At 49.9% G+C, this 111,541-nt stretch overlaps 6 protein-coding genes and 1 non-coding gene across 10 annotated transcripts; 4 read left to right on the forward strand and 3 right to left on the reverse strand.

Moving 5' to 3' along the window:
* Positions 6,544-28,036, reverse strand: LOC106501919 (ATP-dependent RNA helicase DDX19B). 2 transcript variants are annotated; one of them, XM_018061689.1, is made up of 12 exons: positions 27,839-28,036; positions 18,192-18,240; positions 17,272-17,325; positions 15,920-16,055; positions 15,551-15,643; positions 13,314-13,416; positions 12,638-12,752; positions 11,101-11,278; positions 10,507-10,744; positions 9,810-9,972; positions 9,178-9,369; positions 6,544-8,853 (listed from the first exon to the last, which is right to left on the reverse strand). In XM_018061689.1, the coding sequence occupies exons 1-12, from the start codon at positions 27,893-27,895 to the stop codon at positions 8,792-8,794; spliced, it is 1,440 nt and encodes a 479-aa protein (XP_017917178.1). In that variant the 5' UTR covers positions 27,896-28,036; the 3' UTR covers positions 6,544-8,791. The 2 variants fall into 2 exon arrangements, with proteins under 2 accessions (XP_017917178.1, XP_017917179.1); XM_018061690.1 differs by lacking the exons at positions 17,272-17,325; positions 18,192-18,240 and having other exon boundaries at positions 27,839-28,034.
* AARS (alanyl-tRNA synthetase) lies at positions 35,906-57,275 on the forward strand. The gene is made up of 21 exons (XM_005691789.3): positions 35,906-36,000; positions 38,823-38,987; positions 41,382-41,570; positions 41,809-41,954; positions 42,867-43,058; positions 43,425-43,569; positions 43,928-44,073; positions 44,678-44,786; positions 44,941-45,091; positions 45,920-46,044; positions 46,453-46,597; positions 49,226-49,404; positions 50,101-50,214; positions 51,530-51,736; positions 52,206-52,390; positions 53,469-53,577; positions 54,205-54,318; positions 54,867-54,986; positions 55,103-55,189; positions 55,574-55,687; positions 56,726-57,275. The coding sequence occupies exons 2-21, from the start codon at positions 38,844-38,846 to the stop codon at positions 56,909-56,911; spliced, it is 2,907 nt and encodes a 968-aa protein (XP_005691846.1). The 5' UTR covers positions 35,906-36,000; positions 38,823-38,843; the 3' UTR covers positions 56,912-57,275.
* On the forward strand, positions 58,436-59,729 carry EXOSC6 (exosome component 6). The gene has a single exon (XM_018061691.1). The coding sequence runs from the start codon at positions 58,492-58,494 to the stop codon at positions 59,308-59,310; it is 819 nt and encodes a 272-aa protein (XP_017917180.1). The 5' UTR covers positions 58,436-58,491; the 3' UTR covers positions 59,311-59,729.
* LOC108637950 (heterogeneous nuclear ribonucleoprotein C-like 1) lies at positions 59,888-65,663 on the reverse strand. 2 transcript variants are annotated; one of them, XM_018061693.1, is made up of 6 exons: positions 65,567-65,663; positions 62,265-62,312; positions 62,045-62,187; positions 61,830-61,943; positions 61,344-61,486; positions 59,888-60,659 (listed from the first exon to the last, which is right to left on the reverse strand). In XM_018061693.1, exons 1-6 carry the CDS (start codon positions 65,635-65,637, stop codon positions 60,624-60,626), a joined length of 555 nt encoding a protein of 184 aa, XP_017917182.1. In that variant the 5' UTR covers positions 65,638-65,663; the 3' UTR covers positions 59,888-60,623. The 2 variants fall into 2 exon arrangements, with proteins under 2 accessions (XP_017917182.1, XP_017917181.1); XM_018061692.1 differs by having other exon boundaries at positions 59,888-61,486.
* On the forward strand, positions 63,375-63,445 carry TRNAG-GCC. The gene has a single exon. It is a non-coding gene; the product is annotated as a tRNA-Gly (tRNA).
* Positions 75,552-87,664, reverse strand: LOC102171180 (C-type lectin domain family 18 member A). Of its 2 annotated transcripts, XM_018061694.1 has the most exons (13): positions 87,537-87,664; positions 87,131-87,366; positions 86,518-86,609; positions 84,284-84,523; positions 79,698-79,795; positions 79,176-79,297; positions 78,923-79,030; positions 78,456-78,644; positions 78,017-78,123; positions 77,529-77,658; positions 77,077-77,173; positions 76,452-76,543; positions 75,552-75,967 (listed from the first exon to the last, which is right to left on the reverse strand). In XM_018061694.1, exons 2-13 carry the CDS (start codon positions 87,267-87,269, stop codon positions 75,930-75,932), a joined length of 1,452 nt encoding a protein of 483 aa, XP_017917183.1. In that variant the 5' UTR covers positions 87,270-87,366; positions 87,537-87,664; the 3' UTR covers positions 75,552-75,929. The 2 variants fall into 2 exon arrangements, with proteins under 2 accessions (XP_017917183.1, XP_017917184.1); XM_018061695.1 differs by lacking the exon at positions 87,537-87,664 and having other exon boundaries at positions 78,456-78,548; positions 87,131-87,487.
* Positions 108,688-111,325, forward strand: LOC102172995 (pyruvate dehydrogenase phosphatase regulatory subunit, mitochondrial-like). The gene is made up of 4 exons (XM_013962388.2): positions 108,688-109,234; positions 109,326-109,489; positions 110,274-110,395; positions 111,131-111,325. The coding sequence occupies exons 2-4, from the start codon at positions 109,414-109,416 to the stop codon at positions 111,323-111,325; spliced, it is 393 nt and encodes a 130-aa protein (XP_013817842.2). The 5' UTR covers positions 108,688-109,234; positions 109,326-109,413.

Below are 111,541 nucleotides of genomic sequence, written 5' to 3' on the forward strand. Positions count from 1 at the left end.
AAAGTCCTGGAGTTTCAGCTTTAGCATCATTCCTTCCAAAGAAATCCCTTTTCAGGAAACTCAGCCGAGGAGAGGAAAAAACAAGTCAGAATTACAAGGCCTAACTCTTTCATCCCTGGTCCGTGCCTGCGGAATGAGGAGAGGGGTCTGGGGCCGTGCCTCCATTTTGTCAGTAATGCCTAACGTGGCTCCCGACACCCACCATGTGTTGGTAAAGTTGTAGAGTGTTAAAGAAAAAAAAATATTCAGTGATGCTTGTTAATGATGATAAGGCAAACTTTATTCAGGACCATTGCCATAAGCATAAGGATGACTGCAATGGAATTTTCAGCAGAGGAGAAATATTGGGCTCAATTACAAGTATAGCATGGGCAAGTGGAAATTTATAGTCAAGGAGCAGGGGGGTGGATGGAAAATTACTAAAAGGAAACATTGGGGATAAGGAGAATTTTTGTTAAGCCAATTTAATGGGATTCTTGCTGAAGACAGGCCAGGGTGATCAGACATCACCTGGGAGATGGTGGAGGATGAAGAACCTGACCAGAGATTGAGGGTGATGAGATATCAGAGTTGAGTGGTTCTCGCTAAAACTGAGTATTACAAAGAAGTGCACAGATGGGCCTAGGAGAAGGTTCAGGAGCCTGACTAAATGTTGGTCAAGCAAGGAAACTGTCAGGAGCAACTGGAGCTCTCACAGCCTCTCGAGAGAATATAAAATGGTGCCATGGTTTCACATAACTGTTCTGCAGTTTTTCAGGAAGTTGGATCTGTGCTTACTCTGTGATCCAGCAGTTCTACTCCTGTTACTACCCAAGAGAAATGAAACATAAAGACTTGCACACAGATGTTCATTGGAGATTTACTCATAATAATCCCAAGCTGGAAACAACTCAAATGTTCATCGCAGGATGATGGATAAATAAATTTCAGTATATTTATTAAATAGAATACATCTCAGCAATGAAACGGAACAGACTACTGATATACATGATGAAACAGAAGAATCTTACAGACATTATGTTGAAAGAAAAAGGCCAGACAAAAGATGCATAAATGTATAATCCATTTATATGAGATTCAGTGTAAGCAGCTCTTTGCAGGAAGCCCGCCGCAGCAGGAGGCCTCTTTTGTCACTTTAGTACAGCTATACTTTAACTTTTAAACCAGGCACCCCCAGGCTCTACTCATCTCCAGGCCAAGCACACCTTTGAAATCTTGTAATCAAACAATAGCTTGCCTAACTTGTTGGTTCTTTCCGTAGATCAAAGAAGTAGAAGTGAGGAATAAGTAAGTAACTGATGACCAGATCTCTTCCCTAGCTTCCCCTTCAGTAATCTCCCAAACTGTGTGATCAGTGTGTGAACAGGATTACAGCTAGAAGAAGAAAAGAAGTTGAGGAGACTTCCCTGGTGGGCCAGTGGTTAAAACCACTCTTCCAATGTGGGAGAGCAGTGTCCATGGTCAGGGAACTATATCCCACATACCACAACTAAGACTTGGCACAGCCAGATGAATAAATTTTAAAAAAAGGAAAGAAATGCAAAAGAATCCTTACCTGATAAGAGTAGCTGGAACCACAAGATTCTTGTATTTTTTTAAAAAGTTGAGGAGCCTGCACACAGTGGGGAATGGCAACAACTCTGACCCCCCATGTCTCAGTGATTAACTGGTATTCAGTTCAGTTCAGTTCAGTTCATTTCAGTCGCTCAGTCATGTCCGACTCTTTGCGACCCCATGAATCGCAGCACCCCAGGCCTTCCCGTCCATCACCAACTCCCGAAGCTCACTCAGACTCACGTCCATCGAGTCAAGTGATGCCATCCAGCCATCTCATCCTCTGTCGTCCCCTTCTCCTCCTGCCCCCAATCCCTCCCAGCATCAGAGTTCCAATGAGTCAACTCTTCGCATGAGGTGGCCAAAGTACGGGAGTTTCAGCTTTAGCATCATTCCTTCCAAAGAACACGCAGGGCTGATCTCCTTTAGGATGGACTGGTTGGATCTCCTTGCAGTCCAAGGGACTCTCAGGCGTCTTCTCCAATACCACAGTTCAAAAGCATCAATTCTTCAGCGTTCAGCTTTCTTCCCAGTCCAACTCACATCCATACATGACCACTGGAAAAACCATAGCCTTGACTAGACAGACCTTTGTTGGGAAAGTAATGTCTCTGCTTTTCAATATGTTATCTAGGTTGGTCATAACTTTTCTTCCAAGGAGTAAGTGTCTTTTAATTTCATGGCTGCAGTCACCATCTGCAGTGATTTTGGAGCCCAAGAAAATAAAGTCTGACACTGTTTCCACTGTTTCCCCATCTATTTCCCATGAAGTGATGGGACCAGATGCCATGATCTTCGTTTTCTGAATGTTGAGCTTTAAGCCAACTTTTTCACTCCCCACTTTCACTTTCAAGAGGCTTTTTAGTTCCTCTTCACTTTCTGCCATAAGGGCGGTGTCATCTGCATATCTGAGGTTATTGATATTTCTCCTGGCAATCTTGATTCCAGCTTGTGCTTCTTCCAGTCCAGCATTTTTCATGATGTACTCTGCATATAAGTTAAATAAGTAGGGTGACAATATACAGCCTTAAGTGGTATTACTTCCCTTTAAAAGCTTCATTGCCAAGCAGAATCTTCGGAGATAATTCTTTGGGGACACTGAATCCACTATCTCCCCAGATCGCTGGCATTCTGATTAAAGGCTCCTTTTCTGTCTACCATTTGTGAGCACTGATTTTGTCAGCAGCTGTACCCCGATTAGATAACAATGAAAATGTTTTTTTTTAAATAATGTTTTGATCATAATTGGTGGTTAAACATGTGTATACAATTGTCAAAACTGAGTAGAATCATACACCTAATATTTGTGCATTACAGTCTGTGTATACGTCAATTAAAAATAAAACAGTGTAATGAGAAAACAAAACATAAAAAACACAGGTAGTAGTAAATTTACTTTAAACAGTGGAGGGCTAAGAATATTTTCTTGGTTCTTAACCACTCATCAAAACAAGTGGTTAAGGGCGTGCACACATTATGCACATGTTGTCTTCCCAAGTGGCTGGTCTGATAACCAGCATCCTCACCATTAGTGGAGTTACTGCTTAGAGGCTACATTGTTTATTAGGAGAAAGCACCATGGCCTGACTCTGTGTCAGGCACGACAGGATGGCGGCTCTGTTCTTGGAGTTACTGCTGCTTTTTCCTTGTGATGCCTGTATGTACTGGTGGGGAAGGGGAAGTGGAACGTTGTAAGATTCAGGAAATAATTTAGGAATAGTGGCAGGAGCCAGACCAATTTTGTATTTCTCCTACAAAGGCCTGATGACTAATTTATAAATATCAAACAGTTTTTTAAAAATTATATGAAAAAGTGATTGGGGATAATTTTTTGAAAGAAAATATGTAAAATATATTCTACTATTAACACATTAACAGCAGCAACATGCCTGCTGACAGCTAGAAGTTCGGCGATGACTGATTTTACCCACCTCCCACCCTTACTCAACTTCATCTCAAGGGAACACGGATGCTAAACAAGTAGTCCCAAACATGTACTTATTTGTATATGAGGCAGGGGCAGTCTCGTGGTTAAGAATGTGGGCCCTGGAGCCAGACTCCCCAGGTGTGTAGCCTGTCTTGCTACTTCTGACCTGTGTATTATAGGGCACGTGACTTAACCTCTGTGCCTATGTCCTGATCTGTAGAATAGGAATCCTAATACACCTGTTGTCAGGAGTAAATAATCTATGTAGAATTTTTTTTTTTTAGTAAAGTCTTTACTGAACTTGGTACCATATTGCTCCTGCTTTGTGTTTTGTTTTTTTTGTGGCATGTTGTAATTTAGCTCCCCTGCCAGGGACCAGCTGTGCACCTCCCGCCCTGGCGGGGGAAGTGTTAACCACTGGACCGCCAGAGACGTCCCTGTGTAGACGTTTTTTTTAAAAACTGACAGGTTTCAGTTGCAGCACACAAGATCCTCAGCCTTCACTGCAGCGTGTGAAGTCTCTCAGTTGCAGTACGCAGGATCTTTGGTTGCGGCATGCGAACCCCTTAACTGTGGCATTTGGGATCTAGTTCCCTGACCAGGGACCAAACCTGGGCCCCTTGCATTGGGAGAGTGGAGTCTTAGCCACTGGACCACCAGGGAAGGCCTCTGTGAAGACCTTTACTTTTCTAACGAGTTGCTTTAACTGCTCTGGGCCTTCATTGCTCTGTGCGGGCTTTCTCTAGTTGTGCCCCAGCGAGGCCACCCTCGTCGCACTGTGTGGGCTTCTCGTTGCAGTGGCTTCTCCTGTGAAGCACAGGCCCCAGGGCACGCGGGCTTCAGTACTTGTGGTGCATCTGCTTAGTTGCTCTGCACCATGTGGGATCTTCCCAGAGCAGGGATCGAACCTGTGTTCCCTGCAAGGCCAGGCAGGTTCTTCACCACTGGACCATGAGGCAAGTCCTTGTGTAGAATGTTGCCTGACAGTAATGTCAGTAAGGGAAGTACAGACACCAGTACAGGGCACTGAGGCACGCTGAAGAAGCGGTTTTTACTATTGAAAGAGGAGGACTAGCGGGAGTGAGACCGAAGGAGGGAAGAACTGGGAGAAGAGTTCCAAGCAGAGGAGTCACTACGGCAGTTGGTGCGCCTGGTCACTGGCAGAGGGGAGAGGTTCTCCGTCCAGGCTCCTCTCCCCACACTGGTGCCCGGCTCTCCTGTGCTCTGTCGAGGGCGAGGGGCTTTCAGCACTGTTGAACAGGAGGTTGGCCGCAGGTGACGCCCTGGGGTGGCGTGAAGAAATTATCCTCTGATCTTTCACTCTGCTCCCTGAGTGCCTGCAGCCTGAGTTACTCGCTCTTTCCACATGCCCATCTTAGCTAGAATCCTGGAGGTGAAACATTCTTAGCCTCATCCATAATTGCCGACAGTTCCTTTGAATTTTTGTTCTTGCTTCAAAGTGGGCTGGCTAGGGGAGGAAGTAATGGCCTCAAAATGAGAAATTGGAGAGGGAAATGCACAGGATCACTGACTTCACCAAGGCGTATCCCAGCACAAAAGGAAATTTCGGTGAGGATGGAATTGGCGTCGAGTACGGGGGGGAAGTAAAGCAAATGAGGAATGCCTAGTACATAAAGTATTAGGGATATATATACACACACACACAAAATATGTTACCCAGTTTGCACTTAAGGAAAGTGGAAAGTAAGGGTTGGAGGACTTAAGGAGGAGAGTGGGATAATCAGACTCAAACGTTACAAACATTACCCTGGCTGCTGTGTGACAAATGAAGTGGGGGAAAATCCAAGTAGAAGCGGGAACACTGTTAGGGACCAGTGTAGACCCAGATGTCAGTGGTGATCTAGACCAGGGTCTAAGCTAACTTAAGACCATTTGGCATTTCTCCAACTGCAGAATTCCAACGATACGGAAAGCCTATGGATGAGGATATAACAGTTGTAAAGACTCACAAAATGTGTACTAGTACTTCCAGGAGAGTTCCATTTAAATAGTCCCCCCTCTTTGACCCTCCTTCCTCTGGAAGAAACTGGCGATAGGGCTACATAAAAGATCTGCCACCCAAGCACCACAGCCTATGAGATGGATAGAGCAGAGACTGAGTGTCTCATCTGAGCAGCTGACATCCCAGACAGCCACCACTCTCAGGCTTCATATAATATTCTTTTTTTCCACCTACTCCTGTTCTCCACTTTACAATTAAGGCTAAGGAAAAGCCCCTTGCTTTGCTGAATACTAGTGGCAGAACAGCTCTTCTGGGTATTGGAGCCTCCTACCATCAGCCCTTCAGGTTCCCTCTCCACTGTGTCATTTTTAGAAGATGCTGAAACCTGAGTCAGTCAACAGAATAAGGAACATTTATTCTCAAGCGGAAAAGCAAAAGTCAGATAAAGTGCAGGGGGTTCCTGAGAACCTTTTATCTGTGTTCAGGATCAAGAGAAACCTGAAGAGAGTCCCTGAAATCTACAATAGCTTGAGGGTTTTGGTGAAGGAGATGGGCCAGTCCCTCCTGGTGAAGGTGACAGGCCTGACTTCATGAGTCATTCGTTTGTGACTCAACCCTGATGTCATCTGTTCTTTCCAAACCTTCCCTTTGGGTTTCTCCCCAAAATTGTTTCTGCCTAGTGTGTCTAAATTTTAAGAGCCACAAATTTTTTTGGAATAACAACAGTAAGTAGGTATTGCTGGCATCGGCCTTCTTTCTGATTAGCCAGCAGCCTCTGGTTTACCAGCAAGAAAAACATGAAGGTAAGGAGCCTGGCAACTGAGTAGGGCTCTTGGCCTGTGGAGACATCCCAGCTGCTCATGTTGGAGCAGTGTCAACTCTGAAACAGGATAGTACTATCAGGTGGTAACTAGTCTATGGAATAATACATAAATCTTTACCAGTACCAGCAACGAAAACATGCTGCTTTTTTGTGTGTGCTCAGAAATGATGTCTTAGTAACATGAACACATCATAATTAAGTTCCATTAAGCATCAATAAAGAATACATTAACAATTCACTAGTTCTTATGCATATAGTCAACGAACACTCCAAAAATTCAGTAAAATCTATTGTTTATGGATAATGAACATATCCAGAATTTTCCACTGGGCCAGAATCTTTTTCAAGCAAGTTTCTCTGTTCTAGGGCACAGTTTATCATTTCATACATAGGAACTTGCTAAAAACAGCGAAAGACACTCCGGGGACTGAAGCTCATTAAGGGCTCAATACATTTTTACATCACTGGTGTCTCAAAATGGCACAAGGTCAGAGAGACAGCTGTGGCCCATTACCCCCCTGAAGCCAGGCACTGGCAGGAATGAGTGTGGATGGCAGTGACACTGGGGGGACCTTCTAGAGCCATCCATAAAGTGAGTCTCACCTTTTAAAAAGACACATACTCTTTTGGGAGTTTTCCCCCAGGAAAACACATTTAAACTCAAAATACTACATAAACTCCATGGAACCCATCCAGTGAGCTCTTAGGGGTCCAAGCCCCCAGATAAGGAACTGCTGACTTAGATTTCTCTCAGATACCCATGTATTCCTGCTTTTGGAGGGTCTGAAGCACATCCCTTCCCATTTCCTACTCAGATTTGGGGCTACTCAGTAGATAGGTCATCTGTGTTGCAAGAACGTGGGGTGTACTCAGCCTGCAGCCTCAGGAGGAGTCTGTACTCCTTTAATTATTGCCTTTAAGTTATTTCAGGGTTGGTCTGCAGGACTTTGTGTAAAATTTCTTCTCTTACAAGACTCCCAAGGTGGCTCAAAGTTGGCCAGAAGAACAAAGACTCAACACAGTCAGGTGCCTGTAGGGGAACATGGCAAGACTGGTGGTCTGTGGTTCTCTCTGCAGTGTCTGTAGTCAGAGAAACCACCTGGGGGCTGGCATTGGCCCCTTCCCTTCCCAGGAGACAAATCTGGCTCTAAAACACAGAAATGCCTGTAAGAAAGGGATTCAAATAGTTCTCACCACGGAAAATCCCTCTTACAGGCCTGATTCTAGACGAAGTGGCCCTTCTGTCAAAGAGCTGGAGAGGACTCCTCTTGGCTGGGGTTTCATATGCTCTTGCATATCAGTTTCATGTCATCTGTGCTTCGTCACTCTCGGTACCAACAGCTTTGGTTGGGTATGAGGAGGTTTCCATTCCTATTCTTTACTCTGACTTATGCATGAGATACCAAGTGAGGATGGAGCAGAGGCCTTAAGAGAGAAATGTCTGAGTCCACTGTGTCTCCTAGGTGCTCCTGTTTGTGTCCTGAGCACCACAGACGCAGACACTCAGAAGTACTTTATAATCAAGATGGCGAATTTTCTGAAACCATTCCCCAGCTCTGATTTAAACAAACAAACAAACTTGCTTTCTGCGATCTAGAGGCAAAGCATTTGTGACTATTGCTGGTCACTTTTGGACCTGCCTTAAGCCTGGCCATTAGCAACTTGAAACACAATGTTCACTGTTTCTCCAAACCAGATTACCTATTATTTGCTTAGAGCTGCTAAGAGGTCAAGGTGATATTAGGGATGTAAAAGAGACGCTGAAAGGTCAGGCTGTGTGGCAAGCGAGGACTACCACTAATTCTTCATGAGGGCTTCTCCAAAGGACTGTTCAAGCACAGGCAAGGGATCCGCCAGTTATCAGATGTGCATTCTACACAGATGGCAGCTGCTGAGACTAGGCCATGGTCTGCAACAGACTGGTATACACCAAAGATGCCAGGTTGGCGTTTGGGGTCATGCTTAGCAAATCCCTTCCTGCTGTAGCCATCAGACAGTAGGGGTTTAAAACACTCAAATGAGCTGTCCCAACCCAAATTCAAAGCAGCAACTCACACGTCTCCTCTGCTGCCTCACACCACACACCAAACATGACTGGCTTACAAGCTAACCTACTTGGTCTCTCTCTCTTCGCTCTTCACCTCAACTCTGTGACTTCTTTAAGGGCTAGAGGCTGGCCTCAACACTTCTAAGCAGACAACAGGCTGGGCTGCCACTGAGACTCCTCAGCAAACGACCAGCCACAACATCTGGATTATGGTTATGATGGGGAAAACACTGGCCAAAAAACAGAATTTCCAAAAGGTAAATTTCTGTGTATTCACGCCTAATCCTCAAAAGTTGTGTAAACAATTTTTTTTCTACCTTCCCCCATCATTTGCACAATTTTTGTCAAGTCCAAACGTAATTTCAGATGAGGTAGGCAGTTTGTCTGCTGCGCCGTCGTCCTCGCGGGCGCGGGCAGGCTGCGCCGTGGGAGCGCTCGCGTCCCGGGCGGGGGCGGCGCGGCGCCTGCGGGAGCTCCTCAGCTGGCTATCTTCTCAATCTCGTCCAAGTCATCCGTGTCCAGTCTTTCTATCTTCTTATCTGAGGGGAGAGAGGCGGGTTCAGAGAGCGCCCCGCACAGGTCACAGGGGACGCAGGCAGGGGAGGGGCAGCCGGCGGGCAGGGCCCGGGGCTCCCTGGGACGTGCCGCCCCCGCCGCGGGCCTCCCGGAGCCCCCGAGGCGCCCGGGACTGGGCGGGCACACGGCCGGCGGCGGCCAGGCCCCCGGCCCCTCGGCCCGGCCGAGCGCTCCGGGAGCGGGGAGAACCTCCTGTCCTGGGGAAGGGCCTCTCGGGGCCATGGCCACACCCCCTCCCCGCCTGCCCCCGCGACCTGGCCCCGGCAGGGGGCTCTCCCGGGACTCACTGAAATGCTCCTGGATTCTGTTCAGGATGTTCATGCTGTGCTTGCTGTCCACCATGTTCACCGCCAGGCCGCGCTTGCCAAAGCGGCCGGTGCGCCCGATCCGGTGCAGGTAGGTCTCGTTGTCCGGGTTCCCGTCCTTGTCCACCGGGAGGTCAAAGTTGATGACGACAGACACCTGCTCCACGTCGATCCCTGCGTGAGGGAAGAGTTGGACGCGAGTGAGGACGGGAGACAGAAATCGCCGCTGCCCAGTCAGGCCCACCCTCACCAAGCTCAGGCGGAAGGCAGGGTCTGCGACAGGCCAGCTCTGGGGCTGGGACACGGGCAGGTGGCAGGACCCAGAGGGAGAGGACGGGGCCGTCCCGCTGCTGGCCAAACTCCGGCATCAGTCGCACAGCCTCCGCTGGATCCGAGCATCTGGAGAAGCAGCTGACGCCGCGCTGGGGCCGCAAGAGCAGGCGCCGTCCTCGGCCACCAGCCAGGACTCCCGGCTTCTGTGGACGTTCTCCTCCGCTGAGGGAGCCCCACAGGCTCGCCCACAAAACAGCGTCTCCCCCAAACCACCGCAGCCTCCCACACACGATCTCTCTGCGGCCCCGAGCCTGGCGGGCCAGGACCCAGTCTCTGCTCACCGCGGGCACACACGTTGGTGGTGACCAGAACCTTCTCTTTGCCCTCTCGGAAGCGCTCAATCACTGCGGCCCTCTGCTCCACCACCATTTCACCGCTCAGCAGAGCCACCTGGTGGCCTTCTTTTGAGAGCTCCGCCGCCAGCCAGCTAGCTGTTTTGCGGGTCTGGAGTGAAAAGAATTGTTTTAAATGAAGAGCTCTGTAAAAAAAAAAAAAATGAAGACACCTGCAGAAAAGTGGCTTTTTTGCTATTAACATACATGAACGCTCTACTGAGTTCAGTCAACAAGATGGGCTTAAAGTTTCTGAATATTTTTTAGCAATATGATTTTGAGGGAATAAAGTATATCAGTGATCTTAGTGTTATTGTGGTTTGAGCCAAAGGTCTTCATTCTGAAAGGGTCTACATTCTTAATACTTTAAAATTATTTCATTGGAAGGTATTTGGAACTTTTTCCCCCCAAGTAATCTCTAAGAAGTAGGGACCAGAGAAGGTTAGGTCTTCAGTCTTCCCCTTACAACTCATTACAACCTGAGAGACTAGGTCCTGGGACTGATTTTATTTCCTTTCCAGCCACAGGCGGTTAACAGTCCCCGGCAATAAGTGGAGCTGTCCTAGTGGGAGGGGCGGGGCCACATCCTCCAGGGGCCCCCCAACCCTGGAGGCCTGCTGCTGCTGCTGCTGCTGCTGCTACTCACATGGCAGAAGATCATGGCTTGAGCAATGGTGATGGCCCCGTAGATATTACACAAGGCCTGGAACTTCTCGTCTCTGCTGTTGCACAGGACGTAATACTGCTTGATGGTGTCCAGTGTCTCCTCCTCACGCTTCAGTTTGATGATGTTTGGGTCGGGCACTACTTTCTGGGCAAATTTCCAGACAGAGTCTTCAAAGGTGGCAGAGAAAAGCAGCATCTGGCAGTTCCTGGGCAGCATCCTGCAAGGGGAGCCCCAGGTGTCCAGCATGACCCTGACCCAGGCTTTCCCTGGAAGGACCAGGGCACAGCCTCCCCAGGCCTGATGACCTGCGTCCCCAGGAAGGGGCAGCGGGGAGCAGCTGTGGGGAGGAAGGGGGAGCAGACATGGGGCAGGGACGGGTGACCAAGAGTCCCTGAGTTTCCCTCCTTAACCCGGGCTGGGGGCGTGCTCAGTGCTGACTTGGAAATGGCCCATCAAACAAATGCCCCTGAGAGCTGTGAAGAGCCTGGCAGGGGCAAGAAGGGGAGTGTGAGGCAACAGGAGCAGGAACTGCAGGTCGGGAGCCGAGAAGTCCCTCCTGGCCCGAGGCCCTACCTCTGGATGCGGATGCTCTGATCTTGGTGGCCCTGAGTGGCTATCATCACGTCAGCCTCGTCCAGAACAAACACCTTGATCTTCTTGGGGTCGATGAACTTGAGCTTGGAGCACCAGTCCAGAACAGTCCCCGGGGTGCCAATGACAATGTGCTCACTGATTTTCTGACCTCTTTCCACTGTGGAGACAAGATGTGTTTTGTTTCATGGGTATTTCCCATGAAAAGCCAGGTTCACTCTCCAAGCAATTTTAAAGCTATGATGTATTTTAAAGCAATTGTTTTGATGTTTGCATTAATATTTTAAGGCAAGGTCAGGATAGCATTATAGTATTTAATGAACATACACACAAAAAACAGACAGTAATGCTGATAAGATTTGGTAAAGGCATGAACCATGAGATGATAACCTCTTCAGTAGTATTCTTTTACATTCTCTATAATCATCAACCTCTTTCAAGGATTTCATACCTGTATTTCTTCTTTGTCAGTATTATTCTGCCTAGCCTGGGTTTGCATTTCCCCACAAGTAGACTTTTTCAAAGTTAGTTTGTTGTGAAACAAGCAAAAGTAGAGTGGATAAAGAAAACAATAAAAACATCTCCCAGAGTTAATTGCCATGAACATTCTAGAACATTTTTACTCTAATAGTGACATTTTAAAAATTAGGCTATTAAACAAATCCAGAATTTGTAACATTTTATTTTTTTTTCTTATTTGGATATATTTTTTTTCCTTTGTTTTGTCTAATTGCTCTGGCTAGGACTTCCAGTACTAAGAGTGAATAGGAGTGTCAGAATTTGTAACATTTTATAAGCAACTGGTCTGCTCAAAATAAATGTAACAAAGTTGCTGGGGTGGGGGTGGGGATGTGAAGGGACTATTCTAGACTGCAAGAAACTAAAGAGATACCACAACCAAATGTAATGCATATATACTGACTTGGTTCTACAAAAAAACCATAAACACTTCTGGAACAATTAGGGGGGAGATTAAAATGGAAAGATGCTAGTTATCAGAGAATCTGTGATTTTGTTGGTTGTGATATGGGTATTGTCTGTTTGGTGAAGAATGCTCTTGCTATGAAATGCACACTAAATTACTTTGAAATAAAGTGTCGCGATGTCTACAGTCTTCTTTCGTTTTAAAAATATTTGGCTGCACTGGGTCTTAGTCGTGGCACACAGGACCTTTTTTCAGCTGTGGCATGTGGGATCTTTAGTTGTGGCATGCAGACTTAGAGGCGGTTTGTGTGATCTAGTTCCCTGACCAGGGACTGAACCTAGGCCTCCTGTTTTGGGAGCTCAGAGTCTTAGCCACTGGATCACCAGGGAAGTCCCCTACAATTTACCTTCAAGTGATTGACCCTCCGCCCAAGATACACATAATGCACGTAAAGCGAATATGGCAAAGTGTTCACTTTTCGGGTCCAGGTAGAAGGCACATGTGTTTATTGTAAATTTCAACTACTGCATATGTTTTTGGATTTTTCAAAATAAAAAGTTATTCCCTTAATTAGGATCACGTATTCATACTCACACTTATTGCCACGAACAGCATAAGCTAGCTTCAGCTCTGGGTAAAATTTGCCCATCTGCTCGATCACTTTTCCTGTTTGAAGGGCAAGCTCGTACGTCGGGGAGAGGCACAGACACTGGTAGGGAAAGAGTGCAGAGAGAGAGCTCAAGACGCTCACTGCGATGCAATGGGAAGTTACTTCTAGGGCGTAATGATTCCTCCCGCTGAGGCTGGAGGGAAGAGTAGACAGAGGGCACACCATCTGACTGTTTAAGCTGCAAAGTTGGAAGTACAATTCTCAGGGGTCAGAACTCTGGCTGGGTAGACACTTGAGAACAGCTGTTTGGCCACTGGAGTACCAGAAATCACATGTGAGCAGGGATCTGAAATTCCACCTGGAGATTACCTTCCTTTTCTCTCACTCAGAAGGTTCTCACAACTTCCTAATGGATGATAGAGATTAAGGAGCTTTTTCCTACAGCTAAAGGAGCATAGCCTGTAAGCACTATCCTAGGAATGGCATGTCGTTGAAAAGGAAAAAGGATTTTTTATATTATTGGAAGATCAACCATGTTATTTGTGCTCAACTTAAGGGGTTCTGGTTGATGTAAAAAGTAATACATAGCTCATCTTTTAATTCATCAAATGGCATTTCCCTTCTAGTTATGAGTTAGAAAACTCAGCTTCAAGCCCTTACCTGGGGGTGTCTGTTGGCTGGTTCTACTTGGCTGAGCATGGCCAACACAAAGGCAGCTGTTTTACCAGTACCAGACTGTGACTGGGCAATTAAGTTCTGTGGGCTGCACAAGAAAACAAACTGTTTAGGAGTTTAAATCTCATGTATTCTTTCAGTGAATAAAAATGAAGAATAAAGCTTAATTAAATGAGTATCTCAGCTTGCTTGACAGGAGGCAGCTTTGGCTTCTATAGTAGAGTACATATGCTAGCTTCACAGATGGAGGATTTTATGGTGGAATTTGAAGCACTTCTTATCTTTTATCTACTCTTGACATGGCAGTGAGTGATTCTTCTTTTCTGCTCAAAAACCTCCCATTCACTCCAGATTTCATTCAGGGAAAAAGTTAAAATTCTTATAATGCCCTATAAGGTCCCACCTGATGGGGCTCCCCGCTAGTTCTCCGTTCTCATCTGCTACAGCTCCCTCACTCCACTCCACCACCGCAGCTGCCCAGAGCTGCTCAACATACCAGCCATGCTCTCGTCCTCGGGCTTCTGCAGCAGCTAGACACTGCCTGGGATAGCTGTCCCTGTGACAGCATGCCAACTCTCTCTTCTCCTTCAAGTCTCTGCTCAGATATCACCTATTTAATGAGATTCCACCCTAACTACGTGATTTAAAGTTGCAACTTTGAAATGCCTTAAAAAGCAAGAGGTACTGGTGGGCCGATACATGATAAAGTACAGGAAAGTGTCAGTGAAAGAATCTAGGAGGCGCATATATAGGTGTTCACTATAAAACCCTTTCAGCTTTGTTGTTTGTCTGAAAACTGCCATAATAAAACATTGGGGGTAAAACTGCAGTCTTGGTCTTCCCAATCCCCCTCCTATCATGCTCTGTTTATTTTTCTCCTTAGCACTTACCACCTTTTTAAAAGAGAACTTTATTGAGATGTAGTTCATGTACCATGCAGTTCATCCATTTAAAGTATATAAGTCAATCTTTTTGGTATATGACTTTAATGATTTTTTTTAATTGTGGTTAAATATATAACATAAAATTTGCCATTTTAAAGTATACAATTCAGTGGCATTAATTATATTTACAATCTATCACCTTTAAACATACTATGTATTTATTTTTAATAAAAATAAATCTATACTCCGAAATAGAATGTAAGCTCCTTGTGGGCAAGAATTTTCACTGCTTTGTTCACTAAGTATCTAAGTTCCTAGTTCACTAATGTATCTAAGTGCCTAGTACAGTATGTGTCACAAACCAAGTCCTCAATAAATAAGTTAATGAAGGACAAGTATTAGAAAATTCTCAGAGCTCTTCTAACATTGACAGTCTAACAGTGAGCATCTTTGAAAGCATCAAGATCCATAAATACAAGTGGCAATTAGAAACAAGATAATAAATATTCCATTTATTCATGTTAAGTATGCTCAAAATGTCATTAAAAAAGAAAAAGACATTAACCATCTTGAAAAAACATCACTCTTGTGACACAGGACATAAGAGACTTTGAGAGAATACAGGCCTACAATATCTGTTTCCAGACAAATAGGGAAAGGGGTTTTCAGGGTTTAGGGTTTTATGCAATTTTATATAATCATGTGAAATATAAAAAGTTCCTTTTGTTCTAGAACCCTGTTCCTCAAAGTGTGGTCTGACTCCAGCAGCACCAGCAACACTGGGAAGCGTCTTAGAAATGGTGAGCCTCAGTCCCCACCCTAGATTCACTGAGGCCAGAATCTGCATTTTAATAAAGTCCCATGAGTTTCACATGCCTCTGAAAGTGTGAGCAGCACTGCCCCAGAAAACAATGTTAGCAATAGTACTGTTCTGATCGCCTCAATCCCTATTTAGTTTTTGTCATCTACATTTGACACATATATTTACTTACTCATATAATGAAATCATGGTGTATATAAATGGTATAAATGTACATGTATTTACCAACATAGAAATATTATCATATAATTATCATATCAAAAAAAGTATTTAACCATTTTATATGGTTCCTTTAAGCAAAAAGTATACAAATCCAAGTTTACATAGAAAAACATCTAGAAGTCTCTACTCTAAATATTAATAGTGTGGAGGGGAGGGAGATAACAAATTTTTTCTTTTCTCATTTTTCATTGTTTTCTAACTTTTAAAATGAACATGTATATATATATATATATTTTTTTTTAATAATGAAAGTAAAAAAAAAGTAACATGGGATAGAGGTGCATCAGGACACATACGGCTCAGCAAGCATTAAAGGCAATGCATTCTCTTGTATCTTGGATGGACGGTTGAAGCCCATGGCATAGACTCCTTGGAGAAGCTGTGGTTTCCTAGAAAAACAGTTTAAAATGAAAATCACAGTCTCTGGTTGAAGACAGAAGCCAAGTATCTAGCTAACAATACTAAAACTGTGAATAGGGCTCGATGTATGTGTGTAGCTAAAGCTTTTACAAATTACCAGGAAATTTTACTTACTAACCCAAAACAGCTAAATTATTTTATTAAACTTGTATTAGCTAAAAATGTTCTGTAGTGATGAAAAAATACATGTTAACAGGCCTAAAATTTCTAGTTAAACACAAAGGGGAGAGTCAGAAGGTACTCACAGCCGAAGCTCCTCGAAGGACTTGACTGAGTAGAGTGGGGAGTTGGGATCCCGCTGCAGGACTTCCACTTGGTTGGTGTTATCGACAAGGTTGCTTCTGATCAGCTTGTTGAGTAAGGACTGGGCGGCTCTGTCCTCTATAGGAAAAAAGCATGAAGGTTTTTAGAAGTCCATGAAATCTAGCATGATCTCCTCTGAATTCAGCTGCCATTAGTATTTTAAGCAATAACATGTATTTGTACTGGGACTCCTAATTCAAGGTAGAGTTTAGTTCTGATTTATAAATATAATTAAAAGTTTATTAAAAGCAAAATTTATGATGCTCGTATCATCTGTTGGGGCCTCATATTCTTCTCCAGAACTCTATTCCTAACAACTATCCTTTCTTGAAGTTCCTCCTCTCAAAACCCAAACATTTACTCTCCAATATGTACCCAATATAAATTTTAAAATGATGAGTTAAAAAACCCCATCACAATAATGGGGAAAAAAAAACAAATTGACAAAGTCTGTATCTTGATATTGGATAAGCTGTTTGCATCTTGTTATTCATGTTAAATTGTCAAAATATCATCAAATATAATTTTATTAGAAGATGGAGATGCAAGTTAAAATATCTTTTATAAAGACCTGTACAAGGTAATCATTCAGGGAATATTTCCTGCTGCTGTTGAAGTTTATCATCCGTTCAAAGTCAAATTTCTCTAAAATGTAAAGAATTAGAATCCCTTTAGAAAGAAGAAAGAAAGTGCAGTTGCTCAGTTGTGTCTGACTCTTTGCGACCTCATGGACTGTAGCCTACCAGGTTCCTCCATCCATGGGATTCTCCAGGCAAGAATAAATATTGGAATGGGTTGCCATTTCCTTCTCCAGATCTTCCCAACCCAGGCACTGAACCCTGGGCTCTCGCTAAAACGCGGCAGACGCTTTACCATCTGAGCCACCAGGGAAGTCCATTGGCAGGTCGGTATAAACCTCTTAGGATCCTTTTACCAATGACTATATTGAATTCTTACTAGCACTGTGGTGGTGGTGGTTTAGTCGCTAAGTCGTGTCTGACTTTGTGACCCCACGGACTGTAGCATGCCAGGCTCCTCCACCCATGGAATTCTTCTGGCAAGAATACGGGAGTGGGTTGCCATTTCCTTCTCCTGGGGATCTTTCCAACCCAAGAATAGAACCTGGGTCCCCTGCATCACAGACAGATTCTTTACCGACTGAGTTAGGAGAGAACACTAGCACTGTGACATCCATTAAACTCTAGCCAAGGCACGGCGCAAAAATGAAACCTCCTAACACTCCATTCTCTTAGACTGTAGAACTCCACGTATACATAACTCTAGGCTAGGTTACCTTTCTCTTCTTCATCAGCCTTCTCTGCATTAGCATTGGTCTTGACAACAGCACCTTTATCAGACACAAAGTGGCCGTCATTCAAAATCACATCCCATACCCAAGAGCTGAGACAGTTCAAATTCTATGAGACACTAGAAATGTAAAGGCCTGGGGAGCAAAAAAATAAATGAGGAAACCAAGCCACACATAAAAACATTTTATTGTTACTATATAAACAAAGGTATGAAAACTGATGCTTACATTTCAGTTCTTTCCTATTCCAAGTCCTCTCACTGAACCTCAAAAACTATGAATCCCTCACAGCATCAACATTTCTCAAATGTTATAGAAAGATGATTACATGACCTTGATGCTCAACAGAAGAATACCTATGCAAATCATGTTTCATCAATATATAAACACCACAGTGCCATTAAGAGTCTATGCGTATAAACTGTTGATTAATAGAAACAGATATTCAGTGTTGTAGTTATATTAAGATATACAGAAAAAGATCTGAGTAAGGTAAATGTTACAATTTCTCCCTTACAACTTTAAATACATGAACAAAAATTCAATAGACATCTTAGATTTTGTAGATATGGTTTCAGAATAATTACAACAGGTTAGCCCTCAGGGTGCTCATACTTTGTCTATCTCATCTCAAATTCAGGAATATTTTAAAAAGTAAATAATCATTGGCAGTGTATTTTCACGGTTAGTGATATATTTAATAATTTATAAGCCAATTAGTTATCTTCATATTTATATGAAGCATAACAAAACAATCCAGTTTGTTGATTCTCAAATCAAATAACTGCAAATATCTGCCTGTCTCCTGTCTGGTATGTATATAGTTTCTTTTTTCCAGTTGTTATAGTAAAACAAATACTAAAAGAAATCATTTTTTGTTTTCAAAATAGCATTTAGTTACTCACCATTGGCATCTGGTTTTATTTTCTCTTCTTTAAGATGCAAGTTGCTCAGCTAAATGGAGAATATCGGGGGAGAAGTGTCAGGAAAATCACTCAAAAGATTTTGCATCAATAGTGCCTCTCCCAGTGAAGCTGGGAAGAAATGAACCACTCTGGTGACCTATTATTCATTAGCCTATTCTGCTGGGCTCCTTTTGTTTACTAAATGTTAGAGTGAGAATAAACAAAATAAACAAGTACAGCAGTACTGAAGCTGAAGCTCCTGTATTTTGGTCACCTGATGCAGAGAGCCACTGGAAAAGACCCTGATGCTGGCAAAGATCGAGGGCAAGAGAAAAAGTGGGTGACAGAGGATGAGATGGTTGAATAGCATCACCGATACAATGGACGTGAATTTCAGCAAACTCTGGGAGATAGTGAAGGACAGGGAAGCTAGGTGTGCTATAGTCCATGGGGTTTCAGAGTTGGACACGAGTTAGCAGCAGCAGTAGAAAAAAATGGTTACACAACAGCTCAAAATCCACACTTCCTAACTGCAATCCCTAGAAATAATTATAATTTGTGAGTTTGCTTAATGCACTGATTACACACCTACTCACAATCTCTCAACAGAATACCATGTGAGTTGTCCCCCTCATTTTTCAAACGAGAAACTTTAAAGGGGTACTGGAAAATGCAGTCATTCTTCAAACAGAACACTGAGGTGGGAGGTCTGTGATGAAAAGCATCCGTGGGCGCACATCAGTTATGCTTCAGGCTGGTTCAGGCCCCAGGGCCACAGCACGCCACGGTGCAGCCTCTCGTTCAGGCTTCCTTGTGCTGGATGTCTGGTATTTAAATCGGGAACGGCCTAGAGTACCATGGCACACTGTGCAATCAAGGTACAGAACAGGATGAAGTGGAATAGAAAGGAAAGGGACAGAGGAAAGACGCTTTAAAGAAACATTTAGTAGGACTTTGATCAGACACTGCTAGGGATATCCTAGAAGGACTCATCTCCCCTGTTATTATAAAAATTTGTCAATTATACCTCAATAAAGCCAAAAGGAAAAAAAAAGGAAAGACTAGAACAGAAGATAAAGTCAGGGGGTATTTCTATTTTTAGTTTACCTTTGGATCAAGGACAGAGCAGGTGCTTTAGTCAAAATATTAAGTAGGGCTTAAGACCCAGATAATCATGATGATGTGATCACTAATCTAGAGTCAGACATCTTGGAAAGTGAAGTCAAGTGGGCCTTAGAAAGCATCACTACGAACAAAGCTACTGGAGGTGATGGAATTCCAGTTGAGCTGTTTCAAATCCTGAAAGATGATGCTGTGAAAGTGCTGCACTCAATATGCCAGCACATTTGGAAAACTCAGCAGTGGCCACAGAACTGGAAAAGGTCAGTTTTCATTTCAATCCCAAAGAAAGGCAATGCCAAAGAATGCTCAAACTACCACACAATTGCACTCATCTCACATGCTAGTAAAATCATGCTCAAAATTCTCCAAGCCAGGCTTCAGCAATACGTGAACCGTGAACTCCCTGATGTTCAAGCTGGTTTTAGAAAGGCAGAGGAACCAGAGATCAAATTGCCAACATCTGTTGGATTATGGAAAAAGCAAGAGAGTTCCAGAAAAACATCTATTTCTGCTTTATTGACTATGCCAAAGCCTTTGACTGTGTGGATCACAAGAAACTGTGGAAAATTCTGAAAAAGGTGGGAATACCAGACCACCTCACCTGCCTCTTGAGAAACCTGTATGCAGGTCAGGAAGCAACAGTTAGAACTGGACATGGAACAACAGACTGGTTCAAAATAGGAAAAGGAGTACGTCAAGGCTGTATATTGTCACCCTGCTTATTTAACTTCTATGCAGAGTACATCATGAGAAACGCTGGACTAGAAAAAACACAAGCTGGAATCAAGATTGCCGGGAGAAATATCAATAACCTCAGATATGCAGATGATACCACCCTTATGGCAGAAAGTGAAGAGGAGCTATAAAACCTCTTGATGAAAGTGAAAGAGGAGAGTGAAAAAGTTGGCTTAAAGCTCAACATTCAGAAAACAAAGATCATGGCATCCAGTCCCATCACTTCATGGGAAATAGATGGGGAAACAGTGGAAACAGTGTCAGACTTTGTTTTTCTGGGTTCCAAAATCACTGCAGATGGTGACTGCAGCCATGAAATTAAAAGACGCTTACTCCTTGGAAGAAAAGTTATGACCAACCTAGATAGTATATTCAAAAGCAGAGATATTACTTTGCCAACTACGGTCCATCTAGTCAAGGCTATGGTTTTTCCAGTGGTCACGTATGGATGTGAGAGTTGGACTGTGAAGAAGGCTGAGCACTGAAGAATTGATGCTTTTGAACTGTGGTGTTGGAGAAGACTGTTGAGAGTCCCTTGGACTGCAAGGAGATCCAACCAGTCCATTCTGAAGGAGATTAGCCCTGGGATTTCTTTGGAAGGAATGATGCTAAAGCTGAAACTCCAATACTTTGGCCACCTCATGCGAAGAGCTGACTCATTGGAAAAGACTCTGATGCTGGGAGGGATTGGGGGCAGGAGGAGAAGGGGACGACAGAGGATGAGATGGCTGGATGGCATCACGGACTCGATGGACGTGAGTCTGAGTGAACTCTGGGAGTTGTTGATGGACAGGAAGGCCTGGCGTGCTGCGATTCATGGGGTCGCAAAGAGTCAGACACGACTGAGCGACTGAACTGAACTGAACTGAAGACATCGTGGAGAGAAGGGAAAAAGAATGAAAATCACCATTATCAAATGGCTGCTTCTTAAGGCACCACCTGCACAGGTTTTCTATGTCTTGAGGTTCATTTCTGTTTTTTAAGTGGAGAGAGGAATGAAAAAACATTTAATGAGTGGTCAGCTGGGAATGGAGGAACTTCACTTCTCCTGATGGAAACTGTGAAGGGAGTTTCTGGTGTCTGTCCACTTTGGTGTTGGGGTGGAGGGAAGAGGAAGGGGGAAAAGACACTGGAGAGGCTGGCAAGAAGGGAAATTGGCAAATAAGGAAACCACTATAAACAGTAATGATCCTTCATTAATTCTGAAGGACACAGAGCACACTGATAGACAATGAGGAAACCAGCACAGTGTATGAAATATAAAGTGAAAGCCACTCAGTTGTGTCTGACTCTGCGACCCCAGGCACCGTCCATGGAATTCTCCAGGCCAGAATACTGGAGTGGGTAGCTGGTCCCTTCTCCAGGGGATCTTCCCAACCCAGAGATCGAACACTTGGCAGGCAAATTCTTTACCACTGAGCCACCTGGGAAGCCCCATATATGTAGTAGGTGCTTAATATATTCTAGTCATCACTGAAGGAGTCTTCCACATCCTGCCGATGAACCTAGTTTAAGCCTAATATTTAAGGCTGTTAAAAAAAAAAAAAAAACAGACAGACTTACTGGCAATATTTACAAGAGCAGGGTTAACAGTACTCCTAGGGTGACAACTGCTACCTAAAATAAGTGACAGGTTGATATATAAGTTAGAAATATCCTTTACTGTAATATTCAATGATAAAAGGACAACCTATTCTTTTGTTGGTATATTGTTAAAATTGAAGCTAACAGAGTAAATAAAGTAGTTAAATAAAATGCCATCAACTTTCTCTATTCATTGCAACAATGTAAATGAAATCAAGAGATGTTCTGATTACAGTGTATCAGAATTCTGGAGAGGTTCCAGCAGATTCTGAAAAGATACTCTGCCCTCACTTGGCTGTAGCAATCTCAAAGCCTATACAGCAAAAGCACCAGGGCAATGAAGTTTGCATCATCCACTACAGTGTCAGTGAACTGAATGCTGAAACTTCTGGTTAAGTCCAGTTACTTCAGATTTCTTCCTTTGCTTTGCTTACTTGGACCAAAAGGAGAAACCAGTTTCTCTTGCAACTTCACTCAACACCACTTTGCAATCCAAGAAGATTAACCAAAAGCCAAAATACCCACCTTATAATATCTACATTTTTAATGCCTTTAATTAATATTTTAGTTTTAAAGATATGTAAAAATAATTGGAAACTGTAAGTTATACACTGTGTTTTATTCAAAAGCTACTTGAGAAAGGATTGTTTGCTTTTTTAAAGCCATACCTTGCAGCATGAGGGATCCTAGTTCCCCAACCAGGAATTGAACCTGTGCCCCGCTCATTTGGAGTGCAGAGTCCCAACCACTGGACCAGCAGGGCAGTCCCAAGAGAGGACTCTTGCCACAACAGAAGGAAGATCTAACGGTGAGGGAGCTCTGCTGAACGAGGACTGCCCTGAGCACAGCAGTGAGTTAGGTGACTGCAGGGGCTCGCGCCTCAGAGTGCTGTTCCCTCTGCCCTCCTCTGAATTGGAATTTCCCAAGAAGCAAGAAGAGCAAATAGGGACGAGGAAGGAAACATAAACAGGATCTAACACTTTCTTAAAGGAGTAAAAACTGGAGCTAGAGGAATATTTAAAATACAAGGGCTTCCTTTGTGGCTTAGTGGTAAGGAATCTGCCTGCCAATGCAGGAGACATTGCTTCAGTCCCTGGGTCAGGAAGATCCCCCGGAGGAAATGGCAACCCTCTCCAGTGTTCTTGCCAGGAAAAATCCCATGGACAAAGGAGCCTGGCGGGCTACAGTGCTGGGGTTGCAGAGTTGGACACGATTTAGCACGTAAACAACAACCTTGCACTGTGCATGTCACAGTCACCCGCATCATGCCATCCCTGCGGAGGTTCTCAGGGGGAGTGCCACAGAACAGAAGGACACAGGTGTCTTTACTCATTTGTTCAGTTTCAGAATAAAACTTATCCAGGTTCAGCTAGTCTCTACAACATGAACCAGTAATTTAAAAGATTCCTGCAAAGAAACTGAATTATAGAAAACTACAACCATAATAATAGGCACTACTTAAACAGCACTTATTTCAGGCATGTCCGAAAATTAATGAGGTGGACACTCTGTTTATCCCCATTTAACAGATGTGGGAACTAAAGCACAGAAAGTTCAGTAATTTGCCTGAAGTCATACAACTAATAAGGGAGGGGCCCAGAATACAAATCCAAGTCTGTCTAGTTACAAAGTCTTAGGTCTTAACTTCTACACAACAGAGCCTCTCATAGGTGATACTAATCTCAAAAAAATAATAATAAAGATGATATAATGATGCAGTCACTTTGGAAAACAGTATAGCAGTTCTTCAAAACTTAAACACAGAGTTACTATATCATCCAGCAATGCCACTTCTAGATACATACCCAAGTGATTGAAAATGCATGTTCATACAAAAATTTGTACCTGATGATCATACCAACATTATTTATAATAGCTAAAAAGTAGAAATAATTCAAATGCCCATCAGTGCACACCGATGAATAGATAAATGAAATGTGGCATATCTATATATCATCATTTGGCAACAAAAATCAGTGAAGTATTGATATATGCCGCAACTTGGATGAACCCTGAAAATGTGCTCAGTGAAAGAAGCCGGCCACAGAAGAGCACGTATGATGGGATTCCATTTACATGCGACGTCCTGAATAGGCAGATCTAAAGAGACAGAAAACAGATTAGTGGCTACAAAGGGCTGGGCCGAGGAGAAATAGGGGGTTTGGGATGATGAAAATGTTCTAAAATTGACTGTGGTAATGTTGATCCAATCTTCCTACTACATAAAAAGTCAACTCAAAATGGATCATAGTCATAAATGTGACATTTAAAGCCATAAATCTTCTGGAAGAAAATACAGGTGAAAAACTTTGTGGACTTGGGTAAGGTATTATTTCTTAGAACACAGAAAGAACTAATCATGAAAAAATTGACAAATTAGAATTAACCAACATTGAAAGTATCTGTTCTTCAAAAAGTACTGTTAAGAAAATTTAAATGTTAAGTTTCAGTCGGGAGAATATTTATGCAAATGACATATTTGATAAAGGACTTGTATCCAGAATACATGAAGAATTCTCACAACTCAATAATAAGAAAACAATCATTTTTTTAAAGTGTCGATCAGTTTTTTTTTAATTGGCAAAAGATCTGAAAAGCCACTTCAAGAAGTCATACCAGTGGCCAAGGACATAAAAAGACGCTCAACGTCATTAGTCATTCAGTTCAGTTCAGTCAGTCAGTCGTGTCTGACTCTTTGGGACCCCACAGACTGCAGCTTCCCGGTCCATCATCAACTCCCAAAGTTTACTCAAACTCATGTCCATGGAGTCGGTGATGCCATCCAACCATCTCATCATCTGTCGTCCCCTTCTCCAGCCTTCAATCTTTCCCAACATCAGGGTCTTTTCAAATGAGTCAGCTCTTCACATCAGGTCGCCAAAGTATTGGAGTCTCAGCTTCAACATCATTCCTTCCAGTGAATATTCAGGAGTGATTTCCTTTAGGATGGACTGGCTGGATTTCCTTGCAGTCATTAGGGAAATGTAACTTAAAGCCTTGTAAGATATCACTCTACACCTATTAGAATGGAGGAACAAACTGGCCATGCTGCGCTGCTGAGAATGGGAGGCAACTAGAGCTCTCACATGTTGCTGGTGGTAATACAAAATGCTACAGGCCTGTGGAAAATAGTTTGGTACATAACTGACAAAGTTAAACATACACCTACCATATAACCCAGCAAATCACACTACTAGACATCTACCAAAGAGAAATGCAGACATAAGTCCATACCAAAATCTGTATATGCTAATGTGTATAACAGCTTTATTCATAAATACCCTCAAACTAGAAAATACCCAAATGTTCATCGACAGAAGGTTAAACAACCTGTGGTACACCCATACATGGAATACTACCCAGCAATAAAAAAAGAACAAACTACTGAAAGCCAGATTTTTCAACAGGTTTGCAATACTGTATAATACCATTTATACTATATTTTGGAAAAGGTATAGGTAAAATGACAGAAAACATATTAGCAGCTGCCAGAGAAGGGTAGAGACAAGAAAGTGAATGCAAAAAAAGTTTGGGGGAACTTTTTAGAGTGGTGGGAACGTTCTATATCTTGATTGTGGTGGTAGTGACAGGACTGTATGCCTCTGTCAAAATTCACAGAATTGTAGCACAAGGTGAATCTTACTTTAAACTTTATCACAATAAACTTGACTTTAAAAATTTTAAAAATTAATGAGATTCAACATTCAGCTAATAAGAGTCTGAAATGAGGGAATGAAAATAAAAACAAAGGAGAAGAAATCAACAATGAAAAATTTCAAGAAAACTTCCCATAACACAAGGGCAAGAGTTTTCAGAATGAAGTTCCCACCCCGTGCCTAATAAAATGAATGAAAATAAACCCATATCAAGACACATTATCATGAATTTTCTGATGAATGGAGACAAACAGAAGATTCTTCAAGCTTAGAAAGGGAGAAAGGGGTCACATCAGTAATCAGGATGGTCTCCGACATCTCAACAACAAATACAGAAATCTAACAGGCAGTAGAACAATGTCTTTAAAATTTGGCAGGTGGGGCTTCTCTAGTGGCTCAGTGGTAGAGAATCTCTCTGCCAGTGCAGGAGACATAGGTTGAATCCCTGATCTGGGAAGATCCCACATGTCATGGAGCGACTGAGCCCGGGGACCACAAGTACTGAGCTTGTGCTCTAGAACCCGAGCCCAGGAGCTGCGACTCCTGAACCCACAAACTGCAGACACTGAAGCCCACACACCCTAGAGCCCATGCTCTGCGATAAGAGAAACCGTGGTGAGAAGCCCACAGGCCACAACTAGAGAAAAGCCTAAGCAGCAATGAAGACCCAGCACAGACAGAAATTTAAAAAAAAATTTTTTAATTGGCAGGAAGATAATTTCCAACCTACAATTAATGCTACACCCAGCAATACTATTATTCAAATGATAGGGCAAAATAAGCTAATTTCAGAAAGGCAATATCTTAAAAAATTGACTTCCCATATACCTTCAGAAAGCTGATAGATATATGACTGCACCAAATCCAGAAAGATGTAGAGGGGGGTGAAGACATGAAAGCATCCAGTACAAGAGAAGAGGGGCAAGTCCCCTGAATGAGGGCGAAGAGAAATCTGCCCTGTTCCCCTCCAGCCCCTAAAACAAATTGGGGCAATTCGTACAGTTCAAAACAGGCTACAAGACCTTGGAGAAACAGAACTAACAGAATACTTGGTGTGTGGGGACATCTTGAGATAAACTTAGATGATTAGCAAAGAGCCTGAGGTTGAACTGGTGATAAGCACAAAACAAAAACGTAAATTCCAAGGAAAAAATGGTATAGGAAAAATATTTGAGTTATTAATATAAACACAGAAAGCTGATCTAACTAAAACCACAGTGGAAAGATGAGGAATAGGAAGGTGTGCTTCTATGGTGGGAAAAGGAGGATGGACCACAGTGTCAAAATCAATAAACACCTAAAACGGAAAACTGAAGAAGTAGCAAAGCAAGCATGTAATTCAGGGAACAAGGAGGTCAATATCGTAGATCAATGTCAAGAGAAACAGCAGTTTTCTTCGGGGAGGAAAAAACTGACTCCTTAGGTGCATATGAAACTTAATCACTTATAAAAAAACAAAAAATACTAAGTCTTTGTTCTCCAGAAATTCACAGACAACCTAGATAGCATATTCAAAAGCAGAGACATTACTTTGCCAACAAAGGTCCCTCTAGTCAAGGCTATGGTTTTTCCAGTGGTCATGTATGGATGTGAGAGTTGGACTGTGAAGAAGGCTGAGCTCCGAAGAATTGATGCTTTTGAACCGTGGTATTGGAGAAGACCCTTGAGAGTCCCTTGGACTGCAAGGAGATCCAACCAGTCCATTCTGAAGGAGATCAGCCCTGGGATTTCTTTGGAGGGAATGATGCTGAAGCTGAAACTCCAGTATTTTGGCCACCTCATGCTAAGAGTTGACTCATTGGAAAAGACTCTGATGCTGGGAGGGATTGGGGGCAGGAGGAGAAGGGGACGATAGAGGATGAGATGGCTGGATGGCATCACCGACTCGATGGACATGAGTTTGGGTGAACTCCGGGAGTTGGTGATGGACAGGGAGGCCTGGCGTGCTGCGATCCATGGGGTCGAAAAGAGTCGGACACGACTGAGCGACTGAACTGAACTGAGGTACCAAAAAAGCGGGTTCAAAGCACTATCATAATGCGAGTGTTTAGGCGGGAAAAATTAATTCTACACAGTACTGTTTAACATATAACTTGCTTACTGTGTGTCAGGCCCACAACAAAGTTAAGCGGATCACGAGAGGATTTACTGACTGCCGGGCCCACAGAGTGGATCATTCATCATCAATGGGCAAGCTGAGGAAGCACACAAACATGAGTAAGCCATGGTTCCCGGACACAAGCAGCTCAGAATGGGGAAGTGGAAAATGACACCTAAATAGGTGATTATTACAGTTCAGGGCGGTAAGTGCAATCCTGACTCCAGGAAGACAGGCGGGCGGCTGGCTCTTTCCCGATGGGAGAGCTCACCTGTGCTTACGTAACTTGGGGGAGGCTGGCGGGTGGGGAAACAAAGCCAGCTCAGGGTCCAGGCTCCATCCCCACAAGCACCCCATCCCGGCTCGGACCAAGCCAGAGAGTGACTTTTTCCAGGATCTGATCCCCGGCCAAAACTGGCCCCCTGACCCTTTCACGGCTGAAACCAACTCACCGACTCGGCTGCCGCTTCCTGCTCGTCCACCGCCAGGGCCCATGAGTCGGTGGCCATGGTCACGGGCACAGGCTGGGACGCAGGTGCTGGCGAACGCGGCGGCTTGTGCGGCGCGATCAGCAATCCGGAGACTCCGGCCCCGGGGAGGGGGAAGTCTCTCGCTCTGGAGCTGGGGACCGGAAGCGGCGCGCCCCAGTGACGTCAGAGTCCGCGCCGGCACGCCAAACCCTCTCCCTCTTTGGGCTGGCGTTTTTGTCGCCTTCAAACCTCCACCTCTTCATTGCTCTTAAGTTTCTTATACAACTTTCAGAACTGTAGACTAAGGTAGTATGTTAAAGTGCCTAAGCTCCTGTCAACTGGCTCTCCAACCAAAGAGCAAAACCCCATTTTCCTCCAGCACAGTGACATAGAACATGCTCATATACATTGAATGTACCAATACACAAAACCATTATGGATTTCCTTACCCTACTGCTCTCCACCCGGGTGCCCTTTCCCAATGAAATCTCCTGCTTTGTCAGCACATGTGTGTCATTTCCGAGTGTTAAACAAGAGCCCAGTTTCCGGCCCTTGAAGGGGGTCTGCCTTCCTGCAATAAATGGCGACTCTTGTGGGGACTCTTCTTCCCTGAGACTGACATCCTGACCACTCGGGGTACTCAGAGACCAGCTTGCCTGCCAATGGACCAGACCCAGCAGCCGCAACTGGGACCGTTTTGTCCCTGGTCTCCTCCTGACGCAGACAACTGGCCAGAGTGCCCCGACCGGTAAGGAACAAGAGACTTTATTGACCTCTCTCCCCTTCCCTCTGTCTTTCCTCTCCTTAACCCTTCCGATCCTTCCCTCTTTTTCTAGTCCCCCGGTCCTGGACGCAGGAATCTGGTCGAAGGGCCCTCAGCCTGAGCTGAGGATTGGAGACTGATCACCTCCTCTTGGCAGAGAACTCGAATTCTGGTTCTGATATCTGGTGGGGCCAAGTTCCAGTCCTCCCTTCTCTGGAGGCCCAGGGAAAAGTCCCATAATGCCTGGGTATCTGTAGGTGGCAGGAAACGTCTGTAAGGCCACCCCTTTCGCCCCCTCCTCTTCTGCCTCCTCCCCCTTCTTTCAACCTGGTTTCCTTTCCTCTCTTGAACATCTTTGATGTTCTGTGTCTCTGTAGGAAGTTTTGCTTTCCTGGTGGTGCAGAGGTTAAAGCGTCTGCCTGCAATGTGGGAGACCTGGGTTCGATCCCTGGGTCAGGAAGATCCCTGGAGAAGGAAATGGCAACCCACTCCAGTATTCTTGCCTGGAGAATCCCATGGACGGAGGAGCTTGGTGGGCTACAGTCCGCGGGTTGCAAAGAGTTGGACACGACTGTGCTACTTCACTTTCTTTCACTTTCACATGCATTGAATGTACCAATACACAAAACCATTACGGATAGTGAGCAAAATGAATTTGAAGCAAGCAGATTTTCTTTTCCCTTCGCTTTTCGGGTTGGTAAATTTTTAATGCCCAGGTGTTAGCTAGAGTAGCCGTCTCAAACACCATTTGATTAAAATTTTGTCCCACAGACTTATGTGGCAACAGCACTTACAGGAATCTAACCAGAATCACTTCAGATGGTGACTGCAGCCATGAAATTAAAAGACACTTACTTCTTGGAAGAAAATTATGACCAACCTAGATAGCATATTCAAAAGCAGAGACATTACTTTGCCAACAGAGGTCCGTCTGGTCAAGGCTATGGTTTTTCCAGTGGTCATGTATGGATGTGAGAGTTGGACTGAGCTGAGAAGAATTGATGCTTTTGAACTGTGGTGCTGGAGAAGACTCTTGAGAGTCCCTTGGACTGCAAGGAGATCCAACCAGTCCATCCTAAAGGAGATCAGCCCTGGGTGTTCTTTGGAAGGAATGATGCTAAAGCTGAAACTCCAGTACTTTGGCCACCTCATGCAAAGAGTTGACTCATTGGAAAAGACTCTGATGCTGGGAGGGATTGGGGGCAGGAGGAGAAGGGGACGACGGAGGATGAGATGGCTGGATGGCATCACCAACTTGATGGACGTGAGTTTGAGTGAACTCTGGGGGATGGTGATGTACAGGGAGGCCTGGCATTCTGCGATTCATGGGGTCGCAAAGAGTCGGACACAACTGGGCGACTGAACTGAACTGAACCCTGAAAAATACTCAACGAGGGTGCTGGGGAAATGTGTTCCAGGTAGAATATCAGAGACAAAGAGCAAGTAGTTTTGTGGAACGAAGAGTTTCTGGAATGATGACCAGAATCAGCGATGAAGTTGGTAGGAGGCTGATGAAAAAGGACTGAGTGGAGCAGCTTAATGAGCAAATGAGTTCATTTGAGGGAACACCCCATTCTGGTGTGACTTTTAGAGTTACCTTTGTCTGGGCTAGAATCCCAGCTGTCTCACATAAGCATTCTATGATTGGGAGCATTTTTTAAAAGGAATAAAAATGTATATATTGGGCTTTAAGAAGAGGTAAAATAAGAAAAAAGGATAAAATAAGGATTAAGTGTGACAGTTTAACTGGGATCAAACAAGATCTCTTTCCTTGTTACTTCACTAGAAGGAAGCTGGGCAATTTCTCTGAAACCTGAGAAATGAATCCCTACTTCTCCCACTATGCCACTAATGCACCACAACAAATTTCAAATAATAGTGGGCTCTACGTGGAATTTTCCTTGTAAAGTGTAAGTAAAAATGTTTCGAAAAGGGTAAAGCAGTTCCTGCAGTCCTCTTCTTGCCAGGATTCTTTTTCTCCAACACTTTTTACAGTGTTAATTTGGAGAAGATTCTTTTGGACCCTGCAGATGAGAATGTGCTGGAAGAAAAAAGTAAATATGCATATGGCAGGCCATGACCTACATCTCATTATGTGAGCAGCAACCCTGGGACTCTTTTGCCAAATTATATTGATCACAGGAGTAAAAGCAGTTAAAGAACCTTTAAGTTTAATGAGTTTAAAGACAAATCATCAAAGATGCAGGGCTGTATAAAATAGAATTCACTTGTGCAAACAAAACAAACACAAATATGCTTGTACATACTACAGAAAATGTATAATACACACACAAAAGTGGTATCAGTGGCTGCTTCTACTGAGAGGCTCTAAAGTCTGGACTGGGAGGAAACTGCGTACAGTTCATCCTATGAAAGTTATTTTTCATGTGCATGTTTTCCTTTTAAAATTGTATTTCAGACAAACAGGAAAAGGAATTCTGTAACAGACAACAGTTATGATTCAAATGAAGCCCCTGCATTGCCATCCCAAGAGACACTCCCCTGAATTTTAGTGTTTATCTTCCCCATAAATGCTTTTAGTGTGTATAGATTTTTCTTAAAAACAAACTTAACAAGCCTCAGGATTCTAGACTTTCCTATGTCCACCTTCAACACCTACACAGTGTGAGACTCCTGCGAAGAAGGAAACTAGTTTCCAAAGTAGGGCATGGAGCGAGGAATCCAGGGATTTTAAATTCAATCGCCTGCATCCTGCCTCCTCTGAAATCATGGTAAACACCCATCTCACGGTTCGAGGATTCAACATCACAAGGTTAAGAGCCTTCTGCCCAGTGCCTGGTCTGTGGCGAACGTTTGATTAAATACCAGCTATTATTATTATTCCTATTCCCCATCGCCCACACCCCCGCCCCCGTTGGGGGGTCGGGAAAAGGAGACGCCTAAATACGGGAAAGAGGCTCTCACACCTACGCTCAGAGATACTCACATCACGCACAGGCAAAGCAAGCCGAAAGCGCCCTAAGGCGCGGCCACGTACCCGGCCAGCAGCCCCGGCCATGGCCACTCAGCATGGCGGTTACCTCTGCCAACTGCCGCTCACAGCCAGAGCCTCATTGGCTGATGCATGGAAGCCGGTCCCACCAGCCAATCAGAGGAGAGGGCAGCAAGCGTTGGGCCTGCGCACCTGGGTGCCTAAGTTTCCTTTGCTGTTCAATTCAGTTCAGTTGCCCAGTCGTGTCCGACTCTTTGTGACCCCATGAATTGCAGCACGCCAGGCCTCCCTGTCCATCACCAACTCCCGGAGTTCACTCAGACTCACGTCCATCGAGTCAGTGATGCCATCCAGCCATCTCATCCTCTGTCGTCCCCTTCTTCTCCTGCCCCCAATCCCTCCCAGCATCAGAGTCTTTTCCAATGAGGAAACTCTTCGCATGAGGTGGCCAAAGTACTGGAGTTTCAGCTTTAGCATCATTCCTTCCAAAGAACACCCAGGGCTGATCTCCTTTAGAATGGACTGGTTGGATCTCCTTGCAGTCCAAGGGACTCTCAAGGGTCTTTTCCAACACCACAGTTCAAAAGCATCAATTCTTCCGCGCTCAGCTTTCTTCACAGTCCAACTTTCACATCCATACGTGACCACTGGAAAAACCATAGCCTTGACCAGACGGACCTTTGTTGGCAAAGTAATGTCTCTGCTTTTGAATATACTATCTAGGTTGGTGATAACTTTCCTTCCAAGGAGTAAGCCTCTTTTAATTTCATAGCTGCAGTAACCATCTGCAATGATTTGGGAGCCCCCAAAATAAAGGCTGACACTGTTTCCACCTCTGCTGTTACTGGCAGGTAATAAAGTAACTCTTTGTAAAGGGTTGTGAGATTCAGTGTCTACTGCATGCTCAATGCTTAATAGATGTTAGGTGTGATGATGGTTATTAATACTTTACTGTCAAGCTAAGTGACTTTTTACTAGCTTTTGAGCTTGACCTTCTATCTGTGTTTGTTGTTTAGTTGCTCAGTCAACTGACTGGCTCTACTGCAACCCCTTGGACTGCTGCCCACCAGGCTCCTCTGTCCAAGGGATTTCCCAGGCAAAAATCCTGGAGTGGTTGCCATTTTCTTCTCCAGGTATTGAACTTCCTGACCCAGGTATTGAACACGGGTCTCCTGCATTACAGGCGGATTCTTTACCACTGAGCCATCTAGGAAGCCCCAGTAGTATTCTCTTTTACACAAAAATGTTACAGGAAGAGGGACTCCTTCTAGGGCTGGAAAGGGGGATCTTGTCTAACACTCAGAAATGAATTGTCCAAGGAGACCTATGTGCTTACGAGGTAAGAGACTTTATTGGGAAGGGGTGCCGGGGTGGGGAGCAGGGGATGCAAACCCAGAAGAACTGCTCTGCCAAGTCTCAGGTTTTACGGTGAGGGAATTAATTTCCTGTTTGTCTTTGGCCACTAATTCTGTCTTAGAGTCCTTTCTGGATTGTGCAGGCATTATTCAGCCAAGATGGATGCCAGCAAGAAGGATTCTGGGAGGTGGTAGATCACGTGGTGTCTCCTTTTGACCTTTCCCTAATTCTTCTGGTTGGTGGGGGCTTGTTAGTTCCCTGTTCCTTATCAGGACCTCTTGTCATTAAATACTCACTCAAATGGTTACTACAGTGCCTGGCCAGGGTGGGTGGTTTCAGTCAATGTTTCCCCTAACAAAAAGGATAAAATTTTTCTGTAATATTGAGACCAAACAGGAATCTGTGGGGCCATCCTGGGCACACAAGCCTTTGTAGGAACTAGGCTTCATTTAGTCTTCTTGACCCTCCCTGAATTCCAAAGGGTAGATTCAAACATTTGCTAATCAGGGAAGGGAGGGACTGTGGAAACAAGAGAAGAGCAGTCTAGAAACAATAGTGCAGTTTTTGGGTAAGGTCCTGGTTCCTCCTCAAGGACTGCAATACAGTATCTTTGAGTTCTTGGGCAGGAACTAAGTCCCTCCCCTGCCCGCCCCCCATCCCCAACTTCAGCCTGGGCATAAAATTCTTAGAACACCACCCTGTTACCACCAACCGATCAGAAGGGAGTCACACACCCTGCAGCCCTCACCCCAAATTTTGTCATAAAAAACTCCCCCAGACCATCAGGGAGTTTGGGGTTTTTGAGCACCATCTACCTGTTCTTGCTTGTCCCTGCAGTAAACATTTCTCTGCTCTAGATTCCCACGTTTTGAGTTGTTTGGCCTCACTGTGCAGTGGGCATGCAAACTTGTGTTCTCCTAACCTATCTTTAGGGATGACCAGCACAATTTTATATTCTTGTATTTAGATATACAAGCTGATGTAGGTTAATATTGGAGATGACGCTGGGAAAGACTGAGGCAGGAGAAAGGGATGACAGAGGATGATGAGATGGTTGGAAGGCATCACTGATTCGATAGACATGAGTTTGAGCAAGCTCCAGGAGTTGGTGAGGGACAGGGAAGCCTGGCATGCTGCAGTCCATGGGGTCACAAAGAGTTGGACGTGACTGAGTGACTGAACTGACTGAGACTCAGGGCGAGAGAGAGGGAGAGAGAGAGAGAGAGAGAGAGAGAGAGAGAGAGAGAGAGAGAGAGAGGGAGGGAGGGAGGGAGAGAGAGAGAGGGAGGGAGAGAGAGTCACTGAGTCACACCCTTGTGGAAGTTTGAATTACTTTTAAGGGGCATTTCTTCCCGGTTTTCCGGGTTTCCTTTGGCCAGTGATTTTGATTCGTCTGATTCACAATCCATATTTTGTGTATCTCAGGATCCTTCCCTGTGTGCTCATGCATCACTTAGCCAAGATGGACTTTACAGATTAGGCATATGGGTAGAGAACATCCCTTGATATAATTCCTCTTTGATCTCCAAGGAACCTTTTTTGCACATAAGTGGTCAGGGAGTTCTCTTGACTGTGAAAATAAGATGTATCTGGGTAGGACCCAGCCTCCTCCCTTCATTGTCCCACTATGCTTGTCTTGGAGTTTCGGTCCTTATGGAATGAATCTCCAATTGCTTTATCCTGGGGCCGGTGGGGGCAGGGGCGGGGGGGCCGCCATGGGGGTGGTGGCGGGGGCAGGCATCTACCTCCTGTCTCAGAGGTTAAGATCTTGGGTTTTGGACTTACACACACACAGGTTTGAATATTAGCTCTTTAACTTTTTCAGTGTGTACCTAGGCAAAACAGTTACCTCATCTCCAAATGGGATGCCAGTTGATCTGCCTTATACACAGTCGAAAAACTAAGCAAAATATAGTCAAAGCTTTGGTTTTTCCAGCAGTCCTGTACCGATGTGACAGTTGGACCATAAAGAAGACTGAGCGGTGAAGAACTGATGCTTTTGAGAGTTCCCTGGACAGCAAGGAGATGAAACTAGTCAATCCTAAAGGAACTCAACCCTGAATATTCATTGGAAGCTGATGCTGAAGCTCCAATACTATGGCCACCTGATGTGAAGAGCTGACTCACTGAAATAGACCTTGATACTGGGAAAGATTAAGGGCAGGAGGAGAAGGGGGCAACAGAGAATGAGATGGCATCACCTACCCAATCGACAGGAATTTGAGCAAATTCCAGGAGATAGTGAAGGACAGGAAAGCCTGGTGTGCTGCAGTCCATGCGGTCGCAAGGAGTCAGCACAACTGAGCAACTGAACAGTAAAAAGGAAATGTTTACTAATGCTTTGCATATAAATATTAACTATTATTTTTCAAAGGCAAATGGAAGACCGGAGGCCAATTTAATTGTCTCTCAAAGAGTAAGTTATTTCTTCCACACCAAATCCAAGGTCTGACAAGGACAAGCGTGTCCTCTGGCAAAACATATCAGAATCCGCATACCATTCTATAACAACACAACGGACACAACTAGATAAGAGCTGTGACCTCTACCAAACACACGTCACTGTCTCCCCTCATCAGCCAAATCAACCACGAGGACCTATCGTGTGCTCAATTGTGTCCCACTTTGTGACCCCATGGGCTGTAACTCGCCAGGCTCCTCTGTCCGTGGGGATTCTTCAGGCAGAAACACTGTTGTGGGTTGCCATGCTCTCCTCCAGGGGATCTCCCCAACCCAGGGATCGAACCGAGGTCTCCCGCACCGCACGCTGATTCTTGATCGTCTGAGGCACCAGGGAAGCCCACGACTTAATCTTATGGATACTGAAATGTCGGTTTCCAGCAGTCCGCAACCTTACTCGTCACGTGATGGGCCCCAATCCCTTCTTTCCCTGCCATTGCGTCAGCCAGAAGTACGTACTCCAGTTGACTGGCATGTGGCTTGACCAATAACGTCTCGGGAAGGCGAGGCGCGGCGAGGCACTTTCCCCTGCGCTCTCTGGTTGGACGGGGCGGTGCGTGCTGCAGGCTGCCGGGGCTTGAGGCCCGTGCCACTGCGTGTCTGTGGGAACAGGTAACCGAGGGTCCCGGGCAGTGGGCTCTGAGGGAGAAGTCAGGCACTGCGACCCCGGGAGAAGCAGACTGGACTGAGAGAGTTCTGCCGCGCCGAGATAGCGGCTGGGCCCGGCGTCTGGTCCCTGGGCCAGGTCCTGTGAGGCCTCTGGTACCGGGGCCCGGGCCGGAACCGAGGCTGAGGCGGCCGCTGGGCGACCCTGCCTCCGCGAAGTGGCTTTTTGTCAGACCCCTGGAACGCTGGGGTGACTTTGGCCTTGGGTGGCCTTGCTGAGGACCGAGACCCTGGAGGGATCATCGTGGTCGCCGACTCCCGATCCCAGGCGGAGGTTTTATATGCCCTGGTGTTAATCCCCTAGGGGCGGGCGGGGTTGCCTGGTAGCGTGGTCAGGACGGGTAGGATCAGGCTGTGTAGGATCAGGCTGTGTGAGCCGTTCCCTCAGTTGTCCGCGCCCGCCCCCTAGTTCTTGATGGTAGCCGAGTAACTGATTCTAGTCCAGGCCCTTCTGGAGGCACTTGCCATGCCCCGTCACATTCAGCGATTACTTTCTGTCAGTCTGTTTCCGCTGTGCTTTAAGTTCATCCGCAGATCGCTCTTAAAGGATTCCTATAGCATGAAGTACTTAGCAACCACTGTACTGGATGCTGAGAACATTCCCGTAGTGAAGAGCAAAACCTCCATTCATGATTCCCACTGGGCTGGAACTTACAGCCTCTTGGGGAGATGGACATCAAGCCCTCAAATGCATGTGGAAATTATGGCAGAAGGCTCCTGGGGCTCTGAAACTAAAACAGGGAAAATCTGATCAAGAAGGAGAGGCCTTCCTTAAATAAATCTCTTTGAAGTTGAGATACCAACAATGAGAAATTAGGAAAAAGCAAAGAGGGGAATAGGGTAATCAGCTTACTTGGTAAATGAAGAGCATATTAGAAAGGTCCAGTGGGTGGAACCTTAAACCCAGAGGCTGCAGCTCCTGCTGGGGTATGGAATCTGGTCTCCTCTGTGCTACTTCCATATCCAGTGTAACCTTCCTGTATATTTATATTGAATAAGTGATTGAGCTGTGGTGATACAGCCTTTAATAGTCCCAGCCTCCATAGGGCTTTACATCAATGTATTGGCTCCTTTTATATCATACTGCAGTTACTTCTGGGTATGACTATCTCCCCATTAAGGGTGTAGACTCTCATTCATCTTGGTTCCCAGCATATAGTATGGATTCGGTATGTTGAAAGAGTAAGCAGAGATGGAAAATCCATATGTCATTTGGAATGGAACTGTTCGTGTTTCTCTGGCACACTTAGAGGAGGAGCAACGAACATTGTACAACAGCTATGATGCTTTTGCTCCGTCGGAGTTAGCACCTTGCATTCATTGTTGCCACCATTATTAAGATGCTTGAGCCATGTTGAGGCGGGTCGAGGGGGAATGTGGTGTGACAGAGTTTCTAGAAACTGTAGCCTTGACTCCTTGGCATCAACAGAAAGTCCTCAGCTATGGAAATTTTAGTCAGTTCTTTGACTCAGAGGCCTTTTTGTTTGAATAATGGGTTGATTGAGTTGTGAATAAATCAATTGAAATTGTGATTAGACATAAAATCTAAGAGTCACAATCTCATCATGTTTGCTGTATACATCTTTCTTGTATCTTCCTCCTAAGAAGGAAGAAAATTTTGAGGTAAGGGATGTAAAGTAATAGTATCCAGTTTGTTCCAGTTTACCAGTTGCTTCCAAATACAGGAGGCATTTTGAACCACACACCCCAGGTGTAGGCAGGATAAGTACTACTGTTTTATAAGAAGGGAAACAAGTATAGGACAAAGTGACTTTAAAGGTTAGAGCTAGGTCTAAGGTTAGAGACATTTTAGATAATATTGTGAATGAGATAGTTCCTTATTTTTCCAGACAGCCAGAGCTGTATGGCAGTACAGCCCCATGCCACTTCTGTCTCACCCGCCTGTCAGAGAAGCCATGTAATATATATGAAAGAGATTGGAAACTGTAAATCTGTTTTAGTTCCTGATTTCCCTCTCTTCTGAGTCCCTTTCTCTTGCACAGATTCTGAGCTCCGCCTCCTTACTGCAGCTGCAGCATCCTCACTCCCAGCAGTCTAACAGCTGGGAGGACAGCAGTTTCCCTGTTGGCTTCTGGAACTGAGTTGAGGCAGGTGTATTCCTGCCACTTGCAGATAGTCTCTTTTACAGATAAGCCCATCTCCAGGTCTGTTGTTGCTGGCAACAGCCTCCCCAAGATGGTCAGGCCAAACCTGGAGGCTCTGGCTTTGGCGATAGTGAAACTTGGCACAGTTCTAGACATGTGGGTGAAGACAGAGCTGGAAGGGTCCTATCGAGTACAGGCCTCTTGATGGTGAAGTAAAGTAGCTCCCTTAAAGACTTGGAGCTTGGACTGGAACCCAGGTCTTCTCCTGAGCCTCCCCTATCCCCAGTGGACTTTGCTGCTAGACCATGAGGTTTTGTTCTCATTTCCTAATTCCTGACCTAGGGCTTGGCACAGTGGGTGCTCCATACATTTTTGCAGTGAATAAATGCCTGAAGAAACCACCTCCTATTCCACTTAATGTGTTGGTGTCTTGAACTTGAGGTTGGCCCTGGAAGGACGAGCATGTGCAGTTGTCTGCTAGTGCAGCACGTTTTGCTTCGATGATAATTTTACCCTTGGACATTACAGCATAGAGGTCTTAGGACCACACAGCTTACCCATGTCCTGCTTTGACTTGGCCTGAGAAGCTAGGAGTCTTGTGTAATGCTTACTTATCTCTTAGTTTCACTTCCCCTCATTTCTTTCATTTTTTCCTTTGGTTAGTTCCCTAGGGTTATTTTCAAGATGGACTCAACCCTAACAGCAGGTGAAATCCGGCAGCGTTTTATAGATTTCTTCAAGAGAAATGAACACACCTATGTTCACTCATCTGCCACCATCCCTTTGGACGATCCCACTTTGCTCTTTGCCAACGCAGGCATGAACCAGGTAAGGTTGTTTCCCCCTTCCCCTTGCCTTTTTGTCCACGTAGGAGGCAGCAAAGCAGCCCTGAAGTCCTACAGAATCCCAGTTCTGTCACTTTCTGTGTAGTCCTTATGTTGTTGAACTTCCATTTCTTTGTGTGTGAAAAGAGAAATAATAATAGTGCCTGTCTTTAGGTTGCAATGAGGAGTCAATAAAGTAATGCATTAAAAGTGTTTACCATAGGGACTTACCTACCTGATGGTCCAGTGGTTTAGATTCCACATTTCCGCTGCAAGGGGCTCCGGTGAGGCCAAAAAAAAAAAGGTTTAGCATAGTATTTGAAGTAGGTACTTGAACATTAGCTATTGTTATTTTTAATTATGATGAGAGACCCTGATACTCATGAATTAACCTTGTATGTCTCTCAAGGAAAATACAGCCTGCATCTAGTCTGTAATGTTTTGCCGTTTTTTTGTTGTTGTTTTTTTTCCTTCCTAAGGAAAAAGCTGTGTTTTATTAGAATCAGAGTCTGGGTTAATCTTGCTGAGCCCTGAAGAGACTTGTTAACTCAGGTGTTGTGGTTCTCCTTCATCTTCTTATTGTCCTTGTATTTTTCTTTATGAAATAAGTCAGTTCTTCAGAATTCTTTTAAGGCTTTGCTTTCATTCCCATTCTAGGCCATGCACTGTTTTATTGATTTTTAATTTTTTCTTGAAGCTACTGCCACCAGTGTCAATTTGGATCTACTGCTAAAGAAACTTAGTGGGGCAATTGACCTATAAAAGATATTGAAAGTTTTATTTTAGGAGACAAGAGTTTTCTTTTGAAATAGTGGGAGCATCACAAGTTGATAAAGGTGTTTCAATATGCCTGTGACATGAAAAACTGTTTAATTAGTTGGAAGTGGCTTCAGGTTAGTTGGTGCCCTCAGGGCTTTCCTTTGGAGGTTCTCTGGGTGCCCCACTTAGCTCGATGGGCCCACCAGCCATTAGGATGACCCTCTCTGGGATAAGCTGACATTTTCTTTTGTCCCAGGTTTCTTCTCTGGCTTTGAAAAGTGGCAGCAATGGAAACATTTTCCACCTTGTGTAACGTGAACTATGAAATTATAAAAGTGTTTTCCATTATGTGTGTGAATCCCAGGCATACACCTGGAATTGAGGGTGCCAATTTTAGGTGGATTCTTTCAAGGTGGTGGGTTTTCTGGAACACTGAAACAGTTCTCTTCTACTTAGGCATACCTAGGCTTTGTCTTCTCCCACATGAACTGACTGTACGTGGCAGAAGGACCACAAAGTCCAAGGTTGATAAACATTCCCTGAATAACCGTGACTAGTAGACTGCATGTAGCACCTCCTATACACCAGGCACTGTTCTGTGTCTTGCATACACTGACACATTTGATGCTCACTCCGTACCATCCCACTGAGGCACTGAAGGCTCGGGTAAAACTGCCTAAGCTCATGAGACTGGTAAATGCTGGAGCATGGATTTGAACTCACAGAGAGTCATTTGTTTAACTTATGTGCTCTGTTGTTTAGTTGCTAAGTCATCTCCAACTCTTTGAGATCCCATAGACTGTAGCCTGCCAGGCTCCTCTGTCAGTGGGGTTTACCAGGAAAGCATACTGGAGGGGGTTGCCATTTCCTTCTCCAGGGATTGAACCTGGGTCTTCTCAATGGCAGGCAGATTCTTTACCACTGAGCCACCATGGAAGCCCCTTACCTGTTCACTGCCTCTTAATCAGAAATACCTTTTTTTTTTTTTCCTTGATTGTTTGTACATTTTGAGTTAGTATGTGTTAGGCATCTGCTTGTTCTATCCAGGTGCTGGTTATACAGAGCTAAGTAAGATAGTTTTTCCTTTAAGGAGTTTGTGGGCTAGTGCGCTACTATCCAGTAGAACTTCCTGCACTGATGGTAATTCTGTAGCTAATCACACATCAGCCAGGTGTGATTATGGGGCTAGTATGACCTAGTTGTGCTGATTCTACTCCTTTAAAAGGTCTCAGACATTTTTTTTCCTTATCACCTTTACTACCAGGCCACCACATCAGGTTTGGAACAAATTCTTCTAGAAAGATGGTATGACTTGACTGTCAGAGACTTAAGAGGAAGCACTGGTTTCACTGCATCAACCTTGACCGTTATCCTAGATCTGGCAGGGCTTTCTGTCTCCCAATTGGTGTTACTGGCATTGATGGGAATCGTTAGAGAACTAGGGCCAGGGGGGCGCTGCTGCAAGACAGGCTGGCGCTGCTGCAGCCCACGGGGCCACCTGCCTCTGGTAAGTTTCGGTTTTGCAGGCTGATCGTCTCTGGAAATGGACAGTTTAATGTGTGGTCTCTTCCTGCCAGCATCCAACCACCTGATACATCTGCAGCTCTTTAAAAGTTGAAATGTTCCTTTTCTTTTTTAGTTCAAACCCATCTTTCTGAATACTATTGACCCATCTCACCCTATGGCAAAGCTGAGCAGAGCTGCCAACACTCAGAAATGCATCCGGGCTGGCGGCAAACACAATGACCTGGACGACGTAGGCAAGGATGTCTATCATCACACCTTCTTTGAGATGCTGGGCTCCTGGTCCTTTGGAGATTACTTCAAGGTAAGTTCAAAGAGGAGATCTGTTGGCATTTTGAGATTCAGAAGTGAAGGACATTTCTTAATTCTAAGACTTCCTGAAAGCAGTGCCTGTAATTTAATGATTTCAGTTTACATTTGGATTTCTTGTATAAGTTAATCCTGAATTTGACTATGGTGAAGACACTGCTTTGGCCCTCTTCTGTCCATACTAAATAGATTTTGGTTTGGTCACATGCCACATCTTTTTGGTCTTGTTGTAGGAGCTGGCATGTAAGATGGCTCTAGAACTTCTTACCCAAGAGTTTGGCATTCCAGTTGGAAGACTCTACGTTACTTACTTTGGTGGGGACGAAGCAGCTGGCTTAGAACCAGACCTGGAGTGCAAACAGATCTGGCAAAACTTGGGGTAAGAATGCAGCTTGCATGTTGAGAGTATGAGTATGAAAAGATAAAATGATTCCTCCTCTCAGTGCCAGAGTGGGGTCTTAGGACTTGGAGTGCATTGCCATTTCCTACGGAGAAGGCTATGGCACCCCACTCCAGTACTCTTGCCTGGAAAATCCCATGGACAGAGGAGCCTGGTAGGCTGCGGTCCATGGGGTTGCGAAGAGTTGGACACGACTGAGCGACTTCACTTTCACTTTTCACTTTCATGCATTGGAGAAGGAAATGGCAACCCACTCCAGTGTTCTTGCCTGGAGAATCCCAGGGACGGGGGAGCCTGGTGGGCTGCCGTCTATGGGGTCACACAGAGTTGGACACGACTGAAGTGACTTAGCAGCAGCAGCAGCCATTTCCTATTTTAGGGTGTGAGTTGGGAGGTGGAGCTGCTTGGGAGTCATTATCTTTTGCTGTACCCACTGTTTTCTTAGTAGGTTTACTTGATCATTCTGTTGTTGAAAGCCAACATGAAGAGGCATAGGGAGGTGACTTTAAATGATATGCAGCTTTTTAAAAAACACTGTCATAATTGTCCTCATTTATGAAAATGAAGGAACATTTGCAAAGAAATTTGTTTAATTCCGTGCATATTCAGCATAAACATTTTCACTTTTATGTGTTTCTTTCTCAGCTTATCGAGATATTTGCATATTTTCACTTAGTTGTGATCATAACGTGTATTTTATATTCTGTTGTAGTGACTCTTGAATCACATTGTGCTTCTTTAGCAGGATTTGATGCAGGCTTGGCATTAGTAATCGCCAAAGAGTGAGCTCTCTTTCTAGAAATGCGTAAGGACCTCCTTTTCTCAGGGATGCAAATCTGTGCAGAATCCTGTCGCTGGCTGTAACTGGGCCTTTCTTCCCGCTCTGTGCAGGCTGGATGACAGCAGAATCCTCCCCGGCAGCATGAAGGATAACTTCTGGGAGATGGGTGACACGGGCCCATGTGGTCCCTGCAGTGAGATCCACTATGACCGCGTTGGTGGTCGGGATGCGGCGCACCTCGTCAACCAGGATGACCCCAACGTGCTGGAGATCTGGAACCTTGTGTTCATCCAGTATAACAGGTCGCCTTGGGGTCCTGAACTGTTCCTGTTAAGAGCAGCAGCTTTCCTCAAGCTGAGTAGAGCAAGAGGAACTCAGAGCGCGTGGTTGTCTTCTCATCCCGTCTTTGGGGCCAGTGGGCCAGTGCTAAAGGCATAATTTGCTATAACTTGAACTGCTGTTCTAAAGTTCATTTCCTTGAAGCTTCCCTCCCTCTGTAATAGATCCCAGATTATTTCTTCCCTTTTCCTCTGCACTCCCTTCTTCCCACCAAAATAGGCAGAAGCCAGTGGCAATCACAGCCTACAGACAGCTAAGTGAGTTTTACCCAGCAGGGGGAGGTGACAGCTGGAGTCCGTGTTTCAACTTCCTCTTTCTGGATCTTGCAGGGAAACCGATGGCATTCTGAAACCTCTTCCCAAGAAAAGCATTGACACAGGGATGGGCCTGGAGCGACTGGTGTCCGTGCTGCAGAATAAGATGTCCAACTATGACACTGACCTTTTCGTCCCTTATTTTGAAGCCATCCAGAAGGTACCGGTCCTATTGCAGACTTGTGTGGAGGTTTCCAGGCTGGCTGTTAGTTCTGTCAAAAATAAAACAATTGTATGCTTTGCCATGTGAGGGCACCTGTGACCATCTGCCAGCTTTATTGTTAATAACACAGTGTTCTGAAGAAGCACAAGGCATTGTGATTTATTGGGTGCGGGGGCCTGGTTAGAGGCTCTTCACTCTTGCTCCTGTCGCCTTTCTTGGGATTGCAGGATCTGGCTAGATGCTCATGCTTTGTTCTTATCCACCCCCCGCCCCTAAGTCCTCTGGAGCCTTCTAGGGTAAGGCAGCACCAGAAGGGCCGCTTCCCAGTGAGCTGCCTCCTGGTTTTTATCTGCAGGGCACAGGTGCTCGGCCGTACACAGGGAAAGTGGGTGCGGAGGATGCTGACGGGATTGACATGGCCTACCGAGTGCTGGCTGACCACGCTCGGACCATCACTGTGGCCCTGTCTGATGGCGGCCGACCTGACAATACAGGGCGGGGGTAAGTGCCTTACACATGGCGCAGCCTTAGCACTGACACTGAGTTTTTGGCTCTGTGGAACTTAAAGCCACACTTCATTATTGCTTTATCTGTCATCTAGGTAGTTGGACAGATTCTTTTTTTCCCCTTTTTTAGGAATAGAGGGAGTTTCAGCTCACTGAGCAGAGTTCACTATATTAAATCTTTACTGCCAAGTACAAGATGATAAGGATTGTATTTAAGGTTGCCTGATAAGATATTGACAGGGGCAGGGTAGATACTAATTAACATGAGGCATCTCAATTATTGACAGGCAGGACCTGGTGGTGTGGGCATCAAGTCGGCCATCTGGTCTGTACTTCCTGCTTCCATCTCTGGTTCAGCAGAACAAGGCTGGAAGATAAACCAAGGTTACCCTTGATGTGTATTTGTGGATATGTAGTAATATCCACAAAACATGAGTTTTTTGCTGGAATTAATGTTCATGACCTTGGGGGAATGCAAAAAAAAAAGGCCTTAGGAGAGTCTCTCAAAGAGAGGCCTTTTGGTAGAATTCCAAAGGCCCTCTACAAAATGCTTGACTGGGAATGCTGTCTAGCAGGGTCTTGGGTTCTGCCTCTTACAGGTATGTGTTGAGACGGATTCTCCGCCGGGCTGTTCGATACTCTCATGAGAAACTCAACGCCAGCAGGGGTTTCTTTGCTACATTAGTAGACGTTGTTGTCCAGTCTCTGGTAGGTGTGTTTCCTGCTTACCTCTTCTGTACTAAAGTGCATACCTTAGTGGGGGTAGGGTGGGCGATGTCACACTGTTAATGAGAATTTTTAGAAGAGTCATGGTATAATCCTTGTCTTTATTGGCCTCAAATCTGTGTTTCCCATTTGCCAGGGAGATGCGTTTCCTGAGCTGAAGAAGGACCCAGATATGGTGAAGGACATAATTAATGAGGAAGAAGTGCAGTTTCTCAAGACGCTCAGCAGAGGGCGTCGTATCCTGGACAGGAAAATTCAGAGCCTGGGAGACAGCAAAACCATTCCTGGTAAGAACTGGTTTGTTCCTTTCTTCATCAGGCTGGTTCATCTTCCTGGAAGAGGCAAGCCCTTTCTCACAAACTTGACTGTAGACTCTTGTGTCTCCAAAGGCTGAGCATAGCCCGGTTAGACCGCTTTGGTGTGAAATGGGGTTTAGTAATAAGATTTTTAAAGTAATATATTATTGTGGCAAAGTATTCAAACAGTATAGAGGTAAAAAGTGAAAATCCTCTTTGACTCATTTTTCAGAAGTCACAGTTCTTTGGAATTTTGCATATTACTAACCAGTCAGGACTTTTCTCAATTTGCATACAGATGTATATAGGGATGCGTGTGCTCACGAGTAAAAATGGGAACAAATAGTATACAATGTTTTACAAGTTTATTTTTTACCTGACAGGAAAGTTAGTTCCAAAAGTTTTTACTCTTTATGGAAGTATAATGTACAGGGTGAAAGCCTGGTGTATTTCCCACAAACTGAACACACTTGTGTTCAGATTAGGAAACGGAGCTTTTCCAGGGACGCTTTGTGCTTCTCCCAGGTTGATTGCAAAAGATGTGATGGATTTTCTGATACAGAACCAAAACTGACTTGCATGGCTCTTCAATTCCTCCTGTCATTGCCAGCTTCCTCCTGGAAGGGCTTGCAGTGGAAGAGAGGGAGGCTGTTTCTATCATTTTTTAATCTTTTAAAATTTATTTATTTTTAACGGGAGGACAGTTGTTCTATAGTACCGTGTTGTTTTCTGCCATGCATCAGCTGTAAGCATACATGTGCCCCCTGAACCTCCTCCCTCGTCCCTGTCACTCTTACCTGCCTCCTTGGTGCTGTGCAGGGGATACCGCTTGGCTCCTCTATGACACCTACGGGTTCCCCGTGGATCTCACTGCACTGATTGCTGAAGAGAAGGGGCTGGTGGTGGACATGGATGGCTTTGACGAGGAGAGGAAACTGGCCCAGGTAAAGTGTTTATGGTGTGAGCAGGAAACTCGGCACCAAGCAAGGCAGGACTTGGCTGCAAAGCACGAGTTTCCTCCCATTAAAGTTTTTGAAATTTCTGCTTTTCCCAAGACCAGTGAGTCTCAAGTGGGGGCGCTTTGGCAGTAATGTCTAGAGACATTTCTTGGGTTTCTCAGCTTAGGGGGCAAGTGCTGCTGCCACGTAGTGGGTCGAGGCCAGGCATGCTGCTCAGCCTCCTTCAGTGGACAGCCTCCCAGAGCAAGAGTTCCCGGCTCCAAATGTCATGGTGCTGAGATCAGAAAAACTGTTTCAGAGCTTTACGTGGGGCATGGTTTAGCAATTTCGAGTCTTTCAGAGTTCTTTTTCTTTGGCATTAAGGTAATTTGTGCTTATTTCTCTTGCTGGCAGCTGAAATCACAGGGCAAGGGAGCTGGTGGGGAGGACCTCATTATGCTGGACATTTATGCAATTGAAGAGCTCCGGGAAAAGGGTCTGGAGGCAACGGATGATTCCCCGAAGTACAGTTACCATTCGGACTCCAGTGGGACCTACGGTATGTTCATTTGCTCATCTGGGGTGGTTTTCAAGCAATGCGTCTCAAGATTGGGAACCCAAAATATCCATGGTAGCCTCACCTGTAGCACTCTGTGGTCATGTTGGGTAATTTTATACTCAGAGAGGCCCTTCGTGATTAACTTTCTGTCTCTTTTATTTTGGAATAATTATAGATTCACAGGATGTTGTAAAAAAAATAAATTTAACTTGGATCCCTTGTACCTTATACCCAGTTTTCACTAATTATATTAATAACATCTTGTTAGGAAACAAGGAAAATGAAAATGACTGATAAAATTCATAATGGCTGTTAAATTTTGTATCAGAACAGTAGTGTTCTAAAGTTAAGACTGTTCAAATACATAGGCACTACATGTTTTTGCTTTCTTCTTCTTTTTCTTTTTTTTAAAAAAATATTTGTTTATATGTCAGTGTTGAGTCTTAGTTGCAGCACTCCGGTCTTTAGTTGCAGTCCTCCGGTCTTTAGTTGCAGTCTTTAGCTGCAGCATGTGGCTTCTTAGCTGTGGCATGGGAATCTGGCTCCTTGACCAGGGATTGAACCCGGGCCCCCTGCATTGGGAGTGCGGAGTCATAACCACTGGAGTGCCAGGAAGTCCTATGTTCCTTTTTTCACTCCAGCAGGGATTCCCAAATCTATCCAAGGAAGCCCACGAAATGAATGTATTCTTTATGAATTGACCTTGGAAAGGGAATTTATTACTACTGTTAAATTCCTGCTTATCAAGTTCAAAAGCTGCTTATCAGCTTTCTGTTCAGTAGCTCCCATTTTCCCAGAATTGTCCCAATGTTTCCTCATATCCTGGGAAATCCCTTGGTCCCAAGCAAACCGGGTCAGTTGGTCACCCCTGAGTATTGTGTACAAAAAAGATCTTCAAGACCAAGATAGTCACGATGGTGTGATCACTCACCTAGAGCCAGACATCCTGGAGTGTGAAGTCAAGTGGGCCTTAGAAAGCATCACTACGAACAAAGCTAGTGGAGGTGATGGAATTCCAGTTCAGCTATTTCAAATCCTGAAAGATGATGCTGGGAAAGTGTTACACTCAAAATGCCAGCAAATTTGGAAAACTCAGCAGTGGCCACAGGACTGGAAAAGGTCAGTTTTCATCCAGTTCCAAAGAAAGGCAATGCTAAAGAATGCTCAAACTACCACACAATTGCACTCATCTCACATGCTAGTAAAGTCATGCTCAAAATTCTCCAAGCCAGGCTTCAGCAATACGTGAACTGTGAACTTCCTGATGTTCAAGCTGGTTTTAGAAAAGGCAGAGGAACCAGAGATCAGATTGCCAACATCCGCTGGATCATGGAAAAAGCAAAAGAGTTCCAGAAAAACATCTATTTCTGCTTTATTGACTATGCCAAAGCCTTTGACTGTGTGGATCACAAGAAACTGTGGACAATTCTGAAAGAGATGGGAATACCAGACCACCTGACCTGCCTCTTGAGAAACCTGTATGCAGGTCAGGAAGCAACAGTTAGAACTGGACATGGAACAACAGACTGGTTCCAAGTAGGAAAAGGAGTACGTCAAGGCTGTATATTGTCACCCTGCTTATTTAACTTATTTGCAGAGTACATCATGAGAAACGCTGGGCTGGAAGAAACCCAAGCTGGAATCAAGATTGCCAGGAGAAATATCAATAACCTCAGATATGCAGATGACACCACCCTTATGGCAGAAAGTGAAGAGGAACGAAAAAGCCTCTTGATGAAAGTGAAAGAGGAGAGTGAAAAAGTTGGGTTAAAGCTCAACATTCAGAAAACGAAGATCATGGCATCTGGTCCCATCACTTCATGGGAAATAGATGGGGAAACAGTGTCAGACTTTATTTTTTGGGGCTCCAAAATCACTGCAGATAGTGATTGCAGCCATGAAATTAAAAGACGCTTACTCCTTGGCAGGAAAGTTATGACCAACCTAGAGAGCACATTCAAAAGCAGAGACATTACTTTGCCAACAAACGTCCGTCTAGTCAAGGCTATGGTTTTTCCAGTGGTCACGTATGGATGTGAGAGTTGGACTGTGAAGAAAGCTGAGCGCCGAAGAATTGATGCTTTTGAACTGTGGTGTTGGAGAAGACTCTTGAGAGTCCCTTGGACTATAAGAAGATCCAACCAGTCCACTCTGAAGATCAGCCCTGGGATTTCTGTGGAAGGACTGATGCTGAAGCTGAAACTCCAGTACTTTGGCCACCTCGTGCAAAGAGTTGACTCATTGAAAAAGACTCTGATGCTGGGAGGGATTGGGGGCAGGAGGAGATGGGGACGACAGAGGATGAGATGGCTGGATGGCATCACTGACTCGATGGACGTGAGTCTGAGTGAACTCTGGGAGTTGGTGATGGACAGGGAGGCCTGGCGTGCTGCGATTCATGGGGTCGCAAGGAGTCGGACACGACTGAGCGACTGAACTGAACTGAACTGAGTATTGTGCTCTCCAGTAGACCAGCATGTTAAGCCCTTTTGTGGAGCCTACTGGCTGGTTTCCAACAGAACAGTAGGCAGTGAGGACCTCCGGAGAGTTTGAGAAATAGAATCCAGCACAGTCCAGCTGAGAGTGTGAGAGGGAAATCATCTTCTGTGTTTTTCCCCTTGTACACAGTGTTTGAGAGTGCAGTGGCTACAGTGATGGCTCTGCGCCGGGACAAGATGTTCGTGGAAGAAGTGTCCATGGGCCAGGAGTGTGGAGTGGTGCTGGACAAGACCTGTTTCTACGCCGAGCAGGGAGGGCAGATCTACGACGAAGGGTACCTGGTGAAGGTCGACGACAGCAGCGAAGACGTGAGCCAGCAGTTCCTCCTCGCTAGCTGGGGGGCGGGCGGCCAACCACGGCCTGCACCCCGGCAGCCACTCTGGCGGCTGGGTGCCCCCCAGGCCTGAGGGGCAGACACCACCGCTCTTTGGGCTGTCCCACGGCCAGTGTTTCTGAAGCCATGGGCGCTGCTGCTTGCGCTGTGTGGCTTCATCACTGTCAGCTCCCCTCACAGCAGGGTCCTTGCAGCCAGGCTGCTTAGTGATCCTCAGGCCCTCCAGGCTCCCCTCAGAAATAAGGAGAGCCAGCTCTGACGGAGGAGGGTGGGGAACGGGACGGGATCCTCATCCAAGATGTGGCCCGTCGCTTGGCCACTGTAGGCTCTGTGGTTTTGGATGAGTTCCCAGACAGGTGGACTTGAGTTTCCTTACCCTGGCTTTAATTCTCTAAGATGCTCCCCAATGGAGTGTGTGTGTAAACATACACATCTATTACATATTTAAAGTGCTGTGTGTATATAATAATATAATGGGTATATGGTGGCTTGTATATATGTTAATGTACATACATATATATATCATAATGTTATGTGTATAACATGCAAAGAGCGAATTCATATATATGTTTATCTGCGTTTGCATGTATACATACCCATACGTGTGTACACACACACACACTTGGATTTATTGAGTTAGTTGTTTATTGGTCTCCTCCTTGACTCTTAGAAAACCGAGTTCACAGTGAAGAACACTCAGGTCCGAGGAGGGTATGTGCTGCACATAGGAACACTCTACGGCAGCCTGAAAGTGGGGGACCAGGTCCGGCTGTTTATTGATGAGGTGAGTTGCTTTATGCTGGTCAGCACTGGATAGGATTACTGATCCTCTCCCTCCCCCTTTTAAAAAGAAGTCAGCTTTATGGAGGGATAACTGGCATGTAGAATTATAAGATATTTAAAGTGTACGTCATGGTGATTTGATACGTCGTGAAAAGAATTCCACTTCCTCTGGCTTTAAATTGGTCCATCATTATTATCCCTTCTAAGTGAAATTATAAATCAGTAATTACAAGTAAGGTACAGGAGTAAATTTTATGAGGGCTATAACTGAAATTTAAATCTTAACGTCCCGAGTAAGACCACGGTGACTGCAGTTGAGATCCTGTAGCTTCGTTTTCATGGATTGCCTTCCTCCAGCTTTACCTCAGATACTTCAGGAGCCAAGGATCCCATATTAAGAAACAGTTTCTAATGCAGGTGCCAGAGCTCCAAAATAATAGTAGCATAAAACAAAGCGGAAATGTGCTTTTCACCTGAAAGTCCACACTGATGCAGAGACCCTCCGCACAAGTCAGAGGGCCTTGCTCTTCTTTGTTTGCTGTCCTTCCACCATTCCTGGGTGTTGCTCTTGATTTCATGTTCCAGAAAGGTTGCTGTCAGATCCATTCTCCAGACCAGGGGTTGGTGAGCTTTTCTGGTTAATTGCCTGCATGCATGAGTGCATATGCAGTTGCTCAGTCATGTCTGACTTTTTGCGACCCCATGCCCCACAGACTGTAGCCCGCTAGACCCCTCTGTCCACAGAGATTCTCCAGGCAAGAATACTGGAGTGGGGTGCCATTTCCTCCTCCAGGGGATCTTCCCAACCCAGGGATCGAACCCATGGGTTTCCTGCATCTCCTGCGTTGGCAGGTGGATTCTTTACTGCTGAGCCACCTGGGAAGTTCTTGTAAAGTGCCAGATAGTAAATATTTTTGGTTTTCTGAACCATACAGTCTCCATCACAACTGCTGTTGTGGCGCAAAAGCACTGTAGACAGTATGTAGACACACAGGTGGGCTGTGTTCCGGTAATAGAAACGGACCGCAGGATGGATCTGGCCCACAGGCCGTAACTTGCCACCTCCTGTTGTAGATGGTGGGAAGGGAGGGGCGGGGTTGTGTTCCTTCCCTTGAGGGGGAATGTTGTCCCTTGTCACTGACTGGAATTGACTCTCCTGGCCACAGTTAGCTGTGAGGGACGCTGTAGGCTTTCTTCTGCACAGCCGTATGTCCAGCTAAAGCCTTTAGGACTTGGGAAGAAGGGGAGAGTGGGTGTTGGGGACCGACCAGCGGTCCACCACCGACCTCTCCACCAGCCTGCTCTGCCCCGTGCAGCCCCGACGAAGGCCTGTCATGAGCAACCACACGGCCACTCACATCCTGAACTTCGCCCTGCGCTCTGTGCTGGGGGAGGCTGACCAGAGAGGCTCCCTAGTTGCGCCTGACCGCCTTCGCTTTGACTTCACTGCCAAGGGAGCCATGTCCACCCAGCAGATCAAGAGGGCTGAGGAGATCGCAAATGAGATGATCGAGGCAGCCAAGGTCAGTTGGATTACACATGAACTGAGTCATGAGCTTCTCTCCTTCCTGCACCATTTATGGAGCCGCTGCCACCCAAGTGCTCTCCCTCTATTGCGCAGTATTCTGTCCTGTGAACACACGTGCTTATCACAGTGCTTCTCAGCTGCACTGGGTAGGGGGCAGTGCTAGTGTTCAGTGAGGGGTCTCTGCTCAGCCTCCTCCTCAGGACAACCAGAGCCCTTCTAGTTATGTCTGGTTTATGTTAGCAGCATATCCATTTCAGATTGGGTGCATGGTTTAACAAAATAGTTGGAAATTCCTATTTTGAGTTCCTTGACTTTACATATGGGGCTTTTTTCTGGGACATGATCAGCACAGCCAGGATCAGAAACCAGAGCCCTGCCTGTAAGACCACAGTCTCCCTGCTTCCTGCTGCACCCCCAGAGAAGATCTTTTCCCAGCTGTTTTTCCTGTCCTTTTTCCTTGGCAGCCAGTCTATACTGAGGATTGTTCTCTAGCAGCAGCTAAAGCCATCCAGGGCCTGCGGGCTGTGTTTGATGAGACCTACCCTGACCCTGTGCGAGTCGTCTCCATTGGGGTCCCAGTGTCTGAGCTGCTGGATGACCCCTCCGGTCCTGCTGGCTCGCTCACTTCTGTTGAGTTCTGTGGGGGAACGTGAGTACCTCGGGGGCAGTGGTGGACCTGCCTCTTAACTAATTTGGGTTCCCTCGGAGGGTGTGGGTAATGGGCTAGACCAGCTCTCGTTTGTCTGAGGTTGAAGAAGAGTCCTCAGAAATGCAGGTGCCAAGCAGCTCTCCCAGAAGCCAGCGTCTTTGTGCTCCCATCACACCCCTCGGTGTCTGACGTTGACTTTACTGAGTGTGTGGGGAAACGCTCTTCTTAGGAGGAGATAGTGAAAATGTCACCTTAACCCTTACCTCACGACTGTTTGCTCTGGTTCCCTGGACAGATGACAAGAGAAGCCTGCGAATTCATGATTCAGCAGGGCCGTGGCGTGTCTGACCTGCTCTTAGCTTCTTTCCATCCCCAGGGCCTCATATAGTTCCCTTTGTCAGCTGAAGGCGCATCTGGGGAATTAATAACCCCATTGTCTCAGAGCCCCTATGTTAGGCCACACAGTAGACCTGACTCAGTTTGGCTGTGGGCCGTCACTTGTTTCTGCCAACTTGAAGATCTCCGTATCCCTTGAGGTCTTTTTGGAACAGTCTGGTAGCCTGGGAAATTCCTGCTTCCGAAGGAATCGTGGGGAAAAGAACATTCCTAAGGCCACAGTGGACCCATCCAGGGCCTCCTGTGAGTCTCTGACAGGTGGATGGCAGGTGGGGATTGGGGTCAGGGTCCTTTTGGATGACACAGTAAATGAGCATTTGAGGTGAGGTTCTCTGAGCAGTGCGGTTTTTGAAGGGGTTGTGGTAATATTTTAAAGGTAACCCACCGACACTCTCAGAAGGGACAGAAGATAACTGTCCTGTGAGGGAGAATTTTCTGCATCTAATGTATGAGAAAACTGAGGCTCAGAGAAGTGGCTCCTTGCTCGGTGTCAGCTCCAGCCAGGCCTCCTCTGACTGCCTTGCCCTTCCTGGCCAGAGCTGTACCCCGACTAAACATGAAGGGCCTTTTCCCCTGTTCCCCGAGGAAGCTTCCCCGGGAGCTGCCACCTCCTAGGGCTCCTGCTCCCAGCTGAGGGCTCCCAGGTGGGGGAGGACCATGAACTTTGCTTTCTGCCATGCAGACACCTGCAGAATTCAAGTCACGCAGGAGTGTTCGTGATCGTGAGTGAAGAAGCTATTGCCAAGGGCATCCGGAGGATAGTTGCTGTTACAGGGGCTGAAGCCCAGAAGGTGAGCGGATGAGGCTGGTCTATGGGCCCAGGCTGTGAATCCACAGGGCAGCTGGTCACGTGGCCGCTGTGGTCAGACTTGAAGGTCCAGCACGCCCTCCAAACATCCTCCAGTTACTCGTGACTGGGAGGAGAAAGCCACCATTACGTGAGACTTCCTAGCTATCTTTTAATCTGTTAAAATGCAGGTAAGCTCTGCTGTCATGCGTTCATGTCCAGGAGGGAGGCCGTGTTTTCCCGTGTTCCCCACACCCCTGACAGTTTGCCGCCTCTCCCTGGGGGCATGTACCTAGTTTGAGACGCCTGGAGTAGGGGGGTAATTGCTCTGGGCATGGCGACTGGAGCTCACGCCTGACACATGCTGAGGGTTGAGGAGTGGTCATTTCATGGGTGCAAAGGGCTGATGCGTGAGTTGTTGGTCACCTGTGAGCCCCAGATCCACTGGCCAGGCGTGTGAGGAGGGTGCTCCCTTCTGGGGCATGAGGCTGCAGACACCTGCTCCCTGAAGGAATAGAAAGGTCTGATGTTCTGGGGGCGTGTTGTGTCAGAGCCTGCCACAGTTTACTGGCAGAATTGTGAAGTTCAAGGTTCCCTGACCCAGAGTTTACAACTCTGGTTGTCCTCGCAGGCCCTCAGGAAAGCGGAGAGCTTGAAGAAATCTCTCTGTGTTATGGAGGCCAAAGTGAAGGCCCAGACCGCGCCGAACAAGGATGTGCAGAGAGAGATCGCGGACCTTGGGGAGGTAGGGCGGCCTCCCTCCACAGGTCGTGGTTCTCAGGGCCGTGGGCGTTGGGACTGACTGCTGATGTCTGGCAGCCTGGAGAGGGGCTGTGTGGACCCTGGAACCTGCCTGCTGACCCTGTTGCTGATGGCAGGAGAGCCCCTTCCAAGCACTAGTGGGCACTGGAGTTGAGGGCTTTGGGAGAGGTCCTGTAGGTGCCCACTTTCTACAGGTCTCCTGGTTTCAAGTCACTTTATGAGCATTTTATGATTTTGTGTCTCTGAGACCTGGGTTCAATCCCTGGGTGGGGAAGATCGTCTGGAGAAGGGCATGGCCACCCACTCCAGTATTCTTGCCTGGAGAATCCTGTGGACAGAGGAGCCTGGTGGGCTACAGTCCATGGGGTTGCAAAGGGTCAGACATGACTGAGCAACTAACACTTTCACTTTCTCCTTCTGGACACTGGTTGGGGGACTTTGGTGTTCAAAGCCAGAAGGGTGGGATGGGCTGGGCTCACATCCTAGCTCCTGATTGTCCAGATCCCAGTGGTATTTCTGTTCTGGTTCCAGGCCCTGGCCACTGCCATCATCCCTCAGTGGCAGAAGGATGAATTCCGAGAGAATCTCAAGTCCCTGAAGAAGGTCATGGATGACCTAGACCGGGCTAGCAAAGCCGATGTGCAGAAGCGGGTGGGTCTCGGCAGTGCGGGTGGGAGGAGGATTCACCCAGCAGAGGCTGTGCAGGCTGCGGTCTGGGGGTCTGGGCCTCTGACCTGAGGCCTCTCTCTGGACTTCCTTCCGTGCAGGTGTTGGAGAAGACGAAGCAGCTCATCGACAGCAGCCCCAACCAGCCCCTGGTCATCCTGGAGGTGGAGAGCGGCGCCTCGGCCAAGGCACGCTGGGCAGGGCCCCGCGCTTCCCTTTGCCCTCTGCTGCTCTCCTCCCCGTGGGCTCCCCTCAGCCCTCTGGGGGCTGGTGTGTGCCCTGTGGCTCTGAGCCAAGGAGCTGCTTGAGGGCCCACCCTCCAGGACTGAGCTGGACTGAGCCACGGCAGGAGCCGGTGCTGGGAGAGCTAGGCTCCTGGAGGTGGATGGCCAGCCTGAGCCCGGGTGGGCAAGGCCCTGTGCTGGGCCCTCATCCAGGCTCCAGGACCAGCACCTGCTCTTAGAAGGGGGAGGGGTGGGGCATCCCGAGAACTGAGTCCTGCAAACACGCTGCATGTGAGAGCGTGGCCCCCTTTCCCAGCACCACGGCCTGATGCCAGCTTCTCCCCACAGGCTCTGAACGAGGCCTTGAAGCTCTTTAAGATGCACTCCCCCCAGACGTCCGCCATGCTCTTCACAGTGGATAACGAGGCCGGCAGGATCACGTGCTTGTGTCAAGTCCCCCAGGTCAGAGCACCCTGCAGTCTTGCTCAGGCAGCCCTGTGCTTGTGGGAGGTGATGTCCATAGCTCTTCTCAGGGAGCCTGATTTTTCTTCGTTGTTTGCCAAGACGTGTGTGTGTATGCGTGTGCGTGCGTGTGTGCGTGTGCGCGTGCCTGCAGCCTGCTGGAGATGCCGTTCTGTTGCCCACCTGCACCTCCCTAGTGCCCTCAGCCTCAGGCCCCCCCCCCGGTGCATACGTTTTACGTGTGTGTGTGTGTCTCTGTGTGTGTGTGCGTGTGTGTGTGCGTGTGCGTGCGCGTGCGTGCGTGCCTGCAGCCTGCTGGAGATGCCGTTCTGTTGCCCACCTGCACCTCCCTAGTGCCCTCAGCCTCAGGCCCCCCCCCCGGTGCATACGTTTTACGTGTGTGTGTGTGTCTCTGTGTGTGTGTGCGTGTGTGTGTGCGTGTGCGTGCGCGTGCGTGCGTGCCTGCAGCCTGCTGGAGGTGCCGTTCTGTTGCCCACCTGCACCTCCCTAGTGCCCTCAGCCTCAGGCCCTCCCCCCGGTGCATACGTTTTACGTGTGTGTGTGTGTCTCTGTGTGTGTGTGCGTGTGTGTGTGCGTGTGCGTGCGCGTGCGTGCGTGCCTGCAGCCTGCTGGAGATGCCGTTCTGTTGCCCACCTGCACCTCCCTAGTGCCCTCAGCCTCAGGCCCCCCCCCCGGTGCATACGTTTTACGTGTGTGTGTGTGTCTCTGTGTGTGTGTGCGTGTGTGTGTGCGTGTGCGTGCGCGTGCGTGCGTGCCTGCAGCCTGCTGGAGGTGCCGTTCTGTTGCCCACCTGCACCTCCCTAGTGCCCTCAGCCTCAGGCCCCCCCCCCGGTGCATACGTTTAACCCTGCTGGCTTTGCTGCTCCGTATGCATTGCCCTGGCTGTGGTACCAGCTGTATGATCTCAGCCCTGGTGGCATCCTCGGGGCAGGATTGGGTGTCTGGCTCCAGCCCTCTCCTTGTCTGCCTTAATCCCGTTCTCCGTCCTGACTCCCGCTCCACCTTCCTGTCTTCTAGAATGCAGCCAACCGGGGCCTGAAGGCCAGCGAGTGGGTGCAGCAGGTGTCAGGCCTGATGGATGGCAAAGGCGGTGGAAAAGACGTGTCTGCTCAGGCCACGGGCAAGAACGTGGGCTGCCTGCAGGAGGCGCTGCAGCTGGCCACCTCCTTTGCCCAGCTGCGCCTGGGAGACGTTAAGAACTGAGAGGGAAGGGCAGGTCCGCCAGGAGGCATCTCCCCCCGCTCCCCCACCCAGGCACACCCATCCAGCCAGGAGCTCTCCTTCCACCACAAGGACGTTTGAATCTTGAGACCTTTAAACAGTCCCGTCTGTCCTAACCCAGCAGTAACCGGAACTTCACCTGAGAGCCAGCCTGTGACTCAATGCCCATGTTACATTTCTGCCCTGAGCACATCAGTGCCATCCCCCTAGAACTACTATCCCAGGATTGCTTTTTCATCATCACACTTGTGTCTGTAGAGAGTTCTTTGCAGACTCAGTGCTATGGGCCTCAAGGGAAGAATCATTTTTTGCTGCAGAGAATAAAAAGGCCATGTGCAATACTTGATAGGATACTGCCACGTGATTTTTTTACTACTCCTCCCTTCTCACCCTACCCCCTGTGATAACTTGTGCTTCCCTGGGTGTCTGTAGACTAGTGGCTGTGGTTCCAACTGGTTTCTGGTTGTGGTCCTTGCTGAGTCCAGCCCCAGACCCCTGAACTTTGAGAATAATGGTGCCTGGATTTGTGTCAAAACATCTATGGGGATGGCTCACAGAATAGGGTGATGAAGATGGTCCCTGGGGTTGCTGGCAGTGGAGAGAGTCTTCGTTTTGGGTGCTTTTTACAGAAGAACATTCTCATTGATATGATAAGTCTCCTATGTCTTTTCCTTTCCTGATGTACAGGTTGGATGTGAGGTCAGAGACATTCCTTGGTATAGGAGGTTTTTAGGGAACATCAGTTGCCTCCTCCCACACCCTTGACTGCCAGGTCATTCCAGGTTTCAGGACCTAACTTGGACGGTGAAGATGGAGACTGACCTGGTTCTGTCCATTTACCCCAGCCTGAAGACAGCTGGGTTTGGGAGCTGTAGTGTGTAGTACTTAGTTGTGCCCTCTCTGGCTGACTTTAAGTCCCCTGGGTACAGCAGGCTGGCCCTGAATCATTCTCAGCCCTGCTGACTTGGAGGGAGCAGAAAAGCAGGTTTGTGCTGAGAGAAGACGCAGAGACCACCAGTCACAAGGCCTGGGGGTGAAGAAGAGGAGAAACAGGAAGGGTGCTGAGGCCCTGGCTGCAAAAAGGCAAGCCAGGTGAGGAGTGTGAGGGATACAAAGCTCACATAGTCCGCAGCGCGGGAGCGAGTTCCAAACGCACTCCACAAGCTGTGCCAGTCAGGGCACAGTACCAAAGGGCCCTCTTGGACAAGGCGGTGGGGGAACATGTATACGGTTGTGTCACTAGTGTAGGACCGATTACAGCTTCACAAGTGAGAGGAAGAAGACCCACGCCCTGGGCTTGCGCTGGCACGAAGGCTAGAGGTCAGCGGGGCCGGTCTAGACCCCACTTCTGCAGGCCCGTCTGATCCACCCATGCACCCAGCTCTGGCCGTCCTCGCGGTGGCCCGGGGCTCCGCGACGCGCACCGTCCCCCTCCGGGGCGGCAGGGGGCGGTGTGGCACCAGCCGCTCTCCCGCGCACCCTCGCGCGGCCGGGCAGGCGGGCGGAAGCGCCGGCGCCCGGGGCCCGGCTGACCCGCGGAGCCGGCCGGCAGCAGCGCCGCCATGCCCGGGGACCACCGCCGCATCCGCGGGCCCGAGGAGTCGCAGCCGCCGCAGCTGTACGCGGCCGACGAGGGCGAGGCGCCGGCCCCTCGCGACCCGGCACGGCTGCGGCCGGTGTACGCGCGCGCCGGGCTGCTGAGCCAGGCCAAGGGCTCGGCCTACCTGGAGGCGGGCGGCACCAAGGTGCTGTGCGCCGTGTCGGGCCCGCGCCCGGCCGAGGGCGGTGAGCGCGGCGGCGGCCCAGCCGGGGCGGGCGGCGAGGCCCCCGCGGCGCTGCGCGGCCGCCTGCTCTGCGACTTCCGCCGCGCGCCCTTCTCGGGCCGCCGGCGCCGCGCCCCACCGGGCGGCGGCGAGGAGCGCGAGCTGGCGCTGGCGCTGCAGGAGGCGCTCGAGCCGGCCGTGCGCCTGGGCCGCTACCCGCGCGCGCAGCTGGAGGTGTCGGCGCTGCTGCTGGAGGACGGCGGCTCGGCGCTGGCCGCCGCGCTCACAGCCGCCGCGCTCGCCCTGGCCGACGCGGGCGTCGAGATGTACGACCTGGTGGTGGGCTGCGGCCTGAGCCGCGCGCCGGCGCCCGCGCCCGCCTGGCTGCTGGACCCCACGCTGCTGGAGGAGGAGCGCGCCGCCGCCGGCCTCACCGTGGCGCTCATGCCGGTGCTCAACCAGGTGGCTGGGCTGCTGGGCAGCGGGGAGGGCGGCCCGACCGAGAGCTGGGCGGAGGCCGTGCGCCTGGGGCTCGAGGGCTGCCAGCGCCTCTACCCCGTTCTCCAGCAGTGCTTGGTGCGGGCCGCCCGCCGGAGGGGTGCCGCTGCGCCCCTCTGAGCCAGAGACCCGAACAACGACGGACGCCAAGGACCGACCCGCAGCTGCCGCCACAAGGACCCGCGCCGTCGGCCTGCAGACGCGTGCGCCGAGCTGAGAACCGGGAGCAACGCGGAGGATCTGCGGAGGCGTGCTCAGAATAGCCGTGTTGGAGCGATTCTTTCCAGACTGCTTTGTTAAAGAAACTTTTCTAATTGAGTTGACTCCCAGCTACGATCCAGTTGAAGAAACCTGCCAGCGCATCTTGACTCCTAAGTTGGAAAGGACTTAACGCTGTACTCATCGGGAAAATGATGCCTATGCAGGCCAGCCGGGGGCTCCCTCCTGAATAACTGGGCTGCTTCTGAGAGCGGGGACAAGGAGGCTGTGCCTTCCACGTATATCTGAACCCAAACAAAAACTCTTTTTATAATCTGAAACATTCTGTTGTTTTTGGTACCGACTTTAATGAATAAGGCTCTTCTGAGCTGGGGACTGTGTTCTCAGGGCTTGGGACGAGCATTATCTTTAATGTGTCCTGGGGTTGCTGGTCCACTAGTGAGAGGGCACTTGAACTGCCAGGAGTGAGAGTTTCTGGATGCTGGAGATGGAGTCTGGCCATTCTGTAGGGCAGAGCGGGCCTGTCTGACCAGGAGGGTGGGCTCTGCCCTGTGTGGCTCCTGAGCCCTGCAGGTTTGTGCTCAGGTCTGAGTTGGCGAAAGGGCCGCCTGGGGTCCTCCCTGCACCAGCTTGGTGTAACCTGAGCTTGTGTGTCTTAGGGGCCTGCTCAGCTGTAGGAAAGGCTGGCTCGAGGCAGCTGAGAGACCAGAATGAGGCCTGGGGACCACACCAAGAATCCCTTACTAGGGGGAAAAATACAAACTTTATTTGCCCCCTGTGACATAATATATATTTCCAAAGCAGATCTGAAATATATAGAATCACAGCAGAAAGAAACAAGATAGAAACAAAGTAAAAATGGTAACCCTGTGGACACTCAAACAGGACTGGGGGCTTTGAGAGGGAAGAGAGCTGACACTGCTCCGGGGGGGTGGGCATCCAGCTCCGCTTGCAGGAGGGGGCCTCGGCTCTATGAGATGGTGCGCTGGTGCCGGGCAGCTGCGGGCCGCCCCCTTCCCTGCAGCACCTAGGCTGCCATCTGGACAAAGCTAAAACCAGCACTAGGGCCGGGTGCCTGGCTGGTCTGGCTGAGCCACGCCTCCATGTCCCTGGCTCCAGAATGGGTGGCATGGGTGCTGCTGAGAGACCCTCGAGAAAACACTCAAGGCAAGGACGGTGCCTGGAGCTGATGAGCCTGGAGGGGTTCCAGCCTGCTACTGACAGCCCTGGTCTGACGCCTGATTCTTGACCTGTAGGAGAAGCAGAAGCAGGACCCTAGCACAGAGGGCCAAAGCGCGGTGAGGCTGGCAAGAGGCCATCTACTTACAACTCCCAGCCTCCAACCCCCGTTTCCCTTTCCTGGCAGCTCTGACATCTTGGTGTTACTGTAGATTCTTCCTGAGGCCCGTGAACCCAGAACCACCAGACATGGCATTTTGTCCACTCAGCCCAGTTTTCCTAGATGTGATTCCATCTTGGGGAGCAGTAAGGGTCCCCTGGCCCAACAGGCCGAGGGGCAGCCAGAGCTGGGCAAGTGGAAGAAAGGAAGCTCCTCCTGCTAACCCTACAGCAGCCCGGCCTTGCTGAGAGGGTCCTGACAACAGCGGGTGCTTGGCCCACTTCAGGGACCACCAATAGCGGCGGAGGCTATGATATAGTAGGGAACACTGGGGCTCTTGGAGCTGCACAGAAGGCTATTATCAGATCCAGGTTTGGATTTCTCAGTCCAGGAAGGTCCGTGTGCTTCGGCTTCCGTGGGGAGCACAGGACAATGCAAGGGAATTAAGGGGGGGGGGGAGTAGGACGGGGCCCTATCTTCCGGACATTGCCTGTGACAGAAGTCAGTCACCTCCCTGCAGCTACTGCTGTCTCCTGCACAAACAAGGACCCAAACACAAGGAGGGTGAGGATGGGGGAGGTGCCAGGCCACTCACCAGGGCCTCCGGGTCTGTGTGCTCCTGGGAGCCTTCCGCCTCCGGACGGGCCCTCGGGCCTCTGGGCTCCTGCCTGGGTTCAGTGGTTCTGCATAAGGACCCCTGACTCCCAGAGCCCCTGTTCTGTTCACAGTCCTCTGTCCCTGGACAGGCACAGTCACCGATCAGTGGCCGAGTCTGAAGGCCCCAGCTAACCCCACAGAGGCCCCTCTGTGCCCCACTGATCTCAGGTGTCCAGGGCCCCAGAGGACAAGATGCGGTGGGCTGAGTGAGACAAGCTCTAGCTCCAGACCACTGCTGAGTGGGGGTGGGGGTGGGGGGGCGGGTGGCTGGGTCACACCTGGAAGGAATGGGGGTTGTGCACCCGGGAGGGTGAGGAGGAGCCCTGCAGCCAGGGGGAGCCTGAGGCTGGACCCCAGGTACCCTCGCAGTGGGAAAACCTGGCGCCTGTGGAGTGCGCCCTGGGCCCGGCCTCGGGGGCCTGACCTGGAAGCTGGTCCCTCTGCTGCTCCATGAGCTCCACGTGCTCCAGCAGGCGGTCCACCTGGGCCTTGATGTGGCTCAGCTCACCCCTGAGGCAGTGCAGCTCCTCAGTCTGGACTGCGGGCGGGGGCAGAGCGCGCTGCTGCTGGGACCTCTAAGCCCACCCTCCCTGCCAAGGGCCTCCCAGCTCCCATGGTGAGGGCTGCCCGTTCACTCACGCTTTATCTCGGGGGGCAGCTGGCTCTTTCTGGGGGCCCTGTGGGGACTGAAACGGCCCTTGACCCCCGTGCCCAGGTGGGCCTTCCGGATCCTGACAGGCACGCGGTGGAGGAGGGGAGGGACCCCCTGGTGTTCGTACCCCCTGTGGGGACAGGACAGAGGGTGTCAGGCCACCAGCCTCCCCTGCGCCCAGAGGCCAGCCCTGCAGGACCCACCTACCTGCAGGGGCCGTCTTCCCGGTGCAGTTCATAATCCAGACTGTAGCTGCTGCTGTAACAGAAGCGGGGAGAGGATCACTGCTGGGGGCCCAGAGTCCTTGCCTAGACCCCAGTTTAATCTGGGGAAACAGGTTTGCAGCTTTTCCTTAGAATCCCAGGATTCTTCACCAAAAGAGCCCCCTAGGCACTTGACCAAGGTCACTTTGGGAGACCCCAGCAAACTAGCTTCCCCGCTGGCCTCTGAACGGGGAGCCTTGCAGGTGGCTCCCGGTGGCAGGAGGGGCAACTGCCCACAGGCTCCTGGCCAGTCAGATCTGGGCCCTCCGCAGGCCCCTCTGGCTGACCCAGGCATGCTGATCCTGGTGTGGCTCTTAGTCTGGCAAAGGATGAAAGGCAAGAGTTAAGTCAGGGCTCAAAGCTGTGGAGGGGCTACAAGAGCCTTTAATCCTGCGTGGGAATGGCCGGGATGCAGAGCCAGACTGGCAGGGTGAGGGCGAAGGCCCGGCCACCTTCGCTGCAGTGAGAGGACGTGGGCGTCGAGGGGCTGCTGGACCCGGCCTGGGCAGGCGTGGGGCTACCGCCCCTGAACTTCAGTGCAGCTTCAGGTTTCCGTTGGAGCAAGCGGGGCGCTGAGGTGGGGAGGAGGGGGCTGTGAGGGGGGTCAGGGAAGTTTCTGAAATAACCTTCCCTGCCCTGCGGCCAGGAACGAGGAGAGAGGTTGGTGGGAGCCCTGGGGCAGACGGGGGACATTGTGGGGAGACCTTCGCCTCCATCGCGAGGCCCCCAAGCCTGCGGATGAGGTTTCCGGCCGCCCCCGCCTTGCCTTCTGGCCTCAGGAAGTCTGGGTGGGCGGCCCGGGAGCCTAGGGACGCCGCTGATCCCGGGGGTGGAAGGCCCTTCCTGGGAGAAAGAGAAGGGGGCACGCTTCCGGCGCCGCGGGGGCCAGGACGGAACTCGGTGTTTCGGGTCTCAGCCAAACGCGGCCCCTCGCGGAACCTCCTCCTGGTCCGGGCCCCCGACGGGGCTGCAACTCCGCTCTGGAGCGCAGGGGAGGGGAGCCGCGTGGGCCGGCAGACGACTACCAAGCTAGCAGAGGCAGCTCCTTGCTGAGGCATTGGTGGTTCAGTGGTAGAATTCTCGCCTGCCACGCGGGAGGCCCGGGTTCGATTCCCGGCCAATGCAAGAGGCTAATTGTCTTCTTTTAAACCCCTCTTTCCCCCGCCCCTCCCCCCCTTAAAAAAAACTTTCTAAAATACATAAAAATGACTACGTAACAGTGATTCACTGACTGTTGAGTACAAACTTGGGAGCTACGGGAGTTGAGACAGAGTTGAGTTTGGGGGTTAGAAGTTAGGCCTGGGCTTGCTGCAGGTCAGGGGCCTGGGGGCAGAGCCCGGATGACCCCTAGTTTCCTCTAGGGTTTGTAGCCTTGCCCCTCCCAGGGTCCACAGCCCCTTCTGTCCTCTGGTCTGGGCTACTGATTACAGTCTGCAGGCTGCCACTTCCCACAAAAAGAGAAATAAAATGCACCGTCAGAATGGTGCCGACGACCTCAGGGCCAAAGGCCAGGGGACATGGGGCAATAGTTCTGCCACAAACCTTTCCCTCTAGGTTGACAGATGCTGTTTTAAGACCCAAGGCACATGACCTGCACTTGATCAGTTCTCACAGAGAAGGCATCCAGCACCTCGGGGGCTGCCAGGACCCCACCCTGCTTCGGACGTTTTCCCACAGTCTGCTGTCTGACCGCCCCCACCCACCCACCGAGGGCTTCATTCTCCCCACTGGAGACCCCTGAGGACACATGGATCTTGAAGAGGCCACCCCTGCCCCAGGCCTTGAGTGCCCGGCACCCACAGGTGAAGTCTATGTTTCTGAAGGAGAGCTGGCATTTCTTCCATCGCTTCTGTCTTCCTCCACAGGACTCAGGCCGAGCCTGCTGGGCAAGGGGCTGGGAGGACATGAAGTCAGAAGAAGGCAACTGGAACTGAAGAAGGGGTAGCCCAGCGTCAAGGTGGCCACATGGAAAAAACAGGGCAGAGAACTGTGGGAAGGGGCCAGTTACAACCCATTAGACAGATATTTACAAAACCCTATCAACCCCCAGATGAGAGTCTCCCACAGGAGACGGGAGGCAAACCACACACCGCACATGCAGTTCTTCACTGGAGAAACCCGAGTTTAAAACCTATGTTACCTGTGTATTGCCGTATGTGAAGCCGATGACCAGTCCGGGTTTGAAGCATGAAGCAGGGCACTCAAAGCCGGTGCCCTGGGACCACCCAGGGGGATGGGATGGCGGGGGGAGGTGGGAGGGGGGTTCGGGATGGGGGGTCACAGGTACACCTGTGGCTGATTCATGTCAATGTATGGCAAAACCCACCACAATAGTAAAGTAATTAGCCTCCAAGTAAAATAAATTAATTAACAACAACAAAGAGTCTGTTACCTACGAGTACGCATCTACTCATCAGCCCCAAACAAATGCAGTGAAAAAAACAGTCCACCCTGTCAAAGGTAACCCAGAGCCTCAGGCTGCCGCGGACAGGGAGAGATTTGGCCTAATCGCTCTTGAGGTCAGCCTGGAGGTGCAGAAGCTTCTCACAGCGGCCCCCACCCAGCCCTGCTGTCCTGCTTCCAGGAGATGAGACCCAAAAGAAACCAGAACCTTTGGTACCAGGTGTTTACACAGCGCTGTACCTTACAGCAACCACCTGCCAACTGCCTCCTGCCTCTCCTACCGGCGAGACAGAAACCACCGAGCGTCCACAGACAGGCCAGGAACGGAGCACAGGCATTGCAGACGCCCGGGAGCGGGCCAAGGGCCCACCGGCCGGCCCCCGCACACCCTCCTTATCACCTGGGCAACTGGCACGGTGGCTGGCAGAGGTTGCTGAGTGCCTTTCTGAAAACATTTAAAGGTTTCTTTAAAATTCCTTGAGGCTTCCCAAGCTAGAGGGATGATTTCATCCAGAAAGTTTCCCATTTTCTACCTCCCAAACATCTATACCCAGAAACAGCTCCCGAGTGCCTCGCAGGAGAGGTTCCACTCGGAGGACCCACAACCTCCGGGTCCCGGCGAGGGGAGAGGGCACCCCCAGCAGGAAGGGGGCTGGGTTATGTCAGCTAGAAGTGGCCTTGGAGTGAGCTGGACCGACCCCCCGACCCCCCAGTTTACGGGCAAAACCGAGGGGGACCGGCCTCCTCCGCGGCCTCCTGGGGTGCTTCTTCTGTCCCGGGGAGCCCAGGGCCCCAGACAAGCCGTGGTCAGACTCCCTTCCCAGCAGGCAACCCCGGACTCACCGGGAGGCGGCTGTGCCCCACGGCCTCTTCCAGCCCCGCCGGGCAGCGCTGGGCCTGGGCTCCCGAGCCATGTCCGATCTGAAGGGAGAGCCGCGGGGGCAGAGCTGAGGGCCGCTCTGGGCCGGCCCTCTCCGCCCCGCCACTCTGAGGGAGGCGGTGCCCGCAGGAGGCCATGCAGCGGGCCCCTGTGCCCAGTCCGTGGGCAGCGTGCCTGGCCCCCGGACCCGGCCCAGCTGTCCAGGGCTGGGCTCCACTCTCAGGGGATCCGGTGCTGAGACAGTGTCCCTTTGACTCACTTCAAGGCAAAAGAGCCCCTGAGGGTGGGGAGGCTGCTCTACAGTTCCCCAAAACTGACCTCAGGAACCAGCCTCATTGCCCAGCCCCTGGGGCCTGGGGTGGGACCGTCAGAGGCAGGAGGGGGGATGTCCATGACCCCTGAGGGACCCCAGCCCTGGCCGGGTTAGCTCTGGGTGCCTGCCAGCCGCCCACCCGCAGCTGCCTCTGGGCTAGGCTCTTGGGCTGGCTACTGACAGGGCCCCAGTGGCTCTCTGCCCGCCTGGGCTGCGCGAGGACACCTCGCTGCCCTCTCTCTTGGCGGCGGGGGAGTCAGAGAGTCCACTGAACTGGTTTAGAGCAGGGCTGAGCAGCAAGCCCAGCAGTGTGTGCAGCAGTCGGGGCAGGGGGTCTCCTTTCGGGCCTCTTCAGCGCCCACCGTTTGAGCACAGAGCTCCGTGCTTGTGGCAGACGGAGGGGAATCTGCTCATTGCTGTATTCCCACAGCTCACCTGGGGCCTGGCCATCTGGTCAGTGCTCAGTGGATATCTGCTGAATTAATGAATGGAGCGCCCTTAGGTCAGTTCTAGCTTTTGCTTGTGGGTTTGGATGGGATCCCAGAGTTTCACCTGTGACTTTGAGGCTCCTCCCTGAGCCCACCCCCTTTCCTCCTGAATCTATGATCATCATCCACGGCCCACTTTTAGCTGCCAAGACAGTAACAAGTGAGAGCCTTCTTTTCCTGTTCCCAAGACTTCCTGCAACACAGTCACTAAGAACATTTATCCAGCACCTGCTTGCTCACGAAGAGTAGCAGGAAGACCAGCAATAGTGTCCTGAGGAGCTGGCAATCCTGATCAAGTAATCAGTTGGGAGGAAGTTGGTGATTCTGTACCTGACCCCCCTCAGTCCTTCTTTCTCTCGCATTCGCGATCCTGACTTATCCACTCAGTAACACATTAAACGCACACCCAGGCACTAAGAAATCAGCTGTGCGTCCACGCCGTCTGGCTTTACCTGTCTTTCCTTTGACTTTCATATTCACAGTGTCCAGAGAAACACACCCATGTTCACCATGTAGGGCAGCAATGCCTGAACACTTTGAAAATACTTAAAGCGAATCTCACTTTTTAAAACGGACTTGGGAAACTCTGAAGAGGAAGCTTGCACACATGTAGCACTTGCTTCAGCCTGTATAACCGGCAGGAAGAAGGAAGATAACTATTTTTAACAAAGGAGGACATTAATCTCATGGGAATGTTATTAATATCTCCCGCTTTTTTTTTGCGGGGGGCGGCGGGCTGCTCCATGCAGCTTGTGGAATCTTAAGGCTTGAGCCCCGGCCCTCAGCAGTGAAAACATGGAATCCTAACCACTGGACTGGATTCCCTGGTAAGTCACCCTTCCTGTTCAAAAGCAGGGAGAACATGTGATTCCTAATGTTTTAAAACAGCTGTTGGAAAACAGAGCCCCTCATAATTAAGATATTTTAGGGACTGCAAAGGCAAGATAGCTTCACCTAATTTTTGGACAAGCACCTGTGCCTTTCTGGAAAAATAGGTGAACATTTAGAGAATTTAGAGTTATAATGGCCATCGTGGGGAAACATTGCTTTAGATACGTTCACCTAAAGGGAACTCCTTATGTGCCAGTCGGGTGGCTCAGCTGGTAAAGAATCTGCCTGCAATGCAGGAGACCTAGGTTCAATCCTTGGGTTTCGAAGATTCCCGGGAGAAGGGAATGGTCAACCCACTCCTCTGTTCTTGCCTGGAAAATACTATGGACAGAGGATCCTGGTGGGCTATAGTCCATGGGGTCACAAATACACTTTCATTTTTCAAAGGGGTACCCATCAAAGAGAGAATTCCAAACCTTTCAGAGACAACTAAATTCATTTTTCAATTGGTCTGCAGAAGTTTCTAAAAGATTAAAAAAAAACAAAAATCCATAGCTTTAAAAGGATTTTTACTACAGGTGACTAAAAAAATCTTCAGTGAAAAACTGACCATCTGATCAGGTAAGGTTAATTTATTCCATCTGCCAGGAAAAATAATTTGGATTTGAATTTTATACCTGAGACATGGCTAAAATTTTTAAAAACAAAAGCTCTAAGGTCTTCATGTCTGCCTGCATATTACGTATGTCTATGTGTGTATGTTACAGGCATGTGATATTTCTCTACCTTCAGATGGTGTTGCCAAAATTAATTTGTAAGGAGCGCTATTTAGTTGGCTGAAAATAAAATTCAGCATGTATAAATTAAGTATACTCTCAGAAATATAGAAACTAACTCACATGTTTTTCCACCTCATGTGATCTGGAATAATGGTTGATAAGTAAAAGCTAGTTTAAGTTTGCTGGTGTAAATAAGAACAGGCATATTTTCAGAATGGTCAGTATTGGAAGTAAATATGCAACTTTCTTAGCCTGGGTTTGCTAATCAATAGGCTCAGGCTGTCTTCAGTGTTTATCTATTTGTCTCACAGTGCCAGGTCTCGGTTGTGGCACGTGGGATTTTTGATCTTTGTTGCAGCATGCAGGATCTTTAGTTGTTGCATGTGGGAATCTAGTTCCCTGACCAGGAATCGAACCTGCACCCCCGGCATTGGGAGTGTGGAGTCTCAGCCACTGACCTACAAGGGAAGTCCCTAAGATGAGTTTTAACATCAAAAATACTCTGGTACAAGAGTAGAATTTGGTTTTTCCTCTCTATTAAGAAAGCAGAGTTTCTTTGCCTTAAATGTACTCTGCCTAAGAAACATTAAGACTCTGTCTTTATGAGATCTTACTCAGAAAAGCTGAGTCTTCTTTTTTAAATTTTATTTATTTTTGACTGTACCGCATCTTCCTTGCTGCTGGGCGGGCTTTCTCCAGCTGGCAGAGCGCGGGGAGGGGTGGGGTGGGGCGCTACTCTTCATTGCTGTGTGCTGGCTTCTCTTGCAGAGCAGACTTTAGACCACACAGGCTTCAGTAGTGGCGCAAGAGCTTCGTTGCCCCAAGGCTTGTGGAACCTCCCCAGACCAGGGACTGAACCGGTGTGCCCTGCATTGCAGGGCAGTTTCTTAACCACTGGACCACCATGGACATTCTTCTTATTTTTCATTTAAAAAAATTTAAAAATTAAAATATAGTTGATGTATAATGTAAGGTACAGGTGACAGTGTAGTGATTCATAATCATAGGGGCCAAGAACCAAGAAACAGGGAAGAGGTCTTTGCTCCGTGTTCACCTCTTACAAAGACTCCCAGAGCAATTTCCTAAGGGACACCCGCTTGCATTTGCCCTGGTTGTGAAAAGCTTGAGCACCCAGAATGTGGGTAGGACAGTTAATGAATGGGAATCACAATGATGAGGCAAGGATGGAGAGGCTGGCAGTCAGATGGGAAGAAAGAAGAAGGCGGAGACCGAGGCCAAGCTGACGGAAGGAGCGAGAGCAGGGAAGAGAACAGCTGACGGAGGCGGCCAGACCGAGCAGCTGTCCCCAGAGTCCCACGCTGATTCCCAGACACATCCCCCCGAGTTCACGGAGGTGCAGAACAGTCCATTGTTTTCACAGAGCTCCCAGGGAGAGAGGGAAGGGGGACCCTATCATCCCCATATTACAGTTGTGACCAGCAGCTAACAATGATTGAATTCCAGCTATTTGCCAGGCATTGTGCTACAAACTACATCCATCATCTTGTTTCATCCTTATAACAATTTTGCAAGGTACATGTGCCCCATCATTTTATTTTTAAAATTTAATTTTGGATCTGAAGGGACCTTTGGGCTTAGTTGCTCCGTGGCACGTGGGATCTTTAGTTCTCCGACCAGGGAGAACCCCCTGCATTGGAAGGTGAAGTCTCAGCCACAGGACCACCAGGGCAATCCCGATGCGCCCCATCTTACAGAAAGGCTTGAAGGTGCCCAGGGTCACATGGAGAGCAACTTGAGAGGAGTCATGAGATCTCAGTCCCCTGCCTCGAAACCACTGTGTTCCAAGAAGTTGGAGGACTTACTGAAAGACCCTTACTGATGGGCTCTGCTATAAGCAAAGCCGGACTCTATCAGCACCTCCAGGCCTCACTGCCTTTGTGCAGGGACGCCCTGCTACCCACCTTCCCCTGCACAGAAGCCGAAGGCTGGAGAGGTGCCTGGTTAGAGCGCGGGGTAACAAGGCCAGTGCTGCGGGCCAAGGTGGCAGGCGCCAGGTGGCCTCTTGTCATGGACCTGAGTCTTTCTTTCGGCTGTCCCACATTGAAGACCCTTTCCTGTGTTAGAGGTATCCTCCAGCTTTAAGACAGTGCCTGCCTACTTATTGGCTGAAAAGGCTCCTTTCTGCCTCCCTTTCCTAACCTTGCAGCAAGGGCCTGGACACATGACCTGGCCCCTCCGATCAGACCCACCCGCCCAACGTTAAGTTAAAGCTGCCAGTGGGAGAAGCCCGTCTCAGCAAGTGATGGCAGCAGCGGCAGCAGCGACCTCCAGCTTTCAAAGGAGGGGGCATGTCCACCCCGGCTGACGGTGCCTGTTGTGGCATCTGTGCCCGGCAGAGGCAGGGCGTTTCTTCCAGATCTGACCCTCCAACCTTCCAGAACTCCTGGGAACTAACCAATATCTTGGACAAATTCCGTTTCTGCTTAGAGTCACCAGACTCAGGTTTTCTTACTTAAAGGTAAGAATCTTGGTTGATAACAAAAATAGGACCAGAAGTGGATGGAACCAGAAGCCCTGTGGGAAATGCGGGTGATGTAAGGCTGGCAAGCGGGCAGAGGCCAGTGACAATCCAGCCAGCATTAGGGGACAGGACACTAGCCACCTGCGGCATGCCATGGCGAGACAGCTAATCTTGCGGTGCCCAGAACAAGGCACCCAGCTAGGACCGGCTTTCGGGGCCTGGTTGCTCCTGCCATAGAAACATATAAAGGTTACTCTGCAATCAGAGGCTGTGGGGCAGGGCGCTGTGCTAGCAGCACCAGCAGCTTAGAGGAAAGACCCGGCTCTAGAGGCTCAAGGCTTCTGGGCTCAAGACATGGTTAGAAAATCAGGGAAGTTTTAAACCTTTGGTGGCAAGGTTCAGAGAGTTACAACCCGAACTTAAGGCCAACCCAAATCAATGGTTATGACATGACACCGGGCTTCCCTTGTGGTTCAATGGTAAAGGATCTGCCTGCCAACGCAGGAGCCTGGGGTTCAATCCCTGGGTCGGGAAGATCCCCTGGAGAAGGAAATGGCAACCCACTCCAGTATTTTTGTCTGGAAGTTCCAATGGACAGAGGAGCCTGGCAGGCTATGGTCCACGGAGTTGCAAGAGTTGGATACGACTTAGCGACTACGACGACAGCATAAAATGATGGCCTCAAGTGGCTTCACACCCTCTCTGTGTCTAACTAGGGAAGACTGTAGAGCGAAGAGCTGAAGCAATTAGAATCAGCCCAGCAGGAAGGTGTGGGGGACTCAGGACCCCACCCGCGCAGAGGCTCCCCTGCTGGCCAAAAGGACTCTTCTTGGTCATTCTGAAGGTCCAGGAAGCAGAAATTCACTAGCTCTCTGCCAAACCCGGGCCCCTTTCCTCCTGGGCACACGTCTAGGTGGACGTGCCCACCCTTCCTTGTGCTTAGCGTGCTGTGTGGCTGAGGTGTGGTCTGTGGCGATGGAAGGCGGGGCGGGCACTGCTTCTTGCACTGACCCGTGGCATCCTCCAAGTGACCACTCACCCTCCTGCTTCCTGAGCAGGCCCCCTGGATGCCAGCGCCCTGGGTGAGTGGGGAGCTATGTGCAACAGGTAGCAGGGGCCCTGCACAGCCTGGGTTCCCTCCCCCTTTGCACACGTGCAACCAGGTCAGCAGCTAGCATTGCCTTAAATAATACACTCTGGACTGCCCCTGCCCCGAAGGAGACCCCTGTGTGTCCTGCCCCATTACCCGTCATGTTCTCCAGACTTGAATAACAAGGCAGATCTCGGCAGGCCCCCAGGGACCAGTGACATCAAATCTGGGAGGAGGATATTGAAACACCAAAAGAACCATGAGATTTTGCTAATTTGTTTTGGCAAAACCTGCAAAATGATCTGGGAATGGATTCTGAGGGTGCAGAGTGGGGAAGGAGAAAAATAATGTTAGATGAGGTGGAGCGTACTGATACTTAGCGTTCTGTGGCAAAAAGCAAAGAAGAACTAAACAACCTCTTGATGAAAGTGAAAGAGGACAGTGAAAAATTTGGCCTAAAACTCAACAGTCAAAAAACAAAGATCATGGCATCCGGTCCCATCACTTCATGGCAAATAGATGGGGAAACAATGGAAACAGTGAGAGATTTTATTTGGGGGGGCTCCAAAATTACTGCAGATGGTGACTGCAGCCATGAAATTAAAAGACGCTTGCTCCATGGAAAGAAAGCTATGACCAACCTAGACAGCATATTCAAAAGCAGAGACATTACTTTACCAACAAAGGTATGCCTAGTCAAGGCTATGGTTTTTCCAGTAGTCATGTATGGATGCGAGAGTTGAACCAAAAGAAAGCTGAGTGCCGAAGAATTGATGCTTTTTGAACTGTGGTGTTGGAGAAGACTCTTGAGAGTCCCTTGGACTGCAAGGAGATCAAACCAGTCACTCCTAAAGGAAATCAGTCCTGAATATTCATTGGAAGGACTGATACTGAAGTTGAAACTCCAATCCTTTGGCCACCTGATGCGAAGAACTGACTCCTTGGAAAAGACCCTGATGCTGGGAAAGATTGAAGGCAGGAGAAGGGGATGAGAGAGGATGAGATAGTTGGATGGCCTCACCAGCTCAATGGACATGAGTTTGAATAAGCTCTGGGAATTGGTGATGGACAGGGAAGGCTGGTGTGCTGCAGTCCATGGGGTTGCAAAGAGTCAGACATTACTGACCAACTGAACTGAACTGAACTGGGGCTACCATGAGTGTCTGGGATGGTTCTAATTGTCTGCTCTGATGGTCACTTAAATCCTGGTCTTGGGACTTCCCTGCTAGTCCAGTGGTTAAGACTCCATGCTGCCCATGCAGGGGGCCTGGGTTCAATCCCTGGTCAGGGAACTAGATCTCACATGCTGCAACTAAGACCTGGCGCAGCCAAATAAACCATATGTATATATATAAAACCAAAACCCGTGGACTTGATTGTGGCCCAATAATACTAGCTAATAGATAATAAGAATACAAATAAGAATAGATGAAACTTACTGAGTGTTTACTATTCTGGAAGGGACAGTTTTAAGCACTTTGTTTATTTAACAATTTTATTAGGTTAACAAATGAAGTTTAGATGGTCTAATGTTGACAGAGGAGTTGAGAAGTGAGGGTACTGGCTCAGCCCAGCTGACATTCATCAGCGTTTACTCTCACCAGGCTGTTTCAAACACTTTGATGTATTAACTCGCTTTATTTTCTTCATTTTATGGCAAGAATCATGAGGCAGAGAGATGTTTTAGGGTGACCAACTGTCCTGTTTGTCTCGGACAGAGAGGCTTCCCAGGTTTCTGGGACTGTGAGTGCTGAAACCAGGGCAGTTCCAGGAAGACTGGGACAGCGGGGCCCCTATGTGTTAATAAGTTGCCCAAAGTCACACAGTTCGCAAGTGTCAGAGCCTCTCCTCCAATTCAGGGGACTTTAGACCCAGACACTGCCTCTGTCAGGCGGTCGCACCTGCATCTGAAGTGGCTGGAGGTCTGGTCAGAACTCATTAGCTCTGGGGCAGCTGAAAGTCTGCTTTTCTAACAAGATCCCAGGTGATGCTGATGCCGCTGGTCCGTGACCCGACACGGAGGCCCGCCGCAGTCAGCTGCCTCCCCTCCAGTGCGGCCTTCATCACGTTGTTGAGAATACACGTTGGTGGGGAAGTGCCGCAGCGTCAGGCCGGCTGGCGGGAGAGGCTGCAGCCGAATGGGGCGTCAGAGGCTCATCAGGACGCTGGATTGCCGGCCTCAGTCGCCACAGAGGTGGCTCCCATATGGCTGCTGTGGGGTAAGCTCTGCTCTTCCTGTGTCTGGATGGGAGTCTACCCAGACGGGCTTTGCAGCAGAGCTTGGAGCACTGTTACTGGCTAGACAGGCCCCCAGCGTGATTCTCACTCTACCAGCGGTCCTGGGACCAACCACTGTCTTTAGAAAAAAGAAATGAAGGGAAATTTGCATAACGTAGAATTAACCAAGTCAGTGGCACTGAATACATCTACAATGTTCTGCAGCCACTAACTCTAAATTCCAAAACATTTTTATCATTTCAAAATAAAACCCACACCCTCATTTTCCCGTTTCTCTTGGCATCTGCCAGTCTGCATCTCTGGATTTATCCTCTTCTGACTAGTTCAGATAAGTGGAGTCATGCAATATGTGATCTTTCGTGACTAGCTTCTTTCACTTAAAATAGTGTGTTCAAGGTTTATCCACCTGGTAGCCTGTATTAGTAGTACTTCATTCCTTTTTCTAAAAAATAAAATATTTGTTTGGCTGCACCGGGCCTTAGCTGTGGCACACAGGATCTTTTAGTGGCAGCGGGTGGGATCTAGTTCCCTGATTGGGGGTCAAACCTGCGATCCCCTGCATCGGGAGAACAGAGTCTCAGCCACTAGACCACCCCTAGTGGGAAGTCCCCTTCATTCCTTTTAATGGTTGAATAATGCTCCATTGCATGTATACACTGCTATGTTTAGCTATTTAAACATTGGTGGACTTTTGGGTTGTTTCTACCTTTTGGCTACTGAATAATGCTGCTGTGAATTTTGTGTTTAAGAATTTGTTTGAGAACTTGTTTTCATGTCTCTTCAGTGATTCCTAGGGGTTAGGTTGTTGGGTCATGTGGTAGTGGTGCTTAACTTTGCAAGGAATCATCACACGGTCTTCCACGGTGACTGCAACCACTTTACTTTCCCACCAGCAATGTACGAGGGCCCCAACGAGTCCCTGCCCTCATCTGTCAGTAATGCCTAACGCGGCTCCTGGCATTAGGCATTACTGACACTCATCAACGCTCGCTACTGTCCGTTTTATTGCTAACAGCCTCCCTAATGGATGTGAAGTGGTGTTTCATTCTGGTTTATATTTGGATTGCCTAATGGCTAGTGGTGGTGAAGATCTTAACACGTGATTGTTGGCCATTTGTACATCTTCTTTGGAGAACTGTCTATTCAAATCCCTTGCCCGTTTAAAAAAATCATTGCCTTTTTGATAAGCTCCTTTTCTGTCATGACTTGCCAGAGCAGTTTCTGTGTTTCTCTTGGTTGCCACCAAGAACTCCAACTGATCTGCTTCTCCCAGCTCCACAAGCCAAGGCCGTACTTGTCCTTCCGACCAGCACAGTGACTCGACATTTGTACAAGCAGCCATCTGGCATTCTGGACACAGATGGTGGTACCTGCTGGGGCTCACCCTCTCACCACCCTAGGAACAGGGAGGCCATGGGGCCATAATGACCTAAGTTTAGGTAATCACAAAGAAAGGAGAGCCGTGGAGAAGCAGTCGTAAGAATAAAGAGGGAGGTGCGAATAGAAACCCAAAGCCCACAGAGGCAGAGGTGAGAGGGGCTAGAAGTCAGGGGTGCAAATGAGGCTCCTGAGTCTGCGCCTTATTCAGGACCGAGGATCTGAAAACCTCCGGAGCAGGGCCTGGGTCCTGTGGGTGAGCAGGGAGCAGGGTGGGTGGGAGGAGGCCAGTCTGCCAGAACCATTCTGGGTTGTCTAAATCCCCCACTCACAATGAGCATGTGCAAGTCTGGCTCATCCATAACTTAGTTTAATCCTTTGTAGGGTGCCCCGTGGGTGGGGAGGAGCCTCCATCTGCCCCAGAGGGTCCAGCCTGGGTGGACTGGAGCAGGCGCTTCTCCCTGCTGGTCTGGACTCCTGTTTCAGGGCCTGATTAAGCCCCATCTTCCGGATCAAAAGCAGGCTGAGGGGTGGGGGCACCCAGGCTCCCCTCCTCCTCCACCAGCCTCTGTCAACCTCACTTGTACCCCGCCCGACGTCCTGCAAGGTCTGAGACCGCTTTGGTTGTTGGCTGCAGTCCCAGCCAGGCCCTGGTTCTACACGGGAGGGCAGGAGGGCCAGCGGGGCTGTGCACCCAGGCGCTGGCTGGGGAGGGGCATGGCTGAACCTCAGGGCCCTGGGTCCCAGCGGGAGATGTGCTCGCGAGCTGGAAAGGAAGAGGAAGAACAAGGGCCAGTGACTGTCCTGGGATGGGGTCCTGCTGCACCAGGTCCAGAAATGGCCTCTAAGGGACCCCCAGGGAGCTCCAGATCCCCCGGCAGGGGCTGCGGGGCCGGGTGAGGTTTCACCTCTGCCCTCACAGTTCAGGCGCTTGAGGGAATCAGGGCACACCCAGCAGGGCCCAGTGTGATGGCGTTAGTGGCCAGAGACAAGGGACCTCGAGAAATCCCCGGCCGGGTGCAGTTCGGGTCTGTGTGGACTGGGGCCATCTCCTGCTCCGGGCTCTAGAGGCCTGCAGGCCCAGGATGGGCAGGATAGCCTCGGGCCCAGTGTGCAGAACCTGCAGGGCCGTCACCCTGACACCCCCGGGGACAGGGGAGCCTCGGGCCCAGTGTGCAGACACTGCAGGTCTGTCACCCGGACGCCCCCGGGGCCCCGGCCCGGGCAGGGAGCCACAGGAAGGCCCTCACCAAACTGGCAGATGTAGCGGTTGCGGGTTTTGCAGCGCTGGTCATTCCAGTTGAAGGCGGCCGATGCCTGCAGCTCCACGCAGTTGCCAAACCTGCGGGCCGAGGCGGCGAGTGCTCAGGCGGAGGAGGGAGGCGGGAGGCCGGGAGAGGCTCCAAGACCTCTCCCGGGGGCCACCTGCGCCCAGCCGGGGCCTCCCAGTGCCCCACCCCACACTCACAGGGGCCTCTGGGAATCGGAGCCCCCTGCCCCCCGGTCTCCACACCTGCTCCTCCAGCCACTCCAGCTCCTCCTTTCTCAGGGGGCGCCTCGCCTGCTGCCCCTGTCCGCCCCCAGGCCCCCAGGCCCCCAGGACAGGCTGCGTCCTTCCTCCCACCAGGCCGAGGCTGTCTAGGGGTGGACCCAGGCCTGGCATGGCTGCCCTCAGGGAGGTCAAGGAGGGGTAGGGGCGCTCGTGAGTCTCGGTGGGCACACAGCCTGCCACCTCCACCCCTGCCCGGGCCCCTGGGCCCCAGGGAGGCCCAGGCCCTCAGGGCGCTCGGGCAGGAGGCAGGAGGGTGGGGGTCTGGGCGTGTCTGAGGGCTCAGCACGCAGGCCCCGGTGGGAAGGTGGGCAGCGGGGGCTCACCCCTGGTTGTCCGGCTGCCCAAAGGCGAAGCTGGTGAAGGACTGGTGCTCCCCCGTGGTCCAGCGGAAGGAGTCCCTGGCGCTCTTGTAGGTGAGCCCTGGGCCACAGCAGCCAAGGTTGGCCCCGCACCCAGGGACCCGGATCCCGCCCGCTCCCTGGGCTGAGGGCCTGCCCAGAGCCTGCTGCCCGATGCCCAGTGGGCCCCCGGCCCTGAGACCCCGTTCCCAGCACTTCCGGCTCCTCTCCGTCCGCTCTCTCCCTGGGGAGGGGACGCATCAGCCTGACTTGGGGCTCCATTCCGGGCTCCTAGCCCTCACCACGCCCTGACTGCTGGCAGGGCTCCGGGTTACCACGGCCCAGATCCCTGGAGGGGCGTGGGTGTCCCAGCCCCACGAGCACTGCACGCGGGCAGACACACACGGCCCCCTCCCCCACATCACCCAGGCACTCACCGATCCAGAAGTTCCTGGTCTCAAAGTCACTGTCGGTCACCTCGTTGGTGGTCTCCAGGCGGCCCAGGTAGAAGGCCAGGATGTCCTGTACTTTCTGGCTCTCAATCTGGGCGAGCACCCCACCCTTGCCCTGTAACCCACACTCTGGGTCACGCTGGCCCCAGAGCGCAGGCCAGCCCCTCCTGTCCCTCCTGCCGCCCACCGTGGCCACGGACATCAAACCTATGTGCCGGCCAGGCTGTCCCCAGCCAGCCATCCCCACCAAAGCCTCCTGCCTTCCTCTCCCCTGCCCACCTCTCCTCTGGCAGGGTCCCAGCCTGGGAAGGGTTTGTTTCACCTGCTCAGTGTCCTAAATACATCGGGATTGCTTGCCAGCATTAGTAAGTTGAGAGTTCGAAGGAATGCATCTCTTAATCCAGGGTCCCTCCGTTAAGACCCCTGCTTGGGCCCAAGGGGGCAGCTGCCGGGAAGGTGGGGTGAGCCGTTACCTGGCATTTCATCTTGGCGCCATAGTAGGTGTCCGCCTCCGAGGACACCATGAAGCAGTCTCCGTCGATCCTCAGATCACAGGTGTGGAAGGGAAAGCGCACCTTGGCTGGCGGGAGGGGAGCCTGACTTTGTGCGGGACCTCAGAGCGGTCACGCTTCCTGTCCTGCAGGCTGTTAGGCTCAGGGTGCCCCTTCCCCAGCCACCTGCTCCAAGCTGGTAAATATGTAACAACCAGCTCTCTCTCTCAAGAAAGATAATCTGTGATTGCAGCAGCTCTGTTTCTGGGGTGTAAAGACTCCCCGCCATGGCCAAGTTCACTCAGGGAGTGGGCGAGAGTGCACACCATGGCCATCTGTGGGCTGGTCCGGGCGGGACCCAGCCCTCACCGAGGGGTCCAGGGTGGGCCTAGCCAGTCGGGGGCTGTGTGGCGGGACTCACTGGCGCACTGGGCTCCCCCGAAGCCGACGTCACAGACGCAGGAACACTCCTCTTCCCGGAACCGGCCGTGCACGCACTGCACGCTGCACCGCACTGCCAGGATGGGGGCGGAGGATGTGCACGGATGCCAGCCCCAGCAAGAACACCCACCTGGGAGTCCTCTGTGCTCTGTGGCATCTTTGGTTTGATCTTGTCAAGATAAGCGAATCAGAGCTGGGGGAGGAGCTGCTCATGGTCACAGAGCTGGGGGATGGGCGGGAAAGGAATCCAGCCAGGATCCTTAGCTGCCCTCTCTGCACCCTCCCAGAGCCTACGGGCCAGATCCGGTTTCATCTGCAACCTCCTGCAGGGCGCAGGGTCTGGCGGACAGTCGACAGTCGGTGCTCAGTGGATGCCGACTGGACGAGGAGACGCTGTGTGCGCTCCACTCGCCCGGGTGCCCTGACCCGGCTCCAGGTGCCCCTCACCTTGACAGTACCTGCCTGTGTACCCAGGGGGGCACAGGCAGTGGCAGCTGCTAACGTTGAGAAGGCCGTGGTTCCGGCAGCTCATGCGACACGGGTTCCTGGGGACCTCTGCTCAGACGGAAAGGAAACGCTGGGCAGGCCTCCTCTGGGCAGGCCAGGCCGGTGCCTCCCTGGGTGCTGGGCCAGGGCTTCCGGGACAGCCTGTCACCCTCCTCTGCATCACCGGATCAGACCAGCTGGCGAGGGCACTTACCACAGAGCCCCCCTGCGTGATCCCAGGCTTTAAAGCAGCCGGAGACGCTGGCCGTGCAGAGTGAACACCAGGCGCCCTTCTTGTAGGGGACGATGGTCTTCCCGTTGACCTCCCAGTTCCCTCTGCGAAAGCAAGCAGTGGAGGGCTACAAGGGCCTGGCCTTGGCTGTGGCAGGGACAGGCCCTGCTGCCTGCCCTCCAGCCCCCGTCAGTTCCTTCCTGCCCCGCCAGGGAGTCAGGGAGCTGGGTGAGACAGGGAGATTTCCCAGGAGAGAAAAGATGACCTCCAAATGAATACTGGACAGATTTCCTGAATGCAGGGTGGTGCTTCCAGGAACGGGCAACTGAGCAGAAGTCACTCTCTGCATGGCCAGGATCCTGGGTGCTGCTCTCTCCCACCAGGGGTGCAGACCCAGGGGTAAAGGCCTATGGGTGGGTGTGTGGGTGTCTCACCCTGGCTGAGAGCACCCCTGCCCTGCAGCCCAGCAGGAGATGGCAGGGCTCTGCTATGCAGGGGGCTTACCCGGGAGAGTAGGCGCAGACAAAGGCTTCCAGCTCGCCCTGGGCCCCAGAGCAGAGGTGCCGCCCACAGCCCAGCTGGCTCGAGGTGGCCCACACGAGCTGCAGGAGACACGGAGGCTCAGACACCCCATCGCGTGCCCCCTCCACTCCCAGTCTGGGGACCTGCAGCCTGCAGGATGCTCCCCTGGGGAGGACAGGCATTTTTGCCCCAAACCAGGCAGATAAACAGTTCTGTCACCTCCCTGGGAACCCCAGGAGCAGAGCAGCTGTGCTGGGCAGGGCTATAAGGATGGGTGGGAATAGTCTAGAAAGGCCTCCTGGGTGGGGAGGTGAGGGTCTGCAGATACCTGAAGGGTGGGGAGACTGGAGGGCTGGAGGAGAGTGGCAACAGGAAGACCTGGACATCAAAGGTCTTGCAATGGTTGCAAAAATGGCCCCAACGCTTCACATGTCCCCACAGCCCATTCTTTACAAAATGTGGTTTTGCATCAAGAGGAGTCTCCCACGCCTCGAAAATGGCTGGCCCCGTGGCTTGTGTTGCTCAACACTGGAGAAATGATAGTCCAGCCGTTTTAAACCTAGGTCTCAGGAGACCCCGCAGTTTCCACTCATGCTCAGCCACCATGTGAACAAGCCTGCTGGAGGCTGAAAACCCTTAGAGGGCAGAGATGATCTACTGAGGCCACTGCGGACAGCCAGCTCCTAGCCCACCCAGCAGCTGGTTGCAGTTGCAAGAGTGAGCGCTGCCAAGACCAGAGGAAACTCCCAACCGAGCCCAACCCAGACTGCCAACCTGCAAAATCACAGGATGCTAAATTTTGGGATAGTGTGTCAGGCATCAATAGCTACCTGACACAGGTTTTTAATAGTATCCAAAACTTAGGTTTAAAGTATTAGAATCAGTGACCACTCGGAAATAACACAAATGGGCAATACCCAAGAACAGCCCAGCAAACTCCAGTAGCTACTAAAAATGACCAGCATGAGGCCGGGAGATATGCCCGGGGAATCATATATATATACATATCTCCAACAAGTAGAGAATGTGCATTCTTTTTAGGAGTGCATGGAATTTTGCAGACATTGATCCCTCACTAAACAGCAAAGTGAAAGTGAAAGTGGCTCAGTCCTGTCTGACTCTTTGTGACCCCATGGACTATATAGTCCATAGAATTCTCCAGGCCAGAATACTGGAGTGGATAGCCTTTCCCTTCTCCAGGGGATCTTCCCAACCCAGGAACTGAACCTAGATCTCCCGGATTGCAGGCGGATTCTTTAGCAGCTAAGCCACAAGGGAACCCCAAGCATACTGGAGTGGGCAGTCCATCCCTTCTCCAGCAGATCTCCCCAACCCAGGAATCAAAGCGGGGTCTTCTGCATTGCAGGCAGATTCTTTACCAGCTGAGCTCTCAGGGAAGCCTAAGAGCTGCAAAGCAAGATTCACTAACTACCAGATAACCAATGTCTTGGAGATCACATTCTATGAATTCAACGTAATAAAATCTAAAGGAAGTAAAGGAGAAAACCTGGCTTCCCTGAGAGCTCAGCGGTAAAGAATCTTCCTGCCAATGCAGGAGACACGGGTTTGATCCCTGGGTCAGGACGATCCCCTGGAGAAGGAACATGGCAGCCCACTCCAGTATTCTTGCCTTGGAAATCCCACGGGCAGAGGAGCCTGGCGGGCCTCAGTCCATGGGGTCGCAAAAGAGTCAGATATGACTTAGCGACTAAACAACAAAGGAGAAAACCTAGTTAGGAAATTTAAGTATACACTTCAAAATCACAGACAACATTATAATGGAGGGCCTTCCCTGCTGGTCCAGTGGCTTGTCAATCAGAATAGATGCTGGGCTGGAGCAGGATCCTAGAGACCCACTACTGCGACAAATACAGCCGCTCTGATTCTAGATACAGGAGAAATCCTCGGTGTTCCAGGGAAGAGGCTAGGGCAGGTACCTTCTGGGAGCGTGGGATAACAACTGTTTACTAATAGTGTTTGATTAACTCTTATAACAGACGGTACATAGATGAATCACAGTCCTGCAAGTAGGAAGGCAGGGAAGCGTTAATGTTTAAAGATATATATTAATGTTGGTATTGTGATTATTTTTTAGAAAGCTGTTTTTAGTTGTGGCATGTGGGATCTAGTTCCCTGACCAGGGATTGAACCTGGGCCCTCTACACTGGTAGAGTGTGGAATGAAAAAGTTATCTTTTAGACATATATGCTTATTTATGGATAAAATTACAAATCTAAAATTTGCTTAAAAATAATATGGGAGGAAAGGGAAATAGGTGAGGCTATAGATGAAACAAAATGAGTCATGACAAGAATATACAATGGAGAAAAGACAGTCTATTCAGTAAGTGGTGCCAGGAAACTGGGCAACATATGTGAAAAAATAATATTAGAACATGACTTTAAAAATCTTAACAAACTTAGATTGGAAATAAATGCCTGTAAAGGCTACTTATTAAGTTCATATGAAAAAATTAGTAGAAAGAATCAAGAATAGCCAGAAAACTTTTGAACAATAATAATAATATGGGGAATTTCCCTGTCAAAAAACTTCTTATGAAGCCATAATAATTAAAGCACATATGTACAGAGTAATAAAAAAAAGCAACAAGAAGTGAGAACTCAGCAGATATAGGAGCTTGGTATATGACTGAGGTGGCATTAGAGTCCGTGGGGGAAAGAGTCAATATTTAATACAGAAGTAAAAAAAAAAAGATAAAATGAAATTCTACATCACCTGGTGGCTTAATGACTTCAATATGAAAAAAGGAAAATTTTAAACTTTGGAAGAAAAGAAAGACTATCTTCCTGATGTCAGAGCTGAATAGGATTTCTTAAACATAATACAAGAAATGGATGAACCGTAATGAAAAACATGAGAAGTTTGATTACATTAATATTAAAATTCTCTGAAGATTTCTTATAAAAGTCACATAAACAAAGAGAAAATACAAGCCATATGTTAGAAAAAAGTATCTGCAACCAACATGACCAACAAAAGTACAAAGACTATAGAAAAGATGCTTATAAATTATTAAGGGAAAGATGAAATTAACCCGCAATGAAGCAGAACGGAAAAGAGGCTCAGTCTCACAGGCAATCAGAGAAATGGAAATTAAAAACAGAATGAGGTAGTGTTCCACAGCACCAAGTTGGCAAAAATTAAGGAGCTGACAGTACTGGGAAGTGAGAACTGGTTTGCGGACAGGATGGAGTAGAGGACACCACTTTGACAACAGGTAGCAAGGTTGTAGGTGCATGCTCCCTCTGACCCAGCCGCTCCCCTTCTAAGTGTATCCCTAGGGCGGGAGTCCCCAGTCTCCAGGATCTAGTACCTGATGATCTGAGGTGAAGCTGATATAATAATAGACATAAAGTGCACTATAAATGTAATGCACTTGAATCATCTGGAAGCCATCTCCCTCAATTCCAGTCTGTGGAAAAACTGTCTTTTACAAAACCTGTCTTTGATGCCAAAAAGGTTGGGGACTGCTATCTTAGAGGAATTCTGGACCCGTGTGTGCAAGAGGGCCTGAGCTGGGATTTATGCGTTGTGGTGTGACTTGGAATAGTTAAAAAAAAAAAAAAGTAACCCCAGATGCCCCCAAATCGTAGTTTATTCATAGTGAATCTCCTATGCTTGCTCAAATCAATGGAAGTAAATCTTACAAATGTGATCTGAAGATCTGAAGTGATGGCAAAAGGAAGTGTACATTTAGGTATGTTTAGAGAGCACTTAGGATTTAATAACACAACTCACTTGCATAAGGAGAAAAGGCATCAAAACCCCTCCACGTGTAGCAAAGGTATTCCAACGTGCTTGGGGGAATTCCCTGTAGTCCAGCAGTTAGGACTGGGTGCTTTCAGTGTGGGGGACAGGGTTCGATCCCTGGTCAGGGAATTGCTTGAGATTTTGCCTGTGTTTTTCAGGGCTGAACCTTGGCACCTAAATGACACCAGTCATAGTGAAGATACAAACAATTTTGTGGAGGGGAGAGAAAAAGGAAACACGCTTGGGGAAGGGGGGGATCCACCTGGACTCCTGGAGGGCAGGAAATTTACCTCTGGGGAGGGACAGAGGTGAGTGGAAGGGGAGGGCTTTGGCTTAGCTTTATTTTTTTTTAAGAAATTATTTAAAAAAACAAATATAGTTAACATTGTCTAAATCTAGGTAGTGGGTAAGAAACTGGGAGCCGCTCAGTTGTGTCCAACTCTTTGCGACCCCATCCACTCCAGTATTCCGGCCTGGAGAATTCCGTGAAGTGTAGAATGGGTAAGAGGGAGTCCGTTATTTGATTTAGTTTTGAAATATTTCACGTTTAAAGCTGAAAAAAGGACAACTATCGGGAGGAAAAGCGACCACCAGTTTTAGGACAAACTGTAGACCCTCCGAGCGATGGCAACCCACTCCAGTATTCTTGCCTGGAGAATCCCAGGGACGGAGGAGCCTGTTGGGTGCCGTTTCTGGGGTCGCACAGAGTCGGACACGACTGACGCGACTTAGCAGCAGCAGCAGCAGCAGCAGTAGACCCTCCGAGCAGGGGCCCCGGCCGGGAAGGCCGGCCTCACCTGAGTGTAGCGGGCGCAGGTGGCGTTGGGGGCGCACTCGGCCGCCGCGTGGCTGTACTGCCGCCCCTCTGCGAACCACAGGCCCACTACGTGCACGAAGGTCGCGGAGCCCGCGGGCAGCAGCTGCGCGTTCCAGCCCACGTGCCGGGCGGCCCGCGGGACGGAGGCCGGGCTTGGGGCGGGGGCACCGCAGAGGGCCGCCCGGGCCTGGGCTTGCCGGGCCAGGCTGTCGCTCCAATCCTGGGGGGCGGGGGGCACACACAGCAGCATCAGTCGGGGCCCCGGGCCAGGCCCGACTGACTCACCCCGGCTCCGCACCGCAGCACGACCAGAGGCCGTGCGCCTACGAGGAAAGCCCTCGAGCAGGGATCGCGGTTGGCGGCTTGAGCGCTCTGAGCTGGTTTCGCCCACTTCCTCGGGGCCAGGGAAAGGCAGGCAGGACCTGCAGGGGGCGCTCCAGGCTGTGGGAAAGCCACCTGCCCATCTGGCCCCGAACCCCAGAGCCCGGCTCGCCCAGCAGAGAGCCTCCGGTGATGGCACCCTCAGGCCATGCCCAGGACTCCACCCTACTAAGGGGCCGGGAGTTCCTGGGGGCGAGTGCCAGCCCAGGAGATGGGGTGGGCCTCTGCTGTAATCTTTCCCGTCCGTAATGTGAGCTCTGCTGTGCCCAGGGCTTCCGAACTGGTTCTGTGCTAGGTGAACCTGGCCCTGTTACTGTCAGAAAGGCTCCGTCTTGGCGTCCCTTCTGTGATGTAAAAAGTTGCAACAGCCGCGCTGCTGTGTCTTACTCCCTAATTCTGGAGTGTGTAGGGGCTCTAGCTGGGAAACCGGACCGAGAAGGTGTAAGAGGTCTCCAGGGCCTCTGCTTTGGTCTCAGCAGGCAGAGCTCTCTGGAGTGGACCCAATCCACTCTCCCCAACCAGGCGTCCCTGCCCCCATCCACCAGCCCCCTCCTCTGAAACAGGGACCTCAGCAACTAAGATGACATGTGTCCTGGTCCAGCCCTGCCACCTCATTCCAGTTGTATGACCTCCAGCCATCTCCTAATCTCCATGAGACTCAACATACTCTTCTGTAAAATGGGATAGTAAGGTGGGAGCTCCCTGGTTGCCTAGTGGTTAGGGTTCTGGGTTTTTCAGGGCCCTGGTTCAGTCCCTGGTCGGAGAACTGAGATCCCACAAGCCATGCGGCATGGCCAAGAAAAAAGAGGGGGTAATAAGGTAACCACAAGATAAGATGGTGTGAGGATTACATGGCTGCAGGGAGCAAAGTGTTGCACTTAGGCCCTGACCCCAGCAGACGGTGGTTGTGATTTCACCGCTGATGGGGGCTGCACGGGGCCCTTCAGGGCCTCAGCCTCCCTTGGGTGCCCAGGGGCAGAGCTGTGCGTGTGACAGAGGCTGAGCCCTGGGGCTCCACTTGCGTCTTTAATGAGGTGCTCTTTCCTTAGCCTCAGGCACAAGGGCCGTGGGAAGTGCAGGGCCTGACCAGAAGCACCCTCACCCCAGGCACTAGGGCTGCGCGTGTGGGAGTCGGAGCCAGGACCTGGGCCCCTGGGAGGGGCTGAGCACATGCAGAGGCGGGAAAGGGGAGAGGCGACCCCCGCCCCTCCCGCCCCGCCCCCACCTCCTGGGAAACTGACCCGCAGTGCTCAAGGTCGCCGCAGCCGCCACCGCCTCGGAGGAGTTTGTGGGAAGCAGCCATGGGGAACCTGGCCGGCCCCACGCTGGTCCCCCCTCGCTCCCTGGACCGTTATGTGGGCGAGGGCAGCCGCGGGCCGTACTGGGGGGCCCCAAGGTGACACCTGCGACCCCGCAGCCCCGAGGGAGTGCTGGGAAACCCTGCACCCCCTCCCTGGCCCGGGTGAAGGGGCCACTCCTGGTCGCCTGGATAAACTGCTGGAGAAGTTGCACACAAGCCCCCCGCCCCCGCCCAGCGGGCTGCCTTTCCCGCCCCAACGAGCCTCCCGTCCCGCTGGGACGCCTTTGTGACCTCCGCTTTCCCGGAGGAGGGGACCCCACTTCATCCCTGTCTTCTGGTCTCCGGGGCAACGGGAAGGGATGCAAGCAAAGCCCGAGGGCTGTCTTTCCTGGAGGAGGGAGCCGAGGCTCCCCGTGACCAGGCACGGCCCGGCCGCAGTGGGCCAGGGGCGGCCGCCCCTCCCGCCTTGCGGGTGCAACAGCCCGTCAGGGTCGCCCCTCCGCCCAGTGAGCCGGGCGGGTACGGGTACTCACCATTCTCTGCATGTTGGCCGCAGGCGGGTGGACCCGGCTTCGCAAGCGGTTGTGCAGGGAGACGAGGAGGAAGCTCTCCTTCTTGCTCAGGACTGGGGTGGGAGACAAGGTCAGGCCACCTGGGCACCGGCCCTTGGGGCCACCGCAGCTCAATGAGGTGCAGCCCTGCACTTAGGGCGCAAAATCCGAGATGGGGCAGATGCCGGTGGGCACATGCGGGGATGGGAGCAGAGGGTGGGGAGAAGGAGAGAGGCAGAGAAAGGAGGGGGACTGAGGCAGGCAGGTGTGGGTGTAAAGGAGGCTGAGAGCTGGGGTGGGGTGACCGAGGGGATGCGCCCCGGGGGGCTGGGCATGAGGAAGGGCCGCAGCCTGGGCTCACCGCAGCCCCCCTGCCTGGGGCTCCTCTCAGCCAGTCTCCCCCACGGCTCGCAGGGCACCTCCTTGTTCTTCCTCCCCCCCTTCATTCTCCTGTCCCAGCTCCATCCTCCTGCACCCCTCTCAGGCCTCCGGAATATTCCAGGGTGGCTCTTTCAACTGCACCAGCCTGCCCTGGGCTCAGGCCTGGGAACTGGCTCCTGGAAGCCCCCGGGACCCTCGTTTCCCTCCCCCTTACCTTCAGCCATTGGAACCCGCTGCTCCTGCAGCTGGAGTGGCTGCACCGCTGCCCAGGTTGTGCCAAGGAGAGCTAGGAGCAAGGGCAGGAGGCCTGGCTGGTGGCCTCCAGGCCTGGGCGAGGGCTCCAGCCTCAGCATGGGCCTGGTGGTGGCTCTGGGCTCTGCTGGGCTCAGCAATCCAGCCTGCTTCCCAGACTGGACGGAGCTATTCACAATCTCAAGGAGTAGCACGGGGCTGGCAGACAAAGGGGAGGCTGCTGAGTAATCAGTGTCCGGACAGCCCCCGTTGTTAGCGCTGGCATGGAAGGAGGCAGACAGCTCCCATCCCGGGGCGCCCTCCCTCCCCCGGCCGTGGGCCTGCCCGCCTGCCCGCCTTCCCGCCCCGCCAACAGCCAGTCAACCAACCTACTGAGTGGTTCGCGGTGACCCCGTGGCCCCTGCTAATCATTGCAGGATTATTGGAGCCCTCGGGGAGCCCTCGGAGACACTGCTGATTGGCCCGCAGACATTCCAGGGCTGCAGATTAACGAATAATAGCGATGCCCAGGCTGGAATGGTGTCCTCCAGGCTCAGCAGCAGCTTCTGTTCCCAGCCCCTGGCCCAGGGAGGCTGGGGCCTCGTGCCCTATGGGCGGGCAGGAACTGGGCAAGACCCCAGGGGAGTTCTTTCCTTTCTTGGGAAGCTCGTCCCAACCCCCAGCCATGAATTAAACATAAGCAGGTGGTAACCGCACACCAGTCAGGTGCCACGGGTGGGTGGGGGCACCAGGGCGGTGGGTTTGTAGGGGAGTGGGCGGGGGCTGCTCCATGGGTGCCTTAGGACGGTCTTTCTGAGCGATGTCGGGGGCTGGGCCCCAGCCCTGGTGCCCCCACCCACGTGACTGCCGGCCCGGAACAGGGAAAGCGGGGCGCACGTGATGCTCCTGGCTGGCTGCAGTCCTCGGGGAACAAGTCAGCCTCCGGGCCCACAGGCAGGAGGGCCACTGGCTGCCCTGGTGCTCTGGGGCCCGACTACACCAGCCTGGCACGGTCCCCACAGAATCAGCTGGAAGGTGCCCGCAGCTCCTAGAAAATAAAAGTGTGTCCCCCTCGGGCAGATCGAAGGTTATTCAGCCATTCACAGGGGATAGGCCAGCGAGCCAGGTGCTTCCTCCTCCTGGAGTTTGTGTGACCCCTGAACCCTGGGCCAGGCCAGGTGTCAATTCCTCAGAAGCTTTCCTGAGATGCCAGTGGGCCTGGCTTTTGCGGCTGGGGCTGGGGGTGGGGAACACGATGGAATGTCGTTACCTTTGGGGGCGTGGAGACAGGGTCAAGCACAAGGCCCCCAAAGCCAGCCTGGGGTTGGGTGTCCCCCTAGATGTCTCAGGGCCTGGGGCCTTTCTTCTCTCTCAGACAGATGACCGGACAAACTCAAAGTCACCCTGTCTGGATCCCAGCAATGCTTAATAAAATAGGGATCTTTTTCTATAGAGTCTACAAAGCAGCTTCAAATGTGTGAGTTCACTTGGGCAGGGAAGACGAGGTGCTCAGTCTGTGGTTGGGGAAGCTGGGGTCAGTGTGTCTCAGGCCTGGCCCCAGGTCACCCAGCAAGCACAGGGTACCCGCGGCTGATCGAGAGGCCCCGTCTTTACACTCCCAGACCGTGGTGCCGACCTGCTTTAGTTCCCATCTTGGCCCTGTGAATTCAATTCCCACAGCCCTGCTCTGCTCCAGGTAACAAAAGACCCAATTCCTGCTCCTGGGCTTTGAAGATACACGTGGCTGGTTTTCCTGGAATACCACGCAGGGCAGCAGCGCAGGTGGGAGGAAACTATACCTTGGGGCCTGGAGTGGGGAGACTTTTGAGCAGCCCTGGCTCACCGTGAGAGGAGGCCAGGGTGAGCCCCGCGTGCAGGACCAGAAGGGGAGAAGCAGAGCAGAGCAAGCGCCAGACCGGACATCAGAACCAGGTTCCGACCAAGGAGCCCTGCGCGACCCTGGGATCGTCACTGCCACCCCAGGTCTCGGGGCAGCGGTGCAAGGCAGGGTGACAGCCTTCCTGGGGCATTGCACCTTGGTGTACGTAGTATTTCCTCCTGGGTCCAGACCTTTTCCAGGAGCCTGCTGAGTGGCTGGGATGGGTTTTGAGAATGGGCATGCATTCCCCTTCTTGTAAATAGTGTTTCCCAATAAGCAACTTCTCTTCTTTTAGCAACTTAATCATTTATATATTGACGTTTTTATCTCGGCTGCTCTGGGTCTGCTGGTGTGTGCAGGCTTTAGTCGCATGAGCAGCGGCCTCTCTCTAGCTGCCGTGCAAGGGCCTTCTTTGCAGGGCCTTCTCCTGTTGCAGAGCATGGGCTCTAGGTGCCCAGGCTTCAGGAGCTGTGGCACACAGGCGTGGTTACCCCGCAGCATGTGGAGCCTTCCTGGACCAGGGATCCAACCCATGCACCGTCCGTTGGCATGGGGATTCTTAACCCCTGGACCACCAGTGAAGTCTGAAACCTCTCTTCTGGTTTCTATCACCATAGAAATCACTATTTATTTTATTGCCATTTATTATCACCATTTTATCACCATTTATTTGTAGTGTCTGCCGTACTTAGTTACTCAGTCATATCCGACTCTCTGCAGCCCCATGGACTGTAGCCCACTAGGGTCCTCTGTCCATGGGCTCTCCCAGACAAGAGTAGTGGAGTGGGTTGCCATTTCCTGCTCCAGGGGATTGTCCCAACCCAGGGATCAAGCCTGCGTCTCTTGCGTCTTCTGCATTGGCAGATTCTTTACCACTAGCGCCACCTGGGAGCCCCCCCGCATTTCAGGTAAACGGACTCAGAATACACCCGCTGCGAGGCGCGGACTCCTCTGTTCTGTGGAATGCTGTGGGATTCGTCTGTGTTGCTGCCTGTCAGTCGGTTGTTTCCACTGCTGCTTTAATAGATGACAGTATTTCACTGTATTTTCATTCTACTGTTGATGGATATGAGGTTGTTTTAAGCTTTTGTTTATTATGGATAAAGCTACTATACACATTGAACAGTTTAAAATTTTTATTTAATAAACACCTGTAAAACAGAGAAAAGACAAAGTTGTCCAAAGCATGAAGGGAAGAGGGGACAGCACCTCAACGGATCCTCTAGAAATCAGAAAGGTCTTAAGAGAGTATTAAGAGCAACTTGATGTCAACAAAACAGACAAGTACAATGGACAAATTTCTAGAAAGATACATTACCAAAATTGAGTCAGGAAGAAATAGAAAATCTAAAAAAAAGAAATAGAAAATCTAAGTACATCCACCGTAGCAAAAGAAATTGGATGGAAAAATCTTCCCACAAAGAAAAACTTAAGTGCAATTAACTTTACTGGGGAATTCTATCAATATTTAAAGGAGAAATAATACCAATCATGTATAAGCATTTCCAGAAATCAGAAGAGGAAGATTTTCCAACTCAGCTTACAAGATCATTATTATCCTGCTACCAAGGCCAAAGACATCTCAAGAAAACTATAGATCAATCACTCATGAATCAGTTCAGTTCAGTTCAGTTCAGTCGCTCAGTCGTGTCTGACTCTCTGTGACCCCATGAATCGCAGCACGCCAGGCCTCCCTGTCCATCACCAACTCCCGGAGTTCACTCAGACTCACGTCCATCGAGTCAGTGATGCCATCCTGCCATCTCATCCTCTGTCGTCCCCTTCTCCTCCTGCCCCCAATCCCTCCCAGCATCAGAGTCTTTTCCAATGAGTCAACTCTTCGCATGAGGTGGCCAAAGTACTGGAGTTTCAGCTTTAGCATCATTCCTTCCAAAGAAATCCCAGGGTTGATCTCCTTCAGAATGCACTGGTTGGATCTCCTTGCAGTCCAAGGGACTCTCAAGAGTCTTCTCCAATACCACAGTTCAAAAGCATCAATTCTTCGGCGCTCAGCCTTCTTCACAGTCCAACTCTCACATCCATACATGACCACTGGAAAAACCATAGCCTTGACTAGATGGACCTTAGTTGGCAGAGTAATATCTCTGCTTTTCAATATGCTGTCTAGGTTGGTCATAACTTTCCTTCCAAGGAGTAAGCGTCTTTTAATTTCATGGCTGCAGTCACCATCTACAGTGATTTTGGAGCCCCCAAAAATAAAGTCTGACACTGTTTCTACTGTTTCCCCATCTATTTCCCATGAAGTGATGGGACCAGATGCCATGATCTTCGTTTTCTGAATGTTGAGCTTTAAGCCAACGTTTTCACTCTCCTCTTTTACTTTCATCAAGAGGCTTTTTAGTTCCTCTTCACTTTCTGCCATAAGGGTGGTGTCATCTGCATATCTGAGGTTATTGATATTTCTCCCGGCAATCTTGATTCCAGGTTGTGCTTCTTCCAGTCCAGCATTTTTCATGATGTACTCTGCACAGAAGTTAAATAAGCAGGGTGACAATATACAGTCTTGACGTACTCCTTTTCTTATTTGGAACCAGTCTGTTGTTCCATGTCCAGTTCTAACTGTTGCTTCCTGGCCTGCATACAGATTTCTCCAGAGTGATCTGGTATTCCCATCTCTTTCAGAATTTTCCACAGTTTCTTGTGATCCACACAGTCAAAGGCTTTGGCATAGTCAATAAAGCAGAAATAGATGTTTTTCTGGAACTCTCTTGTTTTTTCCATGATCCAGCGGATGTTGGCAATTTGATCTCTGGTTCCTCTGCCTTTTCTAAAACCAGCTTGAACATCAGGAAGTTCACGGTTCACGTATTGCTGAAGCCTGGCTGGAGAATTTTGAGCATGACTTTACCAGCATGTGAGATGAGTGAATACAAAAACAGAAATCCTCAATGAAATATCATAAAAATCTAGCATTGTATGAAAGGATTAGTGTCATGACCAGGCAGGATTTATTGCAGGAATACAAGGTTGATTTAAAATGGAAGTCAATTAATGTAGTGCATTAACAGAAGGACTTGGCAGGTAGCGCAGGGGTAGAGAATCCACCTGCCAGTGTAGGAGTGAGAGACGCAGGTTCGATCCCTGGTTTGGGACGATCCCCTGCAGCAGGAAATGGCAGCCCACTCCAGTATCCTTGCCTGTGAAATTCCATGGACAAAGAAGCCTGGTGGGCCCAGTCCATGCGGTTTCAAAGAAGCAGACCCTAGAAAGACTGAGCATGCACGCCCTGTAATGACAGAACAAAGGATGAAACTCGTGATCCTTTCAAAGGCGCAGAAAGAGCATTTGATAAAACTCCAAACCCGTCCTGCATGAAGATTCTCATCAGACTAGGAATAGAAAGGAAATTTCTTATCTCGATAAAGGGTCCCAGTTATGGGCTTATATGATTTGTATCCTCCCAAATTTATATCTTGAAATACTAATCCTGGTACTTCCAGATGTAACTGCATTTGGAGATACAGTTTTTAAAGAGGTAAATAAGGTTAAAGGAGTCATTGGGTGGGTCCCAACTCAGTATGACAGGTGCTCATCAAAATAGCAAGAGAGTTCCAGAAAAACATCTATTTCTGCTTTATTGACTGTGCCAAAGCCTTTGACTATGTGGATCACAATAAACTGTGGAAAATTCTGAAAGAGATGGGAATACCAGACCACCTCACCTGCCTCTTGAGAAACCTATATGCAGGTCAGGAAGCAGCAGTTAGAACTGGACATGGAACAACAGACTGGTTCCAAATAGGAAAAGGAGTACGTCAAGGCTGTATATTGTCACCCTGCTTATTTAACTTCTGTGCAGAGTACATCATGAAAAATGCTGGACTGGAAGAAGCACAACCTGGAATCAAGATTGCCGGGAGAAATATCAATAACCTCAGATATGCAGATGACACCACCCTTATGGCAGAAAGTGAAGAGGAACTAAAAAGCCTCTTGATGAAAGTAAAAGAGGAGAGTGAAAACGTTGGCTTAAAGCTCAACATTCAGAAAACGAAGATCATGGCATCTGGTCCCATCACTTCATGGGAAATAGATGGGGAAACAGTAGAAACAGTGTCAGACTTTATTTTTGGGGGCTCCAAAATCACTGTAGATGGTGACTGCAGCCATGAAATTAAAAGACGCTTACTCCTTGGAAGGAAAGTTATGACCAACCTAGACAGCATATTGAAAAGCAGAGATATTACTCTGCCAACTAAGGTCCATCTAGTCAAGGCTATGGTTTTTCCAGTGGTCATGTATGGATGTGAGCGTTGGACTGTGAAGAAGGCTGAGCGCCGAAGAATTGATGCTTTTGAACTGTGGTATTGGAGAAGACTCTTGAGAGTCCCTTGGACTGCAAGGAGATCCAACCAGTGCATTCTGAAGGAGATCAACCCTGGGATTTCTTTGGAAGGAATGATGCTAAAGCTGAAACTCCAGTACTTTGGCCACCTCATGCGAAGAGTTGACTCATTGGAAAAGACTCTGATGCTGGGAGGGATTGGGGGCAGGAGGAGAAGGGGACGACAGAGGATGAGATGGCAGGATGGCATCACTGACTCGATGGACGTGAGTCTGAGTGAACTCCGGGAGTTGGTGATGGACAGGGAGGCCTGGCGTGCTGCGATTCATGGGGTCACAGAGAGTCAGACACGACTGAGCGACTGAACTGAACTGAACTGGACTTATAAGAAGAGGAGGTGAGGATACATATGCCCAGAGGGAAGACTCCTCGAAGACATAGAAAATGGCCATCTGTAAGCCTAGGAGGGGTTTCCCTGGCGGCTCAGTGGTAAAGAATCCGCCTTCAATGCAGTAGACACAGATCCAATCCCTGGGTCGGGAAGATGCCCTGGAGAAGGAAACAGCAACCCACTCCAGTATTCTTGCCTGGAAAATCCCATGGACAGAGGAGCCTGGTGGGCTGCATTGCATGGGGTCGCGAAAGGGTCAGACATGACTTGGCATCTAAACAACAACAAAAAGCCTAGGAGAGAACTCAAAATAAACCAACCCTGCTGATGTCTTGATCTTGGCTTTCTAGCCTCCAGAACTGCGAGTAAATACATTTCTGTTGTTTAAGCCACTCAGTCTGTGGTACCTGGTTATGGCAACCTAGCAAGTTCATACAGCGCCTATGAAAACACTGCAGCCAACACTGTATTTAACGGTGAAAGACTGAATGTGCTCCTCAGTTAACAGCAGAAATAAGGCAAGGATGTCTACTCTCACCACTTCCACACACTAGACTGTTGAATGTGCAATTAGTGCAAGAAAACAAAGGTATCCAGATTGGAAAGGAAGAGGGAAAATGGTCTGCAAATGATATGATGCCGAATGTAGAAAATCCTAGGCAATTTTTTTTTAAACTTGCTAGGACAAGGTTCTCAGGATGCAAAATAAATATGTAAAAATCAATTGTATTTGAATAAACTACAAAAAATACAAAAATGAAGTTGACAAAATATTTCCATTCACAATAGCATAGAAAGTATAGACCTAAATGCGTAAGACTAAAGAGCGTTACTGAGAGAAATGAAAGATCTAAATAGATGGAGAGACATCGCACATTTATGGATTAAACAACTCAATATTGTTAAACCAGTTACTTCCAGATTCATCTACTGATTCAGTGCAATTCCTGTCAAAATCCCACAGCCTTTTTTTTTTGAAAGGACAGTGATTTTATTCATCACTATTCCTGGCTGCACTGGGCCACTGTTGCTGTCCTCGGGCTTCTGCAGCTGCACCAAGTGGGGGCTGCCCTCTGGGTGCGGTGCACGGGCGCCTCATTGCGGAGGCTTCTGTTCTGGAGCATGCGCTCTGGAGCATGCGCGCTTCAGTAGTTGTGGCGAGGGGGTTTAGCTGCCTCTCGGCATGTGTGATCTTCCTGGACCAGGGGTCAAACTCATGTCTCCTGCATCGGCAGGCAGAGTCTTAATCAGTGGACCACCAGGGAAGTCCCTCTTTCTTTTCTTTTTCTTTTTGAATGAGAACTAGGTCCTAAAATGTATACGGAAAGGCAAAGCAATCAGAATAACCAAAACAAATCTGAAAAAGCAAAATCTGAAAAAGCAAAAACACTAATACTACCGGATTTCAAAACTTGCTATGAAACTATAATAACCATAACTATGTGGTATGGAGAAAAGATAGGTCTACAGATCAAGGGAACAGAATAGACACCCTAGAAATAAAGAGCTAAACTTATGGTCAATTGATTTATTGTAAAAATTTACTGGAGTATGGTTGATTTACAACGTTGTGTTAGTTTCAGGCATACAGCAAAGTTATTCGGTTATACAAGTACATGTATTCATTCTTTTTCAGATTCTTTTCTCATACTGGTTATTATAGAATATTGAGTTCCCTGTGCTATTCAGCAGGTCCTTGTTGATTATCTATCTTATACATAGTAGTGTGGGCTTCCCAGGCGGCTCAGTGGTAAAGAATCCACCTGCCAATGTAGGAGACACAGAGGATGCCAGTTTGATCACTGGGTCGGAAAGATCCTCTGGAGGAGGAAATGGCAACCTACTCTAGTATCCTTGTCTGGACAATCTCATGGACAGAGAAGTCTGGTGGGCTACAGTCCATGGGGTTGCAGAGAGTCGGACACGACTGAGGGACTGCGTGTATGTATGTATGCAGCTTAGGTATTTTGGTGCAAGATGCTTTCAACTTTGCAGTACATTTGAATCTCTCACTTCTTTTGAATTTTTAACTGCGTTGGGTCCTCATTGCTGGGGCGTGGCTTTCTCTAGGTGCAGCGGATTTCTCTAGGTGCGGTGGTTTCTCTTGCTACAAAGCACCTGCTCTAGAGAGTAGGGGTCCAGTGGTTGTGGCCCACAAGCTTAGTTGCTCCCCAGCCTGTGGGATCTTCCCTTTCCTGGGATCCAACCTGTGTCCCCTGTATTGGCAGGTGGATTCCTAACCACTGGACCCCCAGGGAAGTCCAAAGAACCTTCTTCAAGCCCTGGACTAGAATGTTTTGGGGCTTCCCAAGTGGCCCAGTGGTAAACAATCCACCTGCAATATAGGAGACATGGGTCCCACCCGTGGGTCGGGAAGATCCCCTGGAGAAGGAAATGATAATCGGCTCCAGTACTCTTGCCTGGAGAATCCCCTGGACAGAGGAGCCCGGCGAGCTACAGTGCAAGAGGTCGCAAAAGAGTGAGAGCCGACTTAGTAACTAATCAAGAGCGTCCTTGGGTGGCGGACCACCGGACCACCGGGGATCAGTCTTGGCGACTCGCCTGCAGGGCGGAGCAAAGCCCAGCCCTCCCACGCTCAGCGGAGAGGCGCCGTCGGCTGCCGTGGCGCCCGCGTTGCACCTGCAGGAATCACCGGGGTCTGAGGGGCATCCCGGGCGGAGTCCAGGGCGGCTCCGAAAGACCCAGCCCGCCGTCCGCCTGCGTCTTGGCCAAGGCGGTGTCCCCCGACGGAGGCGGGGCCTCGCGAGACCCGACGGAGGAAGACAGGGCTGCAGATGCAAGGAGGTTTGCCGGAGGGTCTCAGGGATGAGATGAGACCGGTTGTCTGCTCCAGAGAAGGAAGAGAGGAGGGCCTGGTGGTCCAGTGGGTAGGACTTTGCACTCCCAGTGCCGGGGCCCTGGGTTCAGGGAACAAGATCCCACAGGCCGCAGCTGAAAGGTGCTGCATGCCACGATGAAGATGGAAATTCCCTCTGCTTCGTTAAAACCCAGCACAGCCAAGAACCCTGGTCTCCCGCATTACAGGCAGATTCTCCACCGTCTGAGTCACCAGGAAGTCCAAATAGAAGAAGGGATGGAGTCAAAGGTCAGGAGAGGACCTTATGGGTCCTGAGCTTAACAGGAAGTAGCCTGGAGCTAGGTAGGGGTGCCTGCTAGCTTACGCCACAAAGGTACAGGGTCTTTTGCAAGGATGACCGAGTGGTAATGGTTCAGAAGCTAGGAGGACGCTGATCGTACCTCTTGATGGTGAGGCTCGTGGGACAGGGCTGGCCACGTGGCTGCCGATGCCCTCAGGAGAACTCCGTTTCCATTGAGACAGCGGGTGGAGAGAGCATCAGTGACGGTGTCACCACCTAGGGTTCTTGGCCTCTTTAATCAATAGAAATTGAAGAGGCCAGACAAGAGATTCAGGCCAGGCTGCACCAGGAGGGAGTGAAAGCATGTAGCAGAGTCCCTTTATTGGTGGCAGTGAGGTTCCTTATATGAGGTGAGTGTAGAAGCGGGTCCAGGGGTTGGGCTGGAGGAGGGGCTTAAGTGGTCTGCCCGCCTCTGCGGTGGTGGTGTGTGCAGGGGTTCCTCTACATCCTCTCCAGCATCCGGAGTTTGCAGATTTTTTGATGATGGCCGTTCTGGCTTGTGTGACATGATACCTCACTGTAGCTTTGTTTTCATCTCTCTGATAATTAGTGATGACATTTTTCTTGTGCTTTTTGGCCATCTGTCTGTCTGTCTTTGGAGAAATGTCTATTTAAGTCTTCAGCATATTTTTTAATTGGGTTGTTTGTGATACTGATCTGCATGGGCTGCTTGTATATTTTGGAGTTTGATCCCTTGTTGTTCGCTTTGTTTGCAAATATTTTCTCCCACTGTGTGGATTTTCTTTTCATGTTGTTTATGGTTTCCTTTGGGGCTTCCCTGGTGGCTCAGATGGTAAAGAATCAGCCTGCAATGCAGGAGACCTGGGTTCGATCCCTGGGTCAGGAAGACCCCCCGGACAAGGGAATGGCAACCCACTCCAGTATTCTGCAAAGAGTTGGACATGACTGAACAACTAACACTTTCACTTTTTTGCTGTACAAAAGGATTTAAGTTTAATTAGGTCCCATGTGTTTATTTTTGTTTTTATTTTCATTATTCTAAGAGGTAGATCACAAAAGATAAGTATTGTCATTTATATCAGAGACTATTCTACCTATGTTTTTTTTTTTTTTCTCATAGTTTTATAGTATCCGGCCTTACATTTAGGTCTTTAAGCCATTTTGAGTTGGATTAAATGAAGAATTCATATTGGTTCTTCCAATGCAAGACCGTGGTATATCTTTCCATCTGTTTCTGTCATCTTTGATTTTCTTTCATCAGCATCTTAGAGTTTTCAGAGTACAGGTCTTTTGCCTCCTTCAAGTAGGTTTATTCCTAGATGTTTTATTCTTTTTGATATGATGGTAAGTGGGGTTGTTTCCTTAATTTCTCTTTCTGATCTTCCTTTTTTGGTGTATAGGAATCCATAGGTCATTTTATTTATTTTTAGAGTAATCGTCTTTTATTAAATTTTCATTTGTTTATGTGTATTTATTTTTGGATGTGCTGGGTTTCTGTCATTGCGGCAGGCAGGGCTCCTCCTTGTGGTGGTGCCTGGGCTTTCACGTTTTAGTTTTGGCTGTGCTGGGTCTTCAGTGCTGCGCGGGCTCTCTCCAGTCATGGCGAGCAGGGGCTACTGTCGAGTTGCGGGTGGCAGGCTTCTCACAACGGAGCACAGGCGCTAAGGCAGGGGCGCTTCAGTAGCTCTGTCCCATGCCACGTGGGATCCTCCCAGATCAGGGATCGAACCCATGTCGCCTGCCAGGTAAGTTCCGTAAGGCATTTTAAACGGGCTAAGCCTCAGACCACTCCTAGGGTCTACACTGACCCTGAGGAGTGCAATGGGATGCAAGTTGGTCTAGGGTTGATGAGCTTCTTGGCAGAGCTTTGCTAAGGTTCCTTTAAAGTATGGTTTATTTTCTTTCCCTTCCCTGAAGGCTGGATGTGACCAGAGGCTTATCGTTTATCGCTAGGGTCGTTGTGAACCACTGTGCGATTTTGACTATATAAGAGGGTCTTTTGTTGCTCTAGAGGCACTTTGGAAATCCAAATCAAGGAATTATTTCTTTTAAAAGGAATTTACAGGCTTCCATAGCCTTTTTAGATTGTATGGGAAAGACTCCACTCATCCATGGAAGTATCAACGAGCATCAGAAAATATTTATATCCTGATCGTAGGGCATTTGGGTGAAATCTAGTCTTCCCCCAGACATGTCCCTCAGTGTTGAATTGGCCCGAGTGAGGAAGGGGGAATTGGATGGGCCTGGGGTTTATTAAGGGACGTAATCACAGGCCAGCATTCCATGAGTGCGTCCCTCCCATAGTGGGTGGCATCATGTCAGCTCTTGGAGAGTTTCCATTTATGGGCCTCAGGCATTAGCGCCTTATTCTCCTTTATATACCAGCCAGTACTTCCTTTCTCATAGCCCCATATCTCAGCATATTCTTTTTCCTTTGGGGAATCCTGGGGCTGGCTTGGGGAGGCTGGGGGCCAATCTCTAGGGCTGTAACTCACGTAGACTCCTGCAGTCAAGCTCCCTGGTTTGCAGTTTGATCAGCATTGCTGTTCTCTTGGCTCACAAAGACCCATCCCTCTGATGGGCCCTGCAGTGGGTTCCTGCTCCCTGAGTCAGGAGCTGCACTCTTCTAAAAGATCCAGACTCAAATCTTTATGTTTTTTGGGGGTATTTCTAACAGTTAATATTCCTCTTGCTTTCCCACTGGCAGATGAGCATGTAGCACATGGAACCCATATTTAAAGTCACTGAAAATATTTAATTTCTTATCCTTCCCCAGTTGCAAAGGGCTCATCAATGCAGTCAGTTCCACCTCCTGGACTGATGTCTCGGGTGGCAGAACCTTGGTTTCTATGACTTCGTCTAGACTAACTCTGTCATATGCCGCCTTTTGAGTTCCCCTCTCCATAAAACTGCTCCCATTAGTAAACCATTGACCCTCAGGGCTGTCAAAAGGTTCATCTAGAAGACTGGATTTGCTGGAGTAAGTTTGTTCTATGGTTTCTATACATGGATGCACTGAGTCTCCACTCTTGACTGCTGGAAGCAGAGTTGCTGCTTTCAGGGCTTGGCACACCTTTAAGGTAATGTCAGGAGTGTCCATTAGCAGAGCCTAATAACTTGTTAACCTCCCTTCAGTCAACCAGTGTGCCCTTTGACTTCCAGCACAGACTGGACCTGAAGAGGGTTAATGCATCTACGTGTTGTCCCAGGGGAAGCTTGGAAGCCTTGTTAGCCAGCATGGCTCGGGCTGGAGCTGCCTGCACGCAGCTTGGCCATCCCAGGGTCACTGAATCTAGCTGTTTTGGAAAGTCAGTCACTGGCCTCTGCTCTGGTCCCAGGCTTTGGGCCAGGACTCCTAATCCTTTCCCTGGCCACTCGTGGATGTAACAGCGTAAGCGGCTTGTCCAGATTTGGAAGCCCCAGTGCTGGTGCTGTCCTCAGTCTTTATAGAGTCTCCAAGGCCACCTGGTGGTCCCTATTCCATTGAAGGGGTCCACTTTCTTCTCTCTTGAGAGCCTCTTACAGGGATTTTGCTTCAAGGCCATAATTGGGAATACGGACGTGACTGAACCCAGCCATCCTGAGAAAGCTTCTGGGTTGCCTGTTTGTGGTTGGAGATGGTAATGCACTAATTGCTTTTTCAGTCTGTGGCCAGAGCTTATGCCCTTAAGGTGAAAACAAATCCTAAATATTGAACCACTTGTTGTGAAATCTTGTGAGCCTTATTTGGGGAGACTTTATAGCTCCTTTTTGCCTGAAAGTTTAGGACCCTAATAGTATTTTGATCTGAATCTTCTTTGGTCTCTCTACTTATCATTAATCATAAACGTATTGTGGCAGAGTTCTGTCCTTGCATTAGCTCAGCTCCCTTGCTAATGCATTTCCAAAAACACGGAGGCCATCCCCAGAACCCTGAGGAAGCATTGTCCAGGTACACTGGGTAGCCTTCAGGGTATCAGTGTCCTTCCATTCAAAGGCAAAGGATATTGAGAGTCTGGATGTAGGGAAATACAGGAAAATGCATCTTTGAGGTCCAGTCCAGAGAAATTCCTAGCGCTCCTGTCTCTTGGGTTGGGAGAGTGTATGGATTGGCAGTGGGTGAATAGGGATGACTGTTTCTTCACTGCTTGTAAGTCCTGAACAAACCGGCACTCCCGTGAAGCTTGGGAGCTGGCAGGCTCAAGGTGTTGTAAGGGGGGTGGCAGGGCCTGATAAGTCTGTGTTTTAGGACCGTGAGCAGTTACTGGATTCCTTCCAGGCTTTAAAGGACATTGCCTTTTCTAAGGGTCTTTCCCCTGGACCTTCACCTTAGTTTATTGGGGGAACACATTTTGCTCTTTCTGGCCCAGAGGTGTCCCAGACTTCAGGATCTGCTTGTTCTCTAACTTCTTGGGGGATGTCTTGGGGAATATTCTGATGACCAGCAGGTGGGTCATCTACGGCTACTGGGAGACGCATTCTCTGTTTGAATTCTCTACCTCCTTGGACTTCACTCTGTCCTAAGAATATACTAGTTCTCAATTTATTTAGCATATCTCTCTTGAGGAGGAGGACAGGGAATCCTGGCATATGTTAATACAAACAGGAGTGAGTAATAATAATGGACCCGGTTCCACAGGCAAAGAGAGACGTGAATCACCTTACCTTTGGCTGTCCGTTAACTCCTGTCACAGTACAGTCACGGTTGGAGAGTGGCCAGCTGGCCAAGGCAGATCAGAGCAGGCAGCTCCAGGGTCTACAGAAGTTCACTTCTCCTGCCACATTGAGGGTGACTTGAGGCTCTGCTGGAGTGATGAGGATGGATCGGGTGGGATCTGGAGCTGGGCAGGTTCTGGGGCCCCGTCAGTGTGCGGGACTGTTATCTGAGAGACCGGCAAGAAACGGGGGCCAGTTGGGGCAGACTTACCAAATGCGATGACGTTGAAACAGGAGCCTCAGGCAGCCACTTGTCACCCGTGGAGAAGCTGCATTCGAGTCTGGGGTTGCCCAGATCCTCCCCTGGGCAGGGCACACTTGTCCCTTTGTGGTCACTTCGTGGTATCACCACAATGTATGTTACCAACCAGGTTCTCTGGCCTCCTTGATCAATGGAAATTGACTAGAGGCCGGGCAAGAAGTGCAGGCGTGGCTTTATCGGGTCCCTGCTGCAGCCAGAGGGAACGACCGCAAGTATCAGTTTCCCTTGCTTGTTTGCTCCCCGAGGGGGCACAGCCTGTTCCCTTCATGATGTGGGAGTAGGGGAGGGTCCAGGGATCCTGCTGGAGGGCCGGTGAGGGGGCTGCCTGCCCCTTTGGTGATGCGATGTGCAGCGGCGTGTGCAGTGCCCTGCTTTTGCTCCTGGCCCTTCGAAGGCGGCGGTTGGGCTTTTTTGGTCTTTACGTATCTTGTCCATAATTAGCTGCACATGCGCACTGTTATTTTTGGTCCCTTATAGTTTCTTTTGCAATTCCCAGGTGGTGCAGTGGTATAGAATCCTCCTGGGAATGCAGGAGACTCAAGAGATGTGGGTTCAATCCCTGGATTGGGAGGATGTCCTGGAGTAGGGAAATGGCAACCCATTCCAGTATTCTTGTCTGAAAAATCCCATGGACAGAGGAGCCTGGTGGCCTATAGTCCCTGGGACTGAAGAGTCTGACACGACTGAGCATGCAGGAACACGTGGTTTCTTTGTATTTTGCTGGTCAAGGAGACGTCCAGGTATAAGCATTTCAGGAAAGGTTCCCAGGTCTCAGGTCCCAGCCTATCTGAAAGGGGTGGGTGAATGATTTCAGAAAGGATGTTCTCAAGGGAGCAGTGGAGATGTTTGAAGGGGAGGCCAGCAGAGGGTGACTGGAACTGGGGAGAGAAATGGATGATGTGGAGTTGAGCTTTTACAACACGGCTCACTGTGTGGACAACTTTCCATCTTGAGGCAGAGTCTGACAGGGACCTGAGGCGCGGTGGGCCCCAAAGGATGGCTGGTCCCTGGGACAGGGTCTGTGCCTGCCTTGGGCACGGATCCGAGAGTCCCCCAACGGACGATGGTTCGGGCTGCTGGTGGCGCACGGGTGGGGGGCTGTCGTGGAGGAGGTGGGGGCTTGCCCGCCGCGGGCCGCCCTGACGTCTGCTCGGCGCCCCCTCTGCTCCTAAGGCCGCCTCTTCCTGTGCGTCTGTGACTCTGGTCTGCCCGCAGCTCTGCCTGCAGTTGCCTGAAGCTTGACGAGTTCTCCGTTCTGCTGTCGCATCAATTTTGTTAGAACCCTGCCTTGGTCGTGTGCAGCCTGTGGTGCTGGAGCGAGGAGCAGAGTCTCCTGGGTCAGTTCCTGCCACTGCCCAGGGTTTGTGGTCATGGCAGCCTCCAGGCGGGTCCCTCGGTGTCAAAGTGGGTTCTGGAACTTGCTAATCGATAGAAGTTCAGGCGCGGCTTTCTTGGGAGTCGTGCTGAGACATGAGCGCGAAAACCAACAGCAGGGGCCCTTGGTGGCTCCTGGGGAGGAGAGCAGGCTGCCCACCCTCTCGGTGCTGCTGTGCAGGGGGTCCAGTTCCTGCTTCTGCTCCGGGCACCTCAGAGATGGCAGTCTCACGCTTGGGCACCAGCTGCTCCGAGTTTCCCGGCGCTGCCTGCTGGGTCTCCGGCTGTTGACTCTGGAACCTTCCACTGTGCTCACAGACACCTCACAGCCTCTGCCATGTCTGATCCTTCTCAGGTTAAACATGGTTGTTTAACCCTCAGACTTGGCCCTCCTCCTTATTTCTCCGTTTTTCCCATTTTAGCATCAGTTGTTGGCAGATAAGTTCTGTCAGCTCTGTTTCCCAAGCAATCCAGGTGTTGCTCTGGCTCCGCTGCACCCATCCTCATCTGAGCCAGCCTGGCGTTTCCCTGAGTAGTGTGACAGTTTCCTGGCTCACCTCTGCTTTCCCTGTCCTCCTGGGAGCCTTCTGTGGAGCCAGCCTCACCCTGGGGACACGGAGCAGACCGTGTCATGCCCCTGCTTTAGTGTTTTCCTCTGCGCTTAGAGTAAGCCCCGCTGCTCGCGGGGATCCTGGAGCCCCCGTGTGGTTGGTCCCTGCCCCTCCAGCGCGGCCTCTCCTGGTGATCTGGAGCCCCTGTGTGGTTGGTCTCTGCCCCTGCAGCGCAGCCTCTCGTGGGGATCCTGGAGCCCCCGCGTGGTTGGTCCCCGCCCCTCCAGCGCGGCCTCTCATGGTGATCTGGAGCCCCTGTGTGGTTGGTCTCTGCCCCTGCAGCGCAGCCTCTCGTGGGGATCCCGGAGCCCCCGTGTGGTTGGTCCCCGCCCCTCCAGCGCGGCCTCTCCTGGTGATCTGGAGCCCCTGTGTTGTTGGTCCCTGCCCTTCCAGCGCGGCCTCTCCTGGTGATCTGGAGCCCCTGTGTGGTTGGTCCCTGCCCCTCCAGTGCGGCCTCTGGTGGGGATCCTGGAGCCCCCGGATGGTTGGTCCCTGCCCCTCCAGCACTCCCTCAGGTGGCCCCCTCTTACGTGCTGTGCACACACTGTCCCCTCTTCTGTGCTGACTCCTCAAGCTCTGCCTCTCCAGGCCTTCGCACACGCTGCTTCTTTCCGACCTCATGTGGCTGGTTCTTTGTCATGCAGGTCTTTTCAAATGTCTCCTCTCTGACCACTGTATTTTGAGGCTGCCCCCAGCGACCCTGTCCTGTTAGCTCTATTGCTTAAGTTGTTCGTATATTGGCTGCTTGTCTGTCTGTCTCAGATGTAAGTTGTGTAAAGGCAGGGACCTCCTCGTTTGTCTTCACCGCTGTTAAACTGGCAGCGTGTCTGGAACTCAGGAAGTCCTGAAACGTTGGCTGAGTGAACAATCAGCGTTCTGGGTTTCAGGCTTTTCTCGTTAATCCTGTGCTCTGAGTACAGTGGAATGACACACTTGGTTTCTTCTGTCTAGTGTGAATTCCTGGGATCTGCTGCGTGGCTGAGCGAGAGCACGGCCCCCGTTGCTGACAGACGTGATGCTGCACCGGTTGCTGGCGGTGGTCCGAGGACCGGGAAGCCGCCGAGGATGGCGGAAGGGCTCCCCGGCCAGAGGCAGCGCGTCAGCGGCCGCGGCGCCCCCCGTGGCCCTGCCCGCCCAGGCGCAGGTGGTCGCCTGCGGTGGTGGAATGAAAATTGACTTCTTTGAAATTTTGATTTCAAAGTACGGCTTTGCAACTTTTTCATTTCATATAATTCATACTTCTAGGAAGCGTAACCTTATTTGTTAAGTGCCAATTAAGATGAAACGTCTAGAGATGAGTGTTTGTAAAACACTAGCCTGTTTTAACTGGCAGCGGATCAAGGAGATGCCAAGAGAGCAATGAAGCGGAGAAGGAGAGGGGCACGCTGTGCTCTCTGGTGCGTGGCTGGCCCGGGGCCCCGGTGAGGCCCGAATGGCCCTGGCCTGACCGCGTGCTGGCGCGTGGCTGAGTGTGTGTCCCTCGGACCCTGTGTGCCCCTCGGACCCGGCGTGCGCCTCGGACGTGGCGTGCCCCATCGACCCGGCTGGCCTCACCCTGGCTCCTGCCGCTGTGGGAGCCTCAGTCGGGTTTTGGTGTTGCCTTGGCCAGGTGTCCTCCGAGAGGCAGAGGCTCTTGAGTGAATATAGAGAATGTAGTTCCTGCTGCCGTGCTGTTTCTGGCTTTTACAAGGGACAGGGCCCGCTATAGGCAGGGGAGCTGGGAAATAGTCCTTTTTGGTTGGATTTGATTCAACGACAAGGTCCTTGAATCAGGCATTAACCAGGGTTTGGGTCCGAATAGGGTCCACTACAGGCCCAGAGGGGCCACTGCTGACTCCTGGTCCCTTGGTTCAGTGACTCGTGCTTTGCTGCGCCTGGCACTCCTCCGCTATTAGAGTCCAGAGGGATGGGGACATCAGGAAGATAACTGAGTCTAGCCTTTGTTCTGGGTCACCGTCCAGAACCCCCTGTTGGGCCTGATCTCTCCCTGGTGCCTGTGGGGCGGTGAGGAAGTCAGGCAGCCGAGAGCAAGGGCACCTCCTCAGTGTGTCACCCCGGTGCCGTCCGCCAGGGCCGCAGTGAGACACGACGTGGGGGCTTCCCTGATGGAGGAGTCTGCTGTCGGGCAGGATGGACGGGTGTGCACTCCCATGACCGCAGTCGTCCAGGGGACTGCTTGAGACGTTAAATAAATGACATCTGTACAGCCTAGATTTAACGATAACATATAATAAGCAAATCGTCTGAAAATAGTTTATTCACATGAGCTGTGTGTTAACTGCTCTCTACCTGGAGTTGCTGGGTCACTTCGAGAGTCTTCAGTATGCAAAATTAGTGTCTGAAGTGCTTTTTTTCTACGTGGTACAACTTTTATCAAGTGACCGAATGTGATAATCTAAAAGTTTTAATAACCTTTTGAAAGTCTTCCGCATATTGATCCTCTAATAAGGAAGGATCAGTTTTTTACAGTTGATAAATCTAGATGGAGGTAGATTAAGCCAATTTACCAATGTAGTGAGAAATCCATTTTTAAAAATTACTTTGGGTTACATGGAACTTCTTAAAAGTTTAAAACACATGTAATAAGTTATATACTCATTATAATACATGTGAATGATACAGAAATATAAAAAGTGACTCTCCCCACTGAATACTCACCAAAAGTTAGCCTATATGTGTATGCAGGTATACTTTTTCTTCTAACCAAAACTGAGATGGTATTAAGCATCTTATGTTTATTATGTACCTTGTTTTTTTCCATTTAAGATGTCTTCTATAAAAATATACACATACAAGACTACTTATTGTAACACTATTAATGCAACTGTAAGATTACATTTAAATGATACCCAGACATTATTGGGGGGCTTCCCTGGTGGCTCAGAGGGTAAAGCGTCTGCTTGCCATGTGGGAGACCTGGTTTGAATCCCCAGAATTCTAGACCACCTGACCTGCCTCGTGAGAAATCTGTATGCAGGTTAGGAAGCAACAGTTAGAACTGGACATAGAACAACAAACTGGTTCCAAATTGGGAAAGGAGTACACCAAGGCTGTCTATTGTCACCCTGCTTATTTAACTTATATGCAGAGTACACCATGAGAAACGCTGGGCTGGAAGAAGCACAAACAAATCAAGATTGCCAGGAGAAATATCAATAACCTCAGATGTACAGATGATACCACACTTAAGGCAGAAAGTGAAGAACTAAAGAACCTCTTGATGAAAATGAAAGAGGAGAGTGAAAAAGTTGGCTTAAAGCTCAACGTTCACAAAACGAAGATCATGGCATCTGGTCCCATCACTTCATGGCAAATAGACAGGGAAATGATGGAAACAGTGACAGATTTTATTTTTTGGGGGGGGCTCCAAAATCACTGCAGATGGTGACTGCAGCCATGAAATTAAAAGATGCTTGCTCCTTGGAAGAAAAGCTATGACCAACCTAGACAGCATATTAAAAAGCAGAGACGTTACTTTGGCAACAAAGGTCCATCTAGTCAAAGCTATGGTTTTTCCAGTGGTCATGTATGGATGTGAGAGTTGGACTCTGAAGAAAGCTGAGCGGCAAAGAATTGATGCTTTTGAACTGTGATGCTGGAGAAGACTCTTGAGAGTCCTTGGACTGCAAGGAGATCCAACCAGTCCATCAGAAGGAGATCAGTCCTGAATGTCCATTGGAAGGACTGATACTGAAGCTGAAACTCCAATACCTTGGCCAGCTGATATAAAGAACCGACTCATTTGAAAAGACCCTGATGCTGGGAAAGTTTGAAGGCAGGAGGAGAAGGGGTCGACAGAGGATGAGATGGCTGGATGGCATCACTGACTCAATGGACCTGAGTGTGAGTAAACTCCCAAAGTTGGTGATGGACACGGAGGCCCGGCATGCTGCAGTCCATGGGGTCGAAAAGAGTTGGGCACGACTGAGTGACTGAACTGAACTGATATGATTTTGATAAAATAAAGTGGAACAGCCACACAGAGGACTATCAGGTAGATGTGAAAAGAAGGAGGAAAATGTCTGTGAACTGCTATGAAGTAATCTCTGGGATACGTTGTTATATGAGAAAAAGGAGGTGCTAAAAAGTATTGTAAAATGTGCTACATTTGTGTAAGAGCTAAGAAGAAATAAGAAAATATGCAAATGTATAGTTATTTTTGCAAAAAAAAAATATTGGAAGGCTGAAGCAGAAAGTGCTGAGGTTGGTTACCTCCCAGAGGGAGCGGGAAATGGGGTACACGGTTGGGGTGTGGTGGGTATTGATCTTTCTGGCTTGACTTTGTGTAGTTTTGACTTTTAGAATGATGTGAACGTTCTGCTTACTCAAAACCACCAGGGCTGGGGGAAGCCTACCCTGGAACACTGCCAGAAATAACCTACTTGCATTTCAGATGAATAACAGCTTTACTATAGAGGGAAAAAAGAACAAACCCAGGGACTTCTGACCATACCAAAACCTTCTGAAGGTTTTGAGTCTACCTTTAGTCAAAGACGAAAGGAAATGGAACAAACATTGACTGCACTTAGCAAGTTTATTTTTCACAGGGGTATGAACATTTCTGCTTTCTGTGTATTGTAAGATTGAGAAAGGAGAAAATATATTGAGGATACATCTACCACTTATAAAAAACAGGCTCTGAAATTTCAGCTCTCCTAAGTTAACAATCTTGTCATGTCAGCAAAGGCCTTATTTATCTGATGATTTCAAAGGAATAAGAAAATACTTAAATCATCATGACTATATTTCCTTTTAAAAAGACACCTGACTGATTTAAGCTTTTTTTCATGAGAACTGATAAGACATTGCGCTCTGGGAGGCTTGTCATTGACTCAGGTGTCGTAGTGGTCACATCCAGTATGTCGACCGCAAATAGCAGGAATCGCCCGGGGCTAAGCTGGGCAACAAGGAGCTTCTGGAAGGCCACTGGGGCCTGTGGACTAGGAGGCAGCTGCCAGCGGGAGGCAGGGTGGAGCCGGGTGGTGAGGACCCAGGCCCTCAGCTGGAAGGAGGGTGGGCTGGCCAGGACACTGCTGCTCCTGAGATGAGAGGAGGGACCTCCGCCTTCTCTCCTGGCTCAAGCCCCAGTGTCCCAGGAGGTCAGACCGGCTGAGCGCAGGTCATAGGCCTGCGGCTGCGCTGAGGACAGCCATCGCCACGGTTACGTGCCCACCAAGGACCGAGGAGAAAAGGGCCTGGTTACCCAAAGGGGTGCAGGAGGGAGGGGTCACAGGTACGTCCCTCGCAGAGCTGTGAGCTGAGCCCGTCCAGGACTCCCTGCGGGTCGCCCGCCTGGCAGTCTGGTGGGCTCCCGCTGTGCCCCGCAGGTGGCCCGGTCTGTCTGAGCTTGGGCTGCTTCTCCTTCCAGGTTACACTAGGACGGGCTCCATCTTTCTGGCCCAAACTCAGGACCGGCTCATCTCCCTGAAGCGCATCAGCTCGAGGCTGAAGTACGTATGAGGCTGAGCCCGTCCCGCCTTCCTGTCAGCGGACCTCTGCGGAGGCCGGGGAATGTCATTGTGCCCCTGTGTTCTGTGCCAGTGTCGTAGGCATCCCCTGCGAGATCGTCTCCCCCAGGAAAGTGGCCGAGCTGCACCCTCTGCTCAACGTGCACGACCTGGTGGGGGCCATGCACGTCCCCGAGGACGCGGTGGTGTCCTCCGCCGACGTGGCGCTCGCCCTGGCCAGTGCCGCCTCCCAGAGCGGTGAGTGGGCGCGGGGTGAGGAGAGGGCTGGTCTCAGGAGAGCGGCCCAGCGGCGGCAGGGCCACCAGACAGCTCTGCGTGGAACTCCGGCTCGCGGCTCTGGAGTTTTTGTCTCAGCGCGGTACCTGTCAGCGCAGTTTCCCTCAGGGCCACGTTTTTCTTGTGAAGTCTCCTAGGCGCTGGCTTCAGTCCTGCTTAGAGCGTTCTAGGTGTAAGGGCCTTTCTCCCTCCACAGGACTTGAGAAGCTCCAAGGCTGGCACGTGCCTTGGGGGTTTAATGCACAGCTGGGGTCATGTCCTGGGGTTGGAATGAACGAGGGGAAGGCTCATCTGTGGTGGTGTCCGCCCTGGATGGACTGCTTCGTGGTGTGGGTCGATCAGGATTGAGGCGGCCCTGTGGCACTGTTTCTCTCCGGCCCCTTTAAGGATCCCTGGATTTTTGTTTGGCTGCGCCATGCTCCTTGTGGGCCTTTGATTCCCAGCCAGGGATGGAACCCAGGCCCCTGCAGTAGAAGCGTGGACCGGAACTGCCGGACCGCCAGGGAAGGCCCAGGATCCCTGAGATTTCATCATGTGCTTCAGTTGGTTTTTTCAGTTGGCCTGGTCTTTTCAGTCTTGGGAAAGGCCCCTTTCTACCATCTCAGGATGTGGTTCTAGGAGTGTTTTGGATTCCAAAGGTAAAGCATGGGCCTGGTCTGTTCAGTGTTTCTTGAGAAGCTGCTGCAAATGCCTGACTCTGAGACAGCAGGTGACAAAACCCAACTCTGTGTTTACCTTGGGACAGGTGTTCAGATCTATGACCGGACAAGTATTCTTCATGTTATGGTCAAAAGAGGTCAAGTCACCGGCGTGGAGACAGACAAAGGACAGATCCAGTGCCAGTATTTTGTCAACTGTGCTGGTCAGGTAGGTCAGTGACGAGACTGGGTCGCTGCCTTTCTTATTTAACTTTGTCTCCAGGATTTGGGGTACAGAGGTAAGCCTAGTTTTCTGATGGACTAAGCAGGCGTCCGGGACACACTGTTCCTTCTTGGCCGGGAAAACTCGGAATCTCCCCCTCCACACGGGAAGCCCGCCCTCGCCCCTCGTGTGGAAGCCGGGCGCCGTCCCCCTCCTCCCCGGCCGAGGGGCAGCCCCGCTCAGGGAGGCCCAGAGAGTCAGCACGGACAGCGCTCGGTCCCTGGTCGGGCTGCGTGGTGGTTCGTGCCATCCCGCCGCCCAGCAGACGAGCGTTGGGGTGCCCCTGTGTCGGGAGCGTGGGTCCCGTGTCAGGACCCCAAACCCTGCAGCCCAGAAGGCAGACTGTCCCTTGCCCCCCTCCACGGTCCTAGGGGCAGCCGGGAGTGCTTTCCACCACGTGGAGGTCTTCGTGGTTGGTGTTTGGGGTTCCAAGGGCCTGGCTCCCCTTCCGAGCTGGTGGCTCTGTCTTCTCTGCTCAGAAAGCAGACTCCGTGGCTCAGCCGGTTCAGTGTTGCTCCCCTCTGAAACGTTAGGAACTAAAGCTGGGAGTCGGCTTCCCACAGCTGATGGGGAGCGGGAGCGCCCAGGAGCCGCTCGCAGTGACACTCGTCTCAAGAGGCCGCCCTTGCTCACGCGCCTTTCTGTTCCTCTCCACCCACCCCTCCCTCTGTGCGTCTGTAGTGGGCGTACGAGCTGGGTCTGTGCAGCGAGGAGCCGGTTAGCATCCCGTTACATGCCTGCGAACACTTCTACCTTCTGACTCGCCCCTGGGAGACCCCGCTGCCGAGCAGCACGCCAAGTGAGGACTTGCACTTTGTTTTTACTCTTGTCTCCTCGCCCCTGCTCCGTCCTCTGCCAAGAAAGGCTTTCTGCTGAGGACAGACTGCGCCCAGAAGAGTCTTTTCACTTCTTTTCTGGAGCATGTTACAGGGCGGTGGACCCCGTTCTAACTTGACTTGAATGTCTCTTTATGAAAGGATGGCCAAAGTGGGCGTACCATTAGAGCAGTTTTGTTTCTTTCTTTGCAAGCTAACTGTAGTCCCAGACAGAGGTCTGAACTGAATATGTTTGGAATATAACCTCCCGTCAACC

The sequence above is a fragment of the Capra hircus genome, chromosome 18 (assembly GCF_001704415.2).
Source record: "Capra hircus breed San Clemente chromosome 18, ASM170441v1, whole genome shotgun sequence".
NCBI classification, from domain to species: Eukaryota; Metazoa; Chordata; class Mammalia; order Artiodactyla; family Bovidae; genus Capra; species Capra hircus.

Bases quoted from the DNA above. Each gene is read 5' to 3' on its own strand.
- EXOSC6 (XM_018061691.1), top strand. From the start codon at position 58,492: ATGCCCGGGGACCACCGCCGCATCCGCGGGCCCGAGGAGTCGCAGCCG.
- LOC102172995 (XM_013962388.2), top strand. From the start codon at position 109,414: ATGCACGTCCCCGAGGACGCGGTGGTGTCCTCCGCCGACGTGGCGCTC. The intron at 109,490-110,273 runs GTGAGTGGGCGC...ACCTTGGGACAG, and splicing joins CAGTGCCGCCTCCCAGAGCG to GTGTTCAGATCTATGACCGG. The intron at 110,396-111,130 runs GTAGGTCAGTGA...GTGCGTCTGTAG, and splicing joins TTGTCAACTGTGCTGGTCAG to TGGGCGTACGAGCTGGGTCT.
- LOC106501919 (XM_018061689.1), bottom strand. From the start codon at position 27,895: ATGGCCACCGACTCATGGGCCCTGGCGGTGGACGAGCAGGAAGCGGCA. The intron at 16,056-17,271 runs GTAACCTAGCCT...TTTTTCCTATAG, and splicing joins GGCTGATGAAGAAGAGAAAG to AGGACAGAGCCGCCCAGTCC. The intron at 8,854-9,177 runs GTGAGTCCCGGG...CTCTCCCCTCAG, and splicing joins CAGAATCCAGGAGCATTTCA to ATAAGAAGATAGAAAGACTG.
- AARS (XM_005691789.3), top strand. From the start codon at position 38,844: ATGGACTCAACCCTAACAGCAGGTGAAATCCGGCAGCGTTTTATAGAT. The intron at 54,987-55,102 runs GTGGGTCTCGGC...CCTTCCGTGCAG, and splicing joins AAGCCGATGTGCAGAAGCGG to GTGTTGGAGAAGACGAAGCA. The intron at 55,688-56,725 runs GTCAGAGCACCC...CCTGTCTTCTAG, and splicing joins GCTTGTGTCAAGTCCCCCAG to AATGCAGCCAACCGGGGCCT.
- LOC108637950 (XM_018061692.1), bottom strand. From the start codon at position 65,637: ATGGCTCGGGAGCCCAGGCCCAGCGCTGCCCGGCGGGGCTGGAAGAGG. The intron at 62,313-65,566 runs GTGAGTCCGGGG...CTGTTACAGCAG, and splicing joins TGGGGCACAGCCGCCTCCCG to CAGCTACAGTCTGGATTATG. The intron at 61,487-61,829 runs GTCAGGCCCCCG...GTGCCTGTCCAG, and splicing joins GCAGAGGGACCAGCTTCCAG to GGACAGAGGACTGTGAACAG.
- LOC102171180 (XM_018061694.1), bottom strand. From the start codon at position 87,269: ATGCTGAGGCTGGAGCCCTCGCCCAGGCCTGGAGGCCACCAGCCAGGC. The intron at 78,124-78,455 runs GTGAGTCCCGCC...CCCTCCCGCCAG, and splicing joins CGGGGGAGCCCAGTGCGCCA to CCAAGGTGCGCTTTCCCTTC. The intron at 77,659-78,016 runs GTAACGGCTCAC...TGTGGGTTACAG, and splicing joins GCGCCAAGATGAAATGCCAG to GGCAAGGGTGGGGTGCTCGC.